This window comes from Hylobates moloch, unplaced genomic scaffold, assembly GCF_009828535.3.
Source record: "Hylobates moloch isolate HMO894 unplaced genomic scaffold, HMol_V3 SCAFFOLD_5, whole genome shotgun sequence".
Taxonomy (NCBI): domain Eukaryota; kingdom Metazoa; phylum Chordata; class Mammalia; order Primates; family Hylobatidae; genus Hylobates; species Hylobates moloch.
Window position 1 is genome coordinate 141,335,103 of NW_026652280.1, and position 129,912 is coordinate 141,465,014.

Below are 129,912 nucleotides of genomic sequence, written 5' to 3' on the forward strand. Positions count from 1 at the left end.
AGATCTTGGAATGATAGTTGTGGTGATTTTTTTCTTTTTCCTTTTTTTTTTTTTTTTTTTGAGACGGAGTCTTGCTCTGTCGCCTAGCCTGGAGTACAGTGGCATGATCTTGGCTCACTGCAAACTCCACCTTCCGGGTTCACGCCATTCTCCTGCCTCAGCCTCCCAAGTAGCTGGGACTACAGGCGCCCGCCACCACGCCCAGCTAATTTTTTTGTATTTTTAGTAGAGACGGGGTTTCACCGAGTTAGCCAGGATGGTCTTGATCTCCTGACCTTGTGATCCACCTGCCTCAGCCTCCCAAAGTGCTGGGATTACAGGCGTGAGCCACCGCACCCAGCCTCAGTTGTGGTGATTTTTTAAAAGAAGGACTTTTACCCTTCTTCATATACTAATTGGAAGACCGTTTATCAGGGCTTCTTTGTTGTCTTACCAGTAAGAATGCTTGAATTATTTAAATGATTCTAAAAAGAAGATGTCACCGTATTAATGTCCCACCACATAAGCACTATGTAATCCTCTTTGCTTTCAGTTCAGAAGAACACTCATTACATGATGATCTTTGATGCCTTTGTCATTCTGACTTGCTTGGTTTCATTAATCCTCTGCATTAGATCTGTGATTAGAGGACTTCAGCTTCAGCAGGTAGGGAATGTTGCTTTCTAGGAATGCGACTGACATTTTGATTGACAGAGACATTCACTGTGCCTCCCCTCTTTTCCCTAAAGGAGTTTGTCAATTTTTTCCTCCTCCATTATAAGAAGGAAGTTTCTGTTTCTGATCAAATGGAATTTGTCAATGGATGGTACATTATGATTATTATTAGTGACATATTGACAATCATTGGATCAATTCTAAAAATGGAAATCCAAGCTAAGGTAATTTTTTTCCTAGTCATGCTATTGTTAATGTCAGATTTGCACTAATGGTAATGTATTTTTCCAGAATGTGAGAATTTTCAGAACGAATTGTTTCTTCCAAACTGTATATCAAGTAGACTTGAAATTGGTAATGGTAATTTTCTTAAATCTAGTCAGGAGGTCTCTTAGGCAGAGTTTTTCAAAGTGTGATCCACAAACCATTGCATCAGAATCATTGGGTGCCTGGTAAAAGTGTACCATGTTAGACCTACTGAATTCAGACTCTTCGGCGGGGCCTGTGAATTCTTACACACACCAAAATTCATACACAACCAAGGTAACTAAGGTAAGAGTTTTTTTTTTAATCTTACAAGAAATGCTCGAATCTTTAACAAAAATGAGTGGGGCTGTAGGGGAAAGTGAGGTCAAGGCACTATGGTGTGCATGCTTGCATTTGTTTCCTCCGTCCATTCAAAGTGAGAATGCTCCCATTTTCTTACTTTCCCATTGATGTGCTACAAGCTTATCTATTTTAAGACTAACCTAGCCTAAAAATCAACTGTCCCCACAAAATAAAAATCAAATTAAAAAAAACTAATAGTGTTCAAACTAATCTTGCTCAAACTTATGTTTCCCTAGTCTTGATGCAACTGATTGAGTCACCTGGGGAGTTGGTTATAAACCTGGGCAGAGACCCCAAATGCAATGGCTCAGAGAAGATAGGAGCTTATTTCTGTCTTTTTAAATAGTCAGGATGGGTTTTACAGATTGGTGAGTAGCTCAACGTCTCACAGTCATTCAGGCACCCATGTTCCTACCATTTTGTTTCTCTGCCATCCCTTAAGGACTTGCCCTGACTGCATGATTATTGCTGTGTTGCCTCAAACAGGTTGCAGCTTATGGGAAGCAAAAACACAGTATGGTGGAAGCTCTCCCATAGACTGATGGCTTGGCTCAAGAGTGGCTGACTTTATTTCTGTACATATCCCACTGGATAGAATTTAGTCAATCCTAACTGCAGAGGGAGCCAGGGAACACAGCCCAGGCATGTGCCTAGGAAGGGGAGAATGGGTTTAGGTTGACACTTAGCAGCTGCCACTATATGTGGCTATAGTATGTATCATTGGAATAGATGTTTAACTTTAGGGACAAATAAACAAAAAGCCAAAACAAAAAGAGGAGCAAGGGGAGAGATTTGCAGCAAATCTTTATTTTTACCAACCTCAACTATCATTAATTTCAGTGAACCCTAAATGGTGTCCAACAAAATATCTTTCTAGACCATTCACTGTCTCTGCCTCATAGATGATCATATCATGTTTTCTTCTCTTCTGAAACCTCTAATACCCTTGTCCTATTCTCATTCTAAGCTGATGACCTTACTTCCTATTTCACAAAAATAATAGAAAAAAAAAAAAAAACAGAATTTCCACAAACCCCCACCTAATTTATCTGCCTCCTGCCATCAGTGCCAATATACTGTGCTTTTCTTCTGTGGATATATTATTTAGGCCACTATTCAGGGCCAACCCCTCCACCTGCCTACTAGAGGCCATCACCACTTGTTTATTCAAGGGCACAGCTCCAGGTAGTTTTCCTGCTCTTGGGGATCATCAGTTTCCCTCTCTCTACTAGGTCATTCCCATTAGCATGTTTTTGCCCCTTTTCTTAAGAGATAGTATCTCAACCCTAATTCCTCCCCCTAACTTACTACCATCATTTATTTAGCAAAATATCTCAAAAAAGTAGTTAATCTTGTTGTTTCTGATTCTGCTCCTCCCCTACCCCACCCGTTTTTTTTAAGAGACAGGGTTTCACTCTATTGCCCAGTCTGGAGTGCAGTGGTGTGATTATAGCCCACTGCAGCCTCAAACTCCCAGGCTCAAGCAATCCTCCCACCTCACAGCCCCCCAAAATCTCATTCTTTCTGTGTCTGTTCCAATCAGGCTGCCCTGCCACTCCAAGGAAAGCATTCTTTTCAGTGTCCTCTCATGCTGATAAGTCCAATAACCAACTATGTACCCTCATCCTGACCTAGCAGCAGCTTTGAACACTGCCAAGCACTCCCTTTTTGTTGACATGCTTTCACTGGACTATCACCTGGTTTTCCTCCTAAGTCACTGGCTGGTCTTCTAACTTTGCTGGTTCCCTCACATCTCACCAACCTATTAAGGCGATAATGCTTCAAGGAATAGTGCTTGGACATCTTCTCTTTTCTGCCACTGTCTTGGTAATCTCATCCTGTCCCATAGCTTAGTATCTATATGCCAATGATTCCCAAATCTATACCCCCACTTAGAATTCTTCCCTGAACTCCAGATTCGCATATCCACCATCTAGTCTATATCTCCACTTGGATATCTGCTTTTCCTCTCAAATTTAACACACCTAAAACAGAACATCTAAAGCCTCCAACTCTGCAATCAAAACTTGCTTTTCCCATAGCCTTTCTAATTTCGGTTAATGGTAACTCCCATCAGTTACTAAAGCCAAAAATTATGGATTCATCACAGACTCCTCTCTTTCACTAATCTCCTCTTTCCCACATCTAATCCAAGAGGAAATCCTATTGTTCTACCTTCATTGGCCAGGCACTGTGACTCATATAATCCCAGCACGTTGGGAGGCTGAGGCGGGAGGATGGCTTGAACCCAGGAGTTCCAGACCAGCCTGAGAAACATAGTGAGACCCCATCTCTACGAAAAATAAAAAACATTAGCTGTCAAGGTGGCATGTGTCTGTAATCCAAGCTACTTGGAAGGCTAAGGTGGGAGGATTTCTTAAGCCCAGGAAGTCGAGGCTGCATTGAGCCGTGATTGTGCCACTGCACTCCAGCCTGGGTAACAGAGTGAGACACCTGTTTCCAAAAAAAAAAAAGAATAAAAATCACCTTGTCAGCTCCACTGTTACCAGCCTGGTCCAAGCTACCATCTCTCATTTATATTACTGCAATAGCCTCCTCACTCCTCCAACAACCTGCTGTCAACCACAGCAGCCAACATCTGATCATATCACCTCTGTTTGTGGTTCTCAAATCTCCCCAGTTGAGTTAGAGTAAAAGACAAACTTGGTAAGTGCCACCTTATCTCTATAACTGTATACCCTTTCTATTGCTCACTCCAGCCCGATGCACTATCTTGCCAAGCACCCTCCTGTCTCAGGGCTTTTGCATTTGCCAGTCCCTGTGCCTGGAAGACTTCTCCCCTAGATTTTTGCCTGACTTCTCCCTCCCTCCCTTCAGATCTTTGCTCAAATGCCTCCTTTTTAGTGTATTTAAAATGACAAACCCATACCCATTCCTTATCCCCTCCTCTGAATTTTCTCGCCAGCGATTATCAGCAGCCAATGTCCCAAAGTTTCTATTAACTTATTTCTATTGTCTCCTTCTTTCCTCCACTAGAGTGTAAGCTTTATGAGAGCAGAGACTTTTGTTTGTTCACTGCTTTATCCTTAGCACCTAGAACAGTGCCTTACTCATAGTTACCTCAATGTTTATTGCCAAGTGAATTTCTGCTTTATAATCTGATTATATTTTTCCACTCTCTCTTAGAGTCTAACTAGTTATGATGTCTGTAGCATACTTCTTGGGACTTCTACCATGCTTGTGTGGCTTGGAGTCATCCGATACCTCGGTTTCTTTGCAAAGTACAATGTAAGGAATTCCACGGATCTCCATGCTGTTGGTATTTCTCTCAAAGTTATTGCACTGCTTTGGCTAAAGGACAAAGCCATTCTAATGGCCTCTCTTACTTTCCCAGCTCCTCATTTTGACCCTTCAGGCAGCGCTGCCCAATGTCATCAGGTTCTGCTGCTGTGCAGCTATGATTTACTTAGGTTACTGCTTCTGTGGATGGATCGTGCTGGGGCCTTACCATGACAAGGTACTGATAAGCAACTTTTTTCCTGTTACTATTAAGCTTTTAACAGTGCCAGTGGCTTGTTATCCTTTTTCAGTGAACTCCTTTTATTTTGTGATTCAGCCTTAAAATGTTGCAGGTAGTATATCTAGTGCCATATTTATAAAGTGGAAGGGTGTGACCAGCTTGAGAGAATATTTGATGTACTCAACTCTCTCACATTCTTTCTTGCAATATATCAGGTAATTAAGTCCCATTTACCACCAGTGAAGTCAAGTTTAGTCAATTTGATTCATCGATATATCCAAGAGCAGTCTATTCAGATAAGCCTTCTCACAATGTGACTTTATTTAAAAAGTAGCATGGGGGAAACTTGTAGAAATATTTGAAAATTTTATTACTAGAGCTATAGTCTGGAATATTATGCCCTTATCTTAAATGAAATAAACTTTAAAATGAGATGTATGAGCATGCAAGGTTGGGACCTGGGTATCTCTGCACAGGCATTTCAAGTTCTCTTTAAGGTAAAGGGCAGATGCAAGGCTTGATTCAGAAAAGCACTGAGGGTGCAGACCAGCTCCTGCATTTGATTTAGGCTACTTTAAGAGAACGCTGCTTGTCTCAGGAAAAAATAGTAGGCTTATATATGTTATATGCATCACAAAGCAAATGTGTATGGTTACCTCAGGTTATTTGTTTGAAAATGGTAGCTTGGGTTATCTGGTCCCTTTATGTTTAATACAGTGTCATGAACAAAGGTCTCCAATGGGAAGGAACATGGAATAAAGTGAACTTTTCTCTTTTCTTTTTCCAGTTTCGTTCTCTGAACATGGTCTCTGAGTGCCTTTTCTCTCTGATAAATGGAGATGATATGTTTGCCACGTTTGCAAAAATGCAGCAAAAAAGTTACTTGGTCTGGCTGTTTAGTAGAATTTACCTCTACTCATTCATCAGCCTCTTTATATATATGATTTTAAGTCTTTTCATTGCACTGATCACTGATACATATGAAACAATTAAGGTAGGTTTATCAAGAGCCATAAGTCCATAAGTAGTAGCATTGTCCTATAACTTGTAGAGTAGCAGTAAAATTCAGTACCTAATGGTAGAAGAAAAGTTGATGGAATGTTAATTTCTTCAGGATAGAGAAAAAGGACCTTATTTTTAGAGATTGATAAATAGAAATAGTGGAAAAATTGAATGTTGAAAGTCTTAGTCTCTAAGTAGTTATGCTTTCTCACACAAGCTTTCTAACCTATGATTAGAATTATAAGGGTCATTAGAAGCCTGAGGTCAAAGGGTAAAAAACTAAGTAAAGAATTATAAGGGTTAGTAGATATTGGGTGAACAAAACGTGGCATTTCAGAAAGCCAAAATATTGTGGGGAACATAAACACTCCAATTTTCATAAAGAAAAATTGACCCCTTTGTTTGCAGTGTACTGTAACTGAGCCCATTTTCTTAGCAAGGCCCTGCAGGGCACAAGCCCGGGGGCCCAGCCTCCAGAATAGCAAAAGGATTAATGGGTCCAGTACTAGCATGTAGCTTTATACAGTCAGATACCTGAACTGAAAAGCTATTGTCATTCATATAAAATCTTTTAAAAATCAATTTGAGCCCGTTGAAATATGGAAAGGCAGAATAAATATCCATATATGTTTAAATTTCCGATAACCTTATACTGTTAGGTGTATTTGTGGCATAGACACTTCCACTTGGGGACTTTTCTTTCTGGGTATGAGAGGGGTAAAGAAACATGAAGCCATGTGATTGGCCCTAGGGATAAAGAGAACGCCTTGGTTTGTAGCTGATAATGATGAATACTTTGCTCATGAAGCCAGGGCTGTGACTTCATCCTTATTGAACAAGATTTCAGGGACCGAATGTCCTCTTTGCTGTCATCTGCTTAGCAGATGTGTCCTTAGGATCACCAAGGCAACTGGGAAAGAATGTAGTTGTAACTTCAGATCCCTCCAAACGGTGCTCTAAAAGTTCACTGCCTCCATCTCTGCATGCAGAGAACTGTGTGTTATTCGAGGGTGACATCTGAGAGCTCTAAGGGTAAGATGGGTTTTCACCTTTGATGACATAAGCCTGAAACTCGTATTTTAGATGCTAACCTCTTTCCATTTTGGCTGAGAGCACTTGCCAAATGGGCAAGCTAAGTTACTTCTGTTCCTTTCTAATCATGGCATTTCCTAGAAATTTTAGGTCCCAAACTGATATAAATATGAGGCCCTTAAACAAACTTGTCTGGCTGGAAGACTGACTCCAAAAGGATGTGCAGATTGGAAAGGTCCCTTACAGCATTCAGACCTTTGTCCAGACACCTGGGCCAATTCAAGAGAGTCCAAGACAGTGCTGAGGTTTTCTGGGCAAGGCCAGGGATTTCCATCCCTCAGCTTGCTAGAAAACTATGTTAATTTAGATCCACTGGGCTTCTTGTGGCCTGAACCATGTTCCTTCAAAAATGGCTGCATCATACTGGTCTGGAAGTCACAGGCCTGCAGGGCAGAGTAGTGACAGAGGTTCTCGGACTTGGGATGGGGCTAGCTCAATTCACCCTGGAAGGACGACTCAAACTTCGACTCAGTGTGCCCATTTGGGTTTCAGTGGACCCAGAAAGAGAGCTCAGGTAGGCAGCTGCAGAATCCCAGGCCCCCTTTACCTCCGCCAAACCTGAGTGACTCTAGAGGCTACATTTCCTTGCAGGTACTCAGAAGTAACTATACTATCTCTCTAGAAAACCCCCTTCCTTGCCAAATGATCCATTTTGAGTTTGGAATGAAGCTGTTTTCAAGGAGCTTATTAATGAAAGCTTTTTACATTCTTCTGTTTAGCAATACCAACAAGATGGCTTCCCAGAGACTGAACTTCGTACATTTATATCAGAATGCAAAGATCTACCCAACTCTGGAAAATACAGATTAGAAGATGACCCTCCAGTATCTTTATTCTGCTGTTGTAAAAAGTAGCTATCAGGTTTATCTGTACTTTAGAGGAAAATATAATGTGTAGCTGAGTTAGAAGACTATGTGGATATTCTGAGATCAGATGTAGTATGTTGGAAGACTGTTATTTTGAGCTAATTGAGATCTATAATTCACCAATAACTGTTTATATTTTTAAAAGCAATATTTAATGTCTTTGCAGTTTTATGCTGGGCTTGTTTTTAAAAATAACTTTAATGAGGAAAGCTATTGGATTATTATTATTTCTTGTTTATTTTGCCATGGCTTTAGAATGTATTCTCTGTGCCTCTCTTTTGCTCTGATACTCTTGCTTCCTGCTATTCTGATTGTGCAGACTGTGTAATCAGTGGTAAACAATCCCCGGTCTGACTGTGACTTTGGACAACTCAGTAACCCTGGCTTGGACCACTCTCAGGAGTCCATCCTTGAGAGAGTGGGTATGGTTACCATATATACAGTAATAATTGCATTTTAAAATCTTCTCTTGAAAGGAAGAATAAGAGTGTACCAGAGTAAGAGCACACCAGCTAACAATGTGATACAGCCATGTGTCACTTAAGGATAGAGATATGTTCTGAGAAATGTGTCATTAGGCGATTTTGTCATTAAACATCATAGGATGTACTTCCACAAACCTAGATGGTATAGCCTACTACACACCTAGGCTATCTGGTATAGCCTGTTGGTCCTAGGGTACAAATCTGTACAGCATGTTACTGTATTGAATACAGTAGGCAATTGTAACACAATGGTAAGTATCTAAACATAGAAAAGGGACAGTTAAAATATGGTTTTATAATCTTCTGGGACCACCATTGTATATGCGGTACATCGTTGACCAAAACATCGTTATTCAGCATATGACTGTATTTGGTTATGAAAGCCAACTGTTACTTGATTCTGCTTTTAGTTCTTAAGAGGATCAGGTTTTTGAATACTCATTTACAAGTTTTCTATCCTCCTTCAGTGTTAAAGTAGAAAGTAAAAAAAGTATCTTATACATGCATGAAATTAAAGCATATACCAAATGCATTTTTGATCAAGTAATGATTATTTTATTAGTACTTGAGCAGCCTGTTAAAACTAGTGATGTACTATACCTTTCATAGGCACATTATGTCTCACAGCGAAGTGTTTTGGGGTGAGAGGCTGTGGTTTCATGGGGCAAGGTTCTATAACTCACATTAAAAATATTTCGGGGCTGGGCACAGTGGCTCATGCCTGTAATCCCTGCACTTTGGGAGGCCAAGGCAGGAGGATTGCTAGAGCCCAGGAGTTCGAGACCAGCCTAGGCAACATAGTGAGACTCATCTCTACAGAAAAAAACAGAAAAAACTAACTGGGCATGGTGGTATACGCCTGTAGTCCCAGCTACTTGGGAGGCTAAGGCAGGAGGATCGCTTGAGCCCAGGAAGTTGACTGCAGTGAGCTGTGATCATGCCACTGCACTCCAGCCTGGGTGACAGAGTGAGACTCTGTCTCAAATATGTACACACACATATATATGTGAAAACAATTATGCTTAAAATTTTAAAATAAGATAAATGTATGCTGTAAAAAGACATAAAAATAGTCTCTACTCCTTATAGACTGCTAATTGAGAATTGCAGGGATTTTCAACACATGAATATTTATTGTGTTTACTATTTATTCAAATAGAAGTGAATTCAGTTATGTGCAGTAAAGATCTTCTCAAAGCAAACTTTTTTAAAAAAACTGATTTTTAAATTTCTAATTTTGTTTTACTGAGATTTTATTATTTAATTATAATGACAGTCATAATAATGACTCCAGGTGTTGAAATGGGAGGTTTTATAACAGGTATAAGCTGTTTCTGAACTACCTGAGGCTTTAAAAAAATAAATCTAAGTATCTAAGCGACTATTTTGGGGGCAGTTCTAATATTTATAATACTATCACTTTTAGACTAGAGTTCTGTGTGAGTTTTGAAGTCATGTTTATTATCTGATAAATCCTTTTCTTTACACCTTGTGAGATTTTTAGACTAACAGTACTTCAATGGAAACATGAAACCACTGACCCAGTGTTGGGCCTGGAGTTTTGCTTTGCTCTGAAGTCATCATGTTTCTTCTGTGGAATCATAGCCAATGACTTGGTGCCTTCACATCTCTCTCCTATTTCTCCAGGCTCTCTTATTGTGGCAGGAGTCCCTGATAAATTCCAAGGCTTAATTTTTAGTAATGATGTCTATGAGAGAATAGCTCTTCTGTCTACTGAAAGAAATAGCACTGACTGACTTTTTTGAACTGTCCTCAAACCAGTACAATGGCTTGATCTGGGTAGGCAGATAAATTATGGGCCAGTCATTTTAGAGTTCTCCTTACATGTATATATGTATCATAGAGAATGTCAAGGCAGTTGTAAGAAATAACATAGAATGGAAGTCACTTTTCTTCCAGGCTTCTAGTCTCCTTAGCCCAGGAAATCAGGGCTGGATTTTTGTCGATGATACCTCCATTTTCTGGAAGTCAGATTCTCTGTCCCCTCCTCCTGCCGTAATGATTTTCAGGGTTGTGAGCATAAGGGGATTTTTTTTTTTTTTTTTTTTTTTTTGAGATAGAGTCTTGCTCTGTTTCCCAGGCTGGAGGCTGGAGTATAGTGGAGCAATCTCACCTCACTTCACCCTCCGCCTCCCAGGTTCAAGTGATTCTTGTGCCTTAGCCTCCAGAGTAGCTGAAACTACAAGCACACACCACCATGCCTGCTTATTTTTTTTGTATTTTTAGTAGAGACAGGGTTTCGCTATGTGGGCCAGGCTGGTCTTGAACTCCTGTCCTCAAGTGATCTGCCCGCATCAGCCTCGCAAAGTGCTGGAATTATAGGTGTGAGCCACCATGCCCAGCCCACTGGGAGATCTTGTTAAAATCATGAATGTACAGGTAATACCAACAGAGATATTCATATTCTCTCTCTCTCTCTCCTCTTTCTTTCTTTCTCTCTTTTCTTTCTCTTTCTCTCTTTCTCTTTATCAAAGCCTAAGCACAGATTCTTATTCATCATGTCCTGGGGGAGGCCAGGAATCTGCCATTTTTAGCCGGCACACAAAGTGATTCTGATACAAGTGGTTTGTGGTGGCTGCAGGGCCCAGAGCTTGACCAGGAAAAGATAAATCCCTTTGTTGGGGTTACAAATAAGTAGTTGTTTATAAGTCTCAGGATTCAGAGTGGTCTTCTATCACTCAAGACAGAAACCACAGTAGTCAAGAGAGAAACACCAAGAAAATGGGTTTATAGATATCAACATGGATATTTTAGTATTTGTGTCTGTAAAAATCGTTTTTGTGCAGACATTGATTTTGCTGATGTTACTTTTTTAAACAATTCAGATGCCATTTTCTTTTTTCACTCAATGAAGTTTTAAATTATCTAATACATACTGAGTTTTAATTATTTTATCCCACCACACTATTTTCAAATTAAATTAATACATACAAGTAGGTGTATGGATTAGAACAAAAAAGGTAAAACTCATTATTTGCAGATATTATGATCTACATAGAAAGTCTAATAGAATCTAAGTAACACATGGGTCAAAGAAGAAATATCCAGAGGCTGAGGCAGGAGGATCACTTGAGCCCAGGAAGTCGAGGCTGCAGTAAGCCATGATTGTGCCACTGCACTCCGGCCTGGGCAACAGAGTGAGACCTTGTGTCAAAAAAAGAAAGAAAGAAATCTTGAGAAATTAAAAATTATTTTGAACTAAATACAAATGCAAACAAAAATGATCAAGAATTATGGGAAACAGTAAAAGCAGTGCCTAGAGGAAAATTTATAGCATTGAATGCATATATTAGAAAAGAAGAAAGATGTAAAAATCAATCTCCTAAGCTTCTACCTTAGAAAATGGACAAAGAAGAGCAAGTTAAATCCAAAGGAAGTAGAAAAGAATAAAAATTATAGCAGAAATTAATGAAATTGAAAACAGGAAATCAGTGGAGAATATCAACAAAATCAAAAGCTGGTTCTTTGAAAAGACAGATAAAATCAGTAAGCCTATAGCCAAGCTAACTAAGAAAAAAGAGGGAAGATGCAAATGACTAATACTAGACATGAAAGCGGGAGCATCACTACCTATCCCATGGGCATTCAATGGATAATAAAATAATATGAACAAATCTATGCCTGCAAATTTGAAAACCTGGATGGTATGGACCAATTCCTTCAAAGACACAATTGTCAATTGACAAAACTAACACAAGAATAAACAAACAATCTGAATAAGATTCTAGTAAATAAATGGAATCAATAATGAATAACCTTCCAAAACAGCACTGGGCCCAGATGGTTTTACTGGTGAATTCTACTAAACATTTAAGGAACAAATACCAATTCTGTATAATTTCTTCCAGAAGACAGAATTAGAATACATCCTAATCATTCTGTGAGACCAGCATTAACATAATATCAAAACCAGAAAGATATTATAAGAAAAGAAAACTAAAGACCAACATCTCTTATGAACATAGATGCAAAAATCCTCAACAAAAATATTAGCAAACAAAATTCAACAATATATGAAAAAATTATATACTACAAGCAAGTGGGATTTATTCTAGGTAGCAAGGCTGATTCAACATTCAAACATGAATTAATGTAATCCATCACATCAACAGGCTGAAGAAAAAATATCACGATTATGTCAATACAAACACAAAAAGCATTTAAAAAAAATCTAACATCCATTTGTGAAAAAGCCCTCAGCAAACTAGGGAAAAGGGGGAACATCTTCAACTTCATAAAGAACATCTACAAAAAAAACCTAGAGTTAACATCACACTTAATGATGAGAAACTTAGAAGTTTTTATGCTAAGATCAGCGACAAGGCAAGGATGTCCCCTCAACACTCCTTTTCAACATCATACTAGAAGTTCTAGCTAATGCAATAAAATATGAAAAAGAAATAAAAGGTATTCAGGTTGGGAAAGAAGAAATAAAACTGTCTTTGTTTGAGATGACATGATTGTCTATGTAGGAAATCTGAGAGAATTAAAAAAAAACTCCTGGAAGTAATAAGTAATTATAACAAGATTATAGGATACAAGGTTAATATACAAAAGTCAATCACTTTCTTGTATATCAGCAATGAACAATTATAATTTGAAATTAAAAACACAATAACATTTGTAGAAGTATCCCCCAAAATGAAACACTTGGCTATAAATCTAACATTATGTAGAAATTCTATATGAAGAAAACTGTAAAACTCTGATGAAAGAAATCAAAGAACTAAATAGGTGGAGAGATATTTCATGTATATGAATAAGAAGTCTCAATATTGTCAGGATGTCAGTTCTTCCGAACTTGATCTATAAATCAACACGACCCCAATTAAGACCCAAGGGAGTTATTTTGTGGATATCAAAAAACTGATTTTAAAGTTTATATGGAGAGTCAAAAGACCAGAATAGACAACACAATTTTGAAGGAGAGGAACAAAACAAAACAAAACAAAAAACCAAAAAAACACTGCCTGATGTGAAGACTTACTATAAAACTACAGTAATCGGCTGGGCACAGTGGCTCACGCCTGTAATCCCAGCACTTTGGGAGGCCGAGGCGGGTGGATCACCTGAGGTCAGGAGTTCGAGACCAACCTGGCCAACATGGTGAAACCCTGTCTCTACTAAAAATACAAAAAAATTAGCTGGGCATGGTGGCAGGTGCTCGTAATCCCAGCTACTCGGGAGGCTGAGGCAGGAGAATCACTTGAACCTGGGAGGCAGAGGTTGCAGTGAGCTGAGATAGTGCCATTGCTCTCCAGTCTAGGCAAAAAGAGTGAAACTCCGTCTCAAAAAAAAAAACAAAAAAAACCCATAAAAAATAAAAAACAAACAAAAAACCACACTAATCAAGGTACCGGTGAAAGAATAGATAAGAAGATCAATGCAACAGAAAAGAACCCAGGGGCCGGCACAGTGGCCCACGCCTGTAATCCCAACACTTTGGGATGCCAAGGTGGGTGGATTGCTTTGAGCCCAGGAGTTTGAGACCAGTCTGGGCAACATGGCGAAACCTCGTCTATAAAAAATACAAAAATTAGCCGGGTGTGGTGGTGTGTGCTTGTAGTCCCAGCTACTTGAGAGGTTGAGGTGGGAGGGTTGCTTGAGCCCAGGAGATCCAGGCTGCAGTGAGTCAAGGTCATGCCACTGCACTCCAGCCTCCAGCCTGGGCATCAGAGTGAGATCCTGTTTTTAAAACAAGAATAGAGTGCCCAGAAATATACCCACATTAATATAGTCGACTGATCTTTGAGAAAGGAGTAAAGAGAATACAATGGAGAAGATAGTCTTGTTAACAAATAATATGGTAATAACTGGACATCCACATGTAAAAACATGAACCTAGACACAGACCTTTCACCCTTTACAAATATTAAGTCAAAATAAATCATAGATGTAAATGAAAGTGGAAAAGTAAAAACTCCTAGATAATAACACAGGAGGAAATCTGTATGACCTTGGGTTTGGCAATTACCTTTTTTCTTTTTCTTTTTTTTTTTGAGATGGAGTCTGCTCTGTCACCCAGGCTGGAGTGCAGTGGCGCCATCTCGGTTCACTGCAAGCTCCGCCTCCCAGATTCACGCCATTCTCCTGCCTCAGCCTCCAGAATAGCTGGAACTACAGGCGGCTGCCACCATGCCCAGCTAATTTTTTTTGTATTTTTAGTAGAGACAGGGTTTCACCGTGTTAGCCAGGATGGTCTTGATCTCCTGACCTCGTGATCTGTCTGCCTTGGCCTCCCAAAGTGCTGGGATTACAGGCGTGAGCCACCGCGCCCAGCCACCTTTTTTTTTTCCTTAAAAACAGTTTATTCAAGCCACTATTTGAATATTTCTTTTTTTTTCACCTTTTAATATTTCAATAGGCTTTTGGGGAACAGATAGTGTTTGGTTACATGGATAATTTCTTTAGTGGTGATTTCTGAGATTGGGTGCACCCACCACTCAAGCAGTGTACACTGTACCCAATGTGTAGTCTTTCACCTCTCACCACCTCCCACCCTTTCTCCTGAGTCCCCAAACCCATTGTATCATTCTTATGCCTTTGAGCCCTCATAGCTTAGCTCCCACTTATAAGAGAGAACATACGATGTTTTGTTTTCCATTCCTGAGTTACTTCACTTAGAATAATGGTCTCCAACTCCATCCAGGTTGCTGCAAATGCCATTATTTCTTTCCTTTTTATGGCTGAGTAGTATTCTATTGTATATATATCACATTTTTTTATCCACTCGTTGATTGATGGTCATTTGAGCTGGTTCCATATTTTTGCAATTGCGAATTATTCTGCTCTAAACATGCATGTACAAGTGCTTTTTTCGTATAATGACTTCTTTTCTTCTGGTTAGATACCCAGTAATGTGATTGCTGAATCAAATGGTAGATCTACTTTTAGTTCTTTAAGGAATTCAGACTGGGAACGGTGGCTCATACACTTTGGGAGGCTGAGGTGGGTGGATCACTTGGGGTCAGGAGTTCAAGACTAGCCTGGTCAAAATGGCAGAACCCCATCTCTACTAAAAATACAAAAAAAAAAAATTAGCCAGGCATGGTGGCATGTGACTGTAATTCCAGCTACTTGGGAGGCTGAGGTGGAAGAATAGCTTGAAACCGGGAGGCAGAGGTTGCAGTGAGCTGAGATCACACTACTGCACTGCAGCTTGGGTGACAGAGCAAGACTCTGTCTCAGAAAAGGAAAAAAAAAAAAAAAAGGAATCCCCATACTGTTTTTCCATAGTGGTTGTACTAGTTTACATTCCCACCAGCAGTGTAAAAGTGTTCTCTTTTCACCAAATTCACGCCAACATCTATTATTTTTTGATTATGGCCATTTTTGCAGGAGTAAAGTGGTATCGCATTGTGGTTTTGATTTGTATTTCCCTAATCATTCGTGATGTTCAGCATTTTCTCATATGCTTGTTGGCCATTTGTATATCTTCTTTTGAGAATTGTTTATTCATGTCCTTAGCCCAATTTTTGATAGGATTATTTGTTTTCTTCTTGCTGATCTGTTTGAGTTTCTTGTAGAGTTTGGGTATTAGTCCTTTGTCAGATGCACAGATTGCAAAAATTTTCTCCCACTCTGTGGGTTGTCTGTTTGCTCTGCTGATTGTTTCTTTCACTGTGCAGAAGCTTTTTAGTTTAATTAAGTCCCATCTATTTATCTTTGTTTTTGTTGCTTTTGTTTTGGGTTCTTGGTCATGAAGTCTTTGCCTAAGCCAATGTCTAGAAGCATTTTTCCAATGTTATCTTCTATCATTTTTATGGTTTCAAGTCTTAGATTTAAGCCTTTCATCCACCTTGAGTTGATTTTTGTATAAGGTGAGAGATGAGAATCCAGTTTCATTCTTTTACATGTGGCTTGCCAATTATCCCAGCACCATTTGTTGTTTAGAGTATCCTTTCCTCACTTTATGGTTTTGTTTGCTTTGTTGAAGATCAACTGGCTATAACTATTTGGCTTTATTTCTGGGTTCTCTATTCTGTTCCATTAGTCTATGTACCTATTTTTAGATCAGTACCATGTTTTTTTGGTGACTATAGCCTTATAGTATAGTTTGAAGTCAGGTAATAAGATGCTTCCAGATTTGTTCTTTTGGCTTAGTCTTGCTTTGGCTATGTAGGATCTTTTTTGGTTCCATATTAATTTTAGGATTTTTTTTCTAGTTCTGTGAAGAATGATGCTGGTATTTTGATGGGAATAACATTGAATCTGTAGATTGCTTTTGGTAGTATGGTCATTTTCACAATATTGATTCTACCCATCCATGAGCATGGGATGTAGTTCCATTTGTTTGTGTCATCTATGATTTCTTTCAGCAGTGTTTTGTAGTTTTCCTTGTAGAGGTCTTTCACCTCCTTGGTTAAGTATATTCCTAATTTTTTTTTTTTTTTTTGAGACGGAGTCTCGCTGTGTCCCCCAGGTTGGAGTGCAGTGGCACGATCTCAGCTCACTGCAAGCTCCGCCTCCTGGGTTCACGCCATTCTCCTGCCTCAGCCTCCCGAGTAGCTGGGACTACAGGCGCCCGCCGACACGCCCGGCTAATTTTTTGTATTTTTAGTAGAAACGGGGTTTCACCGTGTTAGCCAAGATGGTCTCGATCTCCTGACCTCGTGATCCGCCCGTCTCGGCCTCCCACAGTGCTGGGATTACAGGCGTGAGCCACCTCGCCCGGCCAGTATATTCCTAATTTTTAAAAATTTTTTGCAGCTATTGTAAAAGGGGTTGAGTTCTTGATTTGATTCTCAGCATGGTCACTGTTGTATAGCAGTGCTACTGATTTGTGTACATTGATTTTGTATCCTGAAACTTTACTGAATTCATTTATTAGATCTTGGAGCTTTTGGGATGAGTCTTTAGGGTTTTCTAAGTATATGATCATATCATCAGTGAACAGTGACAGTTTGACTTCCTCTTTACCAATTTGGATGCCCTTTATTTCTTTCTCTTGGTCTGATTGCTGTGGCCAGGAATTCCAGAACTATGTTGAATAGAAGTGGTGAAAGTCTTGCTCCAGTTCTGTCAACTTTCCCCATTCAGCATAATGTTGGCTGTGGGTTTGTCATACATGGCTTTTATTACCTTAAGGTTTGTCCCTTCTATGCTGATTCTGCTGAGGGTTTTAATCCTAAAGGGATGCTGGATTTTGTCAAATGCTTTTTGTTTATCTATTGAGATGATCATTTGATTTTTGTTTTTAATTCTGTTTATGTGGTGTATCACATTTATTGACTTGCATATGTTAAACCATCCCTGCATCCCTGGTATGAAACCCACTTGATTATGGTGGATTATTTTTTGATATGCTATTTGATATGGTTTAGCTGTGTCCCCAACCAAATCTCATCTTGAATTCCCATGTGTTGTGGGAGGGACCTGGTTGGGGGTACTTGTGGGGGCAGGTCTTTCCCATGCTGTTCTGGTGATAGTAAATAAGTCTCATGAGGTCTGACATATTTATAAGGGGAAGTTTCCCTGCACAAGCTGTCTCTGTGCCTGCTGCCATCCATGTAAGATGGGACTTGCTTCTCCTTGCCTTCCACCATGATTGTGAGGCTTCCCCAGCTACATGGAACTGTAAGTCCATTAAACCTCTTTTTTTTGTTTGTTTTTTGTTGTTTTTTTTTTTGAGACAGAGTTTCACTCTTGTCACTGAGGCTGGAATGCAGTGATTTTGGCTCACCACAACCTCTGCCTCCTGGGTTCAAGTGATTCTCCTGCTTCAGCCTCCCAAGTAGCTGGGGTTACAGGCACCCACCACTATGCCTGGCTAATTTTTTGTATTTTTTCTTTATAGTAGAGATGGGGTTTCACCATGTTGACCAGGCTGGTCTAAAACTCCTGACCTCAGGTGATCCACCTGCCTTGGCCTCCAAAAGTGTTGGAATTACAGGCGTGAGCCACTATGTCTGGCCCATTAAACCTCTTCCTTTTGTAAATTGCCCAGTCTCAGTTATGTCTTTGTCAGCAGCATGAAAACAGACTAATACAGTAAATTGGTACCAGTAGAGTGGGACACTGATGAACAGATACCAGAAAATGTGGAAGCAACTTTGGAACTGGATAACAGGCATAGGCTGGAACAGTTTGGAGGGCTAAGAAGAAGACAAGAAAATATGGGAAAGTTTGGAACTCCCTAGAGACTTGTTGGTTTTGACCAAAATGCTGATAATGATATGGACAATGAAATCCAGGCTGAAGTGATCTCAGAGGGAGATGAGGAACTTGTTGGGAACTGGAGCAAAGGTGACTCTTGTTATGTTTTAGCAAAGAGACTGGTGGCATTTTGCCCCTGCACTAGAGGTTTGTGAAACTTCGAATTTGAGAGAGATGATTTAGGGTATCCAGTGGAAGGAATTTCTAAGCAGCAAAGCATTCAAGATGTGACCTGGGTGCTGTTAAAGGCATTCAGTTTTTATGGGGAAACAGAGCATAAAAGTTTGGAAAATGTGCAGCCTGACAACGTGATAGAAAAGAAAATCCCATTTTCTGAGGAGAAATTCAAGCTGGCTGCAGAAAGTTGCATAAGTAACAAGGAGCCAAATGTCAATCCCCAAGACAACAGGGAAAATGTCTCCAGGGCAAGTCAGAGGCCTTTGAGGCAGCCCCTCCCATTATAGGCCGGGAGACCTAGGAGGAAAAAGTGGTTTCATGGGCTGGGCCCAGGGTTCCTCTGCTGTGTGCAGTCTGGAGACTTGGTGTCCTGCATCCCAGCTGCTATAGCATGGTTTAAAGGGGCCAAGATACAGCTTGGGCTGCTGCTTCAGAAGGTGGAAGCCCAAAGTCTTGGCAGCTTCCACATGATAGTCAGCCTGCGGGTGCACAGAAGTTAAGAATTGAGGCTTTGGAACCTCCGTCTAGATTTCAGAGGATGTATGGAAATGCCTGGATGCCCAGGAAGAAGTTTGCTGCCAGGGTGGGTCCCTCATGGAGAATCTCTGCGAGGGCAGTGTGGAAGGGAAGTGTGGCGTCGGAAACCACACACAGAGTCCCTACTGGGGCACCTCCTAATGGAGCTGTGAGAAGAGGGCCATCATCCTCCAGACCCCAGAATGGTAGATCCACTGACAGCTTGCACCGTGTACCTGGAAAAGCCACAGACACTCAACGCCAGCCTGTGAAAGCAGCTGGGAGGGAGGCTGTACCCTGCAAAGCCACAGGGGCAGAGCTGCCCAAGACCATGGGAACCCACCTCTTGCATCAGCATGACCTGGATGTGAGACATGGAGTCAGAGGAGATCATTTTTGAGCTTTAAGATTTGACTGCCCAATGGACTTGCATGGGGCCTGTAGCCCCTTTGTTTTGGCCAATTTCTCCCATTTGGAATGGCGGTATTTACCCAATGCCTGTACCCTCACCATATCTAGGAAGTATCTATTTTGCCTTTGATTCTACAGGCTCATAGGCAAAAGGGACTTGCCTTGTCTCAGATGAAACTTTGGACTATGGACGTTTGAGTAAATGCTGAAATGAGTTAAGACTTTAGGGGACTGTTGGGAAGGCATGACTGGTTTTGAAATGTGAGGACATGAGATTTGCCAGGGACCAGGGGTGGAATGATATGGTTTGGCTGTGTCCCCACCCAAATCTCATCTTGAATTCCCAGGTGTTGTGGGAGGGTCCCAGTGGGGGATAGTTGAATCACGGGGCAGGTCTTTCCCATGCTCTTCTTGTGATAGTGAATAAGTCTCACTAGATCTGATGGTTTTATAATGGAGAGTTTCCCTGCAGAAGCTCTCTCTTTTCCTGCTGCCATTCATGTAAGATATGACTTGCTCCTCCTTGCCTTCTGCCATGATTGTGAGGCTTCCCCAGCCACATGGAATTGTAAGTGCATTGAACCTTGTTCTTTTGTAAATTGCCCAGTCTCAGTTATGTCTTTATCAGCAGTGTGAAAATGGATTAATACATTGCTGGATTCAGTTAGTATTTTGAGGATTTTTGCATCTATGTTCATCAGGGATACTGGTCTGTAGTTTCCTTTTTTTGGTACGTCCTTTCTTGATTTTGGTATTAGGATGATACTGGCTTCATAGAATAATTAGGGAGGATTTCCTCTCTCTATTTTTTGAAATAGTTTAAATAAGATTGATATCAATTCTTCAAATATCTGATAGAGTTCAGCTGTGAATCCATCTGGTCCTTGACTTTTTTTTGTTGGCAATTTTAAAATTACCATTTCAATCTTGCTGTCTGTTATTGATCTTTTCACAGTTTCTATTTCTTCCTGGTTTAATCTAGGATGGTTTTGTGTGTATGTGTGTATATATATATGTATGTACATATACACACATACATGTACACATACATACACATACATACATATACATATACACACATATATATAAAATATATGTATTTTTAATATATATATATATATTTTTTTTTTTTCTTTGAAACAGAGTCTCACTCTGTTGCCCAGGCTGGAGTGCAGTGGTGCGATCTTGGCTCACTGCAACCTCCACCTCCTAGATTCAAGCGATTCCCCTGCCTCAGCCTCCTGAGTAGCTAGGATTATAGGTGCACACCATGATGCCCAGCTAATTTTTGTATTTTTAGTAGAGATGAGATTTCACCATGTTGGTCATGCTGGTCTTGAACTCCCGACCTCAAGTGATCCACCTGCATTGGCCTCTCAAAGTGCAGGGATTACAGGCATGAGCCACTGTGCCTGGCTCTTCTAGGAGGGTTGTATATTTCCAGGAATTTATCCATCTCCTCTAGGTTTTCTAGTTTGTGCCTTGAATGTTCTTTTGTACTTCTGTTGTATCAGTTGTAATATCTTCCATTTCATTTCTAATTGAGCTTATTTGAATCTTCTCTCTTCTTTTCTTGGTTAATTTCACTAATAGTCTATCAATTTTATCTTTTGAAAGAATCAGCCTTTTGTTTCATTTATCTTTTGTAATTTTTTGTTTCAATTTCATTTAGTTCTGCTCTGATCTTTGTTATTTCCTTTCCTCTGCTGGGTTTGGGTTTGGTTTGTTCTTGTTTCTCTACTTCCTTGAGGTGAGACCTTAGATTGTCTATTTGTGCTTTTTCAGACTTCTTGATTTAGGCATTTAATGCTATGAACTTTCCTCTTAGCACTGGTTTTGCTGTATCCCAGAGGTTTTGATAGGTTGTGTCACTATTATTGCTCAGTTCAAATAATTTTTTAATTTCCACCTTGATTTCAACCCAACAATCATTCAGGCACAGATTATTTAATTTCCACGTATTTGCATGGTTTTGTGAGTTCCTTTTGGAGTTGATTTCCAATTTTATTCCAATGTGGTCTGAGAGGGTACTTGATATAATTTTGATTTTCTTAAATTTATTGAGACTTGTTTTGTGATCTGTCTTATGGTCTATCTTGGAGAATGTTCCATATGCTGATGAAAATGTATATTCTGCAATTGTTGGGTAGAATGTTTTGTAATATCTGTTAAGTCCATTTGTTCTAGGGTATAGTTTACATCCATTGTTTCTTTGTTGGCTTTCTGTCTTAATGACCTGTCTAGTGCTGTCAGTGGAGTATTGAAGTCCCCCATTATTATTGTGTTGCTGTCTATCTCATTTCTTAGGTCTAGTGGTAATTGTTTTATAAATTTGGGAGCTCCAGCATTAGGTGCATACATATTTAGGATTGTGATATTTTCCTGTTGGACTAGACCTTTTATCATTATATAATATCCCTCTTTTTTAAGTGTTGTTGCTTTAAAGTCTGTTTTGTCTGATATAAGAATAGCTAGTCCTGCTTACTTCTGGTTTCCATTTGCATGATATATCTTTTTCTCCCTCTTTACCTTAAGTTTATGTGAGTCCTTATGTGTTAGGTGAATGTCTTGAAGACAGCAGATACTTGGTTGGTGAATTCTTATCCATTCAGCCATTCTGTATCTTTTAAGTGGAGCGTTTAGGCCATTTACAGTCAACGTTATTGAAATGAAATTCTATTCATCATGGTAGTTGTTGCCTAAATACCTTTTCTTTTCATTGTTATTGTTTTATGGGTCTTTTGAGATTCATTCTTTAAGGAGATTCTATTTTGGTGTATTCTGAGGTTTTGTTTCAAGATTTAGAACTTCTTTTAGCAGTTCTTGTAGTGCTGACTTGGTAGTGGTTAATTATCTCAGCATTTGTTTGTCTGACAAAGACTTTATGTTTCCTTCATTTATGAAGCTTAGTTTTGCTGAATACAAAATTCTTGGCTGATAATTGTTTTGTTTGAGGAGGCTAAAGATAGGACCCCAATCCCTTCTAACTTGTAGGGTTTCTGCTGAGAAATCTGGGGTTAATCTAATAGGTTTTCCTTTATAGGTTACTTGATGCTTTTGACTCACAGCTCTCAAGATTCCTTCCTTCATCCTGACTTTCAATAACCTGATGACTATGTGCCTAGTTGATGATCTTTTTGTGACGAATTTCTCGGGTGTTCTTTGAGCTTCTTGTATTTGGATGTCTAGATCTCTAGCAAGGCCAGGACAGTTTCCCTTAATTATTGCCTCGAATAAGTTTTCCAAACTTTTAGATTTCTCTTCTTTCTCAGGAACAGCAATTATTCTTAGGTTTGGTTGTTTAACATATTCCCAAACTTCTTGGAGGCTTTGTTCATTTTTTAATTCTTTTTTCTTTGTCTTTGTCAGATTGTGTTTCAAGCTCTGAAGTTCTTTCTTCTATGTATTCGATTCTATTTTTGAAACTTTCCAGGTAGCTTGCATTTCTCTAAGTCTGTCTTTCATTTCCAGAAGTTGATTGTGTTTTATTTGTGTTATTTTTCTGGAGATTTTTTGTCCATATCCTGTATGATTGTTTAAATTTCTTTAAATTGGTTTTCACCTTTTTCTGGTGCCTCCTTGAGTAGCTTAACAATTGACCTTCTGAATTCTTTCTTTGGAAATTCAGAGATTTCTTCTTGGTTTGGATCCATTGCTGGTGAGCTAGTGTGATCTTTTGAGAGTGTTGAAGAACCTTGCTTTGTCATATTACCGGAATTGTTTTTCTGGTTCCTTCTCCTTTGGGTAGACTATGTCAGAAGAAAGATCTGGGGCTCAGGGGCTGCTGTTCAGATTATTTTGTCCCATGGGGTGATCCCTTGATGTTGTACTCTCCCCCTTCCTCTAGGGATGGGGCTTCCTGAGAGCTGGAAAGTGACTGTTATTGCTGTTGTGGGTCTAGCCACCTAATGGAGCTTGGGCTCCGGGCTGGTACTGGGGAGTGTCTGCAAAGAGTCCTATGATCTGTCTTCAGGTCTCTCAGCCATGGATAGCAGCACCTGCTCCAGTAGAGGTAGCATATGAGTGAAGTGGACTCTGTGAGGGTCCTTGGTTGTAGTTTTGTTTAGTACACTGGTTTTCTCAAATGCTTTCTCTTGTCTTTTCTTATATGGGCACTAGGGCACTAATTGTCCCAGGCTACAAGCTTCCCAATGAGAAAACCAACAGAGCTTTCAGGCCCTACCTCTCCCAGCCTGCCACTGCTTCTGTGGTCCTATCTGCACTTCCCGTCCATCTCCCACCCCTGGATTCTGCCTAGGAAAATTCACACTTGGTCAAAATTATTACAAAGCTCAACTGGAAGTTTCCTTCTCCCTATGGTCCTTCCCCAATTCCATTGGCAGCCCTCCCCAAGGACCCCAGTGAGATAAAGTCAGAAATGGCTTCCCTGGTGACTGGGAGCACCTAGAGGGCTCTTCCCAGCGCTGCTTCTACTTTTATATTTTGCTCAGCTCTCTAAATTCATTTCAGCTCTAGGTAAGGTTAAATCCTTCTCCCGTGATCTGGATTTTCAGGTTCTCCAGTGAGGATGTGTGTTCGGAGGTAGGCTTTCCCCCTTCACACTTTGGGCACTCATAATTTTTCAGCTGTCTCACAGAGTTTGCAGCCACAAGCCACTTTTTCAAAAGGTCTGTGAATCCTTTCAGTGTTCCTGGTATGTTCCTGTGGTAGTTCTTAGAGCAAAAGCTCATGATGTCAGTCTCCACATGCCGTTCTGTTCATCTGAGTGGGAGCTGCAAGTTAGTCCTGCCTCCTATCTGCCATTTTTTTTTTCCTGGAGGCTGACTTTTTAAATACAACACTGAAAGCATGATCCATGAAATAAATAATTGATAAATTAGTCCTTATCATAATTAAAAACTTCTACTCTGAAAATATATCATCAAGAGAAAGAGAAGACAAGCTGCAGACTAGGAGAAAAATACTTGCAAGAGACTTATCTGAAAAAAGTATTGTTATTCAAAATGTATAAAAAATTCACATATTTTTCTTTTTGAGATGAGGTATTGTTCTATTGCTCAGGCTGGACTGCAGCCTTGAACTCCTAGGTTCAAGCAATCCTCCTGCCTCAGCCTCCCGAGTAGCTAGGACCACAGGTGCATACCACCAAACCCAGCTAATTAAAAAAAAAAATTATTTCATAGAAACAGGATCTCTCTTTGTTGTCCAGGCTGGTGTTGAATTCCTGGCCTCAAGCAATCCTCCCACCTCAGCCTCCCAAAGTGTTGAGATTACTGGCATGAGCCACCGTGCCCAGCCTAAAGAACTCTTAAAACTCAACAATAGGAAAATAAACAATCCCATTAAAAATAAGCAAAAGACCCGAAGAGATACCTCAGTAAAGAAGACATACAGATGAAAAATAAGTATATGAAAACATACTCAGCATCATACATCGTTAGGGAATTGCAAATTAAAACAACAAGATACCACTACACACCTATTAGAATGGCCAAAACTTGTAACACTGAAAATTCTGAATACTGGCAAGTATGTGGAGCAATAGGAACTCTCATTCACTGCTGGTGCAAATGTAAAATAATACAGCCACTTTGGAAGATAGGCAGTTTCTTACAAAGCTATGCTTTTACCATACAATCCAGCTATTGTACTCCTTGGTATTTAGAAAAAGGAATTGAAAACTTGTCTTCACAAAAACCTGCACACAGATGTTGATAACAGCTTTATTTGTAATTGCCAAAACTTGGAAAAAAACAAAATGTCCTTTAGTAGGTGAATGAACAAATATATTGTGATATATTCATTCAATGGAACATTATTCAGTGCTAAAAAGAATTGAGCTATCAAGCCATGTGAAGACAAAGAAGAAGCTTAAATGCAAAAATGGCAAATGCTTAAATGAAAAATGCCAATCTGAAAAGGCTAATACCGTATGATTCCAACTATCTGAAAAGGAAAAACTATTGTGAAAGTAAAAAGATGAGTGGTTGCCAGGGGTTGGAGGGAGGGATGGATAGAAGGAGCACAGAGGATTATTACGGTAGTGTTTTCATCAGTTTGGGCTGCTATTACAGAATACTACAGACCGGGTGGCTTAAACAACAGAAATTGATTTCTCATAGTTCTAGAGGCCACAGAATCCAAGATCAAGGTGCTAGCATACCTGGTGTCTGGTGAGGGTGCTCTTCCTGGTTTGCAAACAGCCATCAACTTGTTATATCCTCATATGGTGGAGAGAGAAAGATATCTCTCTCCTGTTTTTTCTTATATGGGCACTAGGGCACAATTGCATTCATGAGTGTTCCACCCCCAAGACCTAATTACCTCCCAAATGCCCCGTCTCCAAATATCATCACATTGGGGATTTAGGTTGCAACATACAAATTTTGGTGGGGAGGGGGATTGGTAAAGTGGGGACAAACATTCAGTCCACAGCAGGCAGTGAAACTATTCCGTATGATACTATAGTGGTAGATACATGTCATTACACATTTGTCAAAACTTACAGTCTGCACACAAGTGAACCCTAAAGTATGGACTGTGAGTGATAATTTGTCAATGTATATTCATCGATTATAACAAATGTACTACTCTGGTGTAGGATGTTAATAGTGTGGGAGAGGCTATGCGTATGTGGGAGCAGGGAATATATAGGAACTTTGTACTTTCTGTTAAATTGTGCAATAAACCTAAAACTGTTCTAAAAATAGTCTACTTTTAAAAAATTAAAATAAGAACAAATATTCCATAATACATGGAACACAGCCACTCTCTTCTTTACATATTGTGTATGATTATCTTTACACTAGATAGTTAAATAGTTGTAAAGGAGAAAGTACAATCCACAAAGCCTACATATTTATATCTGACCTTTTACAGAAAAAAAAAAAATAGCCAACCCTGAATTATAAGGTAGCTTGCTGAAAACTGGCTTACTTGATGTCGAAAAATTGAGGTGCATTAATATCTCCCACCACATGCAAAGTTGAAGTACAATGGAATTTGATATGAAGGATGAAACTATTACAGAAAATGCAGAAGAATGGTGAATTAAGGGTAGAGAATAAATTCTTTAAAAAGATCATAAAAGCACAAACTATAAGGATTAGTATCCTTAATTTTGACTTCCTATACCAAAATTAAAGACTTTCATCCAAGGAAGAACACCACGGACAAAAAGATAGATGACGACTGGAAGAAAATACTTATAATGTTTAAAACTGGCAAGGAATTAATATGTACAATATACAGAACACTACTTGCACATCAAAAAATTTTTCAAAGAATGCGAAAGTAGGTAAATAAAGAGCATTGTTTTTCTCTTATTTTATTCTATTCTCCCTCCCCATATTCTTCACAATAAATATCTTTTGTCTGCCTAACCCATAAAATTTAAATTGTTGCATTTCTACTAGCCTGACTCACATTTTCTTTTCTTTTCTTTTTTTCTTTTCCTTTTCTTAGACTGGGTCTCTGTTGCCCAGGCTGGAGTGCAGTGGTGCAATCTTGGCTCACTGCAACCTCAACCTCCCAGGCTCAGGCAAGCCTTCCGCCTCAGCCTCCCAAGCAGCTGGAACCACAGGCATGGGCCACTATGCCCAGCTAATTTTTGTATTTTTGGTAGAGACAGGGTTTCGCTATGTTGCCCATGCTATTCTCGCACTCCTGGGCTCCAGCAATCCACCCTCCTTGGCCTCCCAAAGTGCTGGGATTACAGGTGCAAGCCACTGTGTCCGGCCTATCTCACATTTTTTAAGACTACTTTCTAAAAATTCCCTTTTAACACTAAATCAGTGAAACTTCCACTGATTAATGAAGACAAACTGCTAGAGAAATTTAAGACCTTTAGGTTGTAAAATTAAAATGTCATATTATAAAACACTGTTGAGCAAAAGATTCTTGTGTTATTTGGTTATTAGTCATTACAAATTTGAGTCAGGACACAAAGCTTTTTGTGCTATGATATGCAGAACAGAACACAAATGCTTGAAAGGATTAACATAGCACAAAACAATGTCTATTACTACCCATTGAAAAATGAGCCACGATCTTTATCACAAACAAGTGACTTTTTGAAAGTTAAAAACTTAATGCCCACTGAGAATTAAATTTACTAATTGAGAATGATTAGATTCGATGGCTGAAAACTTTAGTATGTGTTATATTTATAATAAATCCTTCAGCCATCTGACTCCAGTAATTTTACACTCTTACTCTTCTCCCTTCTCAATTCCCGCACACACTCAGATTAAATATTTCTTAGAACCTTGCTACTTACAGGGTGGGAGCAGCAGCAGCAGCAGCAGCAGCAGCAGCATCTCTTTGCTAGAAATGCAAAACCTCAGGTCCTACTGAATCAGTCTGCTTCAATAAAAACTCTGGTGACTCATGTGCACATTAATGTTTGAGATCCCCAGATCTCCCTTTTGAAACTATTTCTCCCTCTGCAGGGGTCCCCAAACCCCGGGCTCCAGACTGGTACAGGTCTGTGGCCTGTTAAGAACCAAGCCGCACTGCAGGAGGTGAGCATTGAGCAAGAGAGCAGCGGTTCCATTCGATTCTCATAGGGGCAGAAGCCCTACTGTGAACTGCGCATGCGATGGATCTAAGTTGCAGGTTGTGTGCTCCTTATAAGACTCCAATGCCTACTGATCTGAGGTGCAACAGTTTCATCCCGAAAACATCCTCCCCTCATCCCGCCACCTGTTCGTGGAAAATATCATCTTCCATGGAACCAGTCCCTGGTGCCAAAAGGTTGGGGTCTTACTATGTTGCCCAGGCTGGAGTGCAGTTGCTATTCACAAAGCTGGATGATTGCGCACCTCCGATGAAAGGGGCTCAAAACCAAGGCATTTTTGCCTAATAACCCCTTGGAAGTGCCTTAAAAGAGGGTCAATTATGTATGCTTTTATATACATCGTCTGTCCAACTGCTTCTGCCTGGACATGCATATTAAAATAATTACCTGGCAGAATATTCTTTGCCTGAGCTAAACCTGGAGATCTTTTAAACTCTTGCAGACTCACAGAGCCTGGCACTGCGGACTTTGCCGCTGCTACCTCGTGAAAAGGAGGGGTACGAGCTCTAGGAGGCTGTCGGCCACGTCCAAACTGACAAGCCAACATCACTAGGAGCCGAACACGGCTTTTGGTCATGTACTGACGACTCTCATCTCTAAGATTCACGAACGGCGACCGATTGTCTGTTCGGTTTCCCACAGGCGCCTTCCTTTCGTGCACCAAGAGGGATGAGCAGCGGCGGCTGCAGCAGGGCGCTGGGATTGCGAGTCCAGCCCTGCGGCCGTGCGCCCTCCCTCCGCGCCCGCCGGGCCACGTTGACGCTCCCTCCCGGCTCCCTCCCTTTCATCCCGACGCGGGCGCAGGGCGACTCGCTTTTCCTATTCCTTGCGCGCCGGTCGCACTTTCTAACATCTCAGAAATATGGCCCTTGTCACAGACTTTCGTGATCGTGCACTTTAAAGAAAAGCCAGAATGAATGAACTTGTCCGAATGAACTTGTCAGTTTAATGTGACGTCCTCGAGGGAAAGGGCCATGTCTTTGTCATCCCAGAGACCACAGTACCTAACGGTCGGCTTGGCACTCGGTGAGTTCTTCCCTAAGCAACAAAACAGGAATGACCAAAGCAACGGACAAATGAATGCATGTGGAAACAAGAAATGAATGCATGAAAGTGAAGAAAAGAAGGCGCCAGGCGCAGCGGCTTACACCTGTAATCCTAGCACTTCGGGAGGCGGAGGCAGGAGGATCGCTTTGGTCCAGGAGTTCAAGATTGCCGTCAGCAGTGATCGCAGCTCAGGCGACAGAGTGAGACCAGGTCTCACCCCCCCTCCCCCAAAAAAGGCAGGAACCCCAGAGGGCCAGGAGTGCCAGGTGCGGCCGCCCGGGGGCGGTGTGGAGGGTGCGTGGGCCACTTTGCCGCAGGGCCCACCGCCCGGGTCCCTCTGTAAGGCGCTTCCCCGGCAGACACCCCGAGCCGAAGCGGGCCGCACCGCAGCGCTGGGCACTTGGGTGGAGAGCGCGAGGGCCGTGGGCCTGCGCCCAGACAGGTGTAGCCGTCCCACCCTAGGTGTCCTCCTGCCGCTCCCGGGCCGCGCCATGCCTCGAGGCATGGAGGTGCTGGACCTGCCGGTGTGGAACCGCGCCTCGGGCCTGTCCTGGGGGCCGCACCACAGGTCAGTGCCCCAGGGCGCCCTTGGCGGGCCCCACGCCTCCCTGGGGGCCCCACCGCCGCCCCCTTTTGGGACTGCTTACTTCCTCGGCTCTTCTCGCGCGCGCCTCGGTTCCATCCCCTACGGCCCCTACCCCGCCTCCGCGTCGCCGACCCCCTTCTCCGGGAGCGCGGGGAGGCTGGTCCGCTGAAGCATGGAATAAGTCCCCTAGGACCCCAAGTTGGGAAGCTCCGGTCCCGGGTGGGAGGTGGCGGGGCGGGGCGGGGCAGCTTCTTGGGGGCGGGGCGGGAGCGCCTGGCCACGCGCCGCATCCTGCAGGGAGCACACAGAGCCGCCTTTCAGCCGCCAGAGTAGGGCCCGCCTCACTCCGCGGCTGCCGCGCCTGCCCTGGGGCCGGGGTCTGCGCGCACCACGCGGCCGGCGGGAAGGATAAGAGAAGGGAACCCCGCTTAGCAGGGCTCCAACTTCAGCGGACGCGTTCCGGCGAGGGCAAAATGAGTTGGCCGTGAAGGTTTTTCCTGTTCCGAATCCCGAGAGCCCTGGAAAGTTTTGAAGGAGGAGGCATGGCCGGGCAGCCTTATCGTTTTCCCCAGGCAAGGATTCCGGAGAGAGGATCAGGTGTTTTCAGGTTAACCGTCAGGTGAGGAGTCTGGGCTTCATCTCTCAGGATGCTGGACTGGAGAAATCTTCCTAAAGTCGATGGCTTTACTTTCGTAGACTAGAGCTTGCTTGCTGCCTTGGGAATGCTTATATTAACTGCTTGCAGTTAGTTAAATAAGGCTAGGCTGTGCCTTCCAGAACAAACAGGACTTTCCCTCAGGTGGGAGGGTTGTAGTGTGGCTAACCCCAGTTCCTCGGCCTTTATGAAAAGGCGCACAGTTCAGCCGGTTGGCACTGCCAGCGGGCCCCTCCTCCGTGGTCAAAGCTCCAGCCACCCCAGCACAGTTGAGCCGAAGTTGTGAGTACACACAGGCCTTGGCTCCCCCGTTTCCTGCTCTCCAAACATATATATATGTATATGAAATATATATATATGTATATGAAATATATACGTATGTGTGAGTGTGTGTGTCTCTGGTTGTACGGTACTTGTGGGAAACAAAATTGTGTGTCATTGTAAACTGAGAATGGAAAAAAAGGTTAGTGAGAGAGAGGTGGGAGAGGTTTCTTATGGGTGTCAGGATGTGGACTCTGATATTTTATATAGAAGGAACCAACTACGTAGTTCTCCCCAGAAATGGGATGTGGGTTTCACACTCAGGAGCTGCTCATCACCTTTGTGATGTGCTAACCAAAATCGCACAAGTTTTGGGAAATTTGATAGCTTTCCCCTATTGAGTCAGAAGTTTCTTGAGACTTTAGCCTGTCTTCCTCTTCATACCTTAAGAGGAGTCAAACTCCCTTTGCCGTGAACTTTCCACAGGCACACCCTTCTCCTTTAGAAAGCCCTTCATAGGTCAGTTTCTGTGGCCAGAACTCTAAAAACGACACATTTTCCACACAGAGGCCATCATAATACCAATTTTATTTAACTTCCTGTAATAAAAAATGAGTGAACCCTAATAAAGTGCTCGAGGTAGGCACATTCTTTTCTGTGAAGGAGGAACATATCAAAAGTGTTTTTTTTTAAACAGAGTAATAGATATAGAATATTTTAATGAAGCAAGTGAGAAGAACTGAGAGACATAGTTTGAGCAGAGGGGCACAAAATACAGAACTGAAAGTCAAGAATGATCATATTCACAAGCTGATCTCTTTGGCTAGATCTCTGTCAGTGAAGTGAAACCTAGAACAAGACAATTTTAAAACCGGCGGAAAAAGAGATGGCTTCTTGTGACTATAGCTTTCAAAGTAAAAATAGTGGCCAAAGAAAACTCTTCTGACCGTAAAATTAAAAGTGGACTTTCCTGAAGCTGGGCTGTTTTCTTTAAGGCCTAGAGTCTAAGTTCCATGTTTTCAGTTCTGAAGAATTAAGTCACTCTTTAGTGAGCTTTTGTGTCACACGTTAAGGAGTTCATAGAAAAAAGTGCAGGCATACCTTGTTTTATTGTTCTTTGCTTTATTGCACTTTGCAGATACTGTATTTTATTTATTTTTTACAAATTGGAGGTTTGTGGCAACCCTGTGTCCAGCAAGTCTATTGGTGCCATTTTTCCAACAGCATGTGCTCACTTTGTGTCTCTGTGTCACATTTTGGCAATTCTGTCAACATGTCAGACTTTTTCATCATTATTATTATATCTGTTATGGTGATCTGTGACCACTGATCTTTGATGTTACTACTGTAATTGTTTTGGGGTGCCATGAATTGTGCCCATATAAGACAGGGAACTCAATTAATAAATGTTGTATGTGTTCTGACTACTCCACCGACCAGCCATTCTTCTATCTCTTTTCCTCTCCCCAACCCTCTCTATTCCCTGAGACACCACGATGTTGAAATTAGCCCAATTAATAACCCTACAGTGGTCTCTAAGTGTTTGCAAGGGGCAATCACAGGTCTCTGACTTTAAAGGTAGGAATGATTAAGCTTAGTGAGGAAGGTATGTTGAAAGCTGAGACAGACCAAAAGCTTGGCATTTTGTGCCATTTAGCCAAGTTTTGAATGCATATGAGATGTTCTTGAAGGAAATTATAAGTGCTACTCTAGTGAAAATACAAATGATAAGGAAGCAAAACAGCCTTATTGCTGTTATGGAGAAAGTTTTTGTGGTCTGGATAGAAGATCAAACCAGCGCCAAGATTCGCTAAAGCTAAAGCATAATCTAGAGCAAGGCCCAAACTCTCTTCAATTCTGTGAAGGCTGGGAGAGGTGATGAAGCTGCAGAAGAAAAGTTTCAAGCTAGCAGAGGTTGGTTCATGAGCTTTAAGGAAGGAAGCAATCTCTGTAACATATAAGTGCAAGGTGAAGCAGAAAGTGCTGATATAGAAGCTGCAGCAAGTTAGTTGGAAGATCTAGCTAAGATCATTGATGAAGGAGGCTACTCTAAACAACAGATTTTCAGTGGAGACAAAACAGCCTTCTCTTGGCAGGAGATGCCATCTAGGACTTTCCTAGGTAGACAAGCCAGCATCTGATTTCAAAGGTGCAAAGGCCAGGATGACTCTCTAGTTAGGAACTAGTACGGCTGGTGACTTTTAAGTTGAAGCCAGTGCTCATTTACTGTTCCAAAAATCCTAGGGCACTTAAGAATTATGTTAATTTACTCTGCCTCTGCTTTGTAAATGGAACAACAAAGCCTAGATGACAGTACATTTGTTTACAGCATGATTTACTGAATATTTTAAGCTCATGGTTGAGACCTACTGCTCAGAAAAAAAGATTTCTTTCAAAATATTACTGCTCATTGATAATACCTCTGATCATCGAAAAGTTCTGATGGAGATGTACAAGGAGATGAATGTTGTTTTCATATATGTTAACACAACATCCATTCTGCAGCCCATGGATCAAGGAGTAATTTCAACTTTCAAGACTTATTATTTAAGAACTGCATTTTGTAAGGTTATAGGTTGCCACAGAAAATTATTCCTCTGATGAATCTGGACAAAGTAAACCCTTCTGGAAAGGATTCATCATTCTGGATGCCATTAAGAACATTCATGATTCATGGGAAGAGGTCAAAATATTAACATTAACAGGAGTTTGGAAGAAGTTGATTTTATCCCTCATGGATGACTTTGAAGGGGTCCAGATTTCAGTAGAGGAAGTATTAGGTCAGTGAAAAAGTAATTGTGGGTTTTGCCCTTACTTTTAATGGCAAAAAAAAAAACACAATTACTTTTTCACCGATCTGCTAACCACAGATGTGGTGGAAATACCCAGAGAACTAGAAGAGAAGCCTGAAGATGTGACCGAATTGCTGCGATCTCATGATCAAACTAGAATGGATGAGGAGTTGTTTGTTATGGATGAGCAAAGAAAGTGGTTTGTTGAGATGGAATCTACTCTTAGTGAAGATGCTATGAACATTGTTCAAATGACAACACATAATTTAGCATATTCCATAAACATAGTTGATAAAACAGCAGCAAGGTTTGAGAGGACTAACTCCAATTTTGAAAGAAGTTCTACTGTGGGTAAAATGCAATCAAACAGCATTGTGTGCAACAGAGAAATAGTGTGTGACAGGAAGCGTTAATTGATATATCAGACTTCATTGTTGTCTTCTTTTAAGAAATTGCCCTAACCACCCCAGCCTTCAGCAACCACCACCCTGATCAGTCAGCAGCCGTCAACAAGGAGGCAGGACCCTCCACCGGCAAAAAGATTACAGCTTGCTGAAGGTTCAGATGATTGTTAGCATTTTTTAGTAATGAAGTACTTTTAAATTAAGGTGGTTTTTTTTAGGCATAATGCTATTGCAGACTTAATAGACTATGGTATAGTGTAAACATAACTTTTATATGCACTGGAAAACCAAAAAAATTTATGTGACTTTCTTTACTGCAGTATTTGCTTTATTGTGGTGATCTGGAACCAAACTTGCAGTATCTCTGAGGTATGCCTGTAATTTTATTTCCAGACTTCATTTTATCAAACTGCAATGTTCTGTTCAGTATTAAATGTTTAAAGCCATGTTTTTGGTTTGTTTATTTGTTCGCTCTGTCAATCATCTGAATTTTGTTTTCTTCCCACTCTTCTCAGTCTGCCTATAGCTGAGCTTTCTACTCTGTTTTGAGCTTGGGCCTCAGCCCCTTTATTCCTGGTATGAGAGACTGTGTCCAGCGAATGTTGTCCATATTCCTTTTCCCTCAGCTGGGTGGGCTGTTTCCTTTCTTCTCTTTTGAAGGTTGTGTTTTGTTTTCTCCCCTTGAATACATCTCTGTAATTTCAGCCTAAAACATCTGCCAGGCAATCATTGATAACTCATGAGGCAGAAGATGCTTGAAAATAGTCTTTGGTGTAATTCTAGAGGACCCACAATTTAAATGGTGGCCTTAAAAAATCATACTACTTATGCCAACTACAGGGATTTGCTAGAGATAGAATGTAGGGATTCACCAACATGACACTGAGTTGGGCTTGTCCAAAATTAAGGTAACCTCAATGCTTTGAGGAAAAAATGATTATTTCTTTATTACTTCTTTTCCTTAGGGAGCGTCATCAGCATGACTCTATTAAGTTGGGCTCTTGCTGAAAATACTGGAGAAAGAAAAATGTTAGGAAATGTCATAATTCCAGTCATCTTCCTCAGTTTTAACTGCGTGTGGAATCCTTTATTGCTGAGAAATGGAGTTTCCCTTTCTTTATCTCTTCCTCAGAGAACTGTTTCTTCTAGTTTCCAAAGGAGTGTGGCTTGTTTAGAAGAAGCACTTTAAAAATATGCAGCCCTAGTTCTGCTTTCGTGGTGTTCAGAGGCAGCAAAGTGGTGATCAGAGGTGATTTTTAGGAACTTGGTGGCACGGTTGTCTGTAGGGAAACTCCTGAAAGGTTAGCATGTTCATCTTTCACGAGTGGCTCTAATGGAAAATGAAAAGCCCCTATGGCCTTTCTTCAGGGGGCTTCTTAGGGTTAGAATCATCATGTCATTTATGTTCCGAGAGCTGTGCTGAGAAGGGAACCAAAGTTTTCTTCTTTGCCTTTTTTCCCCTCAACTTTACTTAATTGACATCTGCCTGCCCTACTCAGCTACCTCAAAACCTCAGTTGGCTAGATATTTTTCTTTCTTCCTCTCTTGTGAGACTAGCAGATCACAAGAAAATTTGTTCATCATAGGAATTGGAGTGAAAAAATGACGTGCGAGTTGTTAGGAATGGTCTAAAGTATTTCATCTGTTGGACTGCCCCTGATATCATTCTGGGGCCAACACAGTCATTACTGTAGAAACATTGAATTTTAGTCTCCGTATCTATCACTCCTTCCACCCTCTACCCCAAACCAATCACGCACAAACCAAGGCAGGGAAATACCTGACTACCTGATATGTATCAGACTCTTTCTTTTTGAAATAGCCCATTTTAACTCATAATAATAACTCAAGAATTCACATGTTAACCACCAAAAATGAAAAAAATATGGAAAACTTAATGAAGAAAATTAAGATTACCTATAATACTACTTCACAGAGATTATAAATATATGGAGGCTTTTTTGGCTGGTTCACATGCTTCTAGACTTTAAAATGTCTATATACACATATAAACGCTAGCTTTTTTTTTTCCAGCCTGGGTCGTGTTCTGTCACCCAGGCTGGAGTGCAGTGGCACAATGACAGCTTACTGCGGCCTCAAACTTCAGGGCTCAAGCGATCCTCCTGCCTCAGCCCCCCAAGTAGCTGGGACTACAGGTGCCTGCCACCACTCCTAGCTAGCTTATTATTGTTAATTATTATTATTATTTCTAGAGACGGGGGTCTCCCTATGTTGCCCAGACTGGTCTCAAACTCCTGGGCCCAAGGGATCCTCCTGCCTCGGCTTCCCAAAGCTCTGGGATTACAGGCCTAAGCCACCATGCCCAGCTTATGCTGACATTTTTTGAAAAATGAGATCTCACTATATCTATTCTGTAACTTTAAAAAAATTACAATATATTATAGACATCTTCAAGTCAGTGCAAAGGTACAAATAGGGCTGTAATTAACATTTCTGTAACTAATTATTTTAAAATTTGTATTATAAATCCATAGAAGCCATAGAAGTTTGATTCTTTTTTTTTTTTTTTTTTTTTTGAGATGGAGTCTCGTTCTCTTGCCCAGGCTGGAGTGCAGTGGTGTGATCTCAGCTCACTGCAACCTCCGCCTCCCAGGTTCATGCGATTCTCCTGCCTCAGCCTCCCAAGTAGCTGGGATTACAGGCACACACTGCCATGCCCGGCTAATTTTTTTTGTATTTTTAGTAGGGATGGGGTTTCACTATGTTGGCCAGACTTGACTCAAACTTCTGACGTCATGATCCGCCTGCCTCGGCCTCCCAAAGTGCTGGGATTACAGGTGTGAGCCACCGCGCCCAGCCCAGAAGTTTGATTCTTAAGTCACTTTTATAGATACTGCCCAAGTGCCAATCCAAATTTACATTTCTTTTAATAGTTTTAAAATCATTCCTCATAAATAAAAATTAAGATAGGTTTTTACCAACCTGATTGTTAGTAAAGTTTTATTGTTCAATGTTCACTGGCTTGTTCAGATTCATTGCCTATTATATTGGATTGTCTTTTTCTTAATAGTCTAGAGCTCTTTACAGATCATAATAGATAAATAACTTTTGCCTGTGTAAATATATTGCACATTTTTCTCCAAATCTCTGTCTTTTAACTTTTTGAAGTCTTAAATTTTTATGTTAAGATCTGTCAGTCATTTTTACTTCTTCTAAATTTTTTTGTGCTTAAAAGGGCATGTTAAATTATTTTAAAAATCCTATATCTTATACTACTATCAATTTTGTTTTAAAAATATGTCTAAATTTTATTTTTGCATTCAGTTTGAGAGAATACTCTTTCTCTTTCCCAAATGGATAGCAAATTATTATAATAACAACTCATTGAATAATTTATTCTTTGGAAAGACTAGGAATAATGAGTAAAACAAAGTAGGGTTTCTATCATCAGCAAACCAGGCAACTAAATTACCTACAACTTGCTAATGTATCTTGACTAAGTAAGACTTACTTTTAAATATATTTTTAATTCACTTTTTAATACTAATATTTTAGACTTTATTATTTTTATCATGTTATTAATATTGTTGTTATTATTATTTGATCACAAAAGATATTAACCAAGGAAAAGTTCGTGTAGTCAAGGTTGATGTCTCATTATTGATTCATTTCTTTTTTCTAACAGATTTTCATTGAACACCTATTATGTGTTAGATACTATGTTGTATGCTGGGCTATATGGTTATAAATAAGACCCACCCTTGTTTATAGTCCGTTGTAGGGAAGACCAATAAAGATTGTGATTGCAATTATGAAGGAAATAAAGTGATGATAGAGGCAGTGGGGAAGGCCACATTAACAGAGTGGCCAGAGAGCCTTCTCTACTGAGGTGTCATTTGTGCTGAGAGATGAAGGGTGACAGGAAGAAACCAGACACACAAAGAGCTGGGGGAACAGCAGTAGGGCGGATGAAATGGTGAGTGAAATGTGCAGAGCGGGGACTGTCCACACCCAGGAAGGAAGCCATTGTGTAGTGAGGAAGGGGAAGAGGGTATGGGAGGAGTGGGCAGGAGTCTTTTAGCAGTGGTAGGAGGTTTGGATTTTACTCTGAGAGAAGGGGAAAGCCCCTAAAGGGTTTTAAACGAAGAAGTGATGTCTGACTTACGCTTTTAAAATTAGCCCTCTGGCTACTATGTGAAGAATTGGGAGGCCATTGCAGTGGGGTAAGAGATGACAGTGCTTGGACCAGGGAGGCTGCAGTGCATAGAGATGGGGACCACTCCTTGTGGTTTTGAAGGAAAACATGATAAATTGAATGCGAGAATTGAATACAAAGGGAACTCAAAGTATACTTTAGAGCAGTGGTTCCCATTCTTTGCTACACATTAGAATCACCTGAGTAACTTATAAAAATCCTGATGCCCAGTTCACTCATCCTACTAATTAAATCAGAATGTCTTGGGGCTGAGAGGCAAGCGCTGAAATATTTTAAAAATCCTCAGGTGGGCTGGACACAGTGGCTCACACCTGTAATCCCAGCACTTTGGGAGGCTGAGGTGGTAGGATCACTTGAGTCCAAGAGTTCAAGACCAGCCTGGGCAACATAGCAAAACCTGTCTCCATTTAAAAAAGCAAAAATTAAAATAAAAAAAAATCCTCAGATGATTCTGCTCTGCAACCAAGATGGAGAATGGACTAAGGATTGCAGCTGGGCCACTGAATGCAATAAGGATTCCAACTGAAGCATTTTTTTTTAAAATACTAATAGCAATGCATTTCTTTAAAAAAAATTATTTCAGTAGTTTTTAGGGAACAGGTGGCATTTGGTTACCTGAATAAGTTCTTTAGTGGTGATTTCTGAGATTTTTGTGCACCCATCACCCAAGCAGTGTATACTGTACCCAATCTGTATTCTTTTATCTTTTACCCCATTCCAACCCTTTCCCCTGAGTCGCCAAAGTCCATTGTATCATTCTTATGCCTTTGCATCCTCACAGCTTAGCTCACACCTATAAGTGAGAATATATGATGTTTGGTTTTCCATTCCTGAGTTACTTCACTTAGAATAATGGTCTCCAGATCCATCCAGGTTGCTGCGAATGCCATTATTTTGTTCCTTTTTATAGCTGAGTAGCATTCAATGGTATATATATACATCTATCTCTATCTATGGCGTATATATGTATCTATATCTATGGCATATATATGTATCTATATCTATGGCATATATATGTATCTATATCTATATGTATATAGATATATCTATATATGGCATATATATGTATCTATATCTATATCCGTATGTATATAGATATATCTGTATCTGTATGTATATAGATATATCTGTATCTGTATGTATATAGATATATAGATAACATCTAGATATGTATCTATATAGATACATATATAACATCTAGATATGTATCTATATAGATACATATATATGCCATATATATATAGATAGATAAATATACCTATATATATCACCTTTTCTTTATCCACTCATTGATTGATGGGCATCTGGGCTGGTTTTATATTTTTGCAGTTACAAATTGTGCTGCTATAAACATGCGTGTACAAGTATCTTTTTCATATAACGACTTCTTTTCTTCTGGGTAGATACCCAGTAGTGGGCTTGCTGGATCAAATAGTAGTTCTACTTTTAGTCCATTAAGGAATCTCCACATTGTTTTCAGTGGTTGTATGAGTTTACATTCCCATCAGCAGTTTAAAAGTGTTGCCTTTTCACCCTATCCCCGCCAACGTCTATTTTTTGATTTTTTGATTATGGCTATTCTTGCAGGAGTGAGGTGGTATCACATTGTGGTTTTGATTTGCATTTCCCTCATCATTAGTGATGTTGAGCATTTTTTCGTATGTCTGTTGGCCATTTGTATATCTTCTTTTGAGAATTGTCTATTTATGTCTTTAGCCCACGTTTTAATGGGATTATTTTTTTTTCTTGCTGATTTGAGTTCCTTGTAGATTATGGATATTAGTCCTTTGTCAGATGTGTAGATTGTGAGATTTTCTCTCACTCATCACGTTGTCTATTTATTCTGCTGATTGTTCTTTTGCTGTGCTGAAGCTTTTTTTTTTTTTTTTTTTTTTTGAGATGGAGTTTTGATCTTGTTACCCAGGCTGGAGTGCAATGGCACTATCTTGGCTCTCTGCAACCTCCGCCTCCTGGGTTCAAGTGATTCTCCTGCCTCAGCCTCCCTAGTAGCTGGGATTATAGACATGCACCACCACCATGCCTGGCTAATTTTGTATTTTTAGTAGAGACAGGGTTTATCCATGTTGGTCAGGCGGGACTCGAACTCCCAACCTCAGGTGATCTGCCCACCTCGATCTCCCAAAGTGATGGGATTATAGGCGTGAACCACCATACCCGGCCCAGTTTTATTCTTCTACATGTGGCCTGCCAATTATTCCAGCACCATTTGTTGAATAGGGTATCCTTTCCCCACTTTATGGTTTTGTTTGCTTTGTTGAAGATTAGTTGGCTGTAAGTATTTGGCTTTATTTCTGGGTTCTCTATTCTGTTCCATTGGTTTATATGCCTATTTTTATATCAGTACCATGCTGTTTTGGTGACTGTGGCCTTAGAGTATAGTTTCAAGTCAGGTAATGTGATGCCTCCAGATTTGTTCTTTTTGCTTAGTCTTGCTTTGGCTATGCAGGCTCTTTTTTGGTTCCATATGAATTTTAGGATTTTTTTTCCTAGTTCTGTGAAGAATGATGGTGGTATTTTGATGGGAATTGCATTGGACTTGTAGATTGCTTTTGGCAGTATGGTCATTTTCACAATATTGATTCTACCCATCCATGAGCATGGGATGTGTTTCCATTTGTTTGTCTCATCTATGATTTCTTTTAGCAGTGTTTTTTAGTTTTCCTTGTAGAGGTCTGTCATCTCCTTGGTTAAGTATATTCCTAATTTTAAATTTTGGGGTTTTTTGCAGCTATTGTGAAAGGGGTTGAGTTCTTTATTTGATTTTCAGCTTGGTCAGCAGCTGAAGCATTTGAATGAGTGTGTACAGATAGTTGCTTTGAGCAGATGGGTGGAGGAGCAGGTGGAGGGCAGGTTTGAGAGACCAATTAGACCTGTGGGTGGAGTTTCATAAAAAGGGTTGGATAAGGAAGTCTGCTCAAGAGAGAGATTTGCTGGAGATGCAGATGGAAACCCACATCATGTAGAGAGTATTTAAAGTCGTAGGATTGGACAAGCTGTTTTAGAACAGTGGATAGAGACTAGAAGAACCCATACTGTGCCCCAAGGCACTCTGACATCAAGAGGAGGGAGGTGTCCTGGAAACTGACAGAAGAGGTTGTCCCAAGGAGGTAGTGGTCAGCTGTATCAAATGCTGCTGAGCCAATAAGCCTGAAAAGTGTTTGTTAGAATCTATAGCAAGAGATGGTTTACCCTGAGCATTTTAATGGAGTAATAGAAATGGGAACCCAGTGTTTGTTCTAGAGAATCTGTACCACAAAGTCAGCTTGAGGAGGTAAATGCTGGGTTCATTCCATCAGATGGCTTTACTTTTTTTTTTTTTCCTCATTTTGATAATATGACCATGTAGAAGTTTCTTGAATGTATGGACTAGGATGGCTGTTTGCCAAAATGTCACACATTTTTAAATTTTATTTCAATTTTTCTTTTTGAGACAGGGTCTTGCTCTGTTGCAGACTGGAGTACACTGGTGTGATCACGGCTCACTACAGACTCGACCTCCCTGGGCTCGAGCAATCCTCCCACCTCAGCCTCCCAAGTAGTTGGGACTACAGGCCCGAGCCAGCATGCACAGCGAACTTTTTGTGTGTTTAGTACAGACAGGTTTTGCCCTGTTGCCCAGGCTGTTCTCAAACTCCTGAGCTCAAGTGATCCACCGCCTTGGCCTCCCAAAGTGCTGGGATTACAGGCATGAACCACCACACTTGGCCATATTGAGTTATTTTATCCTTTGGTATTAGTATATTGCTTGCTTTCAACAAAACAGGAAGAAGAGAGGAATGGATACTGGGCAGGCAGCTAGTACTGTCTGTCACAGGAAGTCTAACAATTCACTTTTCAGGCTTCCTTTCCCAGGAAGGGATTGAAGGATATTCTCCACAAAATGAGAGAGTAAAGAAAGAAGCAGACATGGGATCCAAGAGATGGGGATTCCAACTGAGGAAGGCGGTGAAGGAGTTCCCAAAGTTATGGCCTTGAAAAGTGATTAGAAAGCAACCAGGTAGATTTGAGCAAAAGGATGAGGGCTATAGGCATTGATGTCTCTCTGTGGAAGAAAGGAATTGACAGGGTACCTGGCTTGTGTGTATTTAAGGGTGCTGTCAGATTCATCCAGAGTTTGGTGATAAAGTTATAGTTGGTATGCAGAAAACTAAACAAATGGGGAAAAGGGCAGTTAACTCCAGGAAAATAGTTCGAATGAGGAAGAATATAACATTACAGTATGTTAATAACTCAACTCCGAAGAGTTTTTACATATTCACTTCATAAAATCTAATGTTAATTTATCCAAAATTTGCATTAAAACTTGGTTGGGAAGATGAGTAGGGAGGTGAAATGTATGTTGGGGAGCAGATATAAGAGCTAAATCCATATTTTCCAAGGGAGGATTCAAGTTGATAATATCTAAAATGAAAAAATAGTGGCATAAGTATTATTTAGAAATTTTAAAGTAGGGCTGGGCGCAGTGGCTTATGCCTGTAATCCCAGCACTTTGGGAGGCCAAGGCAGGTGGACATAAGGTCAGGAGATCGAGACCAGCTTGGCCAACATGGTGAAACTCCGTCTCTACTAAAAATACAAAAATTAGCTGAGCGTGGAGGCGTGCGCCTGTAATCCCAGCTACTCGGGAGGCTGAGGCAGGAGAATTGCTTGAACCCGGGAGGCAGAGGTTGCAGTGAGCCAAGATTGCACCATTGCACTCCAGCCTGGGTGACAGGGCAAGACTCTGTCTCAAAAAAAAAAAAAAAAAGAAATTTTAAAGTAAATGACTTTTAAAAAGACAAATAAAAGTAGTTGCACCTAAGGAACAGAAATCAGAAATGGGGTTTATTAATAATTCATTTAAAATTATGTACAGGCCAGGCGCAGTGTCTCATACCTGTAAGCCCAGCACTTTGGGAGGCCAGGGGGAAGGATCATCTGCGTCCAGGAGTTTGAGACCAGTCTGGGCAACGTGGCAAGACCCTATCTCTACAAAAAAATAAAAAATAAGCTGAGCATGGCAGCATACACCTATGGTCCCAGCTACTCTGGAAGCTGAGGCAGAAGGATTGCTTGAGCTCAGGATGTTAAGGCTGCAGTGAGCCATGATTGCATCACTGCACTCCCGCCTGGGTGACAGAGTGAGATCTCATCTCAAAAAAAGAAAAATAAAAGAAAAGAAAAACAAAAATACACTTATGTACATTATTAAATTTGGGGGAATTAAAGGTGGTGGGGAGTTAGGTGAGACCAGATCGTGCAGAGCCACACAGATTTGGGTTGCGGGCATGGAGACCTGGGAGGCTGGTTTTACCACTCACTGTGATGAGGATAAAAATGAAGGATAGATTTGGGAAGTGATTTGCCCTGCCTACCCTGCCCCATCCCCTGAGACTGGTAAGATATACTTGTGAATTAAAAAAAAAAAAATTCTGTCTGGGCTCAGTGGCTCACGCCTGTAATCCCAACACTTTGGAAGGCCAGGGTGGGTGGATCACCTGAAGTCAGGAGTTCGAGACCAGCCTGGCCAACGTAGTGAAACCCTGTCACTACTAAAAATAAAAAATAATAATAATAAAACATTAGCTGGGCATGGTAGCAGGTGCCTGTAGGCCCAGCTACTCTGGAGGCTGAGGCAGGATAATTGCTTGAACCTGCAAGGTAGAGGTTGCAGTGAGTCAAGATTGCACCACTGCACTCCATTTTCTGTATTTTCTGTTTGTTTGTTGGGGCCAGGGGAACAAATATAAATTTCTTTAAAGCTAACAAGTTTATAATAGCAGCTGGGACAACAAAGAACAACCACAGCTAAGGTGTGGTTGGAGCTCTGAAACAATAAGGAAGTAGTTCCAAATATTTTTTATAACTTGTTCCCAACAGTTGAAAGAACATCTACCCTCTCTAAATATGTATTCATTTACATATCATATGCCGAACCATATGTATATTATGAAACAGATAAAATGAACATTTTAAGGCATGGGATAGTTGAGGATATTAAACATGAATTGCCAGGCTGGACACGGTGGCTCATTGCCTGTAATCCTAGCACTTTGGGAGGCCAAGGCTGGAGGCTTGCTTGAGGCCAGGAGTTCAAGACCAACTTGGCCAACATAGTGAGACCCCATCTCTATTTTTTTATTTAAAAAAATTAAAATAGAAAAAAAAGAATTGCCAAATGCAGCAACTTTGTTATGACTTCATAGTGTCATTAGCACATATCTTATGGTACTATATATTTAGAGCCATGCACCTCATTTAGCAATAGTAGATTTAACCAATATTTTAAATAGTTTTCTTGATAAATCTGCTTCCCCCCACCCCAGCTTGTTTTCAAATCAGATACGCTTTTCATCTTTTTTTTTTTTTTTTAAAACCCATGGCTAACAGCATTTAGAGTGTTAGCTCTCCTATTTTTTGATATTAATTTATGCTTACATTAGTTTTACAATAAACCTAATTTTTTGCAAGAATTTTTTATCTTTTATTTTTAATTTTGTGGGTACATTGTAGGTGTAATATTTATGGGATACATCAGATGTTTTGATACAGGCATGCAATGCATTATAATCACATCATGGAAAATGGGGTATTCATTCCCTCAAGCATTTATCCTTTGTGTTACAGACAGTCCAATTATACTCTTTAATTCTTTTTAAATATACAACTATTATTGACTATAGTCACCTTGGGGTGCTATCAAATACTAGGTCTTATTCATTCTTTCTTTTTCTTTGTACCCATTAACCCATCCTTACTGCCCCTTCATCCCCCACCTCTCTGCCACACTTCTTCCCAGCCTCTGGTAACCATCCTTCTACTCTCTCTGTCCATGAATTTAATTGTTTTGATTTTTAGATCACACAAATAAGTGAGAAATACAGTATTTGCCTTTCTGTGTCTGGCTTATTTTACTTAACATAATGATCGCCAGTTCCATCCATGTTGTTGCAAATGACAGGATCTCATTTTTTATGGCTGAATAGTACTCCATTGTGTGTATGTACCACATTTTCTTTATCCATTCTTCTGCTGATGGACATATAGATTGCTTCCAAATCTTAGCTATTGTGATCTGGTCTGCAACAAACATGAGAGTGCAGATATCTCTTCTGTCATTACTGATTTCCTTTATTTTTGGCATATACCCAGCAGTGGGATTGCTAGATCATATGGTAGCTCTATTTTTAGTTTTTTGAGGAACCTCCAAACTGTTCTCCGTAGTGGTTTTACTAATTTACAATCCCACCAACAGTGTACGAGGGTTCCCTTTTCTCAACATCCTCACCAGCATTTGTTATTGCCTGTCTCTTGGATAAAAGCCATTTTAACTGGGGTGAGATGATACCTCATTGTAGTTTTGATTTGCGTTTCTCTAATGATCGGTGATGTTGAGCAGCTTTTCATATCCCTATTTGTGATTTGTGTGTCTTCTTTTGAGACATAATGAGTCTATTCAAGTCTTTTGCCCATTTTTGATCAGATTATTAGGTTATTTTTTATAGAATTGTTTGAACTCCTTATATGTTCTGGCTATTAATCTCCAGTTTGCAAATATTGTCTCCCTTTCTGTGAGTTGTCTTTTCACTTTGCTTATTGTTTCCTTTGCTGTGCAGAAGCTTTTAAACTTGATTTGGTCCCATTTGTTCATGTTTGCTTTGGTTGCCTGTGCTTTTGGGGTAGTGCTCAATAAATTTTTGTCCTGGAGATTTTCCCCAGTGTTTTCTTGTAGTAGTTTCATAGTTTGAGGTCTTAAAGTCTTTAATCCATTTTGATTTGATTTTTGTATATAGTGGTAGACAGGGGTTTAGTTTCATTCTTTTGCATGTGGATATCCAGTTTCCCCAACACCATTTATTTAAGAGACTGTCTTTTCCCCAGTTTATGTTCATGTCACCTTTGTCAAAAATGAGTTCACTGTAGGTGTGTGGATTTGTTTCTGGGTTCTCTATTCCAATCCATTGGTCTGTGTATCTGTTTTTGTGTTTTGTATCTGTGTAATACCATGCTGTTTTGGTTAGTACAGCTATGTGGTATATTTTGAAGTCAGATAATGTGATTCCTCCAGTTGTGTTCTTTTTGCTGAGGATAGCTTTGACTATTCTGGGTTCTTGGTGGTTCCATATGCATTGTAGGATTTTTTTTTTCTATTTCTATGAAGAATGTCATGGATATTTTGATAGGATTGCATTGAGTCTGTAGATTGCTTTGGAGTGTGGACATTTTAACAATATTGATTCTTCCAATTTATGAACATGAAATATCTCCATTTTTGGTGTCCTCTTCAATTTCTTTCATCAGTGTTTTATAGTTTTCATTATAGAGATCTTTCACTTCTTTGGATGAGTTAATTTCTGTAGGTATTTTATTTGTGGCTGTTGTAAATGGGATTACTTTTTAATTTTCTTTTTCAGATTGTTTACTCTTGCACATAGAAATGCTACTGATTTTTGTATGTTGATACTGTATCCTGCAACTTTACTAAAATTGTTTATCAGTTCTAACTGTTGTTTAGTGGAGCCTTTAGTTTTTTTCCAAATAAAAGATCATCTCATCTACAAACAAGGATAATATGACTTCTTCCTTTCCAATTTGGATACCCTTTATATCTTTCTCTTATCTGATTGCTCTAGCTAGAACTTCCAGTACTGTGTTGAATAACAGTGGTGAAAGTGGGCATCTTTGTTGTGTTCCAGATCTGAGAGGAAAGCCTTTCAGTTTTTCCCCATTCAGTATGATACTAGCTGTGGGTATGTTGTATATGGTTCTTATTATGTTGAGGTATATTCCTTCTATATCCAGTTTATTAAGGGTTTTTTTTTATCATGAAGCAATGTTGAATTTTATCAAATGCTTTTTCAGCATCAATTGAAATGATCATATTGTTTTTATTTTTCATTCTGTTAATATGATGCATCACATTGATTGATTTGCATATGTTGAACCATCCTTGCATCCCAGGGATAAATCCCACTTGGTCATGATGAACGATCCTTCTAATGTGTTGTTGACTTTGGTTTGCTAGTATTTTAGTTGAGGAGTTTTGCATTAACATTCATTAGAGATATTGGCCTGTAATTTTTTTTATGTGTCTTTGTCTGGTTTTGATATCAGGGTAATACTGGCCTCATAGGATGAGTTTGGAAGTATTGTTTCCTCTTCTATTTTTCAGAAAAGTTTGAGTAGGATTGGTATTAGTTCTTCTTTAAATGTTTGGTAGAATTCAACAGTGAAGCTGTGATGGGTAATATGAGTGTCAACTTGATTGGATTGAAGGATACAAAGTATTGATCCTGGGTGTGTCTGTGAGGGTGTTAAGGAGATTAACATTTGAGTCAGTGGGCTGGGAAAGGCAGACCCACCCTTATTCTGGGTGTACACAATCTAATCAGCTGCCAGCTCGGCTAGAATATAAGCAGGCAGAAAAATGTGAAAAGAGAGACTGGCCTAGTCTCCCAGCCTATGTCTTTCTCCTGTGCTGGATGCTTCCAGCCCTCAAACATCAGACTCCAAGTTCTTCGGTTTTAGAACTCGGACTGGCTCTCCTTGCTCCTCAACCTGCCAATGGCTTATTGTGGGACCTTGTGATCATGTGAGTTAATACTTAATAAATATATATATTACATATGTATATATGTATATGTGTGTGTATGTGTGTATATATATATATATATACATATATACATTCCATTAGTTCTGTCCCTCTAGAGAACCTGACTAATACAGAAACCATCAGGTCCTGGGCTTTTCTTTGCTGGGAGACTTCCTATTACAGCTTCGATCTCATTACTTGTTATTGGTTTATTCAGGTTTTGGATTTCATCCTGGTTCAATCTTGGTAGGTTGTGTGTGTCCATTTCTTTTATATTTTCCAATTTATTGGTATATAGTTGCTCATAGTATCCAATAATGATGTGAATTTCTGTAGTATCAGTTGTAATGTCTCCTTTTTTATTTCTGATTTTATTTATTGGATCTTCTCTCTGGCTAAAGTTTTGTCGATTTTTTTTAGCTTTTTGAAAAACCAACTTTTTCATTGATCTTTTGTATTATTTTCTTTACTTCAGTTTCATTTATTTCTGCTCTGATCTTTATTATGTTTCTACTAATTTTGGGTTTGGTATGCTCTTGCTTTTCTAGTTCTATAAGATGTATCATTAGATTGTTTATTTGAAGTTTTTCCTTTTTTTGATGTGGCACTTAAAGCTATAAAATTCTCTTTTAGTACTGTTTTTGCTGTATCTCATAGATTTTGGTAAGTCGTGTTTCCATTATCATTTGTTTCGAGAAAATTTTAAATTTCTTTCTTAATTTCTTTATTGACCCACTGGTCATTCAGGAGCATTTTATTTAATTTCCATACATTTGTATAGTTTCCAAAATTCCTTTTGTTATTTCTAGTTTTATTCTGTTGTGGTCAGAAAAGATACTTGATATTATTTCAAATTTTTTAATGTTTTAAGATTTGTCTTGTGACTTAATATATGGTCTGTCCTTGAGAATGATCCACATGCTGAGGAAAAGAATGTGTATTCTGTAGCCATTGGATGAAATGTCCTGTAAATATGTATTAGATCCATTTGGTCTATAGTGCAGATTAAGTACAGTGTTTCTTTGTTGATTTTCTGCCTGGAAGATCTATCTAATGCTGAAAGTGGGGTGTTTAAGTCTCCAGCTGTTATTTTATTGGGGCCTATCTCTCTTATTAGCTCTAATAATATTTGCTTTATATATCTGGGTGTTCCAATGTTGGGTGCATATATATTTAAAATTCTTATATCCTCTTGCTGAATTGACCCCTTTATCATTATATAGTGAAATTTTTGTCTCTTCTTTTAGTTTTTGTCTTAAAATCTGTTTTGTCTGATAAAAGCATAGCTACTCCTGCTCTTTTTTGGTTTCCATTGGCATGGAATTTCTTTTCTCCATCCCTTTATTTTCAGTCTATGTGTGTCTTTATAAGTGAAGTGTATTTTTTGTAGGCAACAGATCAGTGGGTTTCTTTTTCCATCCATTTAGCCAGTCTATGTCTTTTGATTGGAGAGTTTAGTCCATTTACATTCAATGTTATTGATAATTAAGGACCTACTCCTGCCACTTTGTTATTTATTTTCTGATTGTTTTGTGGTCTTCTTTCTTGCCTTCTTTCTTGTCTTCCTTTAATGAAGGTGATTTTCTCTGGTGATATGATTTAGTTTCTTGCTCTACTTTTTGTGTATCTGTTGTATGTTTTTTGGTTTGAGGTTACCATGAGGCTTGCAAATACTATCTTATAAACCATTATTTTGAGCTGATAACAACCTAACCCTATTTGCATAAACAAACAAGCAAAAAAAAAAAAACTAACAAAAACTCTATGCCTTAACATCGTCTCCCCAACTATTAAACTTTTTGTTTATATCTTACTGTACTGTCTATGTCTTGAAAAGTTGTTGTAGTTATTATTTTTTATTGGTTTGCCATTTAGGTTTTCTACTTAGGATAAGAGTAGTTTACACAAGGCAGTTACAGGGTTATAATATTTTTTGTTTTTCTGTGTACTTTCTACTGCCAGTGAGTTTTGTACCTTCAGGTGATTACTTATTGCTCATTAATGTCCTTTTCTTTCTGATTGAAGTACTCTCTTTAGCATTTTTTGTAGGACAGGTCTGGTGTTGATGAAATTCCTCAGCTTTTGTTTGTCTGGGAAAATCTTTTTTTTGTTTTTTTTTGAGACGGAGTCTCGGTCTGTCACCCAGGCTGGAGTGCAGTGGCACGATCTCTGCTCACTGCAACCTCCGCCTCCTGAGTTCAAGCGATTCTCCTGCCTCAGCCTCCCCAGTAGCTGGGATTACAGGCCTGTGCCACCATGCCTGGCTAATTTTTATATTTTTAGTAGAGACGGGGTTTCATCATGTTGGTCAGACTGGTCTCGAACTCCTGACATTGTGATCCGCCCGCCTCGGCCTCCCAAAGTGCTGGGATTACAGATGTGAGCCACTGCACCCGAGCTTGTCTGGGAAAATCTTTATTTCTCTTTCATGTTTGAAGAATGTTTTCACCAGACATACTACTCTAGAGTAAAAGTTTTTCTCCTTCAGCACTTTCAATATGTCATGCCCCTCTCTCCTGGCCTTTAAGGTTTCCACTGAAGTCTACTGCCAGATGTATTGATGCTTCATTGTATGTTATTTGTTTCTTTTCTCTTGCTGCTTTTAGGATCCATTCTTTAACTTTGATCTTTAGGAGTTTGATTATTAAATGCCTTGAGGTAGTCTTCTTTGGATTAAATCTGCTTGGTGTCCTATAACCTTCTTGTATTTGGATATTGATATCTTTCTCTAAGCTTGGGAAGTTCTTTGTTATTTCCCTTTGAATAACTTTCTACTCCTATCTTCTTTTTCTTCCTCCTCCTTACGGCAAATTACTCTTAAATTTGCCATTTTGAGGCTATTTCCTGGATCCTGTAGGCATGCTTCATTGTTTTTTATTCTTTATTCTTTTGTCTTCTCTGACTGTATTTTTAAATAGCCTGTCTTGGAGCTCACTAATTCTTTCTTCTGCTCGATCATTTCTGCCATTAAGAGACTCTGATACATTCTTCTGTATGCCAATTGCATTTTTCAGCTCCAGAATTTCTTTTTGATTCTTTTTAATTATGTCAATCTCTTTGTTAAATTTATCTGATAGAATTTTGAATTTTCTGTCTTATCTTGAATTTCTTTGAGTTTCCTTAAAAGAGCTATTTTGAATTATCTGTCTGAAAGGTCACCTGTCTCTGTTTCTCCAAGATTGGCTTCCTAGTGCCTTATTAATTCATTTGGTGAGGCCATATTTTCCTGGATTATCTTGATACTTGTAGATGTTCATCTGTGTCTGGGCACTGAAAAGTTAGGAATTTATTGTAGTCTTCACCGTCTGGGCTTTTATTATCTGTCCTTCTTCAGAAGGCTTTCCAGGTATTTGAAAGGACTTGGGCATTGTGATCTAAGTTGTATCTGCTTTGGAGGGCACCCCAAGCCTAGTAATGCTGTGATTCTTATAGACTCATGGAGTTATCACCTTGAACAAGATCTAGGAGAATTCTCTGGATTACCAGGCAGAGAATCTTGTTCTCTATGCTTTTTATCTCCCTAACAAATGGAGTCTCTCTCTCAGTCCTGAGCCATCTAAAGCTAGGGATAGAGTGACACAAGCACCCCTGTGGCTACTACCTCTGTGACTACACTGGGTCAGACCTGAAGTCAGCACAGCACTAGGTCTTGCCCAAGGCCGGCTGTAACTACTCCCTGGCTACTTCCTATGTCCGCTCATGGCTCTGGGGCTCTATAGTTAGCAGGCGGCAAAGCCAACCAGGCCTGTGTTCATCCCTCCAGGATGGTGAGTTCCCCCAGGACCCCGCTGGGTCCAGAGGTGCTGTCCAGGAGTCAGGGACTAGAATAAAAAACCTTAGAAGTCTACCTAGTGTTCTATTGTATCGCGCCTGAGCTGGCACTCAAATTACAAGATGCAGTTCTTCCCACTCTTCCCTCCCCTCTTCCAAAAGCAGAGGAGCCCTTCCTCATGGTCATCACCACCAGAGGCCCATGGGCAGTACTGCCACACTACCACTATGTTCTCTTAAGGCCCACTATGTTCTCTTAAGTCAGCTTGTCATGAAGGTTGTCTGGCCTGGGACTCATCCTTCATGGCAGTGGGCTCCCTTCTGGCCCAGGGAAGGTCCAGAAATGCCATCCAAGAGTCAGCTCTTAGAATTGGGGACTCCAGGAGCCCACTTGTTGCTCCACCCCCCAATAGCCGAGATGAACCTGAAGCCAGCAAGTCTGAGAGCCTCACCCAAGGCCCTAGATGTAGTACCTGGGTATCGCTGCTGATTATTCAGTGCCCAAGGGCTCTTCAGTTAGCAGGTGATGAATGCTGCCAGGACTGGGTTCTTCCCTTCAAGGCAGTGGGTTCCCTTCTGGCCCAGGGTGTGCCTAGAAGTGTTGCCCAGGAGCTAGGGCCTGGAACAGAGGCATTATGACTCTGACCCTATCATGCTGTGGCTGAGCTGGTGTCCAAGATGCAAGACAAAGTCCTCCCCACTCTTCTTTCTCCTCTCCTCAAGCAGAAGGAAGAGGTCATTTTTGGAGCCACTAGTTGTGCAGCCTGGGGTTAGGGGAGAGGTGATGTCACCACTCCTTTAGCCACCCTGGTAGTTTGGTAGATTGCATGCCCCTCTAGTCCACTGTTTCTGGGCCCAGTTCAGAACTAGGACTCACTTAGAAGTGCAGTCCTTGTGGCCTAAATTGCCTTTCAAATTCACTTAGAGACCCAGAGCACTTTAGCCTGCAGTGGTGAAGTTTGTGGGAACTCAAGTTCCAACCACAAGGACCTGTGATTCCCCTCTGGCTAGGGCTGGTTTAAATGTTCCCTCCGTGGGTGGGCATCAGCTGAATTTGGTCGTTTTCCTTCCTGCTCTAACTGGACAGAACCGTTTACTGCCTCACAATTGCTGTGCTCTCCCTCCCTCAGCATGCAGAGGCACTCTGCGCCCAGGTGGCCACTGCTGGGGCTGGGGGAAGGGTGGTATCAGTGCTTCAGGACTGTTTTTTCTACCTCTTCAGTGCCTCTTTTAGCAATACAAAGTTAAAAGCAGGTCGTGCGAGTGCTAGCCTGATTTTTGGTTCTTATGAAAGTGCTTTGCTTACATAGATAGTTGTTAAATTGATGTCCTCTTGTGAGGGGATGATCAGTGGAGGCTTCTCTTCTGCCATCTTGCTCCACCTTCTGGGCTTTTGCAAGAATCTTTATGTCCTTTGCCTATTTTGCAATGGTTATTTCCACGCAAACTAGATGATACATTCTAAAAATGCTTAAGTGGGCCCACGTAAACCATAACTGGTGGGAATATGCTGAAAATCAATGGGGGCACCACCATGAACCCCCTAATTTGGGAAACTTGACAATTTCCCCAGGATGCCTCACATACCTAAGTGAAACATAGGCACCTGATGTTTTGTTTTATTTACTTGAGACAGGATCTCTTTCTGTTGTCCAGGCTGGAGTGCAGTGGCAAAATCATAGCTCACTGCAGCTTTGAACTCCTACGCTTAAGCAAATCTACTACCTCTGCCTCCCGAGTAGCTGGGACTATAGGCATGCACCACCACACTGGGCTGATTTTAAAAAGTTTTTGTAGAGACAGAGTCTCACCATATTGTCCAGGCTGGTCTTGAACTCTTGGCCTCAAGTGATCCTCCTGCCTCAGTCTCCCAAAGTGTTGCGATTACAGACATGAGCCACTGTGTCAGTCCCATCAGATGTTACTGACCAAGTGAGGGCACCTTAGGTGTGATAGGTAACAATTCATATATTAACTCTTGGGAATTCTTTACTTCTCTATTTTCTAAATTAACACAATTAGAAGCCCTAATAGTTTCTTCTCACATACCAGTGAATGGTCTTACATACGTCCTTGTGCGCAAGGACCCCACTTTGGAGACCACTGCAGCAGGGGATAAAAACAACTTTCAGGCCCCTTGTCAAGTAGGGTAAGGATCACATAAGCCAAAGGCAATAGCAGCCTGGGCTGGTTAGCTTATTTGCTGACAAAGTATCATCACTGAAACTGGTGTATGCATTTTCCTGGGGCAAAGGTCAAGAGCCTTTTTCTGTTCTCATAGGGGTTTATAACCCCAATGAGGTTAAGAATCACTGATATCTTGTTTTGCTTCAAAACTTCAGGCTTCCATAGACTCTTAGTAATTGTTTTGATAAAGCTGAAATTGCCCTTGATCATATGATAGCCTTAAACTTAGCCAATGTCACAGTCCTGATTATTTGTGGAGAGAGTAGGTTTTCTTAATGCCAACCTCATAGTCCTGATTATCTGTGGAGACAGTAGGTTTTCTTAATACCTGCCGGTAGCTTTGTTGTGCCTTCCTCCTGTTTTCTTACCACAGTACCAGTCTCAGCCTTCTTTTCTTTCATTTTCTATTCCAGCATCTCTGGCTTTTATTTAGCCCACTGTATGGGTGGCTTTCTATTCTATTCCAGATCTTACTTTTATGCCTTCAAATACTATGCTTTTTTCTTTGATATTTTGTTCTTTAGTGGTGCCATTATTAAGCTTATAAAAATCCAGATCATGCATTTCCTATGGTTTAATGAAATGTAAATAATTCATAAGAGCTGTGATTGCTCTTATTTATTTCATGCAATTTCAATTGCATGACAGCCCTGTGGCTGATGGGTCTGTGTAATTTAGATCTTCATTGATTTCTGTTCCTTAAGTGGTTTTACGGTACAGTTACTTTCATTCTCCTGATACCACAAGTTAGCAGCTCTATGCTTTTCTTAAACTGTTGGTGATTTTCATTTGTGATGGAAGTTGCAGTATTTCTCCCGTCTGCTGACTTAATTTTTTTGTTTGTTTGTTTTTGTTGTTGTTGTGTTTTTGTCCCCCAGGTTGGAGTCCAGTGGCACATTCTCTGCCCACTGCAACCTCTGCCTCCTGGGTTCCAAGTGATTCTTGTGCCTCAGCCTCCCGAGTAGCTGGGGTTACAGGTTTGTGCTACCATGCCCAGCTAATTTTGTATTTTTGGTAAAGACGGGGTTTCACCATGTTAGCCAGGCTGGTCTTGAACTCCTGTCCTCAAGTGATCTGCCTGCCCTGGCCTCCGAAAGTGCTGGAATTACAGGCATGAGCCACCACGCCTGGCTTCTGCTGACCTAATTCTTGGTTCTGAAGCTGTGGTTGTAATTTAAGCCTCCTGTAAAACACCCAGCCAGCTGTTCAGCATCGCAAGGTATATAGGGTAAATACATGTTAAATAAAAGAGTGTTTTATTCCTATGATATTGTGTTGTCTCTCTCTTTCTCTGTTTTAAATTGTTTTCTCTCTTCACTTTGCACCATTTTTATACCATTTTATTTTTGTTATAGCAATAAAATACCGTGTGTTCGTGTGTGTGTGTGTGTGTGTGTGTGTGTGTGTGTGTGTCTGTTTAATACCCTTCATCTACCAGGACAAACCTACAAATGTGGAAGAGGGAGGCAATAAAGAGCCCTCAGAAAAGTAAAGTTTAGTAAGTTTATACATTTATATTTTCCTTGAAATATCAGAATTTTTAAATTTTTAAATTTTTAAATTTCATTCTTTTCCTCCCAAATGTACATATTATTTTAAAACTTAGGTTTATTAAAAAACAGCTATCTCATTATGCACCTTTATTATTCATTATCAACTTTTTTCCTCTACATTTCTATCATTTTATCATCAGTTGACTAATACTAGCCTGTATTTCACTAGTTGGCTCATGTACTCTTGAGGGAAATGTTTTTCCTGCTAGTTTTTTCATTTTTCATCTTTCATATTGCTAAAAGTATTACAACTGCTCTGTAAATACCCAAATGAAACAATTATGGAAGGATAGATAGTATAAATAGTGTAACACAATGAGTGATCTCACAGTCATTATCTGCTACATTGACCTTTTTCTTTTCTTTTTGCCTGAGACTTCTTAATAAAGTTTCTTAGGGCAATGCTAACATCAGTTATCATTTCTTGAACACTTAGTGGCCGCTCAGTCAAAGGAACCCAGCAGTCAGAAGAATTATTTGAAGCCTCTTGAAGCAATTGGGCTGCATCAAGCACTCTGTTCCCAGGGCACTCAGTGAATATTGCCAGTATAACTCTTAACTCATTGTATCATACTTCTATCTATTCACATTTGCTCCTGGAAGGCAGGAAAATGTCTCCAGCAGAGCATGGCTCACAAGGTATTCTTTTATTTATATTTATTTATTTATGAGACTGAGTCTTGCTCTGTCGCCCAGGCTGAAGTGCAGTGGTGCAATCTTGGCTCACTGCAACCTCTGCCTCCTGAGTTCAAGCTATTCTCGTGTCTCAGCCGCCTGAGTAGTTGGGATTGCAGGCGTGTGCCACCACACATGCCTGTAATTTTTTTTTTTTTATATATTTTTAGTAGAGATGGGGTTTCACCATCTCTACTAAAACATCATCAGATTGTCCAGGCTGAACTCAAACTCCTGGCCTCAAGTGATCCACCCACCTCGCCCTCCCAAAGTACTGGGATTACAGGCATGAGCCACCATGCCTGGCCAGTATTCTTTAAGTATTTGATTAAATGCCTTGTTTTGCACCACTGTTGCGAGAAAACAACTTCTTCGTCCTTCAGTTCAGCGTTTCTCACCCAGAGGCTGTGTGCGTGTGTGTGTTGGGGGGTGGGGGGTACTGGGGGGGTAGATTCTATGGCTTTATTCTCAAGGGCCTAAGAATTCAGTGTACACCATTTCATATACTCTTTTTATTAAATGAAAAAGCATATTTTGAGTCATCAGGAGGGATGCTTTAGCAACACTGATCCACTACAGTGATAGCAGTTAACACTAAATTCAGTATTGCTGAAACGTGCCCACAGGGGCTTCTTATAGGCATGTTCTCAGGAGATCTGAAAGTTCATGTTTGAGGATGTTGCTCTCAGGCACAGTTAAGATGCACCTTTTTCTTGGAAATGCCTCCCTCAACGCGCCCAGTCACGTGCCCCCGTAGCACTTACCACATCGTCTATTATGACTCTTATGGGCTTTCCCACCAGCTCTCTCACCCCTCTCTCCAGAGTCAGAACTCTGCTTCTGTAATATTTACTTATTTTACAGCATTCACGGAACTCTTTAATAATTACGCATTGACAAGTCTGTCTCTCCTACTGGACACTAAGCATGTGCAGTTCAGGGTTATTCAGCCTTGTGTACCCAGCACAGTGCTTGCTCCGTGGACTAAGTACTCATTAAGTTGGTCAAGTTGAGTCAAGAGGTGACTGTGTCAGGCTCAGGACAAACACATGTTTAAGGCTTTCACATTCTTTTGAAATGAGACTCATTGTGGTGATTGCTTTTTCATTTCTTTTTGTTTGTTTGTTTTGTTTTGTTTTGTTGTTGTTGTTTTTGAGGCAGAGTCTTACTCTGTCGTCCAGGCTGGAGTGCAGTGGTGCCATATCGGCTTACTGCAACCTCTGCCTCCCGGGTTCAAACAATTATCTTGTCTCAGCCTCTGAAGTAGCTGGGATTACAGGCGTGTGCCACCACACCTGGCTAATTTTTGTATTTTTAGTAGAAATGGGGTTTCACTGTGTTGGTCAGGCTGGTCTCAAACTCCTGACCTCAGGTGATCCACCCGCCTCTGCCTCCCAAAGTGCTGGGATTATAGGCGTGAGCCACCATGCCCAGCCACCTCTGGAACTTATGACTGTCCAACTTCAAGTTAGGGTTCCCATGACTCCCTCTTTGGGTTTGAATAATTTGCCAGGGAGGCTCACAGAACTCAGGGAAACACATTTACTGGTTTATTGTAAAGGATGTTACAAGGGATACAGTGAAGAATACATATGGTAAGCTATGGGGAAGGAGTGTAGAGCTTCTGTGCCCTCCCCGGGTACAACACCCTCCAGGAACTGCCATGTGTTCCGGAAGCTCTCCCAACCCTGTCCTCTTGAGCCTTTTATGGAGACTTTATTGGATAGGTATGACTGACAACCATGTAGAAATGTGACTGACAAAAAGGGTATGATCAAACACTGATAGACTGAGTGAGGGAAACCCAGCAAGGCCTGTCTGTTCAGATCCTTCTGGCCTCTCTGTGCAGCCTTCCTTCTTCCAGGGTTTGGGGTAGGACCCCTTCTGAAATGGGAGTCTTGTGACCTACAATCAGACAGGGTAGGTCAGAGAATTTTTTTATGGCTGGCTCCTACACAGCAAGGTGGGGAAGATGCCTGTCTTTGGGACAAAAAGGAGCAGGTTAAAGGAGATCAGGAGAAGGTCAGAGAGATTCTGTTTTCTGAGGCCTGCTCCTGAGGCCTTAAGGTGCCTCAACATTATAACAAAAGCTATGGGAGTTATGAGCTAGGAGCTGCAGACAAGAACCAACATGTATATATGTCATAATATCACAGATGGTAAACATGGTTACTTTCTAATGTGTCTAATTTCCAGTATACTTAGTCCTGTTTCTGTTTTTAGTCTGTTTCATGTCACTTGGTGTGCTTAGTTATATTTAACTACCTGCTTGTCATTGTGTTTTATAAGTTATTTGTTAGAGTGCCAAGTCTTAGGATGAACCTAAGACACAGAGTTCTGTGGGTGTTTCCTGGGATATGAAGAACAGTTCCAGTCTGGGTCCTCCAGAACCAAGCAGGCCCACAGTTTGAAGTTCCCTGGCTCACCCAGGTGTAAGGCTCAAAGGTTTATGAGCCTTATTTCATCATGGCCTGGTTTATGGGCATTCGTTATCAGGATGGGTCTATTTTTAAATTTCCTTTTTCTTTTCTTTGATTTGGAACCACTCTGGCCTTCTCCGTAGTCCTATAAATTTGAAGACAGGCAGTTTTGATGCCTTTGGGCCCGAATCTTGGCTCTCTTGTTCCCCTTTCCTGAGGCCACAAAACGGAAGCTGAGTGTACTTGAATGGTGGCAATTGGCTGTTACTCATGTAGGTATCCCCCAAGATTGACCCAGGGGTTCTTGCTCTCCTTAACTCTTCAGTGTTTTAAAGGTACTTCTTCACCCTCCTCAAGAAGTATGTATTGTATCTAGGATTTTTCTTTTCCTTCCTTCTCTCCCTCCCTCTCTCCCTCTCTCCCCTCTTCCTTCCTTCCCTCCCTCTCTCCCTTCTTCCTTCCCTCCCTCCACTACTTTCTCTCTCCTCCCTCCCTCTCTCCTTTTTCTCCTTCCTTCCCTCCCTCCCTCTCTCCTTCCCTTCTTCCTTCCCTTCTCTTCTCTCCCTCTTTCCTTGCTTTCTCTCTTTCTTTCCTCTTTTCCTTCCTTTCCAGCAGGATAGTTCTGAATAATCTAACCCACTAATCCTAGAAACAGGAGATTTAAAAATCCATTTAGAAATAGTAAATTATTAACAACTGACAATAAGCCTTAAAATAGGCATCCCCTTTTAGGATTCTTTTAGATTTGTCAGTCAAGGCAGATAACATAGAACATCAGTCAGTATAAAAATATGTCACTTACATATTTCCAGTAAACAGATCCTTAAAAAATGACCCACAATTATAAAACCTTTCCAAGAAATGAGTAACTTGAATGATTAGCCTAACTTACTAGAATTTATTCTTTACACTTACCATCAAGAGACTTCCTAAGGCAAGAAGTCAAACTCAAACTGGCTTAAGCCACAAAGGGTATTTGTTGACTCAAATGGAAAGACTTGGGATGGATTACTTCAGGAATAGCTGGATCCAGGAATTCAAATATTGTCATTAGGCATAGTGTCTGTCTGCCTGATCTTCAGTCTCTGACAAGCTCTCCTTTGGTGGTGAGATGGATTTTAGGAACTCCGGACTCACAGTCTATGCTTGAATTCAATGATCTCCAAACTTTGTTGATTATGTACCCAACAGTAAAAGTTGAGCATAATAGTCCCAATGTGTATATATTTCTTTATATATGATATGCTACTAGATACTACTTTTATGTGTTATATAATGTATATTCTTTGTTATGGTGTACATATGCTGTAAGTTATATTGCTGTGTTGTATGTATATTCTATGTTATACTAATTATGGAGTTCAATTTTTCGTTTTTAATATAAATAATAAAATAGAAATACTAATATTTTGTATACTCCCAATGGATTGTTTTCTACACCCCACTTTGGGGACTACAATAACAGTCCTGTGAACCATGTCTCATTGGTTCTTTTTGGCCTACCTTGAGTCATGTGCCCATTCCTGAGTCCAGAGTCCTTGAAATAGTAAAAGCAAAATTTTATTAATATGAAGTGACAAATATCTGACTAGGCTTAAATAGAGAGATGCTATTTATCTTTCTGATGCTATTTATATTCTGGAATCATATAGTCATTGATATTTTATCCAAACAAGGAGTCATAGTCCTTCTCTAAGTACAGAGTTACAGAACAAAGATTCTCTTCTTCCATAACAATCTAATTCCATTCGTTTATACTAAGTTTCTGTAATGTTGTACCTGGAGTATCATGAAAATGTCCTGTCTGGTTTTTGTTCATATATTCACTCACATACAATTCATATACACACACTCACACAAACATAAACATACATACTTTCTCTAGTGACAGATGAATGCTCTATGTTAAGATGTAGGAATTGATGAGTCTTATAAGTAAAATCCAATTTTTATCATTCTTGAGGTTGGCCGTTTTGTTTTTTTAATTTTGTTTTTAATTTTAATTTTTTTGAGAGGGAGTCTCGCTCTGTCACCCAGGCCGGAGTACAGTGGCGTCACCTTGGCCCACTGCAACCTCCACCTCCTGGGTTCAAGCAATTCTCCTGTCTCAGCCTCCCGAGTAACTGAGATTATAGGTGCCCGCCACCACACCCAGCTAATTTTTGTATTTTAGTAGAGATGGGGTTTTTCACCATGTTGGTCAGGCTGGTCTCGAACTCCTGACCTCAAATGATCTGCCCGCCTCAGTCTCCCAAAGTGCTGGGATTACAGGTGTGAGCCACCACGCCTGGCCGAGATTGGCCATTTTGAACAAGATGGGTGGCTGTGTGGAAAGGTAGGAGGTAGAAGGTCTAGAATAATTTTTCATGTAGTTTTAGAAATGGAAGAAACTCTCTGCCATAACTAGAGTTGCTTTTTTATTCTGTGTTCATAAAGAGGCTTTTCAGTATATGACATGCCATATGTACCAGCTCAAGTTTAGGGAAAGCAAGTTATTTCAAAAGGAACTGAGGGAGAGGCTTTCCTGATATTTAAAATTAATCTTCTGTGGCAGAAATGCAATGGCACATCATGATTCTGAGATGAAAGAAGAATGTCTAAGGGAAGACCTGAAGTTTTACTTCATGAGCCCTTGTGAAAAATACCGAGCCAGACGCCAGATTCCGTGGAAACTGGGTTTGCAGATTTTGAAGATAGTAATGGTCACCACACAGGTAACTTATATTATTATTTCATTTGGTTTTTCCCTTACCCCAAGACAAAACTACAAAACTCTTTTCATGTGTTCTGTACTTGACTTTTGTTCTGAAAAGCCCACACTCAAGTTCATAAAACTAAAATTATATTGACTCTGGAGAGCAGAGGGTAGGTTGAAGTTCTGTTTAGAAGACAACCTTGTCTTAGTAAGAGATCCTGAGGTCCTCTCTGTACAGATTCTATAAATGCTGAATAAATGTAGATCTGTGGTGAGGGGTTTCTATATCTGAGTGACACACATTTGTGTTCTGGAACTCTCTATTAAGCACAGCTTATTCAAATATACTTTCAAAATCTGCATTTTTTTTGTCTTCAGACTTATAGAATCCTAAGTTTTCCTTTTATCATACCAATGTGCTCTACCTAAGTAAATACTGATCCCAGGTGCTATTGGGATTATACAAAAGCTACATTTAGACCTTTCGTTCAAGTTCATATTGTTGAGCTCTTTATTACTGGTATCAAAACAGCCATCAGAGTTTTCCTGTAGTTTTGGGGCCTGTATTGCTGAACCAGTATTGGGGAGGCTTCTCTGTAGGTCAGGCGTCCCTAATCCCTGGGCCACGGACCTGTTAGGAACCAGGCTGCACAGCAGGAGGTGAGTGGTAGGCAAGGGAGCAAAGCTTTATCTGTTTTTTTAGCTGCTCCCCATGGCTTGCAGTACTGCCTGAGCTCCGCCTCCTGTCAGATCAGTGGTGGCATTAGATTCTCATAAGAGCGCAAACCCAATTGTTAACTGCACATGCAAAGGATCTAGGTTGGTGCTCCTTATGAGAATCTAATACCTGATGATCTGTCACTGTCTCCCACCACCCCTAGATGGGACCTTCTAGTTGCAGGAAAACAAGCTCAGGGCCCCCACTAATTCTACATTATGGTGAGTTGTATAATTGTTTCATTATATATTATAATGTGGTAATAATAGAAATAAAATGCACAACTAATGTAATGCACTTGAATCGTCCTGAAACCATTACCCAACCCCCCCTTCTGCCCCACTCCAGTCCCTGGAAAAATTGTCTTCCACAAAACCAGTCCCTGTTGCCAAGAAGGTTGGGGATCATTGCTGTAGTTAACTATATTTGAAACACATGCCCTTTTAAACTGATGGGGGATATTTGGCTCTATTGGCAAATAATCATTCTGTTATCAGTGTAGAGGTGTGTAAAGATGTTATTTCTGGAACATAAAAATAAATACTTAAAATACTTTTATGTAGTTTTAGAAATTGGAGAAGGTCCCTGCCATAACTAGAGTTGCTTCTTTATTCTGTGTTCATAAAGAGGCTTTTCAGTGTATGACATGCCATATGTACCAGCTCAAGTTTAGGGAAAGCAAGTTACTTCAAAAGAAACAACAAGGTTGAGATGCAAAGACATTGTTAAACGTGTATGCTTATTGTTAGCTTATTTTCATTCTTGGTTTTGAAGTTTTGGTCTTGGCAACCAATAAAATAGGTACATTGATACATTGTTAGTATTACTTGGAAGGAGAAGAAATAATGTCCCCTTTTGTCAGTTGGTTAATTTTAATTGTTTCTCAATTTCTTTTCTTGCTAAACCAACTTCCTTCAATTATTTGATCTATTAACATTACTAAAATTCTAATTTACCCAGGCATAAAATATCATTGCCATCTGTATTAGTGTGTCCTCCCATTGCTGTGAAGAACTACCTGAGACTGGGTAATTTATGAAGAAAAGAGGTTTAATTGACTTAGTTCTGCAGGCTGTACAAGAAGCATGGCTGGGGAGGCCTCAGGAAACTTACAATCATGGGGGAAGGTGAGGAGGAAGCAGGCACATCTTTGTAAGGCAGAGCATGAGAGAGAGCAAAGGGGAAGGTGATACACACTTTTAAACAACCAGATCTCATGAGAACTCACTCACTATCATGAGAACAGCAAGGGGGATGTCTACCCCCATGATCTAGTCACCTCTCACCAGGAGGCCCCTCCTGCAACATTGGGGATTACAATTCGACTTGAGATTTGGGCAGGGACACAAATATAAACCATATCACCATCTTGGATTTACCTTCTTTTTCCTGATACCTACTAAATCTTATTGATTCTTCCTTCAAAACTGCATCTATTTATGTTTTCCCATACTCGCTATCTTCTGTCTAGCACAGACTCTTTAGTTAATGAAAAATAAATGTGAAGCATCTCATATTGTGGGCCTTCTGTTGGGAATACAACTGTGACTGTGTTACCAGTGCTGCTGACAGCTAACAGTTAGCTTAGTGTTTGCCATGTCCTAGGCACAATATATGTTTTATGTACGTCAACTCATTTCATCCTCGTCGCAACCCTGTGAGGTAGGTTCAATTATAATCCCCTTTTAATGGATGAAGAAACTGGAGCAAAGGGAGTTAAGTAATTTGCTTACAATCCTTCAGTTAGTAAGTGACAGAGCTGGGATTTGTGCCTGGGCAGTCTGGCTCTGGAGTCTGTACTCTTCTCAGACTGTTTCTATTCTAGATATAGGTCCTGTCCTCAGAGTTTGCAGTGTTGGAATATAGATAAGTTAATTAGGCTGCTTCTAGCCTTGTCTTATGCCTACCTTTCTTATCCATATACATTCGATGCTAATATCAGCTTAATTTTTCATAGAATAGACTTTATTGTGTCACTCTCCTGTTCAGAAACTCCTATAAAACCCTACTTCCCAAGAAGAAAATTTCACCTCTCTAGCCAGGAATTCAAAGAGTTCCAGTCTCCTTCAACTTGTCTTTCCAACAAGTTTTCATCTACTGTTTCCTACCCAAATCCCAGCCAGACAGTGATTCTCTTCCACATCCTGTTTGTTCCTCCAAGTCCAGGGTGATTCTTTTTCTCCCTTACCTTTCAGGTACTATTTGAAGTCCCATCTCCCCCACTGGGCCTTGCCTGACCATCCAGCACATGGTTTTCTTTAGTACTTCTTCCTGTCTACATGACTACTTTTTTTATTATATTTCAAGATGGGGGTCTCTCTGTGTCACCCAGGCTGGAGTGCAGTGGCACAATCATAGCTTACTGCAACCTTGAACTCCTGGGCTCAAGAGATCTTCCCACCTCAGCCTCTTAAACAGCTGACTAAAGGCACATACCACTGCACCTGGCTTTTTATTTTATTTTTGTAGAGTTGGGGTCTTGCTTTGTTGCCCAGACTTGATTTGAACTTGTGGCTTCAAACAGTCCTCTCGCCTTGGCCTCCCAAAGGGCTGGGGTTACAGGCACGAGCCACTGTGCCCAGCCTACTAATTTTGCTTGAAATAACAAAATATTTCTGGGAACTATAGTTTACTTTTCATGTGGGCATACCCTGTTTCCCTTAATAAAATTGGGAAGGATTAAACTTTCGTTTTCATATAGGATCATTCTAACAAATTTTGCTATTTGGGTGATATCTAATTGGAGCAGATTTCTTGATTACCTTTCCTTGCATAATATCTCACTTTTCCCTCCCTCTCTTTTTCTGTCTTTTTGTGTTCCATCCTCAAGTCTAATGGGATGGGTATGAGGACTGATGAGAAAGAAAATTTTTTTTTACATTCCTGCTCTGAATTCTGCAGTAATTTATAATCTTGAGGGAGGTGTCTACATTCTTTTGCTAGTTCTACTCTTTCTCTCCCATATCCTTTGTACATAATTAGAGCAGTATCTTGTTTTTACCTGGTACAGAATATTTTATCCTACATTGATGTCATAATGAGGTCTTAAATTCACCATCTTTGCCAGACTACACTTATAAGTAATTATTTTTCTGTCTTGTATCATACTCTCAGTGAATCTTGTCTAATTAGTGGGACTAGGATGCATTTTGCTGTCAATGCCTTTAAAAAACCCCAGTCATTTGGCCAATACCATCTTCCCTTACTCTTACTCTGCAGGGAGTGTTTGGTTCTGTCATAACAAGAAAGGGACTTCGCAGTTTCCTCTCAACCTTCCCCAATGCTGGGCCATACATTTTTATCTTGGCTTGTTCTATGAATAGAATGGAGGAAATTTCTTGCTCCTAATGCCAGATACGGGAGGTTCCAAGCAGAGATTACAACGGAGTCCTCTCATCCCCAAAGCTGAGTTTTGATGAGCTTCGAGTTTAAGGTTGTGGCTTCAAATATCAGCAAACTATATACCACTTTCATGGTCGATTTGTTCATTCCCTAGTTCACATTTTTTTTGTATTTCTTTAGCTTCACTATTAATGTGGGAGGAATGGGTCTAATATACCTGCCTCTAGAGTTAAATTGGCAGCATTTCAGTTTAAGAGGTTGTGGGGCCAAGAGGTTGAGAGAACAAACAGACTCTAGAATCAAACAGACCTGGGTCCAGATTCTTACTCTAACATTTTCTGGATATTCCAACCTGGATAAATTACTTGACTTCAGATTGCATATGTATCAAGTGGGATTATATTCATCAGCTGATTCAGTGTTTGACATTGTGATGGGCATTATTTCATTTCCTGAGTATATAATAGCAGGGAAAAAGGGAAAACATTCCTGTCCTTGCAGAGCCCAGTGTAATAGCTCCCACACAGGGTGTTGAGAATTAAATGAAAAATAATCATTACGAATTTTAGCACAATGCCTGGTTCTCAACAGATAAGAGTTGTTATTCAATACTATGCAGTGTTGTTCTTTTCCACATTGTATCCCAGCTTGGCTTAGAGTAAGCACTCAGCAAACTTTGATTGAAGAACTTCATTCATGTGTGCTGTGTGTACCAGTTTTTTCATGGGTGTCAGTAGTTTTAATAAAACTTTGAAGCAATCATGTATGTGTTGCTTCCCTGGTTTACATTTTAGCTTTCAAGAGCAACATGACCTTTTCTGCCTTCTCCTACAGGCACCATTGACAGACATCACATGCTTAGAAGAAATTACAACCTTCTGTTGCTTAATTTTCAGCACAAGCTGGATGATGTGGGACTTCTTATCTGATGTTTTCCTTAGAACAGCTGAGTTTTAACAGTTGCACAATCCTTTGACATGGCATTTGAGGAATGTGACATGATGAGACTCAAATGCTGAACAGTAGCATCTGTGTACATTCTCAAGTGATAGTTGCCTTTCCTAATTTTGAAAAGCTAGCACTTAAATTCGTTATAAGAAGCATCCCAAAGAACTTTTTCAGCAGAAGGAAGTTGTTTTTATAGCATAACACAGATGACTTTGGAATTAGACTTGGCTTCCATTCTGGTGACTTGGGCAATTTAACGAGGCTAAATCTCAGGTTGCACATATGTAAAATGGAATAACAGTGGTAACATTTTCATAGACTGCTTGGAGTAAATGAGGCACTGCATGTAAAGCAGTTAGCACAGTACCTGGCCTATAATAATTGCTGAAAATGGTGACTATTTTTCCTAATTGTTTAGTATTTTTTTAAATGACAAAATATAAAAGCTAAAAAATGTAAACCATGAAAAAAACCTTATGCCTGTATGTTGTTTGCATATGCAAATTAATATTAGCTATTTTACTCTATTTTTTTAGAGACAGGTCTTGCTATATTGCCAAGGCTAGCCTTGAACTCCTGGACTTAAGCGATCCTCCACCTCGGCCTCCCAAGCAGCTGGGACTACAGCCACAGGCCACCTCACCCAGCTAAATTAACATTAGTTTTATCTGAATTGTTCAGAATTGTATCTTGTATATTATTGGTCAGATGTATCATATTGAACCATGGAATGACAACAAATAACAGAACTGTCAGGGTCATCTAGTTACACTTGCTAATTTTACATAGGAGGAAAACAGTCCCAAAATTTGGTGGCTTAGTTGAGTGAGGACTTGGAGCAAACTTTCTAGTCTCACTGTTTTATAAGGCAGCTGAAGAAATCACTTAGGGTGGTGGGGAAAGGTGTGTGAGACAGGGCTTATAGAGATTTGACTACCATCACTGCTTGTGTGTGTATGTGAGAGAGACAGGACGCAAGTGAGAGAGTGTGAATGTGCGTGTGAGAGTGCATGTGTGATGGGGTATGTGTGTAGCTATGTGTGTAGTTTCCTAGGTTTTTTGTAAACTTTTGGTGCTGACTAATTTCCTCCATTTATTGGGTTCCAAGAAGAAAACTTTCACTTCTGGTGAAGAGAGCCCTTGGGTGCCTAAATTCTGCCAGAATACAGTGAAAGGGAGAATAAGTGGGCATTTTTTCAGGAGTAGGTGGATGCTTGGTGACAATGAATGGGTTTGACATCATACAAGTAAAGCATGCTCTGTTATTCTTTCATGTGCTTTGATACTGTAGAATTTGGTGAGGGAAACTCTCAGGTGTAAATTTTATACAGAATTCTTGCAGAGCTGAATTAATTGAATTCTTTTGACAACTATTACCTCCTAGCTGGAGTAAGTATTTATGTAGGCTACTTTTCAAAAAACACTTTTAAAAGCCATATGTAAAACATAGTTGTGATTTTAAAAAATACTACAATTTCTAAATCTTAATACAATGAGTTACTGCTTTACTAAGTAATCAATTTTGAAAACAATTAACTTGAAATCCAAATATAAGAAAAATGGATTGAGACTTAGCTGATTTGGATTCTTTCTTTCTTAATTAAAGGCCAGTAGAGTCAGTAGTCATTGGGAGCAGTAATCTCTTCTAATTTTATGCTACTTTGAATTGCTGGTGTAGCTTGATGAGGTTATTCTTCTGTGGGACTTGTATTTTCACATTGATGCTATTAGTATAAACCAAAAAAATTGATATTATTTTCTGATGTTTATAGGTAATGGTTGATAATAGTGAGAAGACATTTGCCTCCCCTGATAAATGGTACAATTCATGTATTTCTATTTTATTTTATTTTTTAGCTTGTTCGTTTTGGTTTAAGTAACCAGCTGGTGGTTGCTTTCAAAGAAGATAACACTGTTGCTTTTAAGCACTTGTTTTTGAAAGGATATTCTGGTACAGATGAAGATGACTACAGCTGCAGTGTATATACTCAAGAGGATGCCTATGAGAGCATCTTTTTTGCTATTAATCAGGCAAGTGTTTTGTTGTGAATGACCTATACTTTAACAATGTATTGATACTTGGCCTTGTCTTAGCAAACAAACAAAAATTATACACATGTTAAAATATTCTAATGTAAGTTCTGCAGTCTGCCAAAAAAATGTTTATTGCTATTTCTGAAGCACATTTCTACACAAAAGAGTTTGCCTATTTTGACTTTTAAAAAAATATGTATCTTTTTAATTTATCACTTCATACCTACTGCTTTTGGAAAATTACCCCAGATCAAATAGCAAGAGTAGATTTTTAATCTCAGAAGGCTTGATGAAAGCTTAATGTAAAATAAAAGATTCCAGCCTGGCATGGTGACTCATGCCTGTAATCTAAGCACTCTGGGAGGCTAAAGTGGGTTCATCCTTTGAGTCCAGTCTGGGCAACATTGTGAAACCCCATCTCTGCAAAATAAATAAATAAGTAAATAAATAAAAAATCAGGGATTCTGTGGCCTTAATTGTGATGTTTTAGCATTAATAACCCTAGCTGAATCTTAAGAATACGGAATATAAAACAGTTGTATCCAGACAGGTATGAGAAAGCAGATTAGTAGACTTGAAGAAATAATTTAGGAAAGAGAAACTGTTCCTGCTCTTTTTCATTCATTCAATAAATATTGAAGTATCTAATACATAGCAGGTGTTATTCCAGACATTGAGGATTCAGCAGTGAATAAAACAGACAAAATGCCTCCCTTTATAGAGCTTAATTCTAGAAGGAAGAGCTAGACAAAAAGAAGTGAAATGTCTAGTATCAAATGCTGGCTCCCTGAGAACACCACACAAAAAACATGTTGATGAGCAAAGCTGAGCTTATTACTTAGGGTGGTAAGGGAGATGCTATATTGATCAGATGCTATATAGCCTTGGGTGAGGAAGGAGTTCTTTAATGTGAGGGGAGCTTGATTAGAATTAGGTAAGGATGATGATATAATAATTTAGGACTGATGGACACAGCAAGGTGAGGATTGGGGAGGCAGTTTCAAAGAATCTTGGAGTTGTTTTCAGACAAAATCTTCCAATTGTTATCTATTTCAATGAATTTTTTGGATGTTCCTGAAATAATACAGGGACCTTTATGGTCCAGGGCAAAAATTTTCAGGAATAGTAAAGTTGTATTAATGAAGACAGAGTTAGTAAAGCCCTATTAGTGCAGATAGCCAACAGTAAAGCCATGTTAATGTAAGCTCAGGTAAGCTAATGTTGGTTCATGTTAGTCACTGATGTAAGCTGTGGAGTGTGGATGGCTCATGTCCTCAGTAGATATTAGAAAGTAATAACTGCTAAGAGGTAAAGCAGGGAAGGAGATGGGAAGTACCTGGGTGTGGTGATGGATGTTTGTGATTTTCTTTCTTTCTTTATTTTTTACTGCATTTATTTTATTTTTATTTGACAGGGCATAATTGCACACAGTATATAGTTATGGGGTACAGTGTCATGTTTTGATATATGTTTGCAATTTTCCTTGGCTTGGGGAGGGAAGGCCTCATTGAGGTGCGGAATTGAGAGCTGAGGGAGTGAGTAAACCGAGCGGGTAGGTGCGTTGGTCTTCAGGCAGAGGGAATAGCAAAGGCCAGAGGCAAAAATATGCGTGTGAGCTCCAGGAACTGCCTGGAGGCCAGTGCAGCTTTGCGGGGTGGAGCCAAGGGACTGGAGTAGGAGATGAGGTCCTAGAGATAAGGCAGGCTTGGCTTTGGCTGAGTGAGGTGGGAGCCGTCCATCACCTTGTTTTGTTTCGAGTTCTGTGAGGCAGTATCTTGCTGAACAACCTGAGAAGATTTCTTTGTAGTATTTTAAATTGGGAAGTTCTATTGAGGGCCATGATGTAAACAATACAAAGTAACTGAAAGTACATTCTATATGCTGTAACCTCCGATCAAAGTTTTAAAAGGTCATATGTGGTTTTTATTTGACTATGTTTTAATAGTATCATCAGCTAAAGGACATTACCCTGGGGACCCTTGGTTATGGAGAAAATGAAGACAATAGAATTGGCTTAAAAGTCTGTAAGCAGCATTACAAGAAAGGGACCATGTTTCCTTCTAATGAGACACTGAATATTGACAACGACGTTGAGCTCGGTAATGCAGTGATAATTTCATGATGTACCTTTATCATCTTCTGGTAAGAGCAAAAATGCCCTTATGTGCTAGCAACCCGAATGGAACAACTTTGCTTTGGTGAGAGCTAACCTGTTAGGGGCTGACACTCCAACACTGGCCTGCAGAGGGGCTTTGGCTCAGGAAACTGTGGGGTTGTGGCAATGGGACAGGGACAGCATTCGTGGATCTATTTGGAACAACTCAAGATTGTTGGTTTTGGGGTATATTCACAGGTCCTGTTTTTTGTTTTTATTTCCCTATGAGGGGGTGATTAGGCTTTTTGAAAAAATGATCTGTATGTGTTAAATGAAATAATATACATAAAGATGCTTTGTACACTTGTTTTTATTATTTGTAAAATATAGAAATGCTCTTCAAAGGTGAATTGTGATTAATAGCTCATTTTCTCTCTTAGGAGATCCCTTGGCAACAAGTTAATGGCTAAGCAAGTCGAATTGTTTTGTGCTATTTTGTTAAGAATTTAAGAGCATACTGTATGTAAATGCGAGGTGTTTGGCTTAAGACTTTTTGTTTTTTAAAATAATGTTTTATTATTTTATTGTTTTGTTATTCACTCAACAAACCTCTGGTGTGTAGTCATCATGTCCAGAACACTCAGTTTTATGTGCTGGGGTTGCAAAGATTAATCAGTTGTGGCTCCTCAAGTACTAACAGTTCAGGAGTAGGGATTCTAACAGCAGTTTAAATTTGGAATGCTTTTATTAAAATTAGAGCTTCACATTGATGAGTTCATTTGATCGTACTTCCTATAATCTGATCTTAAGGTACCTCGATGACACAACAGGAGAATACCCTATAAGACAGAGGTTTTAATTGTTTCTATAGGCTGCCCGCTCAGAATCTCTTCGTGAGTAAATGTGTCATGTGCTCTTGACTCTGAAAGAACCAGCCCGTAAGCCGGCACCATCAAGGGCACATGTGGTATCTGGCTCCCATGGTGCTTTCAGAGACCATCTAGAGGAGAGTTACCTGGTTCTGTAGCCAGCAACATTGAAATGTCAGTTGTCACTTGTCTTACCTCCCTGGAAGCTTCTGCTAACCTGAGACCTATTTGGAGTTCACCTACAGGGGCTAATTCTGTTTTAATCTTTTACCTGTGTGGTCAGCTATGCTCTTCCCCGTAGGTGATTCCAGTAACTGTGACAGGAGGACTTGTCCCGTTACCCTCTGTTTCAAGTAAGCCATCTGTCCCTTGCCCTTTTAAAAATATGTGACTCATTGGATGTACCATACAGTGGTTTCCCCGTGATTCATATACTGTTTTTCTCAATTGATTTTTCTTAGAAAATTGATTAAAGAAATGTGGCCAAAGTCCTATCAGTGGCTAGTTAGCACTGGCAATGCTGGAAAGCAGGATTTATTTCCTAACCATTGGACAGCCTTTCCCTTGTTCATTTCATTTCTCTCAGAATATGGACTATGTTTAACTAAATGGACAGAGGTTGGTTATTAATTTGAGTTTATTTTAAGAGAGTTGCTTAAATATGTTAATTGTATTCTTTGACTTATTAAATATAACTTGTCAAAGAGAATCTTCTGACATATCCAAAAGGTTTAATGAAGATTCTTCGAATATGTGATACTAGATTTTAGGCCCTCTTTCCTTGGATACATTGAAGGAAGCCTGCAGATATAAATAGGATTGAGTTTGACTTCATTCATTTGGCACTATATTTGATGTAGGTGAATTAGCAGAAGCTGTTCCGGATTAACTACTCATGAATTTTGCACTATCTTTACTATTAAGGGAATAGTAATAGAGGTAGGAGGACTTTAAATATCCTTCAGTATTCTAAACACAGATATCTGCCTATACGCCCAGCTTTCCTGGTGGGCTTGTATTTAGCGGCACAGCTGATTGTGTAGCTCAAGATTAGTATTTCCCTTAATTTATGCTAATGGGTATATCCCTCCTGGTTCTGCCTCTAGAACTACAGCTTTCCAGGTCAGCCTCATTGGGAGGACTGTTATGAATCCTGTTAAAAAATGTTTGGCTTGGCGCGGTGGCTCACGCCCACGCCCTTAATCCCAGCACTTTGGGAGGCCAAGGTGGGTAGATCACCTGAGGTTGGGAGTTCGAGACCAGCCTGACCAACATGGAGAAGCCCTGTCTCTACTAAAATTACAAAATTAGACGAGCGTGGTGGCACATGCCTGTAATCCCAGCTACTCGGGAGGCTGAAGCAGGAGAATTGCTTGTACCCAGGAGGCAGAGGCTGCAGTGAGCCGAGATTACACCATTGCACTCCAGCCTGGGCAACAAGAGTGAAACTCTGTCTCAAAAATAAATAAATAAAATTTTTTTACAACATTTGGGTAACTAACATTTTAATATAATGTTTCACTTTCTGTAATACAATTTTTGAGTGTCTTATATTCTTTTCCACATGTTCTTTGCATGAGACATTATGACCATTTCATCGTTTTTCCTGCTGTTTTAAGAAAAACAGGAATCTAACCTCCCCCTGACAGGGTTATTTCTTTGGCTGGAGTATTCTGTGAGATCATGTTCATTTGAGTTATGAGGTTGTTACTGTAGATATCAGTTTATTCTGCTTGAAGTTTGATGTTTTACTTAGGGCTTTTGCTATCTTGAAAAAAAAAAACAAAACAAAACTCAGTTTTGTTGCCACCACGTGCTTGGCGGCCTCAGTAGCAATGACTATAAGTGGAAAGTCAGCCAGACTTCAGAGAGTTCTGAATGAGTATTTAAACAAAATGTAACCCTATAATTACAAAATAATACAAAATTTGAACAACCAGACTTTTATAAGGCAAATTTTACAAATAGTGTAAAATTAACTAACAGAATTCTGTCCAATTTCTGTGAATCTAAGATACCATTTTTTTTTAAAGACTCATCTGCTTTAGAGATGCTTAAAAGTGAAAAAAACTTACATCTTAAAATAAATGAAATACAGGAGAAAAAGGCCTAGGACAGTGTGTGGCACAGAAAGCTCAAACATGTTTCTTCTTTCAGAATACAGTACTCAGATCAGTTTAACTTTTTTTTTTTTTTTACTTCACCTTAGAATAAGAACGTTAGAGGTAGGAGGACTTTAAATATCATCAGTTTGACCTTTGCAGCTGAGGAAACTGCTGCTCAGTCAAGGTAAGCAACTAGGTCATGTAATGATTTAGTGACGGCAGGTCTTTGCTACTGAAAGACCAGCAACATGGGCATCAGCTGGGAGCTTATGAGAAATGCAGAGTCTCAGACCCCGCCCTAGAGCCGCTGAATCCAAAAGTGCTTCTTCTTTTTTTTTTTTTGTGAGACAGAGTTTCGCTCTTGTTGTCCAGGCTAGAGTGCCATGGCGCTATCTCGGCTCACTGCAACCTCTGCCTCCTGGGTTCAAGCAATTCTCCTGTCTCAGCCTCCCAAGTAGCTGGTATTACAGTTATGTGCCACCACGCCTGGCTAATTTTTTGTATTTTTAGTAGAGACGGGGTTTCTCCATGTTGGTCAGGCCGGTCTCGAACTACCGACCTCAGGTGATCCACCCACCTCGGCCTCCCAAAGTGCTGGGATTACAGGCACGAGCCACCGTGCCTGGCCCTAAGTGCTTCTTAGCAGCAAGCTCCCCAAGTGGTTCACACACATTAAATGTTTGAAGCACTGGTTCAAACATTTGAAAGATATTTGACTCGACGTAGACATCTTTTTTTACTGACTTCATCCAATTCCTCACTGTCGATCACCACCTCCTGCCTTCAGTGCCTTCTGGATCCTGCTTAGAAACCTTTGTGCATCAATATCATATTACAAAAGCTGTCAGAATGCTTGCCTCTCCTCTCTTCACGACTGGATCCACTCAATCACCATTAGTCCCCAGCCTCTTCCATCCCTGTGTCCAGCTGATGCTTACTGGAGAAGTGTGCCAGATAGAAAGAACACCCTCATCTTCTTGCCATCATGTCTTCAAAGATTCTTGCATGACTTCCTTCTACTTCTTTTCACCCTTGTGTTACAAAGGAGCACAGATGTGAGGCCACAGTTAAAACCCTCACCAGAGCAGCAGGACCCACCCTTTCAGTTTCTGAGGAGTTGTGCCCTTTCTCTAGAAAGGTGTACCCAAATTTGCATCTCTAATCCAAACTTCCCTGAGCTCCACACTCCTCATATACCCAACTGACTATCTGACAACTCCACTGTGTTGCCTAATAGGAATTTCAAAACTGCTGTGTCTAAAACAGAACATTTTAAGCCTCCCCCATCTCCCTACCTACCCTGTGGCCCAAGCTGTTTCTTTCTTAGACTTCCCGATTTTGAAAATGATACCAACATTTTCATATCTGTAATAATCTCGGTTATTCAAGCCCTGTACTTGAAGTTGTCAATTTCCCCATTTTCACTGCCACCACTGTCATCCAAGCCACTACTTGCTTAGATGGTCTCCCTGCTTCTGGTCTTGCCTCTATGAGCCCCTGCCCTGCCTTGCAGAAACCACAGTGGTAAATCAGGTCATATCTCTGCCAGGTTTAAAAATCATTAGTGGCTTCCCATCCCATTTAGAATAAAATCCACAATTTCTTATAGAAACTAGCCCCCTGCCTGCCTCTCCAGACCCCTGTCCTCATTTCTCTGTTGTAGCATCGTTTCTGTTTGTTGAGCAAGCCAGGCTCTTTCTTGCTTGGAGGCCTTAGTGCTTGATTTTTTTTCCTATTTGGATCTATGCATAGCTGGTTCTTTTTCCTTTTAGGAAAAAGGTTTCAATTCAAACATCTTTCGCACCTTGAAAGTCATTCCCTAACTATCTTTCCTAAGGTAGACTGTCCCTCTGTATTAGTCTGTTCTCATGCTCCTAATAAAGACATACCCAAGACTGGGTAATTTATAAAGGAAAGAGGTTTAACTGACTCACAGTTCTGCAGGGCTGGGGAGGCCTCAGGAAACTTACAATCATAGTGGAAGGGGAAGCAAACACATCGTTCTTCACATGGTGGCAGGAAGGAGAAGTGCAGAGCAAAGTGAGGAAAGCCTCTTATAAAACCATCAGATCACATGAGAACTCACCCATTATCACAAGAACAGTGGCATGGGGGTTACTGCCCCCATGATTCAGTTACCTTCTACTGGGTCCCTCCCACAACATGTGGGGATTATGGGAACTACAATTCATGATGAGATTTGGTTGGGGACACAACCAAACCATATCACCCTCTAAGTTATTCTTGTTCACTTTATCTTCATAGTACTTCTCATACTGTGAAATTATCTTGTATATATTTTTACTTATTGTTATCTCCCCCACTAGAATGTGAGCTCCATGAAGATGGTAACCATGTCTGTCCTGTTCATTGCTTTACCTTCAGTGCCTAGCACAGTGCCTGGCTTTCAGCAAATATTTACTGAATAAACGAATGAGTTGGGTATGGAGCCTGGGTCTTTGACGTTCTTCTAAAATATGTACTCAGAGGTCAACCTTCTCAGTGCACTGGTAGATCTCAGGCTCTAGAACCAAGCACAAGTAGATTTAACTTTTGGATAGCTAGTAGCTACCTGTGTGAACTTGAGGAAGTTTCTTGGCCTCTCTGGGCCTTGGTTTGTTCATTTGTGAAATGGCAGTAATAATGCCTATCTCACGAGGTTGCTTTGAAGATTAAATGGGATGATGCATTAATTGAGAGAATATATAAAGTCCAGCACAGTGTCTGGTATGGAGTTAAGTGCCCAATATGTTTTTGCTATTTCTGTAATCAGTCTTTTCCTGCCTAAAAACAAGTTTCTTTTGACCAACTGCCTTCACTGTACTAATTAAGGTCCAGTCAGGAAAACCAATATTGAGTTGTTTTCTGACACTAATACTCCATCTGCCAAACACAGGGAGATACACTCTCTGCAACTATCTTTTAAAAATATTATGTCTATTGAGTTGTCTGTTCAGCTCTGGGCCCTGTTTTTGGCTCAGGACATCTAATTTTCATTAAACATAAGTGTATCCCGTGTATCAGGACATATTTTGAGTGCCAGCTAGCTGCTAGGCAATGGGAGTTTAGCAAGGTGCAACAAAGTTGTGCTCTTGATCTCAAAGACCTTATTCTCTAGTTGGAAGGATAAATAAGCAAATGAAGAGTTGCTGCTGTGGAATAACACTTTTAAAGAATCAGCCAGTGAGTTTTCCAAGATTCATGAACACCTACTAGGTGCCAGGCACTGCACAAGGCCCCAACTTTTCCACTTCAGAGTCAGCATGGAAGGGGCAGCAACAGCCTGGGCGAGGGTCACCCATGCTGGTTTCATACCAGTTCTGTCACTAGGTTTCTGTGACCTTGAAAGGTGCTTGTCTTTAGAGCTCCTTGTTTCCTGCCCTGTAAAACAAGGGTGTTAGCCTACACAATAATGAGACTAATTCTTATGTGAGGTTCTTGGAATCATTTTTCTATCATTTACAGCTCATAATTTGTTTTTATTTGAATACAACCTGTGTTCTTTTTCTTTCTATTTTTTTACTTTGAAAAAGTGCCAAACTTACCGGAAAAGTTACAAAATAGCACAAAGATTTCCTGTATACCCTTCATCCAGATTTCCCCAATACTAACATTTTTTTTTTTTTTTTGAGATGGAGTTTTGCTCTTGTCACCCAGGCTGGAGTGCAGTGGCGCAATCTCAGCTCACTGCAACCTCTGCCTCCCGGGTTCAAGCAATTCTCCTGCCTCACCTTCCTGAGTAGCTGGGATTACAGGTGCACGCCACCATGCCTGGCTAATTTTTGTATTTTTAGTAGAGATGGGGTTTCACCATGTTGGTCAGACTGGTTTTGAACTCCTAACCTCATGATCCACCCACCTTGGCCTCCTAAAGAGCTGGGATTACAGGCGTGAGCCACCGCGCCTGGCCAATACTAACATTTTATCACATTTGCTTGATCATTCTTTCTATGCATAAATATTTCTTCTGGAGGTGCAGACATGCTGTTCCTTTGCCCCTAAATACTTCAGTGTGCATTTCCCCAAAACAAGAACATTCTCCTACACAACCACTATACAGTGCTCAAAATAATGAGTTAACATTGATACAATACTATAATCTACAAACCCTATTCACATTTCATAAATTTTCCTAATGTTCTTTATCATAAAATAAAAACTGCACCTAACTCCAGGATCCTATTCAGGAAAACATCTGGCATTTAGTTGTCATGTTATATCTTTTTAGTCTAAAGTTTCTTGGTTTTTGTTTGTTTAACTTTCATGATCTTGATACATTTAAAGAGTAGAATGTCTCTCACACTGGGTTTTTCTGTTTCTTCATGACTAGATTGAGGTTATACATTTTTTGGCAGGAATGCCACGCAAGTGATGTCATATGCTTCTCAGTTCATTGTATCAGGAGGTACATGTCTGTGTATCTCATTCCTGTGATGTAACTTTGATCACTCGGTTAGTGTGGTGTCTGCAGGTTCACTTCACAGGTGTCTGTGAGGTTACTATCATTTTTCCTGAATAATTGGTAAGTATTTTCTAGGGAGATAATTTAAAACTCCCTAAGTAACCTGCTTCTTGTCACACTTTCATCCATTAGTTTTAGCACCTAATTCTTGCCTGAAACAAGCATTTCTTGTTCTTTCATTGCCCTAGATTGTGTTCAATTAGACCTTCAGGACCTCTCCAAGAAGCCTCCAGACTGGAAGAACTCATCATTCTTCAGACTGGAATTTTATCGGTAAATACATTTTAAAGTGTTATTCCCTAAGAGATGAGGGTGGGAGAAAGAGAATAGTATATAGTAAGATTATGACAATTTATACCTTTCAATATATTTTATTCAGGCTCTTACAGGTTGAAATCTCCTTTCATCTTAAAGGCATTGACCTACAAACAATTCATTCCCGTGAGTTACCAGACTGTTACATCTTTCAGAATACGGCAAGTGTCTTTGTTTTACTAGCCATTTCCTTTTATTTTTCCCTATACTTTTTGTTGATGCAAAGTATAAAACGCAGCAGCCTACAGATGTGTTAAGGCAGTCATGTTTAAAACAGATATAGTGATACAATATGGTACTCTTTTTTTTTCTGAGACCTAGTCTCGCTCTGTCACTCAGGCTGGAGTGCAGTGGCGTGATCTCAGCTCACTGCAATCTCTGCCTCCCAGATTCAAATGATTCTCATGCCTCAGCCTCCCAAGTAGGTGGGATTACAGGCATGTGCCACCACACCCAGCTAACTTTTTTGTATTTTTATTAATAGTAAAGACAAGACAGGGTTTTGCCATGTTGGCCAGACTGGTCTCGAACTCCTGGCCTCAAGTGATCTGCCCGCCTCAGCCTCCCAAAATGCTGGGATTTACAGGCATGAGCCACCATGCCCAGCCTCATTATGGTATTATTATTGATCCAGAGACCATTACTTCTGAAGATGAAGCAAGCCCTTTTCAACTTTTAAAAACTAAGTATCTACATTGAAAAGACGAGTTTAAAAGATTGGCTTTGACTTTCTACTCTCCTAATACATTTTTAAAAATGTTTATGAAGGCGTTTTAAATGTCTGTAGTGTTCTTCCCAGCTTTAGAGGAAGGTCTTTGCAAATGTTGTAGCAAATATTTTCAAACCTCGAGGCATAAACTGCTCCACTGTTGTGAAGACCAGTCTGCAAAGGAGCAGTTGTTTCTCTTTTTATTCTGGGAGGGGGCACGTATTGTTGCGGGAAGTCAGGGACCCCAAACGGAGGGACTGGCTGAAGCCATGGCAGAAGAACATGGATTGTGAAGATTTTATGGACATTTATTAGTTCCCCAAATTAATACTTTTGTAATTTCTTATGTCTGTCTTTACTGCAATCTCTAAACATAAATTGTAAAGATTTCATGGACACTTATCACTTCCCCAATCAATACCCTTGTGATTTCCTATGCCTGTCTTTACTTTAATCTCTTAATCCTGTCAACTGAGGAGGATGTATGTCGCCTCAGGACCATGTGATAATTGCATTAACTGCACAAATTGTAGAGCACGTGTGTTTAAACAATATGAAATCTGGGCACCTTGAAAAAAGAACAAGATAACAGCAATGCTTAGGAAACAAGAGAGATAACCTTAAACTCTGACCACTGGTGAGCCGGGCAGAACAGAGCCATATTTCTCTTCTTTCAAAAGCAAATGGGAGAAATATCGCTGAATTCTTTTTCTCAGCATTGGAACGTCCCTGAGAAAGAGAATACGGGCCTGGAGGCATCAGCTTATAAACAGCCCCCCTGGGGCGTGGCCTGTTTCTTATGGTTGAGGCTGCAGGGGTGAAATAGACTGCAGTCTCCCATAGCGCTCCCAGGCTTATTAGGAAGAGGAAATTCCCGCCTAATAAATTTTGGTTAGACTGGTTGATCTCAAAACCCTGTCTCCTGATAAGATGTTATCAATGACAATGGTGCCAGAAACTTCATTAGCAATTTTAATTTTGCCTCAGTCTTGTGGTCCTGTGATCTTGCCCTGCCTCCACTTGCCTTGTGATATTCTATTACCCTGTTAAGTACTTGATGTCTGTCACCCACACCTATTTGCACACTCCCTCCCCTTTTGAAAATCCCTAATAAAAACTTGGGTTTTGTGGCTTGTGGGGCATCACGGATCCTACCAACGTGTGATGTCTCCCCCGGATGCCCAGCTTTAAAATTTCTCTCTTTTATACTCTGTCCCTTTATTTCTCAAGCCAGCTGACGCTTAGGAAAAATAGAAAAGAACCTACGTGATTTTCAGGGCAGTTTCCCCAAAAATGTATAGTAGAAGAGACAGTTCACTTTTATGGGGAAGTAAGCTGCCTTCTCATTTTCATAGACTTTCTCTGTCCTTCTCTCCTTCCTTCTTTTTTTCCCTCCCTCCTTTCCCTGGAGGGACTAAACTGAATGCCTAGCTGAAAGTTGTATATACTGTCCTTTAGAAATTCAGAAAAGTGTTTCCTTCAACTATCAATAAATACTTAATGAGTCTGTACTATGCACCAGGCATTTTGCTATGCCCTAGAGGCACAGTGGCCCTCAGGAAAGCTTACAGCCTAGTGGGGGAAGCAGAAAAACAAGTAAATGAAATAAAAGTAACTACAGGTTGTGATATGTGGTAAGGAAGAATGTCTCCAGCTGCGAGCTCTCTGGGGTGGGTGGGCCAGAGGAGCACTGGGAGCATCTGCAGGGATGAGGAGAAAGGCAGGAGAGGAGCATGGAGCTTGGTCTGCATGGATGAGGTCATTGATGACTTTGTCATGATATGATCGGAAGTATGGGTTTAAAAATACTGCCTTTTCATTTTTATTTTGTTCTTTGGACTTATATCTGCTTTGGGAAAAGCATTTTAGGGGCTCTCCTGGGGGAAACAGAGACCTTGAGTGCCAGTGCTAGTGGAGGTTTAAGCATAACTTACAGGTATAGAAATGAGGATGGTATGGTTTAATTCTCAAACCTCTGGTTTGAGTGTGTGATCTTCTTGGGCAAACATGGCTTGTGTTCAGAGACAGGCAGGTGCATGTGGATTTGATCACCTACATATCCGGCTCTCCAAGCTCTGCCAGTGACTTTTTGGTTTTCTTAATGTGTTCACCCTAGTAAGTACTTGGCATATATCACTTATAAACTGTAAATGATTTAAGTGATTGATTTAAATTTCATAAGGTAGAAGATTGAGGGCATTTGGACATCTTAAGTTCAGCCTGCAGTCTCGGAGCAATCTTTGTTCTTTCTGAAAGCATTATATGTAGCTCTTTAAACAAATAGAAAAATAATTTCTAGCCTAACAAAAACTAGAATTTCATACCCAAAGAACTAAATTGAAGGAAATGCTTTTAAATTCAATTCAGAATAATACATGAGATCATTGTGTTCTTTCAAAGGTTAGTTAATTTTGGTTTTTATTCCTAGGACTGGTTGTCTCTTTTTCTCTAGGCTTTCTCTGAACCAGATATCTGATATCCTGTATTTAGTAAAACTTCATATATTAGCCCTTTCAATCATATTTGTTTCATTAATAACAGAAAGTTGTGAAGAAATCCTGTGATGTGAACATTTTCATTGGTATAATTCTCTTTGTTGCCTTAATTTATGTCTTTATTGTGAGTTCCTTAGCCTCTAATTGTACTTGTGTTTGTTTTTTACAATTTTGACTTAAAACCTTCATAGTAGAGGACTAGAGAGATTTATATAGCACCATTCCAATACTGGGGTATTCTGAATTTGATTATAAACTTACCTTTACTGTTGAGTTTTATGCTTTCACATGTTTTCATGATAATTATTGTTCATTTCCAGTTTTAGTGCTCCCTCAAGCATTTCTAGAAAGGCTGGTCTAGTGGTGAAAATTTCCTTAGCTTTTGCTTGTCTGCAGAGGTCTTTATTTCTTCTTCATTTCCGAAGGATGGCTTTGCTGGATATAGTATTCTTGACTGACAGTTTTTTTTTTTCTTTAAACCCTTTGAATATATCATCTCATTCTCTCCTGGCCTGCCTGGTTTCTGCTGAGAAATGTTCTGATAGTCTAATGGAGATTCCGTTATGTGTGACTTGATGTTTTTCTCTTGCAGCATTTTTTTTTTTTTTTCTTTGAGATGGAGTCTCGCTCTGTTGCCCAGGCTGGAGTGCATGCAGTGGCACGATCTTGGCTCACTGCAAGCTCCGCCTCCCGGGTTCACGCCAGTCTCCTGCCTCAGCCTCCTGAGTAGCTGGGACTACAGGCACCTGCCACCACGCCGGGCTAATTTTTTTTGTATTTTTAGTAGAGATGAGGTTTCACCGTGTTACCCAGGATGGTCTCGATCTCCTGACCTCGTGATCTGTCTGCCTCAGCCTCCCAAAGTGTTGGGATTACAGGTGTGAGCCACTGCACCTGGCCTACTTGCAGCTTTTAGAATTGTCTCTGTCTTTGACTTTTGACAGATTGATTATAATGGGCCTTGGAGAGAATCTTTTTGGGGTGAATCTAATTGGGGATCTTTGAGCTTCCTAGATCTGGATGTCCATATTTCTCCCAAGACTTGAGAAGTTTTCAGCTGGGTTATTTGAAAAGACCTGTCTTCAAGTTCAGAAATTCTTTTTATTTTATTTTATTATTTTTTTTTTTTTACTTTTTTTGAGACAAGAGTCTCAATCTATTGCCTAGGCTGGAGTGCAGTGGTATGATCTCAGCTCAGTGCAACCTCCGACTCCTAGATTCAAGTGATTCTCATGCCTCAGCCTCCCCAGTAGCTGGGATTACAGGTGCCTGCCACCGCACCCAGCTAATTTTGTATTTTCTATTGGATATGGGGTTTCACCATGTTGGCCAGGCTGGTCTCGAACTCCTGACCTCAAATGATCCACCTACCTTGGCCTTCCAAAGTGCTGGGATTACAGGCATGGCCACTGCACCCAGCCAGAAATTCATTTTTCTTTGCTTGATGTAGTCTGTTGTTGAAGCTCTCAATTGTAATTTTTTAATTTCACTCATTGAGTAATTTAGCTCCAAGATTTTTTTTTTTTTATGCTATATCTCTCTGTTGAATTTCTCAGTAAAATCATAAATTATGTTCCTGGTTTCACTGAATTATTTCTATTCTCTTATATCTCACTGAGCTTTCTTAAGATCATTATTTTGAATTTTTCAGGCATTTAATGAATATCCTTTTCTTTGGGGCCTGCTACTTGAGAATTATTATGTTCCTTTGGGTGTCATGTTTTCTTGCCTTTTCATGTTTCTGTGTCCCTACATTGTTATCTATGCATCTAGTGAAATAGTTGCTTTTTCCAATTTTATGGAATAGCTTTCACAGGGATAGACTTTTTCCTATAGATGGGCCCTAGGGTGTTGGCTGGGTATAGTGGCTTTGGTTCTGGGCAGACTCAGTAGTATGGTGTCCAGGCAGTTTGTTCAGTTGTACTCCTTGTCAGTGATGTCTGTGATTGGCTCAGTGGCCTAAGCTGAGGGAGTTTTTAACAGCAATGACACAGTTTTGCTGGAGGCGGGGATGCCAGACTGGTTGTCGGGCCGGACATGTGCATACATGATAAGCAGCAGGCTGTGTGGCAGGCTCTTCAACTGGGTAGGGGCAATTGCTGCCCAGCTGGCTGTCAGGCCAGGTGTGCATGGTTGTGGTGGGCCAGTAGGCTGTGAGGCAGGCTCTTTAGAGATGCGAGGTTACTGCTCAACTGGCTGTCAGGCCTGTGTGGGTGTGGAGAGGCAGCCAACCGTGTGGCTCAAGTGTGCACAAGCACAGCACACCAGCCAGCTGTTTGGCAGCTTCCTGCTGTGCAGTTCTGCCTGTTCCCAGGGTCAGGGGCAGGAAGGGGTGCTGCATGGATTCAGATGTCAGGGTCTCAGATGTTCCATCAGGTCTAGGCTCTGGGCAGCCAGTGTCATGGTGTTGCAGGCACCTTTGTGAACATAGAAGAATAATGGCAGGACTTCAGGGATGGAAAGAGACAATGAGTACTAGCCCCCAGGGCAGAACACACTCTATTAGCGATCTGGTCTCTAAATGGTGTCATCCATAGCAGCTTAGGTCACAGAGGTGAAGAGTGCGCAATGTGTGCTTCCACTCTGGGGCAGCGTGGCTGCATGAACTCCCGGCACCTCTCCAAACTGAATTCAAAGCCTGTGAGGACTGGAGGGCTCTCCTGTAGCAATGACTGCTGGCATTCTGTGGCCGTAATGAGGACCACCGGAGTCTCTAGCCTAATGTTTTCCTATCCAAAGAGATCCCCCTGGCTCTAAGCTGATCCTGGCTGGGGAGACAGTGGCAGAGGCAGGGTGCCTTGCTCCCCTTCCTGTGTTGCTGTCCTGGGCTTTCATGCTCCACAGGATTTTGCTGCTACCCTGGTGCTCTCCAGTGTACTTCTTCAGTGATTTCAGTCAAAATATAGTTGTTTATTCATTATTTTGGTCCCTTGTGTGTGTGTGTATGTGTGTGTGTGGTGGGGGGTGCAGGAAATGAGTGTCAAGTGATTCTAGTCAGCCATTTTGCTGGCCTGTATAATTCTCTTTGGGTCAGCACACTGTTTGGATGCCAGTGATTTTTTTTTTTAAAGCAGAGTTGATCTAACATGTTATACTTTCTTCTATGTTGTAATCTCTCTATACATTTGTGTCTCCAGATTATCTTTGACAATAAAGCTCACAGTGGCAAAATCAAAATCTATTTTGACAGTGATGCCAAAATTGAAGAATGTAAAGACTTGAACATATCTGGATCTAGTAAGTATGCTATATACTTGCCCACAGGGATTGTAGACGATTTGTAAACTTTATTTTGGGGCTTGGGGTATTTAAATGGTTTGTTTGCCAGATTGCCTGGGTTTCAGTTCCAGTTCTGTTTACCGTGCCTGTGATCTTAGACGAATTACTTAAACTGTCTGTCTCAGTATCTTTCTATGTAAAATGAGAGTGATAGTATAGGTTGAGCATCCCAAATCAGAAAAATCTGAAATGAAAATGCTCTAAAATTTGAAACATTTGAGCACTGACATGACCAAAGCTCAAAGGAAATGCTTATTGGAGCATTTTGGATTCTGAATTTTTGGATTTGGGATGCTCAACCCGTAAGTGTACTGCAAGTATTCCAAAATCAAAATAAATCTGAAATAGTTCTGGTCTCAAATCATTCTGGATAGGGCATACTCAGCCTAAACTTACCTTCCAGGATATTGAATATTAAATGAATTAGTATATAAAGCAAAGCACTAAACACAAGAGTTGGTACATATTAATTGCTAGGTGTTATGGGAAAAGGAAGAAAATGCCTTAGTGAGGGAGACTGACATGCTTATAAAATCTGTGACGTGTTATGGAGAGAAATAAAGGTATACATACAAAAAGTATGAGGAGAAAAAAAGCAAAGGTCAAGTTTGAGTGGGGCAGAGTGGGAAAAGAAATGATTCTTGGAGAAGGTATGCTTTGATCTGAGCCTTGGACAGTGGGGAAGGATCAGGGCCTCCAGTGCCCAGACAGCAACGGCTGCAAATACTGAGTCATTTACTTAGTCATTGCTCAGAAAACATCTCTTAATCCACATGTTTAAAATGGGCTACTGCTGAGCATGGTGGCTCACACCTGCAATCCCAGCACATTGGGAGGCCTAGGCCGGTGGATCACTTGATGTCAGGAGTTCGAGATCAGCCTGGTCAATGTGACAAAACCCCGTCTCTACTAAAAATACAAAAAATAGCCGGGCATGGTGGCACATGCACCTGTAATCCCAGCTACTTGGGAGGCTGAGGCAGGAGAATTGCTTGAACCTGAGAGGCAGAGGCTGCAGTGAACCAAGATCATGCCACTGCACTCCAGCCTGGGCAACAGAGTGAGACTTTGTCTCAAAAATAAGTAAAAAATTAAAATATAATGGGCTACCTATGGAATCTGTTCTGTTTGCTTAGTAAAGAATTGGGATGATGTTAATGATGGATGCTCAGTATTTTTTATTTTGCAAATTTTGTTTAAATGACTTTCCTTTTGACCAGTTTATCAGAATGAAATAAAATGTGAAATACCTGTGGCTCCGGTTTTATATTGTTTTAAAGTATATTTGATTTGTGGCCAGCTGCTTTTCAGATGTATAATGTGTCCTGACGATTGAAGTTTTGGTTTCAATAATTTCACTGACTGACTTAAGTCTCTGATTATAGTTTTGGTTTCTGTTAAAAAGTGGTTCCTATTCCCCAGCATACACCCCTCTCTTACAGACACGCAGAGATCGGGGCATATTTTCTAAGTCCGAGTATAGGTTGCCAATTTTCTGTGAAAAGAAACTAACCTTTGTCAAATATGTGATTTGGAATATCATTATAAAGATCAAAATGATGGAAATTTCCAAGCCAGTCAGTCAAATGCATTTCCAGAACAGTGAGTTTTTCCTTCCGCCTGCCGCCCTCCTTGCAACGAGGGTTTTTCCTTGCTTGTGCTCAGAAGAGAGTATCTCTAGCCCCCTCCTGTGGCCAATGTGGAGAAACACAAGCCTCCTAGACCACTGGGTAAAAGCTCTTTAAGATTTACATATTCTCCTAGAGCTGTGTCTTAAGAAACCAGATTCTATCACTAGGAGAATGTGAATTTAAAATAAGATGATGTGATGTGAAAGCCTTAAAAACTTATGTTGGGAAACCATCTTAGGAAATGGACTTTTTCCCCTATATGAAGCTGTCTGGTGGATTGAGATTGCCTTGGCTTTGGGGGAAGTGGACAAGGACAAGGGCGACATCTGGTGGGACACTTACACTATTTCTAACAGTTTAGAGGCTCATTCACACCCACACGCTTACCCCCAGGCTCCTCTCTCCTTTGTCATTACCCATGTTGAAGCAAATGCAGGTGAATGTCCATATTCACATAGAAACCTCATGCTGCCTTTTGTGACTCCCAAGTCCCCGCTCTAAATGTGCCATGTCTTCATTTCACTTGGTTTCATAAATATAGGAATTTGGAGATGAGGGGCTTGGGGAGGAATTAGCGGGACTCCTTCTTGGCGGGATCCCCCAGTGATGGGTAATATAGATGGTTTTTTTTTTTCTTTTTTTTTTTTTTGAGACAGAGTCTCGCTCTGTCTCCCAGGCTGGAGTGCAGTGGCACGATCTCAGCTCACTGCAACCTCCACCTCCTGGATTCAAGTGATTCTTCTGCCTCAGCCTCCCGAGTAGCTGGGACTACAGGTACACACCACCACGCTCGACTATTTTTTGTATTTTTAGTAGAGACAGAGTTTCATCATATTGGCCAGGCTGGTCTTGAACTCCTGACCTCGTGATCTGCCCGCCTCGGCCTCCCAAAGTGCTGGGATTACGGGTGTGAGCCACCGCGCTTGACCAAGATGTTCATAAAATACATATTTTTAGCATACCAAACTAGTCTTCTCAGTAATTCAAAGAAAAACAGAATCCTATACTAGATTCTGTTAGGAGGACTGGTTTCTGTTTCTAAGCCTGCTTGTTTTCCCATCTGTAAACAAGGTCCACTATAAGCTGTCTTAGAGATTTGTGTTCTATTTGTATGTCAGAAGGGAAGGTACTAGATACTGTCCTTGCATTTCATAAGATTTCCAGTCCTATCTTCCCAACAGCTGCCTCTGTTTCCTCTGCCGCATTCCATGGATCCAAGGGAAAAAAAAATCTTGCATTATGATAGAGCTAAGTTGTTTTCTTACCTACCCATTAAATGATACCTCAAGATAACTTTCTTGAGTGTAAATGGCTAAGGGTAAATGTAAGTGCTAGGCACTGGGCACTATTCTAACAAGCACTTCACACAGACTGTTCCACCTGATTCTCATGGCAGCCTCAGGAACCAGTACGCTTGCCCTCCCCATTTTGTAGGTGGGACATCTGAAGCTTAGTAAGACGAAATCATTTGCTCAGAGAGTTGCATTTACCAGCTGGTTGTCTCTGCTCGCCTCCCATTGTAGGAGCTGCTTTGCCCTCAGACACTCATGCCAGTGTCACCCACATCTTTGCATTACTAAGTCCATAGACACTCTGGCATTTCTCTTCAATACTGTCTCTGCAGAGGTGTTGCTGTGGAAGACTCTGACTGCAGTCTGTCCTCTGCAGGTCGCCTGTCCCTGGTTCTGTTTGCTTCTCCTCTGGCCTGTCTGCTCCATCCCATTCCTGAGCTCATCTCCTTTTCTAATTCTCAAACGTCGCTCCCCATCCCCGGCGCTGTCCTTCCCAGTGGTCTCTCTGAGGGGCCATCACTCCCATGGCTTTAACTGCCGCTGAATAGTCTTCTCTTGTCATGAATATCCAGAGTAAACTCAGTTTGCCCAAGACAGGGAACCAGGAAGCATTCTTGGTTGCCCTTCTTCCTTATACCCCAAGTCCAGTTAGAGACCAGGCCATGACTCTCTCCATCTCTTAGGATTCTGTGCCCTCTTTCGCTCTGCCACAACTTAGCTCAGACCAACGTAAGTTCTAACTTAGATTATTCAGTGGTCTTATGTTCTGCTTGATTCTCTTCATTAATTTGAAAGTATACTGAAACATTATACTAAGCACAGGTGCTGTATTCAACACTACTGTCTTAGTCTGTTTTCTGTTACTTATAACAGAATGCCTGAAACTAGCTAATTTATAAAGAAAAGAAATGCATCCTTTCAGTTCTGGAACCTGAGAAGTCTAAAGTCGGAGGACCACTGCTGGTGAGGACCTTCTTGCTGGCTGGGAGTCTCTGTGGAGTCCCAAGGCAGTGCAGGGTATCACATGATGAGGGGGGTGAGCATAGTAGCTCAAGTCTCTCTTCCTCGTCTTATAAAGCCACCAGAGCCATTCCCTTGATAACTCATTAATCTGTGAGTGGATTAATCCATTTATGAGGGCAGAGACCTCATGACCCAATCACCTTTTAAAGGCCCTCCCTCTCAATACTGTCACATTGGGGATTAAATTTCAACATGAGTTTTGGAGGAGACAAGTAACTGAAACCGTAGCAACTACCTATGGGCCCTGCTTCACAGAGCCTGTCACTTGCTGGGGAAGATGGACACTGAATGATAAAATAGTAACCACTGCAAGTGTTTGCTATTGTTATTTTCCTGGGGCTGTTTCATGGGCTCTTTGTATATGAACTTGCATAATTTTCACAATAGCCCTATGATGTAGGTATTTTTTAATTCTACCCACTTTTCAGAGGAGGAAACTGAGGCACAGGGGTTAAGCAATTTCCTCAAGGCTCTACAGCTTCTGAGTACAGAGCTGAGATTCAGAGCCAGGCTGTCGGGCTCCAGAGACCATGTTCTTTCCCATTCTACACTGTCTCTGTGCTCCATGCTGTGCTGCCTTTGCAGATCTAATGAAAGGTCAGTGTCTGTTGTGCAGAGGAATGTAAAGGAGCTCTGGCTGTGTGTAGTAACCACGAACCATGAACGTACATAGGAGGGGGCTAATAGAGATAAGAATTTAAAGAATTCTTTTCTGAGATGGGAGATTTTTCATTTGGAACTTGAGGCTGAAAATAAATAAGCTGAGCCACGTGTGTGGGAGAAGTGCTGTTCCAGGCAGACGGATCAGCATGTGCAAAGTCCCTGAGGTGAGAGCAGGAAAGAAGGAAGACCAGTGTGGCTGCAGGGTGAAGAAGGTGGGGGCCAGGCAGAAGAGAGCCGGGCTGGGATCGGAGACACTACCGTGAAGTCTGAGAGAAACTAAGGTTAGATTCATCTCCTTCCCATACACTCTTCTTGCTGCTGTGTGCTCCAAACCAAAAATCTGATTACCACTCCCCTCCTTGCTTCTGTTCCAAGAAGCAATTTCCTCTATGTACAGAGAAGACTTATAAGATTGGCAGTATGTCCTGGGAAAGTGCACAGTGAGGTTGAGAAGCAGAAGTGGGGATTCTGAGTGGTGGTGTTTTAATTTTTTTGTTCTCTTATTAATGGTGAACTTGATGTCTCTGCTTTTATGTGAAAGAACTGAGTAGGTCAGCAGTTTTGCCTTTTTTTGAATGGAGCCCAAATGGATCACTTTCTGTTGAATTGTGTTCTACAGTAAATATTTATATATAAATTTGAGTGCATTTATTAGCAGCTCACATGTTTTTTGCTTTTGTTTTTGTTTTTTGTTTTGAGACGGAGTCTCGCTTTGTTGCCCAGGCTGGAGTGCAGTGGCGTGATCTCCGCTCACTGCAAACTCTGCCTCCAGGCTTCACGCCATTCTTCTGCCTCAGCCTCCCAAGTAGCTGGGACTACAGGTGCCCGCCACCACGCCTGGCTAATTTTTTTGTATTTTTAGTAGAGACGGGGTTTCACCGTGTTAGCCAGGATGGTCTTGATCTCCTGACCTCGTGATCCACCCACCTCGGCCTCCCAAAGTGCTGGGATTACAGGCATGAGCCACCATGCCTGGCCCAGCTCACATGTTTTTAAATGTATAGCTTTATATCGGAATGTTTTGCCTTATATATGTACTTCTGAATGAATACAGTGTGATTTGTTTCTGATATTTACCATTTTGTTTTAACAATAGACAAAACATTTATTGTTTGAACTTCTTTTCACACTGCCATTTTGTTTGGAAATTATTCTCCGGTAAGGTGTGTTTAACATTTGAATTCTGTTTTATTCCTCAGCTCAGAAAAATGCTCAGTATGTCCTGGTGTTTGATGCATTTGTCATTGTGATTTGCTTGGCATCTCTTATTCTGTGTACAAGATCCATTGTTCTTGCTCTAAGGTTACGGAAGGTAAGAGTGTGTTCTCATTCTCTTCCTGCCCTCCTGGCCTGCGCCCTCAGTTTGCCCAAGCAGTGGACCACCAATATTGTGCACCTGCCTTTTTTGGAGACCTTTGACTAAATTAGATTCCTTTGAGTAGTTGTCCCCTATGAGGCATTCATCAGCCTGAGGTGTAGGAAGTGAGTAAAGGCTCTGAGTATGTCAAGTGGGATCAGATAATTATCCTGCTTAAAACTGAGCTGATATGTACAGACGCACAGTGGTGAACTCTCAGGCTTTTGAATGTTTCCAGAATAACAAGTCCTTCTTCAATTCAGGAGTGATCTGAAGAACAGAGTAATAGCATGTGTGGGTTTCATCTTTTGTCTTCAAATCACAGTTCATTTTGACAGGGAGGCATGGTAAATGGATTATAATGAAGCATAAAATACTTTATTCTGTTTTTAAAATAGTTTTAAAATTCTCCCCTGAGTTTCATTTTGCCTTTTTACCCTCAGGGCTCTTATGAATATATACTTCCGCTACACATATCTTATTCTGGCTGTGGCATGTGTACAAATGCACTCTAGGGTCAGGGGAAATCGCAAGTCCACAGAGTACCATTTGTGGAGCGGGGACATAGTCTGCATTTGATTTTGCCTAATCCTGACCTTTGTCAATGTCCTTTGTAAATATCCACCTCTCTTACATGCTCCCCGATCCCCTTGATATTCTGAATGCAAAGTTAAGGTCCTTTCCCTGCCAAGGTGAGGGGGCTCATATTTGGAGCACACACTCTGGAGCCGGCCTGCCTGGGCACGGATCCTGGCTTAGCCTCTCGGTGCCTCAGTTCCCTTCTCTGGGTGATAGACCTGCTCGTGCCTGCTTCATTGGGTTGTCATCGGAATGGATGTGTTGGTAATATGAAAAGTATTTGGAACGTACTGTGTGTTAGCTATGACAAGAGCCTGCTGGAGTTACAGCGTACATATTTCATATTTGAGGTAACTTCACAGACAATTGAATGCTTACTCAGATTACGGGGGAAAGTGTGTGCCATAACCTCCACTTTCGAGGTGGATCTGGCAAGTTGGAAAGGCAATGCCATGTCCTTTTACAGGTGAGAGCACTGTTTTGCACTTGCCTTCTCCTTCCAGAGGGCAGTGTGGTTTGTAAGAAACGCTTCTTTAAATGTTTGCCATAGAGATTTCTAAATTTCTTCCTGGAGAAGTACAAGCGGCCTGTGTGTGACACCGACCAGTGGGAGTTCGTCAACGGCTGGTATGTCCTGGTGATTATCAGCGACCTAATGACAATCATTGGCTCCATATTAAAAATGGAAATCAAAGCAAAGGTGAGGGAAGCCCATTGAAAGTCTCTGTTCTTCATCTTCTCCCAGATGGCCACAGGCATCTTAAGACGTACGATCCTTTGGAGACCACTTTGATTCTTACGTCTTCCCTTTTCTCACACCGGCACAAGCGAGGCCTCTCCTGGCTTGGTTCCTCGTGAAGGGAAAGTAAGGAAGCCGATGTTCATGGAACAAAACTTGGCAACAGCTCCAGAATAGTGACTAAGCTTGAAAAGATTGGTGATTTGGGCCTCATTTTTCTTTTTAAGTTGCCAAAGGAGCAGCTTATCCATAAATCAGTCCCTTCCCTGAACCTGCATGTCAAGAGCTTGTGGGGAGGATCTGTGACCATCGGGTGCCCCGACGGATGGGATGAGGGCAGGAATGTCAGACTGCCCGCTAAAGCCTGACCCTTTGTATAACTTAGTTGATTTGATCTCCTAACTAAGCCTCAACTCCTCCTTCACCGCACTATTCTCCCGTCCATTCTCTGCTGTTTGTCAGAGGTCCCTCCAGCCACACCTCCTAACCCTGACACGCCTACTCTTCTCCCATCCTGGCTCCCTCTGGCTTTCTTCAGGCTTCTTCCTCTCTGGCCAACTGTGACAGCAGCCTCCTCACCAGCTTTCCCATCTTCTGCTTCATACCCCTGAGATCCATTCACACAGCTGTCAGAGGGACTTTTCTGGAAGTGTCTATCCAGCTGTTACCATCCTTTCTACCTCTTGGGGCCTACTTTGGGATGAAGCAGCCTCCCTCAGCAGCATGGCCCCCTGGGGTCATCATCATCCAGCTCTGCCTCTTGATCCTGCCCCCGCTCTGACCCTGCCCCTCTAGGACGTCTTTTCAGCATTGTGCCTTTGTTCAGCTTTTGTCCGCTTACCTGTGGCGCTTCCTCCCAGCCTGTCCTGCAGGCTTGTCTTTGCTCTGGGGTCATGTCTGTGGTGTCCCTCTGTGATGAGCTAGGCATTGTGTCTTTCACTGAATTTAGCGTATTATATGAGAATCATGTTTGTGTGTTTGTCTTTTCAACTAGCCCTAGAATTTCCTCAGAGCTGGAGCTGTGTTAGCAAATCATGTTGGAGTTTTCTTTCAAAAGCAGCTGAATTGTATTGTTTGGTACTTAACAAACACCGTTAATTTATATCCTCGAATACCTAGGTCAGTGATAAATGCAATTTCTATTTGAGAGTATTATTTGGAAAAAAATTCAGTTCAACCTAAATACATTTTCTGTTTCAGAGTATTATTTGGAAAAAAATTTAGTTCAACCTAAATACATTTTCTATTTCAGAGTATTATTTGGAAAAAAATTTAGTTCAACCAATTGAAATACTAAAAGAAAATGAGAAACACATTTGGAATTATATCTGTTTTTCTTCTTTTTTTCTTTAAAAAAAAACTCTTACTGTAGGAGGCAGATAGTTCTTTTTTTTATTAATTGGTTTAATGTAAGGTTAATAAGCTAAGTGGAGTCAAATATTTTACTCATTTCTCTCTTTCTCCCCTTTTTTTTTTTTCATTCCTTAGAATCTCACAAACTATGATCTGTGCAGCATTTTTCTTGGAACCTCTACGCTCTTGGTTTGGGTTGGAGTCATCAGATACCTGGGTTATTTCCAGGCGTATAATGTAAGAATGTGGCACTGGGTAGTGCCACTGCAGTTGAGACTCATTTATTCTTTGGGTTCTAATAGCTACGTTTTCATTTCACCCATTCTGTTCTTTTTTTCAGGTGCTGATTTTAACAATGCAGGCCTCACTGCCAAAAGTTCTTCGGTTTTGTGCTTGTGCTGGTATGATTTATCTGGGTTACACATTCTGTGGCTGGATTGTCTTAGGACCATACCATGACAAGGTGTGTAGCTCACTTTCTTCCTTCTGCACATGGGGCACGTGGGACCCTTGAACGTGGGTTTCTAGCACTTACTTGCTTCCTGGTCTTCTCTAGCGTGTACCCTTGACATCAGTAAGCACGTATCTTTGTATCAGTTTTCTTTTTCTTTTTTTCCTTTTCAGGATATAGAAGTGACTACAGGATATTGAAACAAGAACTGTACAATACTAGAAAGCATGTATTATAGTTGTCTGGGACTGGCTTAAGGGGTCACATAGTTACCTGGTGATCATCAAATGGGAAATGTTTGGACATGAGATCACTATATCAAAAATGAAAATTAAGTGAGGGAAATTATTATTAAAAATTTCCAATTTAAAGTATTATGTTTTTCGTCCAAGTTAATTGAGAAGAATGAAGATGGGCAGAGACTGCCTAAAATGACCATAGTAGGTTTATGATAGAAATGGTGACACATCTTGTCTCCGCAGATGGTTTTGATTACAGCATCATCTTTCTGCCTTATTAAAGATCAGTATCTGAATTCTAAACTATTACCAAACTTCAGTTAGCATTATAATCTCAGGGACATCAAAGTTGTGCTAAGATGTTCTTGATATAAAATGATACATTTGATTGGTAGATGCATCAGGACATGAAACTAGGTAAGCCTTGTTTTTAACCCAAAAAAGCAAAAGGAGTTATTTTATCTTAGGGCTTTTCCTCCATTTGGGCCTGTGGCAGTTGGAACAACAGAAACAACAAAAATAGCAGCAGCTAACACTTACTGCTTGTGTGTTAGACACTCTGCTGGGCATTTCGGTGTTCTTTCTTATTTACTCCCCACAACAACCCAGGATACTGTTAGCCTCACTTAGGTGCCCTGCAAGGAGAAAGAGGTTAAAAATGGTAAGTATTCCTTCCAAGTTTGTATACCAGTTCAGCCTTAAGTTTTGACCTTGTTAGTTGCATTAACCAAATCTGTGATCAAATCTGGTTTACAAACTGTTATACATGAATCTGAAACCTCCGTGCTGCCCTACCAGAATAATGCCGAGTAACCTGGCACACTCAGACTTTCTCCTTTTTAGGTGTCACATTTAATATGTCTAGAGAGAATTACTGTTTTTCCTATTTGAGATATTATATAATTAACAAAGTGACAACCTCTGGGTTGGTAGTAAATCTTGATAATATTGCTCTTCATATTCCATGTCACTGCTGTAAAGGTGACTCATGAGAAAAAATTATTCTTTTATATGATCTCTCTGATTTGGAGAACTTACTGTCTTAGAGCCTGGAAAAATGTATTTTTCTTCCTTGCTTGCCTCATGCTCTGAAAGCTTTTCCACCCCTTTGTCACTAGAGGGCAGTGTTGCACCGTGTGGACTAAATACCGTGCCTGAGGATTTGGCTTTAATTCACTGACCCCAAGATCTGTGGACAAGTGGTCCCATCTCCTTTGCACCCCATCTCCGTCTCCCCTACCTCATCATTATTCTGGAAGGTGCTCAGATAAGATTGCTTGAATTTTACTAGATGGCTACCATTCTCAAGTGCTATTAGACATGGTGCCCAAGATTCTTCATCTCCCTTGCTGTGTTAACCCTTCCCTCCCCTTCTCTGTGAAGAAATCTGATTGTCCTGTTACAGAGAATAGGCACCTTAATATATTAAATAATATTCCTGAGATTACCCAGCTAGAAAGTGGCAGAGATGGAATTCAAACCCAGGTCGGCCTGATTCCAGTACCTGTGCTTTGACCCATACATACCCTGTAGGGCTTTTCTTGGTATTATCTAAAACAGATCATTGCAAGAGAGCATTTAGTCTGACAAGAAACAGTCTTGTACTTGGAGATCAACTGTGAGAGGGCAGCCATGTAAGCGGTCTCATTCTTTCAATGGTGTCAATGTCACCTCATGGAAAATGAGGTTATTTGTTTTGTGAGCCTGACTGCATTTCCATATGTTCTATTTGTCCTTTCAAAGGATCCAGGTGAAAATGGGATGCTCTGAGCCAGCACCGTCCAAGAAAAATACAATTTGGCCTACAATTGAGAGCCTTGCCTATACTGTAAAATTTTCTAGTAGCTACATTAAGAAATAAAAAACAGATGAAATTAATTTTAATTACATATTTTAAGCCCAATATACCCAAAATATTATTTCAGCATGTATTCAGTATAAAATATTGAAATATTTTACATTGCTTCATACTAGTCTTTTTGAGCTGGTAGATATCTTATCCACATAGCACGTCTCAATTTGGACTAGCTACCTATTGGATGCTGGCTATTCACACATTCCTGGTGACTACCATTATGGACATTGCAGCTCTAGACTTATGTCTTTCACTTAATATCAGCTTTCCCTTTATACCCCTGGAGGAGGGGAGGGATAAGGGATGTCTGTAGGGTTGCCTGCAGGTCTGTTTATGGCATCTCTCACCAGGCTGATATATTGGGGAAATGCACAGCTGAGTTAATTCACTGAATGTACAAGTCAATTGGGGGAGAGAACATCAGTCTGGTTTTGGAATCTGTGCTTTTCTTCTCCATATTGCTGCCTCTTTGAATCTGAAGTTAGAGTATTTTATTGCCCCTTGCATCCTTTCCCCCAAATTAACCTAAGCTGTTAGTATGTTCAGGTTCTGCCAGTATCTGAATCAGAGGACTTTCAGGTTACCCAAAGCCTTGAAAAGCTGGGCATTCCAAGCGGGCATTTTTGTAGGATTTTTAGAATCACAGCAACCTTGACTGTGAAAGCTAATTCTTTCTTTAAAACAAAACAACTAAAAAGAAGACATCAGGAAAATCATTTGACTGATAGCTGGGGTCCCATAACACTTCAGCTTCCTGTCTTCCTGTTAGGCATCTGATTTCAGGGGCTCAATGGAAAGGGAGTCAAGATGCAAAAGGTTTCCTGCTGATGTGTATTCCCAGCACTAATGGACTTTGGCACAGTGCCCTTTCAAAATGCCTGGGCACAGAGGGCAAGAGACTGTTGATGTTCTTCCAAACCTCATCTTGAATTATTAAACATTACTCTAATGTGGCTTTTACATTTCCAGAGGACTTTTTTTCCTATAAGGAATAAATCATAGCCTTGCATTGTCCCCATTTTACAAATGAAAAGACCAAGGCTTGAAAAGTTGTTGGACTTCGCTAATGTCATGGGTCAAAGTTCAGCAGACTCTGCATTACATTTTCCTCCTTCCAAGGCCTCTGGTTTTAGCCAAGTACCTCTCGGCTAAAACATTTTGCCTAAAGTTTGCATGAGATTCTTGGCACCAGCTCTTAAAGCAAATATTTATGTTGTTCTCTGACATAAACCATTGCAGGTTATGGTTACATTGAAATTAAAGGTTTTTGGCCCAACTGCAAACTTATCATTTGTGAAATGAATGGTTGGGTTCTCACCGTGGGCCCAGAGAACCTATGGGGACTCTTTATGGAAGTACCCATTTAATATGTATTAAATGTCTACTGTGCACCCAACATTGCTAGTGCTTGTAGACCAAGTTCTTAGAGGGAAGGAACTATAGTTTGTCCCTCTTTACATTCCCAGTGCCCAGCACAGCACACAGGCCATGGTAGGTGCCCAAAAAGGTTGTTTTGAACAAACAAGCAGAGAGAGAGTAGTACCTGCTTTCCAGGGGCTTATGATCACTCAAGATCCAAAGGAATGCCCTACAAATGTGGTCCTTCTAGACTGGAAGCACATTAGGACCTTGAGTATTTTTAAGCTCACTTCTACTGTGGAATTTGGCCACGGAAATAGACTCTGGGTCACAGCCACTTCTTGTACAAAATGGCAGGGTGTTACCAAACACCTAAAATTGACTGGGTCTCTGTTTTAACTCTTTGGTGTGTTAAAATAATTCTCATGTTCACAAGAGGAGGAGGAGGTAAAATGGTTATGAATAATGTTAATGTTGAGACAGATATTGTGTGTAGCCTGGTAAGTAACTAAGCAGAAAATTAAAAAACGAATGTGACATGTACTGACAAACTAGCTTTTTGCAGTTGAAAACTGAAGCACAGACAGTTGTGCTTGGAGTTCGGGGTTCTTGAAACTAGAGAAAGGAGTTGACTGGATTCCAAAAGAAACTGAGAAATATGAATTATTAATGGTGCTGTCAGAGTTGTAGTTGACATCCATAGAAACCAACTTTAATGTCAGTGTTTTCAGCTTTAACTTCAATGTTTTAAGGCTCGTGTAGGGTATGGAAAATATTTACTCTGGCAATCGCCTGTTTTACTGTTAAATAATCTACGTATTGTTAAGTGATCTGTTCATTTGGATATTTCCTCTAGGTCTTTTTGGAGAAGGACTTTAGTTCATCAGAGTTTTTGCTGATGCAGCAAAGCCATGGGTGGTATACTTGTTTGGGGTGCATTTGCAGACCTTCTCTCTTGGCCACCAACTTCACCTTGCCTGGTCCAGCCACGTGGCTGGTAGTGTAAGGCATGGTGTTTGTATCTAGTTGGAGTACAGGGAAGTGTGTGTAAAAACAATTAGAAGACCATAGTTCATTCTGTGATTCTTACCGATACGGAGTGCAGAGAAAGGACTAGAGCTGCCAGGGCACTCGGTCTTGAAGTACACTCTGAAATAACCCTTGAACATTGGCTTAATTGGACACAGAGAAGAGAAAGAAGAACATAGCAGGTGAGGAGAATAAATTCCATGAGGGAAAAATGTAGGGATGGGCCTGGTGTTGGAGGAGAAGATAAGCACAGCATGTTAATACCGTCAAGGAGGAGATGTGATGAGGCCGCATGAAGGAGGAACTTATCACAACCTTCTTGGTTTAGATTTTTATTTTGCATCCAAACTTTGTATAATCTCACAAGGGAGAAATGACCTGAAAGCCTTCTTCTTAAATCACAGGTTTTACTGTAGCTTTGACTGGGGAGGGTAAATAGATTGGAGTAAAAGAGACTTCCTTGGAAGTTTCTGTAATAATTCAGAAGTTTGTGTTGACATCACAGTAGAGTAGTAAGGGTGGATCGGAGAAACATGTGATAGGAACAGACAGGCCTTAGAAGACTGAAAGTGGGGAAGAGTAATCAATTCAACACAGAGTTTTAAGGACTTAATTATTTCAGAGTAAATGTTTCTTTGGTAGGAGACTGGAATCACGGACAGAAATAGGGCAATTTAGAAAAAAAGCTCATTTTTCTGGTTAGGGTGGTGGAAAGTTTTGTTGGCATTTTCAAGGAATGGTCTGTTATATAACAAATGCCAGCTGAGCACAGTGGCTCATGCCTGTAATCCAAGCACTTTGGGAGGCTGAGGTGGGCGGATCACCTGAGGCCAGGAGTTCGAGACCAGCCTGGCCAACATGGTGAAACCCCATCTCTACAAAAAATACAAAAATTAGCCAGGCTTGGTGGCAGGCACCTGTAATCCCACCTATTTGGGAGGCTGACACATGAGAATCGCTTGAACACTGGAGGCAGAGGTTGCAGTGAGCTGGGATTGCACTGCACTCCAGCCTGGGTGGCAGAGTAAGACTCTGTCTCAAACAAACAAACAAACAAACAAAACCAACAAATGCTTTCTAAGTGTAGAAAACATAAGAAGATGCTTATGTTAATTAGGAGAAAAACCAGGATCTAAACTTGTTAGATCCTGGTTTTAGATATATAAAAAGTACATAGGGAAAAACTGTGAGAATTGTTAAGAGATTAACTTTGAGAGTATGGAGGGGTGTGTGTGTGTGTGTGTGTGTGTGTGTGTGTGTGTGTGTTTTAAAGAGACAGGGTCTTGCTGTGTCCCCCAGGCTGCAGTGCAGTGGCAGAACCTTGGCTCACTGCACCCTGAACCTCCTGGATGCAAGAGATTCTCCCACCCCAGCCTCCTGAATAGCTGGGACTACAGGCGTACCATCATGCCCAGATAATGTTTGTATTTTTTGTAGAGATGGGGTCTTGTAATCTTTCCCAGGCTGGTCTCAAACTCCTGGGCTCAAGTGATCCTCCAACCTTGGCCTACCAAAGTGCTGGGATTGTAGGGATGAACCACTGTGCCTGGCCCAGAGGGGTTTTTGAATAATGTTCTCCTACTTCTTATGGTGTTCTAGCATCTTAAAATAAGTAAGTTACCACTACTACAATGACAAAAACAATGTCAACAAGACAGGCTAACGAGATACCCTCTGCTTTTTAGAATACTCTATTTCAGAAACTAATTTTTATTTCCCCCTACAGTTTGAAAATCTGAACACAGTTGCTGAGTGTCTGTTTTCTCTGGTCAACGGTGATGACATGTTTGCAACCTTTGCCCAAATCCAGCAGAAGAGCATCTTGGTGTGGCTGTTCAGTCGTCTGTATTTATATTCCTTCATCAGCCTTTTTATATATATGATTCTCAGTCTTTTTATTGCACTTATTACAGATTCTTATGACACCATTAAGGTAAGTAATTATCAATATTTGCTGCCAAAAAATCACTGCAAATTCTATATAGATTATAGGAAAATACCACATTTTAAAAACTTAAAATATTACAGTTCAGATTTTGAGGTTTTGTGGACAAACTTTTTAGACGCTGGGGATGAATTTTAGGACATTGTCCCTGTTACCCACAGCAGGGTGGATCGGTTTGGAGGGGTGGCGGGAAAGAAAAGGGAAATGGGGTAAGTATGGGTTGAATGGGGTAAGTCAGGTAGTCAGGCTGCTGGTCTTAGCCCTGACAGTTATACCTGCCAGTGTGGCTGCCTGGAACTTAGGATTGAGTCATAAGTTTCAGGGATGAGAGGTGACTGGCACCCTGACAACTCTCAGATATTGCTACAACTCACACTGGATAATGCAGCTACTGGCATGGTGCAGGCTTCCTTTAAATTATGAAAACTAAGGCTTTTTTGACTGTTTAGCTTCCTACTTTCTTAAGCTACCTGATGGGTTCTGTATCCTTTCAGACTAGGCCATTTAACTGATTTGTGGTTTGAAGGAATTTCACTTCCTTAGGTGCCAGTACCTTATTCACAGCAGATGGTCATGCTTAGAAAACCCTGCTTCAAAGGGTCAGTGACTGAAAAACCAGGGGTGCCATGCCAGTGCCTTTGTCAGGGCTGTTTTCTGCTTAACCGCTTTCTCAGAATAACGCAGAAGAAACCCAGTCCATTACCTTTAGAATGTGTGGGAGATAAGTAAGCGTTCAGGTGGGAATGGTGGTTGGCTGTCGCATCAGGGCTTGCATGGAGAAGGAAGAGGTGCACGCTCCTGCCACAGAGATTCATGTCTTTGATGTGGCAGTGTCTCTGCGTGGTGGGGGCCAAGCCTCAATGTTGAAGTAGGTTGTCTCATTAAGCATGAGGGGAGGGAGTCTTTGTGTCTGCTTGGAAAAAATCTCTCTTCTGTTCCACTAAGTGACCAACTTCCATAAAAGTAGAGGACATAATGATTACTTCCCAAGCAGAGTCTACAATGCCAATGTGTGTGTGGAGTGGGAGGTCTTATGTAGTCTTGCTGTTAGCATTAAAGGTTTAGACTTTTTTTTTTTTTTTTAAGAGAGAGGATCTTGCTCTGTTTCCCAGGCTGGAGGACAGTGGTATGATCGTACCTCATTATAGCCTCCAACTCCAGGGCTCAGTCGATCCTCCCGCCTCAGCCTCCAGAGTAGCTGGGACTACAGGTGCACACCACCATGGCCGGAAAATTTTTGTATTTTTTGTAGAGATGGGGTCTCACCATCTTGCCCAGGCTGGTCTCAAACTCTTGGGCCCAAGCGATCCTCCCTCCTTGGCCTCCCAAAGTGCTGGGATTACAGGCATGAGCCATCGTACCCAGACTAGACATTTGACTTTTGATTATTTCCTTCATTACCTTTTTTTTTAACAAACCTCTCCCTGGCTCTCTTCTGCTTTCTTTCTGAAGTTTTTCTTTGGATTGTTCTCTGTTCCCACAGTGGCCCTGGCTTGGTGTTCTGGGACTGACAGTTTGATTCATCATTGTTAATATCGGTTCTTGGATCTGAGCTAGCAATGTGGGAGAGTTTTATTTTAGCAAAGGTGGGCTTGGTTTGTTGACAAAAGAGCAATTTCTCATGCTTTACAAATAAGGTAACAACATTGTGTACTTTCTAAAGAAATTCCAACAGAATGGGTTTCCTGAAACGGATTTGCAGGAATTCCTGAAGGAATGCAGTAGCAAAGAAGAGTATCAGAAAGAGTCCTCAGCCTTCCTGTCCTGCATCTGCTGTCGGAGGAGGTCAGTATCATGTTTATTCTCCATGCTCCTGAGATGGGCTGCTCTGTTACCTTAAGAAAGAGCCCCTCTAAGATTACCATTACATTCAGAGACCTGCTTATCGTGGGAAATAATTCACCTTTCTTTTCTTTCCTCCCACTGAAATTGGCTTTAGGAATGAATTATTTCTTCTAAAACAGGGTTATGTAGAAAGCTACATGACGTGATTGGAATCTCTTAGAAATACTATGAGACTCTTAAGAGAAGGCATAAATTATGTCCTTAAAGGCAAGAGGCTGAACTCTTAAGTGGCCCAAGTAAGAGGTCAAAGCTCTTATTTTTAGAGGTGGAACTCTGGGAATGTCAGAGGTGTTTTCCCTTTTCACAGTATGTGGTACAAGCAACCTTTCTTGATGAGAGCAGGAAACCTCCTTGCGAGGAGGCTGTCCAAGTGCTTGCTTATCAGTGCACACCGGTAGCTCTTCCTTGCCTAGCTATGCTTTGCCTGCTGTTCGTCAGGACATGTAGGGAAATGGTCTAGACCTCAGTGGACAAAGCATATTACATAGTGATTTGTGGACTAGAATGGGGTCAGGTGAAGACAGTTTTTTTTTTTTTTTTTTTAATGTGCCTATGTTTGCTTTCATCTGAAGTCAGGGGTGCCAGTTTGTAACTAGAAGTATACCCTACACATGTTTTTTCTTTTTGGAAGGACTCTCTAACCCAAATTCCTGAAGGAAGCTAGGAGAACATAATTGCTATTTAAAACCACAGGATGCATTTTTCTGTTAATCAATTCACACAGCATCTTGGGACTTACAATTATGTGATTGAGCAGATCCAGAGAATGTCTGGTAAATAGAAAATGAGATCTGAGAAGAGTTGTTTTCAGAATCACACCTTTTTTTCTCAGAGCATTAAATTGTTGCTGTGAAAGCTGGGATAAAGGAAATTAATTTTCTTAATAGGCAGCTGCCTCCTAAGAGGTACCTTGTATAAGGAAAGTCTCTCAAAATCTCTTTTTTACTATAAGGGGGAAAAACTTCATTGAAAAATGTAGTCATGAATTCTAAAAAGTAAATGATAGGTCTTTGGTGTTTGGACCTTGGTTTGTGCCACACAAAGTCCTGGGAGGTTGTTAAATGTTTTGTCATGCAGCCCTGTGGAAAGATTTAAGGCGTGGACCCCAAGATGTTTGGGTAAGATTGGGTGTGAGTGGTGAGACGCAAGGAGCAATAGCAGCAGACCGTTTGCCCTAAGGTGTGCTGAGGGTTGTTGAGAAGATGCGTAGTGAGACGGAGGGTCTGCCGCTCACGAAGAGTGAAAGAATTCAAGGGAACAAGGGAACCCACCAAGGAAAAGGAGATCAACTGAAGAACTAGGATGATGAAAGCTTTGAAAAAGAGGATATCAAAAAATAAAGACAGGTAGCTGTAACTATGTTTGGCCAAATGACGGTCCCGAGTGAAGTCAGCTACAGCAATTTCAGTGGAATCATCAGACCAAAGCCTAGATCCCAGGGGGCTCGCATGGACACTGCAGAGTGAATGAAGGGCCTAGGCCGTGATGGAAGGAAATGGATTGTAATGGGGCCTTGAGAACAAGTGATGGCTTTGGCTCCATCTAAAATTAAGTATAGCTTGATGTGTTTCAAAGCTAGGAATGGGGCTGGTTATGGTGGCTCATGCCTGTAATCCCAGCACTTTGGGAGGCCAGGGCAGAAGGATTGCTTGAGCCCAGGATTTTGAGATCAGCATGGGCAATGTAGTGAGACCCCGACTCTTAAAAATAAAATAAAAGCTAGGGACAGAAGAATGGACTAAAATTGAGGAAGGCTGTGAATGGAGGCTAAAGATGAACATAAAGATTCAGCTCTGCAAAGATTGGATTTTGTGCCCCCTGTCTGGTGACCATGACAGATGACACCTGCTATCCCAATGCTGCTTCCTGCAGAGCACGGCTGTGGTCACTCTTCAACAAAGCAGTCCAACAACCAGCACACATTTGATTCTCCTTTGAGTTTTTGACAGAGCCTCTAGCCTGAGCATCAGAACACCTAGGTTTTCATTTTGGACACTGCCATTAACCAAGTGTGTCCTGTGACCTCTCCTAAACCTCTTAGATGGACCAGATGACCTCTGAAACCTCTTCCAGTTCTAAAGTGATGTGGTTCTTTGGAGAGAGATGCTTGGTTGAACAGATGCAGAGTTAACCTTTACCTTCCTCTATTGCAATGAAGGAGGAAAATTGGTTGTTCTAGTAGTTTATAAGGCCTTGTTAGCAAAGGGACACAGAGATTCTTTTTTTTTTCCCAGAAACAAACCAATATATTTATTGAGTAAAACATAAATGTAACATATGTTATCCTTTTTTTAAAATTTTTACTTTAAATTTTGTGATAATGTGCTGAACGTGCAGGTTGCATAGGTATACATGCGCCATGGTGGTTTGCTGCACCTATCAACCCATCATCTAGGTTTTCAGCTCTGCATGCATTAGGTATTTGTCCTAATGCTCTCCCTCCCCCTTTTCCCCCAGTGAGTCCCGGTGTGCGATGTTCCCCTCCCTGGGGGCATGGAGGTTCTTAAGAGACAGGTGACTCCTCACAGTGTTTCCAAAAGCATCTGCTCAAACCTCAAACAGTGTACATTGCCCTTCTTTATTTATTTACTTATTTATTCTGAATGTTGGTAAATAATCAGAATACCTTGCCTGTCTTAATTTTTCTTCCTCTTCTATGTTTCACTCAACATGTCTATAATCTATGGGCCTAGAATATAGAGTATTCCTATTGCTCCTCGAGGATGTTAAATTATTGTGTCTTTTCTCTTTTCTTCTTTCCCTTTCTGTTACAGGAAAAGAAGTGATGATCACTTGATACCTATTAGCTAAAGTTCTTCTGCTAAAGATGATTAAAGTTCAGGCATCCTTATCCAGAGGCTGGGCAGAGGAACCCCAAATGACTTGGACCAGCAGTTCCAAAATGACTCTCTTATTTAATTGTGGAGTGGGAAAGAGGACTCACAGTTAGCCAGCTGACCATGACTGAAGTTCCAGCTCTACTTTTTATAAACTTGAATGATAAAGAATAGACCATAGGCTACTACTGGGCATTAGTGCAATATAACAGCGATAATAAAATTCTCTATTAGTCTGTTAATTTATGACATGATCTCAGAATGGAAAAAGATCACATTTCAGAGTGTGCAAAATAATAGTCTTTAAAGCCATGTAATTAAATATGTGTGTTTATTGTCAAATAAGGATTTGTTTTAAAGGTGATTCTTGGGTTTGAAGACATTTGTTAACTCATGGTCTGTACAGAAATGAAGTTGGTTGCAATACCAATCTAGAGAGTCCAAGCTGGCAAACTATTAAGCCATTTAAAGATCACCCTTGGCCTGGCACAGTGGCTCACACCTGTAATCCCAGCACTTCGGGAGGCCTAGGCAGGCAGACTGAGCTCAGGAGCTTGAGACCAGCCTGGGCAACATGGCAAAAACCCATCTCTACAAAAAGTACAAAAATTGGGCGTGATGGCAGGCATCTGTAGTCCCAGCTACTTGGGAAGCTGAAGTGGGAGGATCACCTGAGCTCTGGAGGTGGAGGCTGCCATGAGCCGTGATCGTGCCACTACACTCCAGCCTGGGTGACAGAGTGAGATCCTGTCTCAAAAAAAAAAAAAAAAAGATCACCCTTAAATCAACAAAAAGACCTCATGCTCATGCAGTGGACATTTCTTGGCCTGTTTTCCTGTGGGTTTTCTTCAGCATGATATGAAACAACTGTTGGCATAGCCAGTGGGATGAATAAGAAATGGAATCATTTGGCTGCCTCATCACTTGTGCTACTGGTCGGTTGTACACACATGACATGTGGAAGTGACCTGTAGCAGTGGTCACACATTTTAACAATTGAACTCCGCTGGGTTGGGTATTCACCTTTGTCTAGCAAAGAAATATGGTATATTTTCTCTAAATAAATTTATTTTTATCATTCCATATGGCACTCTTACTATTTTATGCACTGTCTCTAAACAACTACCTACTGAAACATTCAGATCACATCTCTCTTAACCACTTGGTCTCCAAAAGGGATTTCCCAATTTCTTAAAAGCAGTGAAGGACATACAGGGGCTAAGATATAGAAGTTATCCAATAAATATTTATGATGATAGCTTGAGAGATGAAGATCACTTCATGCATAGACTTATTTCATACCTGAGCTATCTCAGTGGCCAACTATTTTAAAGTTATTGGTGAAGAGGAGAATTGGAATTAAACAGGACCCTCCTTCCAGGGCTCTTCCTCTTTCTCCTTGGCCTCAGTCGTCCTCCCCACAATCCCCTACCCAATTTTCCTTCTCATGTCACCTTCCCCCTCCTTGCTCTGACTCCATCTTCATATGCCTGCACCAACTCTAGGCAGGGAAAATCGTGCAGTTAATACCATTAAAGTTTATAAGAGAGTAGATGACTCATGTCTACACACAGAATACTTTGCTAAAATTATTTTAAACTTTCTTTTGTACAAAATATGTGAAGAGTTATGTTTGATTTTTAAACTAAGACACCATTAAACTGGTGGTTCTGGGGTCATTTGCCTGACCCAAGAATCAGGTATGTAATTGGACCACTTGTTAACTTCTGAGTATATTGTCATATACTTAGTTTTGTCTCTGAAAAGAATTGCTATTTTTTTTCTTTTTTCTTTTTCTTTCTTTCTTTTTTTTTTTTTTTAGACAGAGTCTTGCCCTGCTGCCAGGCTGGAGTGCAGTGTCATGATCTTGGCTCACTGCATCCTTTGCCTCCCAGGTTCAAGCGATTCCCCTGCCTCAGCCTCCTGAGTAGCTGGGACTACAGGCATGCACCACCACACCTGGCTAATTTTTTGTATTTTTTTAGTAGAGATAGGGTTTCACCATATTGGCTAGGATGGTCTTGGTCTCCTGACCTCGTGTCTGCCCACCTTGGCCTGCCAAAGTGTTGGGATTACAGGCGTGAGCCACCACGCCCGGCCCAAGAATTGCTATTAACATGGTGAAACCCTGTCTCTACTGAAAATACAAAAATTAGCTGGGCGTGGTGGCTGGCGCCTGTATTCCCAGATACTCAGGAGGCTGAAGCAGGAGAATCGCTTGAATCCGGGAGGCGGAAGTTGCAGTGAGCCAAGATCCGGCCACTGCACTCTAGTCTGGGTGAAAAAGTGAGACTCTGTCTCAAAAAAAGAAAAAAAAGCCTTTCATTTATTCTGCAGCTGTGACTGCCATTTGAATAGAAGATTAATGATGGGTTTTCATGCTCATATTATTCTTCTATTGGCTTTCATGTTTTCTTTTATTTCTTTTCCCTCCAGCTGGACAAAACAGTTTTAGAAAGAAAAATGTTTTTCAGGGTTAGCTCACATCTATAGAAACATTGTTTTCTCCCTTTTTAATAATGTTAAACAATTGTCACTTTAGCAACTGTATTGTCTATTTGGATTTTATTGAACAATGTTGTCTCATAATTCTGCTAATAGATGCATCTGGGGTAAATCATTTTCTCTCTTATCATATGCCTCCACTTAGAGGGTTCCCTGTGAAAGTTAGGAGACACATTCTTTCTGCCTGCTGGTTTCATTCTGGGATCTCCAACCCTTGAATTTAACTCCTTGTCTTGTGGTGACACACTCAAAACCATATACAACATCTTAAAGCTTTTTCACTTGGGCTGGTAGGAGAGAGTGTGGGCATAAGAGCCATCTAGACAGACTTGAGTTAAAATTCCAGCTTAACCTAACTTTAAGGCCCTGAACAAGTTACTTTCTTCCTCTAAGTGATGATAAACCTCAACGAAGACTGGCACTTAAGTCATATAATTTATGCAGAGCCTGGTATTGAATTCATTCCTGAGCTGTTATTTCCCTTTGATTCTCTAACATGTTTGCAATAGTTTCCGTGGGACCATGGAATAATGCAGACACGACTTTGCTTCTGCAACCTGTCTGCCTCAGCTGTCCTCTTCCTACTGCTACCTGAGTCTCCTTGGACAGGTCACACCATGCATAGATTTCCTCATCCATAAAATGGGGGGATTATGAGGATTGAATGAGTCAAACATAAAGTGCACAGAATAGGGCGTGACTCCTAAGTGCTCAATGACTATTACCTGTTCTAAAAAAAATGTCTCACTAACATGGTCTACAAATGTACAAATCTATTCATCTGGGCCAGCCAGGAAGATTTTTATTTTATAATGTGCTCACCAAACACTTCTGGTGGACTTTGTTCTAGTTAGAACTTTAAGTGTGCAAAAGTCCCCCATCCAGCCCTGTCCTGGAGGCAATGATCAGTTCAGCCCTAAGAAGCTCACACCTAGCCACAGAGGAGCAGCAAGGAGAAGCAGCCTAAATGGCTGGGGCACAGCTGTCAGTCCTGATGGAAGAGAAAAGGTCCAGAAGGTGCACAAGCTGTCACAAAGCCTCAGTCCTTCACCCTGGGTGAGACCCTCAGTCCTCTACTAGCTCTACCCCCTTAACCAAACTTGTCAGAACGTATAAAATTCAGGCCCACTTCCTTCTCAACCCATTGCTGATTCAAAGTGGTGAATGCAGAAGAGTGAGAGAGGGTAGTTAGGAAAAGCTCTTCGTGTGATTCAAGGCACTGTCCCCCACACCTGCTGAGGACCTACACTCCAACATTTGTAAAAAGGGTACACTGATCCAGTGGAAGACCACGCTTGGAATCGTGGGTTTATGAAAAGCACAATAGCCCAGCCTTTTGATCTAGGGGTAGCCAGTCGCCCTCTTGTCCCTGTGGACCTTCATGTAAAAATGGCCCAGCACTGGCCGGGTGCAGAGGCTCACGCCTGTAATCCCAGCACTTTGGGAGGCCAAGGCAGGTGGATCACAAGGTCAGGAGATCGAGACCATCCTGGCTAACACGGTGAAACCCCGTCTCTACTAAAAATACAAAAAAATTAGCCAGGCATGGTGGAGGGCACCTGTAGTCCCAGCTACTCGGGAGGCTGAGGCAGGAGAATGGCGTGAACCTGGGAGGCGGAGCTTGCAGTGAGCCGAGATTGTGCCACTGTACTCCAGCCTGGGCAACAGAGCGAGACTCCATCTCAAAACAAACAACAACAACAACAACAACAAATATATATATATATACACACACACACACACACATATACACACACACACACACACATACGTATATATAGCCCAGCACTGTATTGATGTTCAGGGGCCTTTCTAAAGTCATTGGAAAGGTATATTCAATAAACTACCACCATGGTCTTGACCACAGAGTTGTTTCTTGACAATATCAAGAGCTGTGATGCTTATAGGTATGATTCCAGATACCTGAACAATTCACTTATGACAGCCACATATTGCAGTAACATTAGATGAATAGATCTGATTTTACTGCTGATCAGCTCCATCTTTATATTCTTGTAACTTGGGCAAATTTTATTTTGCTTTGCTTCACTTGAAGTTTGAACATTTTAACCATGTAGTCCCTCCTTGTTCACAGAGAATATGTTTCAGGACCCGCAGTACAGGCCTGAAACCCTAAACAGTACTGAATCCTGTACAGATTGAGCATCCCTAATTCGAAAATCCAAAAGCTGAAATGCTCCAAAATCTGAAACTTTTGCTGACATGACTCCACAAGTGGAAAGCTTCACAGCTGACCTCATGTGATGGGTCACAGTCAAAACTTTGTTTCATACATGAAATTATTTAAAATATTGTATGAAATTACCTTTAAGCTATGTATATAAGGTATATATGAAACATAAATGAATTTCATGTTTAGACTTGGATTCCACCCCCAAGATATCTCATTATGTATATGTTAATATTCCAAAAGCTGAAAAAATCCAAAAGCTGAAACACTTCTGTTCCCAAGCATTCTGGATAAGGGTTACTCAACCTTTATGTATTATGTTTTTTCCTATACATACATACCTACGATAAAGTGTAATTTATAAATTAGGCACAGTAAGAGATTAACAACAATAACAATAAAATAGAACAATTACAATAACAATATACTGTATTAACAATGATAATAAAATAGAACAATTATAATAACAATATACTGTATTAATAAAATAGAACAATTATAACACTATACTGTAATAAAAGTTATAAGAATGTGGTCTCACAAAATATCTTACTATACTGTATTCACCCTTCTTATGATGTGAATTGATAAAATGTGTATGTGATGAAGTGAGGTGAGTGACACAGGCATTGTGACGTAACGATAGGCCACTACTGACCTTCCAATGATACGTCAGAAGGGGGTCCCGGATCATTGAGCCATGGTGACGTCAATGGTTAGATGTCAGGAACAGACGATGTTGATGACTAATGGATGAGGAGCATCTTCAGCATGGACACGCTGGGCAAAGGGAGGATGCACGTGCCAGGATGGATGGGATGGGACAGCAGGAGATTTCATCACACCACTCCGAATGGCAAGCAATTTAAAGCTTATCAAGTGTTTATTTCTGGAATTTTCCATTCGATATTTTCAGACCATGGTTGATCTCTAGTAACTGAAACCACAGAAAGTGGATAAGGGTAGCCTACTATATTGCAATGAGGTTGAGTCTTTCTCTACCAAATATCTAGAATTTCACACAGTTTGTAAAGCATGCATGAAGTAGCTCTTGCATGAGGAGTGATGAGGACCTTATAGGCTAAACCCTAAGCACAGCATTCTGGTATCAGGAACTTGAGGAAGGACAATAGACACAGGAACAAGAAACTGCTGCTCCTGTGTCTTGATGCAGATGCTAACTGAGCACCTCTGCTTTTCCTTCCTACACTTGAGATGTTTCAGGCTCTGGATACTGCTGACATGCAGGGCCAGCTTTGTGGCTGTGTAATCCGTGCATTCTCAAAGAACCTTGTGCTTGGCTTAATGGTCCTCCATCAGTCTTGAAATTCTTAATATTTCTTGAACAAGGGACCCCACATTTTCATTTTTCAGTGGGCCCCACAAGTTACGTAGCGAATCTTGATGATAGGATTATATAACTCAGTGATTAAAGCATGGTTTTTAAAGAAAAGGCTAGGAATCCAGGAATGTACTTTTAAATTTAATAAATTTAATAAAAGAAAAGCAGGAATCTGAGTTGGGATTGCTTTTTTAAAAAACAGACTTTTTTTTTAGAGCAACTTTTGGTTTACAGCAAAATTGAGAGGCAGGTACAGAGAGTTCTCATATCCCTCCTGCCCACACATGTGCACAGCCTTTGCCATTATCAACATGCCACACCAGAGTGGTATATGAGCTACAATCCAACCAATGAATGCTACATTGGCACATCATTACCACCCAAAGTCCATAGTTTACATTGTGGTCATTCTTGGTGTTGCACACTCTGGATTTGGACAAATGTATAGCATGTATCCACCATTATAGTATCATACAGAGTAGCTTCACTGCCCTAAAAATCCTCTCCTCTGCCTAGCCATTCCTCCCTCACCACCACCCCACACCTGAACTCTTGGCAACCACTGGTCTTTTTACTGTCCCCGTAGTTTTTCCTTTTCCAGAATGTCATATAGTTGAAATCCTGTAGTATGTCACCTCTCCAGGGTGGCTTCTTTCACTTAGTGATACACATTTAAGTTTCTGCCACGTCTTTTCATGGATTTGCTTTTCAACAGGCATTTGGGTACAACATTTTCCTCTGTCCTCACAAATAAGTGGCTGTGGAGCCACTTTTTGCCTTACAAAGATGGAGATTAAACTTCGGTGTTTGGTGATATTGATCAAGGTTCCCACATTGTGCCTGCAGGCTGGGTGCTGAGCTGCTCTCCTTTGTCCCATGCCCCACCCTCCATCAGTGAAAAGCCTCATTTTCTGGCTTTCCATTTAATGTTTTACCCTTAACTGAGACTTGGTTTAGAGTGATTCACATTCTGAACTCAAGCATGTTTGCCCAGTTGCCATATGACCTCCAGCCTTGTTAGGAAAAACAATACAACTCATGATTGTTTTACTATGGGCTCATTTATAGCAAGTGCTACTGCAAACCAGTGCATGAAAAACATGGCAAACGTTTCTCTTGCCATCTGTCTCTGCCAGAGAACCAGGGAGTGAATATGAAGCTAAACGAATTACAGACAAGCATTTCCACACCACCTTACATAACAAGGACAGCAAAACTTTGACTTCTTAAAAACATCCGGAGCTGTTGGCTATGGTGAATGGGGGAGACAATTTATTAGGATGATGTATGTTTCTTAGTTTCTAATGATACATAAATTATCCCATGAGCCATGATACATATGGCTTAAAGAGAATTTTAAATGAAAGCAATTTTTTTTCTAGCACTACTAATTGCCTAGCAGCAGTAAATTACTCATCTCCCAAGGCCTATGGGCTGTGGTCATTACTCTCTCCTCGAGGTTGAGTGGATGTCCCCCAAGAGGAACGCTTGCTCTGAAAAAATGAATTTACATCCTCACTGTGAGCCCGCTATGCTAGGTCTACAGAGGGAGCAGGTATTAATCATGGCTTTCGGACGTAGCACTGTGTTTGTGCCCTCCTACATGTGTTATTTATGATAGCAGGACAGTGGGTTGAGTCTTAGCTCTTGGTTTGCCTTTGGGGGAAAATCAGAGTGCTGCTATCAATAATTAATTTCCTCTGGCTGATTGGGGGGCAGGGAGGCATGGATTGAAAGATAGACTTAGCTAATAAGCATGGACGTTTCCTAGGTGACAAGTTAAACAAGGGAAGTGATAAGCATCATTAGTTTTGGGAAACACTAGATAACTACATGATATGTAGAAGGAAAATGATAGTGCTATCAAAGACCATTAATTCAGCATATTTTTGTTGATTTCCACTACTGTGATAAATACTAAGGATGCAAGGAATGAATGAGAAGATTCCTGCCCTCACCAAGTTTAGTGTCTACTGGGCGAGAGAATCAATCACAGAAAAAAACAAAGATAATACAAGGTCAGCCCAAGGTACTATATGAGAGCAGAATGGAGATAGCTTCTGCCTGCCTGTTGAGGAGACTGGACAATGCTAGAGCTTAGATGTGAAGAATATGTTGTATTTGACCAGATGGCCATGGTGTGGGATGGAGAAAGGGCTTTCTGGATGAGGGTAACAATGGCAAACGCCTGGACGTCAGAGAGAGAACCTGGTCAGTTAGGAAAACGATGCTTTGGCGTGGTCAACATATAGGCTGTATACAGGGGAAATGATAGAAGACAGGACTACAGAAGGGACGAGGCAAGGCCACAGGAGTATGTACGCCACGGGAGGGAGGGCTTTAGACCTAAGAACTGCATGACCAGAGAGGGCAGAACTGTGGAGGATGGGTTGAGGTGGAGGGCGGCAAGCAGGGAAATCAGTCACAAAGCTGCTGCAGTCATCCAGATTAAAGAGAGAGAGAGAAATGCCATTACCCTGTAATTAAACACAATCACAAACATAATGAGAAATTTGCCTTACAATTCTCTCTCAGAAATACACTAGATTGTTGTGTGTGCGTATATATAGATATAAAATATGTATTATATATCATATGTGTATGTATTGTATATGTATATGTGTGTGTATATACGTGTGTGTGTGTGTGTGTGTGTGTATATATATATATATATATATATATGTTTTATCTATCTGTATATACTATTATCCCCTGATATCCACGGAGGATTGATTCCAGGACCCCTGTGGAAACCAAAATCCATGAATATTTAAGTCCCTAATATAAAATATTTGCACCTAACCTACACATATTTTCTCATATACTTTAAACCATCTCTAGATGACTTATAATACCTAATAAAATGTAAATGTTAAGTAAATAGTTGTTATACTGTATTTAGGGAATAATGACAAGGGAAAAAAGTCTGTATATGTTTGGTACAGATGCAACCATCCATTTTTTCTGTTGGGTGAATCCACAGATGAGGAACCCATGGATCTGGAGGATCAACTGTGTATTTTTATTTCTCACAAGACTTTTCTGCTAATTACCCTGTCATTTTCTTAAGGGTTCATGCTTTTGAACTATGCATTTGGAGGGGAGGGTCTCCTTTCATAGCTTCTATTATTGAGAAATATATATTTGTTAGGATGAATGGGTTGAATGCATATTTCCATCACATGCATATTTCTGCTCCTCACAATTTTAAGAAAAGAAGCATATCCAAGACCTTCTGTTTCTGCATCATCCCTTCCCCATTACCCCTATACCCTCACACTCTGAGATGCTCTGACCTTGGCCAGCAGCAGCTTTGTGTCTATTAAGGTGTCAAGACTTGGTGTAACTGCTAACAAAATCTGTATTCTGTATTCTGATGCTTACAAACTGCATAGGGACTTTATAAGGACTCCATCCTACCCTCAGCCTCCCACCTGTGACCACCATCAAGATTTGGGAGTGGGATCACAAAGGTTTAGAGCCTAATGACGCTGCCTGGGAGAGGATGGTGTTGCAAGTAAATGCCAGGAGGTGCTTTGCCTCTGCTTCCCTTAGGCTAGGGCGGTGTGTGGGGGTGGGCGTGAGGAGACTGAAGGGGAGGGGAAGGGAGAGTGAAATGAAAAAAAGTGACTAGAAAAAAATACAAATAAATATTGATCTGATCTCAGAAGTCAAGAAGGGCTTTCTGAGTTTAAAGCTGCACAGGCTAGACATGGTGGCTCATGCCTGTAATCCCAGCACTTTGGGAGGCTGAGGCAGGTGGATCACCTGAGGTCAAGAGTTCGAGACCAGCTTGGCCAACATGGCGAAACCCTGTCTCTACTTAAAATACAAAAAAACTAGCCGGGCATGATGACGGGAGCCTATAATCCCAGATACTCGGACGGTGAGGCAGGAGAATCGCATGAACCAGGGAGGCAGAGGTTGCAGTGAGCTGAGATGGCTCCACTGCACTCCGGCCTGGGGGATGGGTGAGACTCCATCTCCAGAAAAAAAAAGAAAGCTACACAAAACCATAAAATAACCATATATATTTTATTATATAAAAACAAAACATTTTAGAAAAGTAAGAATGTAAACACAATTTAAAAAGCACACTGAGAGGCTGGGTGTAGTATTTCATGCCTGTAATCCTAGCACTTTGGGAGGCTGAGGCAGGAGGATCACTTGAACTCATGAGTTCGAGACCACCCTAGGCAAGATGGTGAGGCTCCTTCTCTACAAAAAAAAAAAAAAAATAGAAATTAGCCAGGCATTGTGGCCCACACCTGTAATCTCAGCTACTGAGAGCTATGACCATGCCACTGAACTCCAGCCTGGGTGACAGGGTGAGATCTCGTCTCTTAAAATAAATTCATACATAAAACCAAAAAGCACACCAAGGAAAAAACCACTGCAGCATATATGGCTGGCTTCGTATGCTTACTGTATTACTAGGCCAAGCATGGTGGCTCATGCCTGTAATCCCAGACTTTGGGAGGCCAAGGCGGGCAGATCACGAGGTCAGGAGTTCAAGACCAGCCTGGCCAACATGTTGAAACCCCTTCTCTACTAAAAATACAACAATTAGCTGGGTGTGGTGGTGGGCACCTGTAATCTCAGCTACTTGGGAGGCCGAGGCAGGAGAATTGCTTGAACCTGGGAGGCGGAGGTTGCACTGAGCCGAGATCATGCCACTGCACTCCAGCCTAAGTGACAAAGCAAGACTCTGTCTTGAAAAAAAGAACCATTACTAATTCCTGGAGCCCCCTCCACAAGGGCTGTTTTCTGTCTCTGTGTTTCATGTGCCTAGCAAGGTTCCTGGTGAATAGCAGGCAATCAACAAATAACATATTTTTAAAAAGCTATATTTGGTTGAATGCACACTATGTCCATCTATTGTTGCCACTCATCTCAGCAAACATACAGATTACATAACAGGATCTCCATTTTACCAAAGAGAAAATTGAGCACAGAGTAAGTAGAGAACCTGGATTCAAATCCAAAGCTTCTGACTCCAAAGCCTTCTCCATTTTTCCCTTTCTGCTGCCTGCCTTCCAAATGAATGCTTATTGAATAGAATTGAATGGCAGAAAAAAATGTTTAGCCTACTTAATGAGAAATGTGACTTCTATTTTCAAACAACACCTTGTTAAGCAACATTCCTTGAACTCAAATAATGCTGGTGTTCAATGGAAAATAATTTTTACCTTGGTGGGGGAGTTGAAAGCCCCATAGAAGCTCCCAGCTCTAACACTAAATTGCTTAGTGATTTAGACAAGTTGTTAAGCTGCTCCAAGTCTCAGAATCCTTATCTGTAACACAGGGATAATAAAATTGAGAGTGCAGAAAGGTTATGTAATTTGTCCAAGGTTACACAGTAGTAACCGCCTGAGTGGGCAGCTTGTCTTTGCAGCTGGGTAGTTCACAAGGTTGATGTAATATCTAGGAGTAAATGAATGTGAACAAGCTTTGAAAAGGATAAACTGGACACATTGGGTGAATGGAGAGAAAACTTAAAGTAATAAGCCTGTTTTTTGTGCAAGAATTATGAAAATTAGTTTGATATGAACATCTCAAATGTCTCGGTGTGTTCTTCTTGACCTACTATCTATTTTTAAATTTCTATAGCTGAAAATATACACTAGTAGCCGATTATCCCCTCCTTTCTGCCCCCTTTACAGTAAACCAGTGTGGCAGTACTGACTAACGAATCCAAGTCAGCTTGCCCACAATTATAATCTTATCTAACTAGCTTTTTTAAAAAAAGATAATTGCATCCACTGGGGTGGAGTTTCTGGCACGTGCAATAATGAATCACCAAATCATGATTTTTAAAAGATAGTTACCTCCTAAAATCTGGACTCAGCACCTCTTTCATTTCACTGGCTAGAAGCCAAGACAGTCCGTGTTAATAATGTGTTTTAATACCACTCATGTACTTTTCATGCCTCGATGCGGTATTTGATCATTGATGAAATCAGCAGTTGGACATGCATCTCAATTACTGTACCTTTCAGAAGATGCCCTTCATATTCTCTAATGTACAGAATTTATTTTACTAAGGTATTCAAGAGAAGGTTGCATACACTACTATGAAAGGGGTATAATACAAATATTATAAGGCATAAAGGGCATAAAAGTTGCATAAATATGCAACTTCAGTGCATATTTCCTAAGAACAAGAATAATTCCTTATGTAATCACAACACAGTGTTCAAATTCAGGAAATTTAATATTGATGCAACGCTTTCATCGAATCTGCAGCCCATAATCCAGCTCATCAATTGTCCCAGCAATTCTCTTTATAGCATTCTTTCCCCTCTCACACAGGATCCAATGCAGGGTCTCTACTGAATTTAGTTGTCGCACCTCTTTTGTTTCCTTTAATCTGGAACAGTCCCTCAGCCTTTCTTTGTCTTTCATGGCACTGAGATTTTTGGAGAATACTGCTCATTATTGTACGGACAGCCCCTTAATCTGGATTGGTGTTTCCTCATGATTAGATTCAGGATATGCATTTTCGGCAGGAATAGCACAGAAGCAGTGTGGTGTCATATTACATCCAGAGATCCACGCATTGGTCTGCCTCTCATTAGTGACATTTATTTTCATCCCAGTCACAGTGCTGTCCGGCTTCTCCATTGCTGTGGTGGTTATAGAAATGCACCGCCCCGATCTCCTGTTGTGAGGAGCGTAATTGATACGATGTCTTGGCTGACGCACTCAGACTCCATCTGCATGGGGACCACGCTTCCCACTGATTTCTGGCCAGTGGCTCTATTAGTGTCCCAATTACTTCCTTTTATTTTGTTTTTGGTTTGTATTTTCTAACTCATGTCAGCCACCTCAAGAATTCAGAATAAGGCCCGGTGCAGTGGCTCATGCCTGTAATCCCAGAACTTTGTGAGGCTGAGGTGGGAGGATTGCTTGAGCTCTGGAGTTTTAGACTAGCCTGGGCAACAGGGCAAAACCCTGTCTCTATTAAAAATACAAAAATTAGCCAGCTGTGGTGGTACATGCCTGTAGTCCCAGCTACCTGGGGGCTGAGGTGCTAGGATGGCTTGAGCCAGGGAAGTAGAGGCTGCAGTGAGCTGAGATTGCGCCACTGCACTCCAGCCTGGGCAACAGAATGAGACCCTGTCTAAAACCATAGCAAGGCATGGCAAGACATTCTGGTCTCAGGCTTGTAAGAGCTCCAAAACCCATTACTAAGAAAAAACATTTTTTTACACTAAACACTTATACTAGTTTTTCTTCATTTTGGATATACATGTAGCATGTTCAGTGACAGAAAGGTGAATGGTGAGAACTCTTTACCATTACCATTTACTTATGTAAATGTACAAATGATGGTAGTTTTACTCTTAAAGGTTAGACAAAGTGTACGATAACAGATAAGTGAGATATTACAGGCATGTTTAAGAAGTGGTGGGTAAAACTTTTAATACTAACAATCCATCATAGGAGCATGGGTTCAAAATAAGAATAACACCATACGTTTACATAGCACTAAAAGGTTTGTGAAGGGCTTTCACATATATTTAGTTTTATCCTCACAATAGCCCTGTGCTAGGTAGAGCAGGCATTGTTATCCCTACTTTATATATGGGACAATCATATTATTTCACAAACAGAAAAAGTAAAGAAAGAAAGCTAATCAAAATGCCCATGGATTATAAAATACGTATTTGAAATCTGGCATAAGAAACACCTACTCTGTTTCTGAAACTACCTACTCTTAAGCCTGGAAATTTTTCTTTTATAATATTTAATGTAATTGCTAATACACGAGAATCAGTGTTCTCAACCTGCAGAGAACCCTCACTTAAATCTGTAATTCCTTTTGCTGCTCTTTGCAATCAGGATTTAATAAATAAAATAACACAAGTACTGAACATGAATCCTTTTCCTCTGACATTACTGAACATTTTAAGCAGCTTTTAGATTGCCATAGGGTTAATTTAAAAAGAAAGACGAGAACAAAACTTGGTAATTTCAGGTATGATTTACTTGGGAGGTGGGATAAGAAGATGTTGTTATTTTTTTCCCTAGTAAAAACACTTCTCTAAAGGTTGCAATGAAAGTTGTGAGAAAATGGTTTTATAGACAAAGTCTTGCTTTTTAGCAAAGTAACTTTTTGAAGAATTATTCTGTTTGCGGTGACCCTCTTTGTCCAAATAACACATTTCTAATTAAGATCTCTTTTGATGGATATTAATAGAGTCACACAGGCTTTCTTTTAGTTAGTATTTGTTTAGTATATATTTTTTATTATGATGATTTAAACATATCTCATTCAAGTAGCATGTAGCTGGATTTGTTGGTTTAATTGCAATATCTCTATTTGAACCCAGTTGTTTATTTTGCTTACATTTATTGTGATTACTGATATATTTGGATTTATTTCTGTAATCCTAATTTGGGTTTTGCATAAAACATGCTTTTTTTCTTATTTATTTTCCCCCGTCCTTTCCTTCTATTGGATTAATGGAGTTTATTTCCTTCTATTCCTTTTCATTTAGTATTTACTCTTTTTTTTTTTTTTTTTTTTTTTTTTGAGACAGAGTCTCGCTCTGTCACCCAGGCTGGAGTGCAGTGGCGCGATCTCGGCTCACTGCAAGCTCCGCCTCCCGGGTTCACGCCATTCTCCTGCCTCAGCCTCTCCGAGTAGCTGGGACTACAGGCGCCCGCCACCACGCCCGGCTAATTTTTTTTGTATTTTTAGTAGAGACGGGGTCTCACCGTGGTCTCGATCTCCTGACCTCGTGATCCGCCCGCCTCGGCCTCCCAAAGTGCTGGGATTACAAGCGTGAGCCACCGCGCCCGGCCTAGTATTTACTCTTAACCTCTTTACTTTTTACCTGACTTAGAAAAATCCAAAATTAATAAAAAGTCTCTATGCTACTCTTCAATAATATAGGAACCCTAGACTTTATGCCTTAGCCCATCCCCAATCTCTGTTCACTCTCTCTGTTTTCCTTGCCTAGTATTTTAGTTCCTTTTTTCATCTCCTTCCCTGATTAATTGTTATTTTTACTTATTGTCTGGTATAGACAATGATTATTTGAATTTATGTCTTTTATAGCTTATAAAAGCGAAAATTTTAAAACTCTAATTTACTCAAGTTGGTACCACTTACAATAGGAAAAATGCTTTTTGCACACACTATTTCTTTTTGGGTTTGATATTATTCTTTCTTTAGTAGCTCTTTGAGGCTTAGTCTTCATCTCAAAATCCTTACTTAACCTTCAGTTTTCAATAATTCTTTAGCTGAAAATTAAGTTCTAGGTTGCCCAATATTTTCCTTCAACTCTTCGGTAATGATATTCCATATTCTACCTGGTCTCTTTTGAGAAGTCTGTTATGAGTCTAAGTAATTTGACTTTTCTTACTGGTTGCTTTGAAGGCTTACTTATACTTCAGTGTATATGTGTGTTAAATTTAATTGTTTGAGATATTGTAGTTGTGCTTCTTGAATCTAAACATTCATATCTTTCGTCAATTTGGAAAAATGCCGAGTCATTTGTTTCAGAAAAATATTTCCTTTGGCCCATTCACTCTTGTCTCCCTTTCTGAAACATGTTGACCTTCTCTTTATCTTTTCCATATCTCTTCATCTCTCTTTCATATTTTTCATCCCCTTTTCACTCCAGTCTCATGAATTTCTTTAGATTTATATTTCAGTTCATTAACTCTCTGTTTTGGCTGTTTTTAAACTTTTAAGTGTTTTTTTTATTTCAGTTACTCAATTTTTTATTTCTAGAAGTTCTTTTTGTTTCTTTTTGTTTTCTTTATTTCTTCTAAAAAAATGGGATACATGTATGGAACGTGCAGGTTTGTTACACAGGTAGACGTGTGCCATGGTGGTTTGCTGCATCTATTGACCCGTCCTCTAAGTTCCCTCCCCTCACCCCCCCACCACCCGACACGCCCTGGTGTGTGTTGTTCCCTTCTCTGTGTCCATGTGTTATGAATGTTCAACTCCCACTTATGAGTGAGAACGTGCGGTGTTTGGTCTTCTGTTCCTGTGTTAGTTTGCTGAGGATGATGGGTTCCAGCTTCATCCATGTCCCTGCAAAGGGTCCTTTGCTTTCTTATATAAAATTAGAATCAGTTTGTCAATTTCTACAGAAAGGCCTGGTGGAGTTGTGATTAGACAGCGTTGATTCTACAGATTGAATTGGGGAGAATTAAAATCTTAACCCATCAACATGGTGTAGCTCTTTATGTATTACCAGTTTGGATGACTTTTTATTTCATTTAGCTACTTTTTTACACAGGTAGGATTTCCTGCAGAATGTCAAACAGAAGGAGTAAAAATAAACATCCTGGCTTTGTTCCTGATCTTACATATAAAGTGTTCAATATTTTGCCATTAGCCATGCTGTTAGCGCTAGGTCTTTTATAGATGGCCTTTATCAAACTGAGAGAAATTTCCTTTTACTTCTAATTTGCTAAGTTTTATTTTTTACTTTTTTGAGACAGAGTCTTGCTCTGTTGCCCAAGCTGGAAGGCAATAGCGTGATCTTGGCTCACTGCAACCTCCGCCTCCTCAACCCAAGTGATCCTCCCACCTTACCCTCCTGAGTATCTGGGACTACAGGCATGTGCCACCATACCACACCCGGCTAATTTTCTGTATGTTTTGTAGAGATGGGGTCTTGCCACGTTGCCCAGGCTGGTCTTGAACATCTGGACTCAAGCAATTCACCACCTCAGCCTCCCAAAGTGTTGGGATTATAGGTGTGAGCCACCATGTCCAGCTGGTATTTTTTTTTTTTTTAAATCAAAAATGGGGCCAGACATGGTGGCTCACTCCTGTAATCCCAGCACTTTGGGAGGCTGAGGCAGGTGGATCATCTGATGTCAGAAGTTCAAGACCAGCCTGGCCAACATGGTGAAACCCCGTCTCTACTAAAAATACAAAAAATAGCCAGGCATGGTGGTGGGCGCCTGTCATCCCAGCTACTCAGGAGGCTGAGGCAGGAGAATCACTTGAACCTGGGAGGCAGAGGTTGCAGTGAGCCAAGATCTGCCACCGCGCTCCATCGTGGGCGACAGACAAAAACAGTCTCAAAACAAAACAAAACAAAAAACAAAAAAAACACAGGTGCTAGCTTTTTGCCAACTGTATTTTCTGCGTAAATTGAAATTATGATATATTTTTTATTCTTATTTTAATAATCTGGTGAATTACTGAACCTTGATTGATTTTGTTTTTTTTTTTGTTTGTTTGTTTGTTTTGAGAGGGAGTCTCGCTCTGTCGCCCAGCCTGGAGTGCAGTGGCGCTATCTCGGCTCACTGCAAGCTCCACCTCCCAGGTTCACGCCATTCTCCTGCCTCAGCCTCCCGAGTAGCTGGGACTACAGGCACCTGCCACCATGCCCGGCTAATTTTTTTGTATTTTTAGTAGAGACAGGGTTTCACCATGTTAGCCAGGATAGTCTCCATCTCCTGACCTCTTGATCCGCCCACCTCGGCCTCCCAAAGTGCTGGGATTACAGGCGTGAGCTACCGTGCCTGGCCCTTTGATTGATTTTTAAAATGTTGAAACAACCATACATTAATGAGTTAAATCTCAGTCATGCTATATTATCTGCATATGTTGCTACACTTTATTTTCTAATTTTTTGGAGAATCTGTTTTCTGTGTTCACAAATGATATTACTCTATAATTTTCCTCTTTTATAATCTTCTTGTCAGGTTTTGCAATTAAAGCTATGTGGGCCTCATGAAACAGGTAGAGAAAGTTTCCTTCCTATATTTTCTCAGAAAGTTTCATTAAGATAAATATTATTTTCTTCTTAAATAGTTGATAGAATTAATGAGTGAAGCCATCTGGACCTAGAGTTCTGTTCATGAGGTTTTTCATTACATATTCAATTTCTTTGATAAGCATAATGCCAGTCAGACATCTTATTGCTTTTTCTATCAGTTTTGGTAAGTCATGTTGTGTTTGGAATTTATTCCTTCCGGTGGGTTCTTGGTCTCACCGACTTCAAGAATGAAGCCGTGGACCCTCGTGGTGAGTTTTACAGCTCTTAAAGATAGTGTATCCAGAGTTTGTTCCTTCAGATGTTCGGATGTGTCCGGAGTTTCTTCCTTCCAGTGGGTTTGTGGTCTTGCTGACTTCAGGAGTGAAGCCACAGACCTGCGCAGTGAGTACAGTTCTTAAAGCTGGCGCGTCTGGAGCTGTTTGTTCCTCCCGGTGGGTTCATGGTCTTGCTGACTTCAGGAATGAAGCTGCACACCCTTGTGGTGTTACAGCTCATAAAGGTAGTGCAGACCCAAAGATTGAGCAGCAGCAAGATTTATTGCAAAGAGCAAAAGAACAAAGCTTCCACAGCCTGGGAGGGTACCCGAGCAGGTTGCTGCTGGTGGCTGGGAGGGCCAGCCGTTATTCCTTTATTTGGCTCCACCCACATCCTGCTGATTGGTCCATTTTACAGAGTGCTGATTGGTGCATTTTTACAGAGTGCTGGTTATTTACAATCCTTTAGCTAGACACAAAAGTTCTCTAAGTCCCCACCCGACCCAAAAGCTCAACTGGCTTCACCTCTCAATGTTTTTAAAGGAATTTGTCCTTTTCATCAACTTGTCAAATTTATCTAATACTTTTTTTTTTTTTTTGAGACGGAGTCTCGCTCTGCTGCCCAGGCTGGAGTGCAGTGGCGGAATCTCAGCTCACTGCAAGCTCCGCCTCCCAGGTTCACGCCATTCTCCTGCCTCAGCCTCTCTGAGTAGCTGCGACTACAGGCACCCGCCACGACGCCCGGTTAATTTTTTGTATTTTTAGTGGAGACGGGGTTTCACCGTGGTCTCGATCTCCTGACCTCGTGATCCGCCTGCCTCGGCCTCCCAAAGTGCTGGGATTACAAGCGTGAGCCACCGCGCCCGGCCTCTAATACTATTTTTTAACTTCTTGATGTGTGTAGGAACAATAGTGATGTCCCCCTTTCATTACTGATTTGACAATTTGTGGGATTTTCTTCCTTATCTTGACCAATCTACTATGAGAATATCAGTTTTATCAATCTCTTCAACAGAACAACTCTTGGTTTCCTTGGATTTCCCTATTGTTTGTTTTCTCTTTCATTGCTTTCCATTCTTGTTTTTTTTATTTTCATTTTCTACTTTCTTTGGGTTGATTTTGCTCTTCTTTTTTCTAGCTTTTTAAGGCAGATGTTTAGATCATTAATTTTTTCACTTTTTTTTTTTCTAATACAGGTGGCACCTATGGCTTGACTTATGATTTTTTTTACTTTAAAATTGTCTATCTGGATATAACCTCATCATAAGTAGGGAAGCATCTGTATAACCAATTAAAACTATAAACATCCTTTTAAGTACTACTGCTTTGGCTGCAGCACATAAATTTTGATATGTAGTGTTTTCATTATTATTCTGTTCAAAATTTCTAAATTCTCTTGTGATTCCTTCTTTGATCCATGGGTTATTTATATGTGTGTCACCTAATTTCCAAATATTTGGGGATTTTAAAGACTTTTTTTGTTGTTGGCATCTAATTTACTATCATTTTGGCCAGAGAATAGTTTGAATTCTTTTAGATTTATTAAAACTTGTTTTATGATTCAAAATATGGTCTATCTTCACAGTGGACTTTTGGGACTCAGGGAAAGGGTGGGAAGTGGGCGGGGGATAAAAGACTACAAATTGGGTTCAGTGTACACTGCTCGAGAGATAGGTGCACCAAAATCTCACAAATCACCACTCAAGAACTTACTCATGCAACCAAATACCACCTGTTCCCCAAAAACCTCTGGAAATAAAACATTTAAAACTATATGGTCCATCTTGGTGAATATTACATGTGTACTTGAAAACACGTATTTTGTAGTTGATGGGTGTAACGTTTATAAACACCAATCAGGTAAGTTAGTTGATGGTGTTGTTCGAAACTTCTGTAACTTTATTTTTTTTGTCTACCTGTCCTATCAACTACTGAGAAGTGTTCCAACTATAATTAGGGATTTGTCTATTTCTCCGTTTAGCTTTGATAATTTTTATTTCATATACTTTGAAGGTTCATTATTTGATGAGTTGATCATTTTACCATCACGAAATAATTGTTTTTTTTTCCAGGTAATAAGCTCATTTAAAAAATTACTACAGTATATCTTTTTAATTTCCACTGCATTTGGAGGTAGGTACTATTATTCCATTTATAATCGTAGAGACTGAGTGAAATTGACCAAGGTTGTATAACTAGTAAATATGGTGGAACGTATAAAAGTTTTCAAACTTGAAGGCTGGGTGCGGTGGCTCAGGCCTGCAATCCCAGCACTTTGGGAGGCTGAGGTGGGCGGATCATGAGATCAAGAGAGTGAGACCATCTTGGCCAACATGGTGAAACCCCATCTCTACTAAAAATACACAAATTAGGTGGGTGAGGTGGCGTGCACCTTTAGTCCTAGCTACTCAGGATACTGAGGCAGGAGAATCGCTTGAAGCCGGGAGGTGGATGTTGCAGTGAGCCGAGATTGTGCCACTGGACTCTAGCCTGGTGACAGAGCGAGACTCCATCTCAAAAAAAAAAAAGTTTTCAAACTTGACAGCAAGTCTTAGAAGTCATGGGCACTTTAATTAGGTCCTATAACATGTTTTAGTTTTATTCTTTTGTTTTTCACAACTTTTTACTTATGTGCTTATTGCTACACACATTGGTCGTTATTTTCCTCACTCATATTTATACTTTGTACCCGTCATTGTTATTCGCCTTTACTACACTAGTTCTATCACAACACGGCATAATGAAAGTAAGCCATGTCCAAGTAATTAAAAAACCTAATATTGAACCTCCTAGAAAATCTTCTATTATAGCAAGATCATTTATCATGATATATTTTCTTGCTGGTAAGTAATAACTAAATTCTTTCAAAGTGAAGTATAAAATTATGTGATTTACTTGTTTTAATATGTTTCTTTCATAATATTAGAGAATCCTATTTAATCTTATATATTTTTAATTTCAGACTGTATGACATCAAAGGCTGATCTTCCATTTTAAAGGCATCAACCTCTATTTTAGAGGAACTAAAGGTAAAAGCTCTGATTTTTTATAGTGCATTCACAGTATCTTAATCTACTGTGTTAGTATTCAAATTACACAAAAACATTAAATATTAATCTGGCCAGTGCCTCTCAAATCCAATTGAAAAAAAAATCAATCCCGGAGATGAGAATGTTAGTGTCATATTACAGCCTTCTTTTGCAAAACAAGGGAAAAAGTTTAGTGCATAGAATGCAGAAAATTCTGGCATGATTTATTTACAACTATTTCCTTTTTCTTTTTCAGGTTTAGTAGAATAAATATTTGTGCAGCTGAATGTGTTGCTAGAGGCAGGTCCTTGATGGCTGTCTTAGGCGAAGCCAATATCTAGGGATAGCATGGACATCAGGCTTGGGGGAAGGTAGCCTATTATCCAAGCTGCTATCATTGTCCACACATGACTTCATCTTTGCCTGGGTGGACCCTCAGCATTCCACAGTTGTTGAACTCATGGAGTCTCCATAATGTTCTCTTAAAGTATCTTGGTGAAGTGTGTATACATATCTCAGGCTGCAAACTTAGGCAGACAAACATACAACTATTTTTGTAAAAGTGGCTCTGAATTCTATCTTGCACCTCCTAGTTCTTTCTTTTTTTTTTTTTTTCCCCAAGACTGAGTCTCACTCTGTCGCCAGGCTGGAGTCCAGTGGTGCGACCTCGGCTCACTGCAACCTCTGCGTCCCAGTTTCAAGCGATTTTCCTGCCTCAGCCTCCTGAGTAGCTGGGACTACAGGCACCTGCCACCATACCCAGCTAATTTTTGTATTTTTAGTAGAGACGGGGTTTCACCATGTTGGCCAGGATGGTCTCGATCTTTTGACCTCTTGACCTCATGATCCACCCGCCTTGGCCTCCCAAAGTGCTAGGATTACAGGCGTGAGCCACCGCGCCCGGCCAATATATTTTTAAATAATAATGCAATCTACCACTTTATTCCTGCGTTCCTAAACTTAAGGGGAGACCTAAGTGTCCCTAATAACTTAGCCTAAGGAGTGGTGAGGGGTCAGAAACACCATGCTCATGGCTTTCGGTGCTATCTCTTCATCAATTCAAATTCTCCTTCCCAGGTCAGGAAACCCTATCTAACCTCCAGGGAGGGCGGTCTGGTTCTTCATCTGTTCTCTTCTAATTGACCGTTTATGGACAAAACATTCATGTTTCACTTCTTTCTGCACTTAGCCCTTTGAAACTCCAGAGAACCCATCTTTTGCAAAATCACAAACCCTGGTGTTTAAGATTAGTTTTTCTGCTATGAGTTTAAGAAAACCTACTTACAAGCTGAGAATTGATTTCTTTTATTCCTTCTCTTTTCTTACTTTTTTTTTGAGACAGAGTCTTGCTCTGTCACCCAGGCTGGAGTGCAGTGGTACAATCATGGCTCACTGAAGCCTCTACCTCCTGAGCTCAAGCAATCCTCCCACCTCAGCCTCCCGAGTAGCTGGGATCACAGGTGCACATCACCATGCCTGGCTAATTTTTGTATTTTTTTGTAGAGACGGGGTTTTACCTTCCTGCTCAGGCTGGTCTTGAACTCCTGGGCTCAAGTGATCTGCCCACCTTAGCCTCCCAAAATGCTGAGGTTACAGACATGCCAGGTCCGCTTTCTGTTTTTTCTTTTAAGAATTTGTTTTTTTTTTTGTGGTTAGTTTTTTTGTTTCTGTGTCCACCCTTGATAAATGCTCTCAGAAAAATAGATTCTTTTGACTCAATGAGCTGAGGAGTCATGAGGGCAACAAAGAATGGTAGTAAAAGAAAACCTCAATTATTGTCTCCAAATAGAATTTCCTCAAAACTGGAAGGTAGGTAAAGTAGTTGTGAAAATAAAGGCTGCTTGGATGGGAGCTTTAGGGTGTTGTTGTCATGAGTGACTGCTCTAAAGCATGCTTACTGTACTAGTGGTGGATTATCACTTTCCATCCCATAATCTCCAATGCTCTTTATAAAGGATTTGTAAAAGATTTACAATGCTAGCTTCCTATTTTCTGCCTGGAACTTCCCTTTGAGAATTACAATATTTGCCTACAGTATCACACTAGCCAAGCTCACAGGTATGCTAAAGTAGTACTCAAGTGAATGTACATGAAACTGAGTAAAACAGGGAGCTTACGTTAGGTTCTGTTTTTTCAACATATGTTGATTTTTATTTTTGATTTTTTACTTATATACTACTGAGAGATGCTCCACAGGGCCACCTACCCTTCTTGTACTCTCTTTGCCAGTAGTTTCTATGGAGTTAACTGTTTGCTCAGTCTTTTCTCAGAACTGTTATTTCAGGTACCACTTTCATCTCTCACATTACAGCTCCCATTCCACTTTCTCACACTATCCACCTGCTGTAGGCATCCTCATTGCTAATTAGCATAGATGAGCAAAATTCAGCAGAGATTCAGTTCAGATACTTCCCAAAGTTAAGAACAACACATCTGTGAATTCTTGCCCATATGATTGAAGCCCCAAGGTGAGTTGGGGACAGAGGAACATGGCCTCTTTCCATAAATCCAGAGAGGAAGAAGCCTTGCCTGAGTCCCACATTGCTTCTCACTGTGGCAGGAGGCAGGCAGTTTTGTGTTTTTAAAATTTATGTTGTGTTTTGAGACAGAGTCTCACTCTGTCACCCAGGCTGGAGAGCAGTGGTGTGATCTCGGCTCACTGCAACCTCTGTCTTCCGGGTTCAAGCGAGTCTCCGGCCTCGGCCTCCTGAGTAGCTGGGATTACAGGTGCACACCACCATGCCCGGCTAATTTTTTGTATTTTTTGTAGAGGTGGGGTTTCACCATGTTGGCCAGGCTAGTCTTGAACTTCTGGCCTTAAAGTGGTCCACCAACCTTGGCCTCCCAAAGATCTGGGATTACAGGCGTGAGCCACCACATCTGCCCCCAATTGGTCTTTCAGCCATCACAATTTCATTCTATCAAGCACTGTGGAATGCTCCTTTTACCTCATTATAGAAACAACGTTATAACTCTTTGTGTTTCCGGGAACACAAAACACAACACTTGCTGAAGTGCATGAAGCTGACCAGCAAATGTTTGTTGAAAGTTTTGAATGACTTTCCAGCCAGTGATCTCTAAGACAAAATATACCCTCAGCCTTCCTGCTTGCCATTTTGAGGTTAATTTTAATTTGGCTTTGCAAATAAAAACATTTTGGTAGAGAAGTGAGACACCACAGGCCAAACAAGGATTTGTAGGAGGTTCTGGTGGATAATCCCTGGGCTACCTTCTAAGAACTAGGATTTGGGGGCCACATCTTTCTTTTTAGTTGTCGTTTGCCCCTTGTCTTTTCTTTCCTGCTTCTGCCCATAGGTGTTTTTTGTTTGTTTGTTTGTTTTTTATTACTGCTTTTCCTCTCAGAATCTGTTTCTCTGTAACACCTTCTGGCCTTCCCCTCACATCTGACCCATCTAGCTGTTAAAAACCGTCTAGCTGGAAAGTCTCTTTCCTTTTGCAGCACAGCTCCCCATACCCTCTTCACTTTCCTCTTTTTTTAAGGATTCAATTCTGTGGGATCCCTGTTCTGCTTTGCAATTACCTCGAGTTCAGGAAGTTCCCAAGGTACAACATAATGCGACATAATGTGTTTCCCAAGTGCCTTTGTTAGCAAGTTGTTTGTATTCAGAACAGATTTTCCCAGCAAAAGAAGGCTCTTAGCGGTGTTTACAGTCTAGCCTGCAACATCTTACTCAACATACTACACATTTATTGCGTCAAGTATTCACTAAATGCTGGTGGTTGAGTATTTCTGCGTTTACCAGGTTGCCCTTCAGCACCGTGATGTTTGAGCTGTGCTCTGTCGCCCAGGCTGGAGTGCAGTGGCGCGATCTCGGCTCACTGCAACCTCTGCCTCCCAGGTTCAAGCGATTCTCCTGCGTCAGCCTTCAGAGTAGCTGGGATTACAGGTGCGTGCCACCATGCCCGGCTAACTTTGTGTATTTTTAGTAGAGACAGGTTTTCACCATGTTTGCCACTGAGCTCTTTTTATCATATGCAAAGCTTCTGCTTGTAAAGGTAAACACGATCTTTCCTTAGCCCTAGCTTCGCAAGTTGTACTTCTCTCCACACAGTTCGACTGCAAGACACCGCAATAATTTTCTGAACACTCAGATGAAACAATAATTTTCACATGCTGATGAAAACTTAGCCGTAGCCCCGGGGAAGTTTGAGGCACATTAGGCTATTATGGTCTATAGGATGAGACCCACTGAGTGAGGGATGTAACCTTATTAAAACATCCTCTGCAGAGAAAACAGAATCTCTTTGATGGTAGGGAGCAGATTATCTAACAGGTTGTTTGCAAGGATGAGGTTCCTAGCTGGCACACAGAAGGGCCCAGTATTAATGTTGAATGCAAGAGGAATGAAGGAACGGATGGATGGATGGCAAAGGGTCACAGGAAGGCATCTGGGCACACAACTCTCATTGCTTCCCAAGG

At 40.8% G+C, this 129,912-nt stretch overlaps 2 protein-coding genes across 6 annotated transcripts in view; both read left to right on the plus strand.

Annotated features, from left to right (window-relative positions):
- MCOLN3 (mucolipin TRP cation channel 3) overlaps positions 1-8,721 on the plus strand; it is a 30,436-nt gene extending 21,715 nt beyond the window's left edge. For both annotated transcript variants that reach the window (XM_032155475.2, XM_032155476.2), the window contains 6 exons: positions 533-645; positions 729-878; positions 4,411-4,512; positions 4,619-4,741; positions 5,532-5,738; positions 7,558-8,721. In XM_032155475.2, the coding sequence (XP_032011366.1) occupies positions 533-645; positions 729-878; positions 4,411-4,512; positions 4,619-4,741; positions 5,532-5,738; positions 7,558-7,692 (830 nt within the window). In that variant the 3' untranslated portion in view covers positions 7,693-8,721. The remainder of the gene's footprint in view (positions 1-532; positions 646-728; positions 879-4,410; positions 4,513-4,618; positions 4,742-5,531; positions 5,739-7,557) is intronic.
- Positions 8,722-29,602: 20,881 nt separating this feature from the next.
- MCOLN2 (mucolipin TRP cation channel 2) lies at positions 29,603-105,175 on the plus strand. Of its 4 annotated transcripts, XM_032155480.2 has the most exons (15): positions 30,203-30,260; positions 54,359-54,457; positions 60,683-60,842; positions 67,689-67,862; positions 69,811-69,964; positions 77,585-77,669; positions 77,776-77,872; positions 84,053-84,152; positions 90,003-90,115; positions 91,290-91,439; positions 92,967-93,068; positions 93,172-93,294; positions 99,491-99,697; positions 101,373-101,494; positions 104,329-105,175. In XM_032155480.2, exons 3-15 carry the CDS (start codon positions 60,690-60,692, stop codon positions 104,363-104,365), a joined length of 1,617 nt encoding a protein of 538 aa, XP_032011371.1. In that variant the 5' UTR covers positions 30,203-30,260; positions 54,359-54,457; positions 60,683-60,689; the 3' UTR covers positions 104,366-105,175. The 4 variants fall into 4 exon arrangements, with proteins under 4 accessions (XP_032011370.2, XP_032011369.1, XP_032011371.1 ...); XM_032155479.2 differs by lacking the exons at positions 30,203-30,260; positions 54,359-54,457 and adding an exon at positions 29,603-29,623; XM_032155478.2 differs by lacking the exon at positions 54,359-54,457 and having other exon boundaries at positions 29,944-30,260.
- Positions 105,176-129,912: the final 24,737 nt, after the last annotated feature.

Bases quoted from the DNA above. Each gene is read 5' to 3' on its own strand.
- MCOLN2 (XM_032155477.2), top strand. From the start codon at position 30,484: ATGAAAAGGCGCACAGTTCAGCCGGTTGGCACTGCCAGCGGGCCCCTC. The intron at 69,965-77,584 runs GTAATGCAGTGA...TCATTGCCCTAG, and splicing joins TGACAACGACGTTGAGCTCG to ATTGTGTTCAATTAGACCTT. The intron at 84,153-90,002 runs GTAAGTATGCTA...TTTATTCCTCAG, and splicing joins CTTGAACATATCTGGATCTA to CTCAGAAAAATGCTCAGTAT.